Source organism: Athene noctua, chromosome 1, assembly GCF_965140245.1.
Source record: "Athene noctua chromosome 1, bAthNoc1.hap1.1, whole genome shotgun sequence".
Lineage (NCBI taxonomy): Eukaryota > Metazoa > Chordata > Aves > Strigiformes > Strigidae > Athene > Athene noctua.
In genome coordinates, this window is record NC_134037.1 from 115801837 (window position 1) to 115923732 (window position 121896).

Genomic DNA, 121896 nt, shown 5'->3' on the forward strand with positions numbered 1-121896 from the left:
ATGAAAGAAACCTAATATGAAAGATTTTCTCTATGAAGAATGACTACAGATGAATTGCACAGAGATACAATCCTCCGATAAAGGACAATAAGAGCCTCTAGAACACTTAATAATAGACTACTCAGGATGAATTGAGTATTGCAATAAAAGCCCATAAATTAAAAAGTTTCAAAATGATTTCTGATAAAAGACATGCCAAGGTGAAATAAAAAAAAATCCTTGAAATCAACAGATATACTGGCTACAGCACATTAGGTAATAGAAAATGCACTCTGTAAACTCAAAATAATTGATTTTAAAGATAATGCTATTGCACCCTATACACAGCAAGCTTTTCCTTGCAAAAATCTTTATGTAAGTCAAATCAGGGTATCAAGATATGTGTGCTGGCTGCCATGGAGGGCTCAGCAGCTCCCAGGGGTAGAAGCAGATGCATTTCTACTGTGCTGCCAAGCCCCTGGCCTGAGCTGGTGCTGAGCTGGGAGCTCAGGAGCCCTGCAAAGAAGAGTCCAAGGGTGAAGGTTAGATCTGCAATCAAGAAGGAAAGTGTTGTTAGGCATCTACCAGCCTCTTCCCAGCCCAGGGCCCCCAACACCCCCACACAGCTCTAACCTACCCTCAAAATACTGAAAGCCATTAGGCTTTGTTGGCTTTTAGCATTAAAGAGCTTCCCAGCTTCACAAAGCTTTCCAGCATCAGTTGGGTGGATGGGCATGGCAGGCCTTCCTCAGCAGCACTGGGATGCTCCTGGACCATGAGCTTCCCCCGGCACCAGGGAAAAAACCAGTCATAGCTGTGTCTGTGGCCCCTCACCAGTGATGGACCCTCCTGGCTGTGACAGCCAGGGAAAGACCAGTGCCTGATGAGGAGACAGAGCCAGGAGCTCATGCTCTTCAGTCTTGAAGGCAAAGAAACACAAAGAATAGGACTGAAGATTTACCCTTCCCTTGGGCATCTCCTGCCAGGCTGAGCCCAGCACACCAGGTCTGGAGGCACCCAGCTGCAATGTGCTCGTACACTGTGCTTGGAGCCAGTGAGCCTGCCACAAGGAAGGTAGGAAACAGTTTTATGGTGTTAGACGTAGTCTGTAATACAGATGGCTGTACTTAAAATAGCCCTGCTCACTTGCTGTTGTACAGGGAACTGAGATGATTTATTATAAGCTGTGCCAGCATATATTATTCATGTTGGAGGCAAGGAAAGGTCTTTGATATGTATCTGAAAAAGCTTCAAATCCATAAAAGAGATAAACTTGTATGAAGTGTCACCCAGAGTATAGATGAAACTCTCAGACACATCTTCATATCACATAACATAGTGTAGGACTACTATATTTATACAATCTGTGCATTAATTTCACTTGGAAGAGAAATTCCTTACCTCTACAGAGGGACAGCTGACCCATCCAGGGTTTCCAGGCATGTTATAATATTGGTGTGTACACCCTGGCAGCCCTGCTTAGTGCAAACTCCCCTGTCAAACCCACCGGTTTTGGCCCAAAATGACATGCCCCAGACCCCACGTCATTTAGACAGCGAGTGAGGGAATGACAGGATCTGTCAAGAAGCCCCTTGCTCCAGATTAAGTCGTTATGTCCCCACAGGTCTCCTGCCAGCATTGGGATTAGACTGTGACTAATTACAGCTTTATTTCCTTTAATAAAGAGACACCCAAGTGTTTGGTACAATTGCAGCAGAAAACAATAATCATAAAGTCTCTCACTAAATGTCTGCAATTAGAGCATTCACTATTAATTGTGCCAATTAACCTCGCACACAGAGCAGCTGCTGGAGCGGGCGCAGGGAGAAGCGGCTCCGGGGAGTTTCCCCAGCCAGCAGCAGCACGGTGCACCAGGGCTGGCAGCACCGGTAAAGCTCCCTGAAGCATCCTGTTGTCACACAGGACCGTCCCAGCCCACGGAGAGCAATGGCAGCATCTTCCCCAGACTGCACAAATACAGCTGGGAAGGTACGTGAGGTGGATTTTGGTGCTTATTATGGCCAGGTGATTTTGCCATCACTGGTTGCATGGGGAAAATGGTCACTTGCCCATGACCGTTCAACAAAAAGCAGTTATTTGTGGAAACAAACTCAAGCCTACAATACCTGAAAATGGGCTGGAGTCCTTACAGAAACCAAGACCCAGAAGAAGACGAGCAGGGCAATGCATCTCCATCCAGCACATACACACACACACACACACACATACCCCATCAGACACCCTACATCTCTAGCTCTCCCTTCCTAGCTTTGCTCTTGTTCAATTTTGGTTTGTATGGGGTTTAATTTCTCTCAAATTATTTCTATTTTTAACTTCCTAAACTCCAGGAAAATCCTTTAACTTTCCTGTAGGCTCTCCAATTCTCACAGCTCATTCCCAGAGTATACAACACAATAAAAAGACGACAAATGAAAGTCAGGGAGACCAAGAGCCCAAGCATCTCTCTCAGTAAAGCAGTCATGCTTTGAGTTGCACACAGCTCTGTTTCATCTGGCAGCCAGGGTCAGAATTAGAGGAGAAGGAAATGTTTTCTAATTTTTCCTGTTTGCAGAAGAATCTATCTTTATGTCACCTCATTATTGCTCCTGCACAAAATTGCTACCAAAACTCACCATACTGAGTTGCAGGCAGGCAGCAGAAAAATGCAGAAGGGAACAAGAGAGTCCATAACATTTTTATCCCAAACTTTCTGCCCTTACTTGTACTACCAGCCTCAATTAACTCACAGCACGCAGTCACAGGATTTGCTCCAGCCGAATACTCTTAATCCAGGGGTGCCTGAGACACAGATACCCCTGTGCCACCAGCCCATGGGGCAAGGCACTCTGAAAACAGTACTGGGCACAGATTTCAGCTTTCCAGCCTGCACTGACTCCATCACATCCTTCCCAAGCCCCTGATGCTCTGGAGAGGGCCTGCCCCAGTTCTCCAGCTTCAGACTGATCTTGGAGCCATTTCTGAGAGTTCCAGTCCCTTTCTGCTTGGCTTTCTTAGCCAGAATATTCATATTTTCCCAGTGGTGCCTTATTTTAAAGCCCTTTCTCTCTTTCTCTTCCTTCCTTTTTGACAGCAAATGTGATGCTTTTGTTCTAATTCTTTCTCTGGCCCTGATCCTGTGAAAAAAAAAAAAAAAAAAAAAGCCACAGCATCTGAAGTGGCTGCACAGTGGGTAAAATCCTGGCTCCCTTGAAACAGAGAGTAAAACACCCATTCATTCCTCTCCACCGTGGCGCTCACCCCGTGACTTCAATGGGACAAACTCACAGGGCATAAAGTTGTTTGTTGTCCCTTAAATGGCTCCATTGTCTATTGTTGGGGCTCTTTCCTGAGCTTTAAATCTTCCTTTAGCTCTGCTCTCCGCCTGTCCAAGGGCCCTAAGAGGAGAGACACCCTCCAAACACAGCAAGAGCCTTCGCAGGGTCCTGGCGTTGCTCTGAACAAGATGATATTTGTCCTAAATATTTTTTGTGCCCTGTCTGAGGGCCATATAAAGGTCTCCCTCCCTTTATTAATGGCTTTGTTTTGTGGCAATAATGAGTAACTTCATTCCCCCACCCCGGAAGAATAAGGATTCTGTTTTGTCAGCCAGCTCATTGACTGGCTCAGGACCTGCCTTGCTGCCCCCCAGCCCCATCCACCTGCAAACCAAGGCAGGCTGGCTGCAGCAGGGCTGCAGGGGATTGCTCTGCACCTCGGCCCCCAAAACAGCCAGAGCTGAGCATTGCAGTGCCAAGACCTTGTGACTGGAAGGGACTAAGGGGAAAGAGCTTGTTCTAAGAATACATGTCGTTGAATACATTAGGCATGGTTCTTTTCTAGAGCCTTGTGCCTGCTGAAATCGGAGATAAAAGGTCCCTGTCTTTCAGAAAGCAGTTTGCTTTCAAGAATGTAGCGCTTGTGATTACCGCAAGAAGAGGGAAATAAAAATATCTTGGATCGGTGGAGATGATCGAGGCAGGCCTTTCTGGGAAACGCCTGAATCCAATTCATTTCAAGGGACTCAGGAATCTGGTAGAGCTGTTTTCAGTACAGCTGCAGTGGAGTGGGAAGAAGAGAGCTCTGCCGCCTGCATCCAACACCGCACGTTCTGTCCTTCCGCTGAATGACATTTGTCTGTGCTCAGAAGGTATTTGGAGAGGATTCAACGGTTGGTTGTTTGTGGGTTTGGTTTTTTTTTTTTTTTTAAATCCCCATTGTTGGGTGGCTGCAGCTGCCGCCGCTGCCGGGCGGAGATGCGGGGACCTGCCACACGGTGTCAGCGGAGATCGCCGCATCCTCCGGCCCGCACGGGGCCCGCACCGGCTGCTGGCCCAGCCCTGCTCGCCCACAGCCCGAGGGACACCATCCCCGGCTGCAAGAGGGTTTCGCTTTGTTTTCGGGCTCCCGATGAGCCTCCCCGGCCCTACCTACCGGGTCTCTTTCTCAGTGGTCCCTTCGGCTTTGCTCCACCTGCACTGACATTGGTCCCACCAATGTCCCTCGCCGGTGTCCAGAGGCAGATGTTGGCAGCTTCTCAGTGCCTGGTCCTGCTCCAGGCAGGGCCCTGCCTCAGGAAGCCCCGAAACGGAGAGGGTAAGGGACCAGCAAGACTGTCCCAGACAGAGCTTTTCAGCCCCAGCCTGTGTCATGCCAGTGACAGGAGCCAACGGGCCCCAAATCAGGTAGCAGACACTTAGCAACACACAGATAACCTCTGTCAGTATTGCCTCCTCTCTGGTATTTCACCCCCTCCCCTTTTCCTTTCTCTGCTCACTTCCTTCTATTCATTGCTTCTCCTCCATATTTCTTTTTCCACTCATCTTCCACCACACACCAAAGGACTCCTCAGCATGGGGACATAGCCCACGCAGCACAGCACAGCATGGGCAGTTTATTTGCTGGGCAGTCTTTCTTCAGCATTTGTATTTTAATTCTTGGGTACTTAAATTTTAAGCTGGCTGGTCAGTTAGATTGAGCCTATTTTAATGGGGCTACAGTAGTGTGGTGAGTGCTACAGATGTATCCTTCTGTTTACATCATTACTGATTTGCTCCAGGACTGCATGGAAATAAATATTTGAAGTATAACTTTTAAGCATTTATCCTTGCCAGCCCCACACTAAGAAACTATAAGAGACACTACCAAACGGACAGAAGTTTTCAAGCAAAGTGTTGCTTTATACACTGGCTTTATTCTGGCACCACCAAGGTGCCAGATAAGATAAGAGGTCAAATGGTGCCATGATACTTTTTTTCTAGGTAGAAGAGACTACGCAGCTGGCAACATGGGTTTCAGTGGATATTTTCCTTAAATGAGATTTTTGGTAGTACTGAGCATTGACTACCACAAGCACCGACTCAGCAGCCTACAGGAAAACTTTCCCAATGCCAGCATCTGAAATTACTGAGATCTTTAATTTAAGAAGTGTCAGACAGTTTCCTCCCTCTGCTATCTGGGGGGGATGTTCAGAGGAGCCCCCCACTAGCCAAGGCCTCCTTTGGCTTTGCACTGTCAGCATTTTCTACGGGCCAAACAGTGGCTGTCTTTTTTATCCCACTCTTTTCCAAACAAGTAATAGAAAGCCCTGAAAAATGAGTTCTGCTTCAAACATAATAGAACTTTTAAAATGCAGTAGGTTTCTCTACACGTGTTCAGGTGTCCATGCCCTTTGAATGCACCTACTTCAGTTTTTCCACTACAGGCAGCAGAGCTGACAATTTTTCTCCCCCTTGAAACAAGAGCAGAGATCACACAAGAATGTAATAGCAAGAATCCAACAAACGAGGCTCTAAAACTAAATGTGTATTCTGGGGTTTCCAATAAAAGGGATCAATAAGCCCCAAGTATGATTTCTGTGGCCTTCTGGAATATGAAACCGGTTAAGCTGCAGTATCCAAACAGACACTTTGCAATTGTAGAGAGACAATTACTAAGAGTAATTTCAGAGATTAAAGTCAATCGCTCCCTTTGGTCAGAACCGCACCACTTCCAGCACAGAAAGGTCCCAGTTCATCATACTTGGGGCTCCCAAGTATTGACAAATACAAAAGCCACTAGAGCAAATGCAGTGACAAATGGTAATTGGCAGCATAACCCCACACTTTGCTATAGTGAAGCAGCACTCATTTACAAACTTTTTATGGAAAGTTTGGAGTTTTCCTTCCATTCAAACTTCCTTTTCCCTGTCAGCTGCCTTCCCCTGCACCCCAGTCAGTTTTGGAGTCTAGTATTGGCCAAAACACTGTTTTTCTGCAATAGGGACCTGAACTGCTCCATGGAGGAGTGAAACTCTGAGATCTCGTCCCACCCTTCATCAGCCTGGGAACAGTCAGAGCACTAAAGGCATTTAAAGACTGCTGGGCACAAAATGTGCCATATAGCATCAGACTCCATCAGCCATTCCCCTGCATTATTGCTGTCCTAACCACCCTCTGGGGAACTCCGTTATGGACCAGGACCCATCACACAACCAAACACAGAGGTGGGCTGAGCCAGGATTTCCCTTCTGCCTTACCAGCCAGGTGGGGAGAGCGCAGCCATGCAGGGCCCAGGGGGGTCACATGGGGCAGCAGCTCTGTGCTGCCAAGGGCTCCCCACCTAAGGGCAGACAGAAAGGTGCCCAGTCTGTTTTGAAACATTTGCTAGAAACTGAAAGAAAAAGGTTTGTATCTCTTTCCAGAATAAAGAGCAGATGTTTTGCAGAAAACCAATTCTGTTTCAACAACAACAAAAATATATATTTTGGTTGGAAAGTTCTCACCGCACAAAAATTCAATGGGCTAAATTGGAATTTCTACCTTGGGGCAAGTGAGCAGTTGGAATGGTGTGAAATGCTGCAAAGGGAGATGAGTGGAAAACCGGGCTAAGCCACAGCAGAATAATCTTTTGGTCTATCCATTGGGACTCTCTTCTCCTCGACACCAGCATAAACACACTTCACATAATGCTATTCTCAGCCAGGAGATTATCGGTGCACTCGCGCGGGCATAAAGAGGAGGTCTGCTCCACAATGAGACACCTTGAACAAACAGCAGGCTGAACCCTAACCTCTGCCCGCACAGCACACTGAGGATTGCTGAACACGGGTCAGCCCCACTCCCACTGCCACCAGCACCGCTTCAGCACAGAAGTTACAGCTCTGGCTTGTGGCTGAGCCAGCCAGCAGGAAAGCATTTACACCGGCAAGTGTGGAAACAGGCTGCACCCCTACATGGGAGGCTGATACCGCTGTGATAGGAGTTATGTAGTTGTGGCCATTTCAGTCCCCCCCCCAAAAATCTTCACCAAATCAAAATTGTTATAGCACTACAAAAGCAACATCCAGCACATGTGCCTGTTTATAGGGGGCAATAATTAAATCAAAGTGCACCGCCTTCACTTGCAGAAAGCTGCTGAGGTCCAGGAATTAAACCCAAACACTCTCCCAGACAGTAAAACAGTATCTTCAGTTATTAAGGAAGAATATAGCTTTATAGAGCCTGTATCATATGAGAGGACATTGGGGCTAGAAGACAGCTGGAGCTGATGGCAGGAGATTCATGTCATCTCCATGGACCCTATATAGCTACTTTACAGAGCAGCTACATCTGTACTAGAGGGCAAAATTTAAATGTGCAGTAATTAAGAGGTAGTACAACTACTACTGGTTTCCTTCTATCAACAGAGGTGGGTTCCCAGTTACATGCCATCCATCCTCTTCTTCCCACCCCTGGCTCACATCTGAGCCCCAACACCCCACCCCCACCCCCCTTTTCCCCACTCCCTTCCCAGCAGCGAGGACTTACAGGGAATGTGTCAAAGCACATTTCAGAGTAATATGGCTAGAGAGCCGCATTCAGATCAGCATGTTCTAATGTGTCTGACAACATTATATTCTGATCCAGCTCTTCACATAACCTTCAATTTATTTCTAAGCCCCTGTGTTTATTTAACCGAATCTGTCTTCCGTCGTTTGGAGCAGTAGCACTCAACCTTTAAACAGCCCAAGAGCCACTTCAGCCTCGAACAGATGCAGAGAGCTCCTGAGTCAGGGAGTCACAAAAGAGCCCAGCACATTGTGCCGCAGCACACCAAGCCCCGTCTTATTCACCATGCCGGCACTGGCACCTCGGCAGAGGTTGTGAACTGTGTGGCTTTGCTCAGCACACAGGAAGGGAGCGGGTGTTTCAAAGCTGGGCCGTGCCAGCAGAGCAGCCAGCAAGGGTGAGGGTGGGCTACATCACAGCGGGAGCCAGGCAGGGGGGTGCAGGACCTCTGCAGCTGAAGGGCTGAAAGACTGGGGCTTCAATGTGGTGCCATGGGTCTCTCCCACGGCCTTGGAGAGCCAGGCCTTAGTGTTTTGACACACTGAGCCATCCTTCACACAGTTGCAGCTCCGGTCCCACCAAGTCACGTGCAGCCACCAGCCACTGCTGGCCCCACTGTGCTGCCACCAAGCCACAGGCAGCTTTTGCAGACACGAGTCACAGCATCACCACCTCCCTCTAACAGCAGGGGAGATCACTGCTTGCTCAGTTATTTGTGAGCATCCTAACGATACACTCATCTCAAGAAAGGCCCCCTTTCCCCAAGCCTCCTCTTCTGCTAGCCAGTAATCACCAGTTACAAGAGGAACCCAAGTCACACACCAGGCTGGTCCCACTGGGAGCAGTTCCAAGCACGGGGCCTCACAGATGCCCCGACATCCAACAGCTCCCCAATTCCCTGAGGCACCTAGCCCACCAGCAGCTACCCCTTCGGCAGCAGCAATCATCACCCGGACACAATCCATCAGGATTTTGGTCATTTGCTGCTACATTCCCTGAGAACACAATGTCACCAAGAGGCCACAGAAACCTGGGAACACTCTCCAGGTGATTTCCAAAGCTAAGGGCCTTAGGCACTGGGATCAGCCCTTTGTTCAGCAGGAGGACAGGAAAATTTTGGCTGTGACAAATCCATTCACCTGTATCTGCACACTTGTCACCCAGAGAACAAAACCCCATTGATTTCCTATTGCTTTCTCTTTCAATTCACCTGAGTTTTGTGCTAGCTTTGGGTTCACCACGTATCATTCAGAAACCTAATGCAATTTATAGGAAAAAACCTTGGCTTGCTTTTCTGTTTACTGTTCCCAAGCATAATGAAAATGTTAAAATGCTAAGTCACTTGACACCTGCCACCCCAGTAATGCACTTGCTTTACTTTTTTTGTAGTTACAAGAGTTGGTGAATATATTAAAAGCTCTTCAATTCACTTAAGTCAAGAAAGACATGCTGCATATTCAATGAAATGCCACAGTTGTGACATGTTCCATATCCTCTGCTGTGTTAAGTCTCTTCATTTATTCTTTTCCAGACAGTCACAGAATTTATTCTGTTATGAATAAAATTATCTCTGATGTCCTTCAGAAAATAATGTAGGGCTTTTGACTGAATGCAGGAAGTTCAAGGAAAATATTCCAGGTGTCCAGGACATGAAGAACAAGTCATTGAACCTCTTTCATTGAGCTGTCATCTCTTCCTTTGGCTTGCATGCTGCACCCCTGGTTCCAGACAGGCTTCTGCCTTAGTGAATAATGATTAACAGCACTGAAGCCTTTAGTCTGCTGAATGTCATCCCCGTGCACCAGAGTGATGTGGGCTCCTGCTTAAAAAAAAATAATGCCTGTGGCCCAAATTCTCCTCTGGTACCACTGAAGCAAGTTGTCCAGTGAAACTACAGGGACTGGTAGCAAGGGAAAAAACATCTCTGTTACCCACTGCACAGGTCAGCTAACATTTTGCGTTTGGGTTGGCTCATTCCTTTTAAATCTTTTCAAGAGACAGCCTGACTTTTCTGGCCAAGGGTGTGAGACAGCCACGTTACAGCCTTACCTGATGTGCAGCTCTCCTTTAGCTTTGGTTTGATTTTAGGGCTAGCACAAAATGAAGCACCCCAGGAATCAGAGATGGGGGTAGGCTCCTAAGGCTGGGGGTAAACCCTCAGGAAGAGGAGGGAGTGGTAGCTGGGTAGCAAGGGGGAGGCTGCCAGCTTGGCATGCCACACTACTTACCGTTCCATTGGTCAGGTAGCACTATTTGCTATGGATTTGTGTAAGCCTATTTCTCCCAAGAAGGAGACACCACACCAGTTAATGAGGTACCTGCCCAGGAAGCTGGGATGCAAGGATGGAGTGGGAAGAAAATGGCCAGGCTTCCCAAGGACTATAGCCTCCAAACTGTAAGCATGGTCACCCAAAATGTAGGTATTGCAGGAGGGAAGAGGCCAATTTTGGGTATCTCTGTTTCAGTCAGTGTCTCTGAGCTCTGCAAATACCAACACAAGTGACTCAAGGCAAGCCTTACCTGGTGACTCTGCAGAGGGCAAGGGAAGTGACACCTTTACTTGGGTTTCTTGTGGTGTTGGTGGGGGTTTCTTTTGTTTGGTTTTTGGATTATTTTTTTTTAAAGTAAGGATCCTGATCCTGTTTATGAGTTTGATGACAGCCAGGAGGTTAGAGAAATCTCCTGAACAAGCACCTACAACCCCCCAAGGTGTCCACACTAGGGATGCACTGGATGAAACAGTGCCTAAACATCTCTAAGCTTGGACCACCTTTATAACCAAGAAACGTGATGCTTCCAAGTACACTGATGCCTACAGACTTCCCTCCACTCACAGCTCCAGCTGAAGCCACCAGCAGGTCCCAGCCTTCTGGAAGTTGGGGCAAGAGTGGCTGGAGAAATGGAAACCAAAGGGCCTGATTTTCATTCCTGGGCTTTAGAAACACCAACCGTTTTTCGCTTCTGCCTGAAGCACCCCTTTTCCCAGAGACCTTCTGCTTTATACACTTCAAATCATGTGCTTTCCTACCTGAGGTTGTGAGTCCCACAGTGTTTCCAGTTATTTAATGTGACCATGTACTTCCATCTTCCGTAAAAATCTGAGTAAAAGTAGCCCAAGTGAAAGTTAATCTTTGTATTAATTTGGACTACAGGTACATAGATGCTCTCTGAAGAGCAGAATAAAGATGGGGATATAGACTCATTTTTCTGTGCCTCACAATGTAATTTTTTTCTCTATTGTTAGCATCATTGTTGATCCTGAAATTATAGTGTCTGAGGAGTTATTCAACAGGAGATGTTAGACATGAAAAAAAGTCTCAGAAAATAACTGCAACAAGAACATTTAAATAAACCCAGAGATTACAGAGGCGAAATACAAAAATGACTCCAAGAAGCTCATTTGGTTTCATTCCGCTACATTTGAGTGTTATCTGGAAGTGGGAGGAAAAAAAATCCGAAACTGGTTAGGTATGATGAGAAAAAGCCCAGGCATCTCTTTACCTACATCACAGCCTATTAATTACCTGCAGATTATAACGTGGGTCAGACATTCAGCATTCAACTAAACCTCCAGTCAAAAGCTTTATCAGCTTGCCTGCATCTCTGCTCCATGGAAGAGCTTTGCTTCTGGAGAGGACTAGAGTAGAATTGCTCTTGTATAGTTCACAGAGTTGTGGTGGGGTTTTGTCCCCACTTTTTCGGTTCATCTCCTCATTTTTAAGGCCTGCCTGCTGATTTTCTTTGCACACTTAGCAGTAGAAGTAGGACATAATTTCCAGTTTCCCCTTACACCCCCAAATACTTGCAGCAAACAGATTCAATAAGCCCAGGAGATGAAGCTGGGCTTGCCGATGCTGCTCTCCTCCCAGCAAAGCCAAGCAACCAGCATCTCCACACACCCAGCAAGGAACATTTTTAAAGATGTTCAATTTTCTGATGGACCCCTAAACCAAAGTTTCCAACCTGGACAATTTCCACCCAGTGGCAGTTTCACTCCTCTCTGACTCTCACTTGAATCAGGGTTTTTTTGAGACTTCAGAATACCTTCCAGACTGCTGTGGGAGAGGAAATGAGACTGCTGCTATGGGTGTGAATAATATTTTGTGATAAGTAAATCTTTTAGGTTTACTTCCAATTATTTTTTTTTTAACTTCAAGCTTTTATCTTAAAAAGAATCAACGTTTCTCTGCCTTTGAAGAGCAGAACCCTCCTGATATTCATTACTTGACTCAGCTGTTCACTCAGGTCCTTTCCTTTGATGAAAAACTTTGGTTTACAGACAGTACTTAGCATCCTGATTAGTACATAATGTGACCTACTATTGGAATAAATGGGGTATGTAGCACTATCTCATAAGCAAATGAATTTACTTAGTTGTACTCAGAGGAAAAAAAAAAACAACACAAAACCCCTTGAGAATCATTATCTAACATAACTGCCTTAAAAAAAGGCGGGGGGGGGGATGACGACTTGACTAAAATGGGCACTTTCTTCTTGCCATCCTCCTTGAAAGAAAAGGAGGATCACATCACAACTTAGCACCTGCCAAAACCTGCCAGCCAGTGGCTTGTCCTTCTTCCTGAGCATGGAGTCCCAGATACTTAAGTCTTGGGGTCGGGGGGGCTGGCTAGGAAGTGCAAATCAAGAAAGGCATCTCTACAGCAAGAAAAGGCAGAGTTTCACCAAGGAGAAAGAACAATCAATACAGTTTTTAATTATTCCTGTGGCAAGGCTACAATTAGCGATAGCTACAGAAATGCTATTAGTTTCAATGTGCATATAAATAATAACCACATGGCACCTTAAGCCTGAGCATCCAGAGGAAACAGCACAAGTTCACCATGCCACTCAGAAGTCCAGCAGCTCAACATTTACAATTCCCCCCACAGACCAGACAGCCCAGACAAGCAGGCAAGGGAAACATTAGTGTCTTGTCAACCAGGTTTTAGCAGGAAAAGACTCAGTCTAAGCTGATTTTGGTGCAAGAGCTACCCAGGGTTGCTTTATGCCCACAAGGAAGCATTTAGGGGCACTAGAAGAATATCTATTCATAAATATCAAGAACATCAAATACTGTCCCCAGCATATGCCACCTACCTCCACGGGCACAGCCCCCACCTCACTGAGCCACCCTAGCTACTGGGACATCCTCGTGGAAGGGAGCAGTGAATATCTGGGATTACACATTAGCCAGAGCAGCCTCACCAAGGTCCCCAGTAATAAGAACGGTCACAAGACAGAAGGAAAGAGCAGTCAGTCAAACTGTTAATGTATAACGTTCATGCCACCTTTACCTTGCCTTCTGCTTGCCTGCTTTTGGGTGTCAGCATCTGCCAGAACCCCCAGGGGGAGAGCAGCCCAGGCAGCAAAGCCTAAAGCAAGGCCCCAGGCAGAGCTTATGTAGCTCTGGGAGGATGTGGGGGTGGGCAGAGGGCAGGGCAGGTGGTGAGTGAGGGGTGGACAGCCGTATCTGGCACCTGGCCATGCTCCTGTGTGCAAGGACGACCCTTTCTCTGGGCTCAGGAGGGACTTTCCTGAGAGCAAACCTAGTGAAGTTTGCTCTCAGGAAAGGTCCTTTGGATGCTCCTCTCAAGATGGTGCTGACTGTCATAGAGCTCGGAGCCCCCTCTCCCTCTTTGCAGACTGTGCCCTCCCCGGACCAGCTTTCCTAGTGTTGGGCTTCAAGGTGCAGAGCTGTAGGGTTTGTCCATGCCCACATTGTTGCAGTCCCCACAAGAGCTGCACTGTTCCACTGGGGACACAGTTCGACTTTTCTTACCACTTGATTTGTATCCCATTTCCACAGAGACAAAAGAAATGGGGCATAAGCCTCCTCCCAACTCAACTTTGAACAACCCTTGCAGTATTCTCTGTCACACTGTCTCTTTGGATGTGTCACGTTTTTCCCAGGGAAATCCTCAGAGCACGTGGTGCTGCTGATCTGCCCCAGCTGGGGTTTCATCACTGCACACCAGCATGCTGAGCATCAGACAGACCTGTGAGGTTTGGCAGTTGGAGATTCCACTGTCACTCAGGTTTTGCATAGGAAAGCCCAGGTAACATCATTAATGATGGGTAAGTTCAGCTGAAAGGTGATGAAAACATGAAAAATGAGATAAGCAGCACTTTATTTCTGCTCCCAGATCTCCCAGAGTAGCCCTGTAGCCAGTGAGCCCCATCTCCATCAGCATATTGGAGATGATATTTGGTCAGATCCTCCCTGGGCACCTCCCAGGAGAGCACTGAAATGGGTAATGACACCCCCATCTTACCAGCCACTCCTGAAATTTCTCCTTTGACGCCAGGCAGCACCGCAACCCGTGTCAGCAGCATCCCCACCAACAGCCTCCCTGATCCCTACTGACAGTGATGCCGCAGCCACGCTCCCACCCGTTCCTGCCGTGCTGGGGTCTGGGTGCCTGGAGATGGACGAGTGATTGATGGGGCGCCCGCGATACGCTGTGATGCGCTGCTTATCTGTGGCTTCCCAGTTGGTTCCCATGTCGCTCGCAGGGTTTACAGCATCAATGTCACTTTCTTTCCCTGGGTTTTCTTTTTTTTTTTTTTTTGAACCTGCTTTGGTTCTTTCACACCTATTCATGTACCCCAGTGAATCTGTTTCGTCTTCAGGACTAGTAAAATTGGGCAGACTATCCTGGGCAAGACTCATGTTTCCTGCCTGTGCATGGGACACAGGCAAGTTTCGACAGGTGGGTACTCATTTTTCATGGAAGATCCACTGAGAGCTAAATCCATCTAAAGCAACTTCCATAGGAATTCTTAGTCAAACATCATGACCGCATATATCATACAAAAACCTGGGTGCACATAGAAAGACCAAGGTTAGCTGTGGAGAAAGAGAAGTGGATGGACAGGCTTGATTAAGACGGGAGAAGAAAATCAGTCTGAGTAGAGCATCACTGGTATCACCAGGAGATCCCTCCCTCTCCCCCCTTCTGGACAGTCATCTCTGCTTCCCCAGGGACATGGACCTTGACTTGAAAATACTGGGAAACTCCCCCCACCTGTATGAACAGCTCTGGCTGGTAGGTGAGACCAGGACAAGCCCACAGCATCTTCTGGGAATCCCCAGAGCTTGTTCAAAACTGCTGATGTTACGGGACTCCACTAGCCTCCCAGTACACTGTCTCCCCTGGGCAAGGCCTGGTGTCTGAACACAGATGTGACTTGAGGCTGCTGTGTACCCATCAGTCCCCCCAGCACCAGCCTCTGTGCCCCACCAGCTCCCACCAACACTTGCTCCTGCTCCTCTCCATTGCAATCCCTAGGAAAAAATAAAATAAGAAAACAAAGAATGGATGCCCACTTCCAGATCAAACCTGGCCAAAAGAGACAATTCACATCTACCTCTCCATAGGCTTCATCCTTCCCCTCCCCTCTTCCAGCCTGCTGAGACACGATGAAGAAGGGCTGGAGTGATTCCCTATCTTGGAGAGCGGGCTTTGCTGCTGCCAGATTGCACTGTGTGTTCAAACCTGCAGGGACAACCCATGGCCATCTGTTTATCCCAGGTGTGTACACGCCAAAGCTCTGCCGGCAGAGATAGTCTTCTCCTGGCTCCTCAAACACACTGGTCGCCTGACTCGGTGTGTGCAGGGGTTGTTAAAGTGGCATGTGGGTGTGCTCCCCCATCCCCTCTCCCCTATCCTCCGTCATTGTCCCTGTTATCAAAGGCTTACGTGGTAAACAGTGTCTTTTTTATTCACTATAAAAAACCAGCCTGGAACAAGGGACGACTCAGTCCCAACTTCACAGAAACTGTTCCTGCTCTTCATTTAAACCCAACATGTCCTGACGCATGGTACAATATAAGCACCTTCCCCAAGCTCCTGTCCTCTCCAGGGGAGAAGGTCCTTCTGGTCATTTTGAATTCCTTCATGTTTGTGAAAGGAGTGGTTATGTGTGTATATGAAAAGTGGAAGTATATTCCTTCAGCCAAGGAAATCTTGGGTTTTTATCACCCTACGTGATCAACCAAGCCCAGGCACCAACCCTTAGTGTTTCTCCTTGATTTTCAAGAAAAGATTTGTCCCAGGATTTAGGGACCTCTTGGGAATTCTTGGGCTCACATCTGCCCCAGTTTGTGCAGCCAACCCAGGCTCCAAATCTGGTCTTAACTGGCACAGATCTCACAGCCCGAAGCTCAGCTGCTGAGAAGGGGTCTTCCCAGAGCCCCTGGATGCCCATTCATCTTCAGGCCCCCTTAGTCACACCCAAGGATTCCCCTCCATGCACCATAGACCAGCCTCTGGACAGGCCAAAGCAACATGAGCTGGCTCAGAAATGCTGGGAATTGGCCCACAGGAGCACAAGCCCATCCTGTGTGTTGTGCCAGTGCCATGCCCTGACTGCTTCAATCCAACCTCCAGACATTGCTTCCCGGGAGCACTGGGGATCATGCACATGAAATACTGGAAGGAGGTTGTTAACAGGACCAAGGTAGCCCGAACTGACTCAAAACCAGCACCAGCAGTGGCCAAGGGTTGTCACCTTACCCTCTGAGCAATGAACAGGAGGAGGGCAGGCAGCTCTGACACCCCTTGCAGCTGGAAGAGCCTAATGACAAGCTGGCTAAATCTTGAAATGGGAAAAACCCTTTCCCCTCCTCTGGAGCACATGGACACTCATAACTCACAGGCCCATCCAGACCTAGAGGCACAAAGAGGTGCTGGTAGCACAAGAGAAATAGATGCTGTGACTTCAGGTACTCAGAAATAACAATACTGTGACAAGGTGGAGCCCATCCCAACCTCTCCAAACTGTGGTCCAGACCTACTTCTTTGAGAGACTGAACAAGATATTTTAGGAGCAGAGTTTTCCACTCTTGCCTCTTTGAGATGGGACGGAGGGCGACAGGGGTGGATGGAGGAAGCAGACATCTGCTATCCCATAGAGCTGCTGAAGGAGGAGGAGGTGGGGAGGGCATCAGACCATGGGGAGGGTTGAGCAGCAGCTTATCACTGGCTCAGTGTCATTTATCCTCTCCCTGGAGCTGGAAGGGATCTGGCAGCTCTTTCCAATGCATCCTTATGGTTTGAAAGTCCAGCCTTCTCCAACAAAACTGTTACAATTACTGGGGCTGTTTAAGGAAAAGAAAACAAATCCACGTAAAAAAGGATCCTGACCTCTGCTCTTTCACCTTTTTTCCTGAAGCAACATTTCCTGAGGATCCTACACACCAATAAATACCTAAAAAACCTCCCCCACCTGCAATACATATCCTCTGATAGAACCTCCCAGCCTGTTTTCCTCACCAACAAAGACTTAATTGTCATGACTGAACAAAACGAGGCCATGTGGGTTTGGTGTGGAAATCTTCATTGTCCGCTTTACTCTCCTTCCTGGGGCCTGACAGTTTGGCTTTCAGCAGTTCTATGGGATGGTGGAACACACTCCAAAAAGCCCTCCAGAAAGGTTTGCTTTCAGTAACAAACACAAAATATTTTTATTAATAAAACAGTAACTGCGTGTTTTACAATGCAGTCTGAGGGACAGCTTGTCACCATCACAGGGGACATCTGTGGGGCCTGGAGCCATGCAGTGCATCAGGCACTGCTTTGCCACTGGGCCACTGTCAGTAGGCAGGTCCCGCGTCACCCAGTGTCGGGTTGGGACTGAGAGCTGTGCCTTGCCCAGAGGTTGCGGTCAGTGACCAGGCAGCAGCAGTAGCCTGGACCCCAGGCTAGGATCAGCCTCCAGAAGGCACAGCTAGCTGCTCCTGTAACTACGGATCATCCTCCTGCTCCCCCCACTCCAGCCCCATCTCCTCATCCAGCTGCTCACAGCCTCATTCTCCCTTCTTCATCGGGTCCCAGCTTGCTCCCCTTTGACCTTGCCCCACCTGCCGCAAATCCAGCTGTTGCACCCTTGCATTTCTCCCACGCTCCTCCTCCTGCTGTGCTGTGTGGCAGCCGGGGGGGCAGGACCCACAGCTGGGGAGGCAGTGGGACCCACTATCACAGCCCGGGACACAGCAGGCTCTGCCACAGGGGCACATGCACACGTGGTGCATCCACAGGCTCTCACTTCTTATACAGGCTTATATCCAGATGCACAGAAGTGCAAGTCCAGATCCCTCTGCACAGCTTTACCTGAAGATGTAGAAATACACATCCCAAATATCCAGAATTTCTTGCTGTGAACAGGTGAGGACTTTGTAGGTATGTAAATGGAGAGCTAGTTATTTACATTTGTATTTTTGTGGGGGCAACGGGATATTTTTTTCCCAAATCTCACTCCCTCAGTCAGCAATCTAGGCACTTCTTTATCCAAACAAAACAAGCTTGGCAAAGTTATTAATTGCTCAGAACAAGATCTTTATTGATTAGTGTAAGGATCAATCACTTTATCTACGGGCAGCCCTGTTAGACCTGCCTGTGACCGGGGTATTTAGCTAAGAGATATCTGTCCTGGGCCCTGGGGAGTTTCACAGAGGAGTCCAAGGTCTCTCCAGTGCTTTTAAAATTACGGCAGGTGGTGGAGAGAATTCAGATGAGGTGAGATGGAGAAGGGCCCCTGCGACCTTCCCTCTAGCTCCAGCAGTCACTGGTGACACCACCACCCCCCCTCCTCTTCAAGGGGACTTTGTGCTTCTTCCTAGAGAGACACAGGGGGGGAAGCTTTCCTGAAAACGTCTGGAGCATGTCTCGAGGGTTACACCGTTTGCAGACCCCTGGGGTTAAAGTGAGGCAGCACCACCTCTTGCTGCATGGGTTTGACTCCCAAGGAACTGCCCTGATTTCACCCAGGCCCGGCAGCATGGACAGCCTCTCGGAGCCTCGGGGATCACCTTGCAGCGGGGCTGCACTGGTGGAGTTTATCTAAACCACAGCCTTTGGAAGGGAGATGCACTACCAGGCTCGGATGCCCAGAAAGCCCTCCTAGCCAGCTCTAACATCTTCACATTTCTGTCTGCATTCGCAGGGGGCTGGTACCTCTAGGAGAAGTCTCTTGCAACCAGGTATCGCTTTTCATCCTCAATTTCAGGAAAGTCGGACAGCGGGACTCTCCCCGCTTCCCCCCCCCCCCCTTCCTTTTTCTTTGCCTCCCCGTTAAAAATAAACAACACATAAATACATAAAATTGCCATTTTGAAAAAAAAAAAAAAAAAAAAAAAAAAAAGAGAGAAAGAAAACCGAAAAGGGGCAGGGGAGGGGGGCTGCAGCTGGAGCCGGCTCTGGCAACCCAGCTCTAATCTCTTGCAAACCCCCGCTATCAAAGCTTGGATCAGCATATCTAATGTAAACGAGCTTTCACACATAAATAACGTGCCACATCTGGCTATTTGGTTTTTATAGCGTCTTAGCTACAGAGCGATTTATAGAGGGCGAGCTTGTTAAAGAGCAGCCCGGGTTCGGCCGAGGAAGTTGCGGGCTGCCCCGAGGCGGAGCGGGGTGGGAGGCGGGAAGGAGCGAGGTGGGAAGGAAGGAGCGGTGGGCGAGGGAGGATTTGGGCAGCGCCGGGGGGGACGGGGGGGGAACGGAGCCCCCGCGCCGGCAGAAAGCGGCTTTTCCGCATCTTTGGGGAAGGGGGGCCGGGGGGAGGGCTCTGCCCCCCGGGGGAAGAGGGGCCGGCTCAGCGGCAGGGCCGGGGCAGGCTTAAAAGAGCCATCCAGGAACCGGCGTGTTTGCGCTTATAACCAATTTATTACCACTGAACATATGGCCAGTATTTCGCCTGGCGTCACCCGCCGGGGAGGAAAGCAAACAGACCGGGCGATGTAAAGCCGGAGGAAGGAGCGGCCGCCCTGCACTCGGCGGAGACAATGCGAGAGGCGCGGAGCCGCCGCCGCCGCCGCCGCCCTCAGCCCCCCCCCGCCTAGGGACCCCCCCAGGTGAGCCCCGCCGCGATGGGCAGGGGGGGCGGGGGCTGCCGGGAGGGGGGGGATCCGCGCCAGGGACAGAGGCAAAAACGGGCGGGGGGGAACCGGAGGAGAGCCGGGAGCAGCAGGTGGGAAGGGGCTTGCCGGGAGGGGGACATGGGGGGCGGCGCAGGTAGAAGTTGATGCCGAGCGGCCGTCGGAGGAGCGGGGAAAGGGGGGGGGGGCTCATCCCCCTGCCCCGACGGCGGGGCTCCGCCGCCCCGGCCCGCCCCCGGTCCCGGCCCCGGGTGAGCGCCCGGCCCGAGGAGGGGGGAGCCGGGGGCGCGTCCGTCCCGTGTCCCCCCCACCTCCCCGCCCTGACCCGGCGGCGGGACACTTCTCGGCTGCGACGGCAGAGTCCGCCAGAGGACCGGGAATGGCCCCGGCCCCCGCCCGGCCCTGTCTCTGCCCCGGCTCTGCCCGCCGCGCCGCTCCCTCCGTCTTCACTCCTTCCCTTCCTTTCCCCAGTGTCGCCCACGCCGCGCGTGTGCGCCTCGACTCGGGCCCGAGCACTTGGGTCGGGTCCCCACGGGTGGACCTTTCCCCATCTTTCTCCCGAAAAGAGCCTGACAACGCTCCCCCCAACCTCCCCCGCGCAGAGTGTGCGGGCCCCGGAGTCTTCCTCGGAGGCTTAACGTGGTTCCTGGGCACCCCCACTCGCGACACACACCCACCAGCTACCTGCGCGCACAGTGGGCTCCCCGCTAAGCCCTCCATGTTGTGCGTGCGGCTGCGAGAAATAAATTCAGATAAGAAAGTGCTCTCGGCCGTAAATCCCCCCGCAATCCCACCGGCGAAACGGGTCGGGTTTTCCTTCCCGAGGAGAAACATTTCTGACAAAGCTTAATCTCATTGGGACACGTTTAATCATTAGAGAGATGGGACCGAATACAGCCGGGGGGCTTGCTGGAGTCGGGGGAGGGGGGCTGCAACGTTTGCCCGGCAAATAAGACAGTTTATAATAGACTGGAAAGGGACGGGAGGCCCGGGGCCGGGCTTACCGCTTTGGGCGGGGGGGCGGAATTAAATAAGACAAACAAATAGCTGGGTCGGGGGGCTGCGGGCTCCCGGCTTTGTGCTCGCACGCATGGTCTTAACAAACTGCCTCCGCCACTATTGGCAATATTTTCAAAGATCTCATTAAAGTGCATTTATCAAAGCCCTAACATGTGCCCTCCGGCTCTGACATAACCCCGTTAGCCCCCAGGGAGGAGGGAGAAAAATCCCAATTTCTATTACAATTCACCACCTCGGGAGGTTGGTTGGGGGGCAGGCTAGATCTAGATCTACAAATTTATAAGTAATATCGGTGAATTGGAAGGATTTCTCCGTCTTTGAAGCTTCGGGGGGAAAGAGATAGAGTAATCGTGAGGCTAGGAAAGCTCATTTAGATTCCTATGTCCTGGAGAAGATTTAATTGTCTGCGGGAGAAAGGCAGGCCGGCGCCGGGATTTTAGGGGGTGACAGGAGCTTTCTCCTGAGCCTCGATAGGGAAGGCTGGTGCCGGCTCCCTTTCTGTGTGCGGGGGAATCTTCCCCCTTCCCCCACCCCTCTTTTTTTTTTTTTTTTCTTTTCCCCCAGAACATCCTTAACGCCTTTGTTAATGCTGTTAATGCCATTTTTCCAGCCGTGAAAACAGACAGGAATTTCACCCCGCAGAAACTCCGACCCCCGCCCGTTACAATTAAGTTATTGCAGGCGACGGAGAACTAGGAGGGCTCTGGTTCCCCCTGTTTTCAGGAAATACGATTTTTTTACACCCTTCCCTCCCTTTTCCCCCCGGCCGGGATGCCGGTGTGCAAGGTAATCCGGTGGCGTGGGTCCCGCGTCCCCGCTCCCTCTCCCACGGCCTGGCGTGGCCGTGTCCCCTCCGAGCCGGAGCCGCCGCCGAGCCGGCAGCATCTCTGCGGAGCTGCCGCTTCACCGCTGGAAAATGCAGTTTAAAACCCTCTGTGCGGGGCTCTCGGAGGGTAGATTCAGAAGCGGTAGTTCGATTAGTTATTTCGATTTGGGGTTTTTTTTTTGTTTCTTTATCGCCAACAAAAGATGTCTTCTCTACCGATCGGCCCTTCTTTCCCCCGCCACACTTTAAAACAAAGAGGGTGTTGCTTTCAGGGATGCTCCGAAGGTGAAGCTCCTAATCACAATTACCAGGAGCGACATGGGCCGCGCGTCCCTTTCCCTATTTATTTCAAGTGTGGCTCATTCTAAGAGATAAAATAAACCTGTCCCCCTGACAAAGCCTTTGTGTGGGCTTCGCTAATCCGCACCAAGGTGCAGTCCTTTTTGTTTGTTTATTTGTGATCTGGAGTGAAGGAAAACAATAGCTCGCACCTTTGGTCTAATCAAACAATAAACTAATCCACTTGACGGCTGTTATCGGAGCTGCGGTGCGGGAACGAGTGAGAGGTCAGTGCGAGCGAACCGCGCAGGGAGGGGAGGAATAGCGGACAACTCCTGCCTAACACCCTTTCCTTCATTTATATATATATATTACCTATTATTATATATAATGAATGTATACGGTATCGCTCGACAGAGAAGGGAATGAAGTCAGGGGCGTCGGTGGCTTAAAACAGGGGGAGAGACGCGGCGTTTTGCGCCGCCGCCGGCGAGAGGAGAAGCTCGAGGAAGCAAGCGAAGGCACCTCGCCGCTTAAAAACACTACCCACGGACACGCCCGTGGCACGACGAAACCCCTCTCCGCCTGCCCGCCCGGGCCGCAGGGGCTGCACACACTCCACACACACATCCCCACGCTCGCCGCGTCGCCTGCTCGCTTTGCGGGTACAGGGCGGCCGGGCCGGGCCGCTCCCGCCACGCATGACCGGGGAGGGCCGGCCGGCCCGCGTCCCGCACACGCCGCCGCCTGTCCGGGCACCGCGGCAGCGGAGAGCCGCTCGGAAGGGCTCTTATCCCCCACCAAGTGCCTCTTCCCCCGTCTTAAAACAAACAAACAAAAGCTTTAATGCAGCCAAAGTCAACACCCGCCGCTCGTGGAGTGGGGGGGGGGGGGGGCGCTCCCCACGCAGCGGGGGAGGGGTGGACAAATAGCAAAGCGAGAGTGGGGGCAAAGGGCGAGTGTTTCAGCTACCTGTGAAAGTAAAGAGGTAAACACCACCACCCCAGTTCGCAGAGACTCTCCACCTCGGGTGCGGCCAGTACGCTTCTGTCCACGCACCGCGCCGCCGGCTCCCGCGGGCATGTGCAAATAACCCCGCCGAGGAGAGCCCCCGGCGAGGCAGCGGGCTGGGGGACCGTCTTCGGCCCCCTGCCCCCCCGCAGGCCCCCTCCTGCTGCGCCTCACCCTCGCCATAGCGCTGGAGCATCCCCCCCCGCCCCGGGCTGGTCCCACGCGTGGAGAGAGCCGGGCGGCCGCGGGGTGCGGCCGCTGGGCTCCCAGCGCGGAGTGAGTGGGGCGAAGGCACGAAGGGTGACGGGGAGCGGCCCCCTCGGGCTCTGTCGCGATAGCCACCGGGCTGCCGTCGGGTCTTCGCCACGCACACAGGCAGCACAGCTCCGGGCACCGGCGGCGCGGGGCAGCGTCCCGGCCCCGCGACCCCTCCCGACGCCGAAGGGCCCGAGCGGCTCTCACGTCACCCCCCGCCGGTGACGTCACGGTGCGGAGGGAGAGCGGCCTCGTCCCGCAGCGCTGCCCGCGCGTGGGAGCCCCTCCGCTGCCGGGTCGCGGGGACGCGTGGGGAGGGGCTCGAGGCCCCCGGGGCTTTGTGTGCCCACCGGGGACCATTGTTCCCCGCGGGTTACCGGGCCGCCAGCGCCGGTTCCCCCTTTGCCTCTCAGGTACGGCCGGGACCCGGCCAAAGCCCCGTCCCGACACACCCGTGGCAGCGTGTGGGGCCGGGCCGGGCCGGGCCACCCCGAGGCCGTGTCCCACTTGGCGTGGCTGAACGGCCCAGCCTCCTCCCGTGGGCATCCCTCTCTGCCGCCGCCGTCGGGCCCCACGTCGCGAGGGGGTTTGCAAGACGCTCCGTCCGTGTTGTGGCATTTGCGCGTCTCTTTGGGTTTGGGGGGGTTATTTTTATTATTGTTGTTGTTATTATTATTATTGAAAGGCCAGCTCCTCAGCCCGGTCCGGGGAGCGGCGCTGCCCAAAGAAAGGGGCCGCCAGCCCCGGAGATGCTCTGTCCCTCCCTCCCCGCGCTGTCTGGCTTGGCCTCTGACAGGGGTTTTTAATTCGGGACATCGTGTCGTCGCCCTGCCTCTCTCTGTCGCGATTATCACTGTTATTCCGTCTCTTTCTTTTCTTTTTTTTTTTTTTTTTCTTCCCTTCGCTTGCCGGGGCAGGAGGAATTAAAAACCCATTTTGCCCCTTCCGAGCGAACGCTGCCGCCTCCCCCGCTCCGGACAGGCCGAGCAGTGGCGGGGGAGGGTGGGGAAGACACTAAATCAATCAATAAACCCGAGATTTGCTGGAAATTAAAGGTATATGCGTGATGCGTGTCCCAAGCGCCTCCCCCCGGGAACAGGGGAGCGGGGGAGCGCCCGCCCGAGGGCTTCCCTCGATATCGAGGAAGGACTCCGAAATGGATGAAGAGATAGCCATTGAGCGCGGTTGAATACCATGACAACTAGGAACAACCTCAGATTTATTCCCAACAGTTAGGACACATTGAAAGAGGGCGTCAATCACGTATTATTTCGCCGCTGAAATAAATGCAAAAACTGCGCCGAGACAAAGGGTTCCAACAGAAGCCGGACATTTGTCTACATTGCGGACATTGTTTCCAGCTTAGCCATAGGGTTGTATTTGTGTTTGCGCGGGTCCGACCACCCAGGATGTGCTCAGGGGCTCGCTTAAAAAAAAAAAAAAAAAAAAAAAAAGGAAAAAAAGGAAAAAAAAAAATCCCTGGGCATTGTCAGCCACATCACATACTTTATGGGAGGCAGGCTGGGGGAGGAAAGATGGGGGAACGGGGAGGGAGAGGAGGGGAAGGTGCGAATACATTGATCGGCAAATCGGAGGATGTCTGAAGGACCATCTTCCTCCTCTTCCCACCACCAGCAGTCCCATTCTCGCTCCCTCCTCCTGGAAGAGAAACTCGGTCAACTTTTCTTTCCCAGAAATAAAGGTGGTGGTGAGAAACCCCGACCCAGATTGTAACATCCCTCCCCGCAAACCACCATTATCCCCTGGCACAAGCCCATCCCGGGCAGGGGTTCGGCTGCGGGGCGGCTGGGGAAGGAAGGGGAAGGGGAAGGGGAAGGTCCAGGCCGTGCCCGGCGCGGGTGCGCACGGCCAGAGGTCCTCGGCAGCTGCAGGAAAGGGGAGAAAGAAGGAAAATGAAAATAAAAGTCGGTGGCAGACAGACAGGGAAGAAGTTGGGGAGGGGGTGGTCTGCACCCCGCGCCGGGCAGCGGGAGCTTCCGCGGCCACGCAGCGCTGCTCCGCTCCTCCGGGATCCGCAGCCGCGGATCCTACGGGGCTCCGCGGGTGCCGACGCCGCGTGTGTGCGTGGGGAACACCTGGAGATCCGGCCTGCCAAAACGCCCTTTTTGGAAAGCAACCCCTTCTTTATCCCTCTCCTTCTTCCCCAGATCCTGAAAAAGAATGAAAAAAATAAAAGAAAAAACCCCATTCAGTCATATTTGAAAGTCCATTGGGCTCCGGCCCATTAAATGAACCAAACGTTTTATTCCCCTGGAAGAAGGAGGCAAAATCAATGAGACCTCTTCAAATAAAGCACCCCCCCCCCACCCCCCCCCCCAGTAATCACCTCCCAGATCTCCCCGGGTCGTGACTGACGATCGCATTTTGCCAGTTCCGTTAATTTCGGAGCAAACTAGAATCAATTACTTGCTGTTTAATTTCCAGCGTTCATCCCTAAGCCTCAACCAAAATATTGACCTAGGCGGTTTAGATAAGTTGGTCTCTTGCCATCTGAGCCGCCTCTCGTTTCGGTCCCGCGCGGGGCTTTGAGCGCGTCCCCGCGCAAAAGCGCTGCCCCCGGGGTTGCGTGGGCGCGCAGGCTGCGCGGGAGGGGTGGGAAACCGCGCACGCAGCCTCCCTCTCTCCTTCCCCCCCCCCCCCCCCCATTTTTTCTTCTTTTTCCTCCCCGCTTTTCAACGCAATCGGTAGAAAACACACTTTGGAGTGTGCGGAATATCGGGCTGGTGCAAGGCTCTTTGTATGTAAATACTGTGTTTAAGAAAAAAGAAAATCACACCCTCCCTCTCTCGCTCACACACACACACGCGCGCGCGGAAGGGCCCTCCCCACGCCGGTAATTAACTGACACGTTATACCACTCATCACCAATGGTGGAAGCTCGGAGCTCGCCCAAAACCCGCAATTTCACATCTGCAAACACTGTCTTCATCCACTTGACTTCCAAGACCCGCCCACACGTGGCCAACCTTTCCCGGGTTTAATGTATTTTTTTTCTCCCTCCTCTCGGCAGGTTCATGTGTGGGGACCAGCCTTATATGGACTGTTCGCTCCAGCAATGGCTCGGGTTTTTCAAGCGGCAGGCACTGGTTCGGGGTGTTTAAGCAAGATCCAGAAGTGATCTTTTTTTTTTTTTCTTTTTTTTCTTTTTTTTTTTTTTTTTTTTTTTGGCGTGTCTTTACCCCTTTCCCCTGGAGTTACAAACTATTTCCGAAGCCAGCTGCTGCTCCCGCTCTCTGAATTTCCCCCGTGGCAGAACAAGCCCGTAGAAACCACCACCGCAGAGATCCACCGCTGCGGCCGGGGCTCCGCTTCTTCTTTTGCACAGATCCCTTCGGTTACTTTTTCTATTAATCTATAGTATTCTATTTTTTAATTTTTTTTTTTCCCTCCTCCACGCGTGCCGCCGCCCCGCAGCCTCCTCCCCCGGCTGCCGGGTGTCGTTGTCGCCGGCTCCGCGTGTGCGCCCGTGACACGGCGGATCGGCGAAGCTGCTCCTCCAACTTTCCTGCCCTAAATTTGGCCGGAACATGTCTCTGACCAACACAAAGACGGGTTTTTCGGTGAAGGACATTTTGGACCTCCCTGATACCAACGATGAGGACGGCTCCGCCGCCGAGGGCGGCGAGGAAGAGAGCGAGGCGCCGGAGCCGCCCAAGAAAACGGGAGTTTTGGGACAAACCCCCTTGGACACTGTTCAGACGCTGCCTTTGAAGAGCCCTTTCTATGATAATAGCGATAATCCCTACACGCGCTGGCTGGCGAGCGCCGAGGGCATCCAATACTCCCGTGAGTACCGCGGGGACGGGGCAGCGCCGCGCCGGGCTGCTCCGCGCCCGCGGGGGCTTCCCCCGGCGGTGGGGCGATGGGGAGGGAGGGGCGGTATGGGGAGGGGGGGGGGGTGTACTGGGGGGGGGGGTGCCGCTCGCCACGGACGGCTGAACTCCCGCCGGTGCTTCCATCTACCCCCCACCCCCGCCCCCCCCTCGCTGGGGGAGAACCCCCCGGGGCCGGGCGGCGGGAGGGTTGCTGGGGGGGGGGGGGGGGGGGTGCGCGCAGCGCGGAGCCCCCCCGCCGCTGACGGAGCGGTCTTTCGGCCCGACTCTCCGCAGTGCACGGGCTGACGGCCGGCGGGGGCGGCCAGGACCCCTCGGCCAAGTCACCGGAGCCGTCGGCCGACGAGTCGCCCGACAACGAGAAGGAGACGGCGGGCGGCGGGGACGCGGGAAAGAAGAGGAAGAGGAGGGTGCTCTTCTCCAAGGCGCAGACCTACGAGCTGGAGCGGCGGTTCCGGCAGCAGCGGTACCTGTCGGCGCCGGAGCGGGAGCACCTGGCCAGCCTGATCCGTCTCACCCCCACCCAGGTGAAGATCTGGTTCCAAAACCACCGCTACAAGATGAAGAGGGCCCGGGCCGAGAAAGGTATGGAAGTGACTCCTCTCCCCTCCCCGCGGCGGGTGGCCGTGCCGGTCTTAGTCAGGGACGGCAAACCCTGCCACACGCTCAAAGCTCAGGACTTGGCAGCCGCGACTTTCCAGACGGGAATCCCCTTCTCCGCCTATAGCGCCCAGTCTCTACAGCATATGCAATACAACGCCCAGTACAGCGCTACCAGCAACCCCCAGTACCCCACAGCACACCATTTGGTACAAGCTCAGCAATGGACTTGGTGAACGCTGGAGGGGAGCGCGCACACACGCACACACTGCACACACACACACACAGACACAAAAAGGAAGAAAAACAAAAATAATAAAGAGAGAGAGAGAAAGAGACAGACTGATGCTCAAAAAAATAAAATCAAAACTGCGGGGGAAGGAATGGAGAGGGAAACGCTATTATTATTATTATTATTATTATTATTGCTATTATTATTATTATTATTATGGTTTCTTTTCCCTCTCCCGTTTCTTTTCCCCTCCATTTTTTGGCGGGGCTCGGTTTCATTTCGGGGGGAGGCGGGGGGGGAAGGGAGGGGAGGTGTTTTTGTGCGTCATTGTTTACAGAAATTTTTGCGCCATTCAGAGTGGTCCTGTCTACCTACAACTAAAATAAAAGGGGGGGGGGGGGAACACGGTCGTCAGAATTAAAGAAAAAAAATAAAGAATAAAACCCCCCCCCGGCTGCTCCTGTGGTTTTGTGAGGAACGTGCGTGGGCCCGGAGCGCGGCCGCGGTACCCCCGCGCAGGGCACCCCAGCACGGAGAGGCCGGTTGCTCCCTTTCTAGGACAATTTTCGGCCGCGTGTAAACGGCGACAACTATTAATGGGCGTATTTTTATATCTCGTTGTGATTATCACCGCCGTGAGTAGCAACCAGAGCGTTCATTTTGTTTTCTTTTATTTGGGGTTTGCGCACAACTATTCCCGACTAACCGCCAGCAGAGGAAAAAAGAAACGCAGATAAAAACCCCTCTGCTCATTGCCACAGGACTCATTGTGTACAAACCCAGGCTTTAGAGAATTTAATAAGTATTTTTGGTTTTGGTTTTGGGTTTTTTTTTTTTTAAAGATGTGTTTAAAAAAAAACCAAAAACAAACCAAACAAAAACAACAAGAAGAAAAGGAACTGATAACAACGACGAACCGGGTTTGTTCGACTTCTCGGTGCGGCCGGCACCCGCGGCCGCCTCCCCGCACCCTCCGGCAGCCTTTCGGCCGGGCTCAGCCCGGCGTGGGGCCAGCGAGGCCGGGGGGGGGGGAAAGACACAGCCGATCAGGGCCTCACGTCCCGTGTCCGTCGTCATCCCCTCCCCAGCTCCCCGACACTTATTTTTTCGGAGGAAAGCGGCTTTTTTCGAGGCAGTCGGCGCCAGCCCGACTCCTCCGCAACACCCGGAGCTGGCGAAAAGAGGAGGGGGGGGGGGGGGAAGAATTATTTTGTATGCGTGATTGTGCTTTTATACACCCCAGTGCCTTCCCCGTGCTGCTGGGGTCCTCCTGCTGCGGAGTTTTGGATACCAGCGTCACCTCAACGCCCCCCGCCCTGGACTGGGGGCTGTTTGCACGGGGAGAGGAGCGTGGAAACTTCGGGTTCAGCCCTCGGGGATCCATCGGAGGCTCAGGCAGGTCGGAGGAAAGGGTTAACACCTGGGGCACCCCCCAGAAAACCCGGGGAGGGAGGGGTAAGGGAGAGAGGCGAGGCGGAGCTGGAGCAGCCTGGACTGCTCAGCCGGGGTGAAACGGGGACCGAGCCCGGCCCGGGTGAAGTTAAGACCGGTTTCAGGCAGGCGCTGCCCCGGCTCGGAGCGGGTTTGGGCAGAGCCGGGGCAACTGTGTGCTTCTTCGCCCTTCCCTGCCATTTTAGGCCTGTACAGGTGCCTACGGGGGAAAAAAAAAAAAAAAAAAAAAAAAAAAGGCTTGTCCGGTTCGATGGAGCCGGCGCCGCGCCCGCCCCGTTGCGCCGGGGCTGAGCAGGGCCGAGCTCAGCCGGTTCGGTTCAACGACAAAAGCTAAGAGACGATCGGCACCGACGCGCAGGACCCCGGGCCCGCCGTGCCCCTGAGCGCCTCTCCGCCCCTGCGCAGCCGGTCCCTAGCACAGCCTCCACGCTGCGGCTGGATTTTTTCCTTTTTCTCTTCCCCCCCCCCCCCTTTTCTTGTTACTCATTCCCACCTCCCCGCCGGACTTGCCCTTATCCAAACCACCCGATGCCGGGGAGCCGCTTGGCTCCGCGGCGGGGCCGGCGCCGCCGACCTGCCTGCGCACCGGAGGAGCAAGACGGCGGAGTGGCCGCAGACGGTCCACGGAGCGGATCCAGCCCCGCAAACGGAGGAGCCGGCTTTTCAGCTCGGGGAGGCTCCGCCGGGGTCCCGCACCCGCAGATTTCCCCAGCGGGAGAGCCAGGAGGGGGAGAGAAGGAAAATTATCACTTTTTTCTTTTTCTTTTTCTTTTTTTTTTTTTTTCTTCCCCCCCCCACCCCAGGCTCTGCTAAGTCTATAAAACCAGTTGTGTGGCCCTAACCTCCGTGGCCTTATATCTCCCATGCTGCCAGGCCAGCTCCGGGCAGTCTATCTTTGCACAATATACAGTAGACTTCACAAAACAGCACAATGGGGGAGGCAGGGAGGTGAGCATGTTAGAGGCGTGCATATTAAAGAGACGGAGGCAAAGGCAGCCGGGGCTAGGCCGGGCCGGGGAGGGGGGGGGGGAGAAAAAAGGAGAGACAGTATGGGGGCGGTGAGCGCCTTCCCTCCCTGTGCCTTCCCTCCCTTCTTCCCCCCCCCCCCCCCCCCGGCTTCTTTTTAGGGCCATTCAATTCGTTTATGGGAGGCAGTCCATCTCGGAGTCAGGGAGCAGTGTCCTTTGCGTTTTGTTAGGGCTGTCACTCGTGCTCATTGTTAGGCATGTTCTACATGTTGTATCCCATATGGCCAGCTGGGCCGGGGGACCCCTCACAAAACCCAAATTGTGCCCAGCTTTCAAAACCAGCATTGTTGTCTGTGAAAGGAAGACGAATTAAAAATTCGTGCTATATCTATTCTGGAAAAAAAAAAAAAAAAGAGGGGGGAACAAGGAAAAAGAATCCCTCTCTCTTTCTCTCCCTCTCTCCTCTCTCTCCCTCTCTTTTTGAAGACTAACAGAGGCCCTCCTCTTCTCCCAGTTCCCGCTGACAAGTTTGTCTCTCATTTCACAGGAAATTAGACCGCCCCCCCCCCCCGCCCCCCCCGCCAAGACCCAAGCGCATCTCCCCTGTAAAACACAAGGCGATGCCCGCTCCTGCGCCTCCAGCCGAGCTCCGCTGCCCGCGCTGCCTGAGCTGCCCGCGCTGCGCGGAGGCCGGGGTGGGCAGCAGGACAAGGCTGCATTCAGGGCCGGTAATGTTATGCAGGCTGGTTCCCGGCGCGGCCCGGCCGTACCGCGCGGCGGGCTGGCACGTCCCGCTTCTCCCCCGGAGAAACGGCTCTTTCTTGTCGTAGCTCCTCGTTGTGCAAGGCAGGCCGTCGGGGGGGTGGGGGGTGGAGGGAGAGAGAGAGAGAAAGGGAGGCCAAAATTTTAAAAAAGGAGAAAAAAAAAAGAAGAAAAAAGACTAAAAAAAAATTAAAGAAAATAAACAAGAAAAGAGAAAAAAGAAATAATGAAAAAGAAAAAGTAAGTACGAAAAAGAAAAAAGAAAAACGAAAAAATAAAAACAAAAATTTTTAAATATTTTAAAAAGAAAAACGGAAAAAGGAAATAAAAAAGAAAAAGGAAAACATTTTAAAGAAAAAAAGAGTAGAAAAAATGAAAGAGAAAAAAAAAAAAAGGAAAAAAATGAAAAAAGAAAACCAAGAAAAAAAAACCAAAAGAAAAAATGAAAAAAAAAAAATACAAAGAAAAACCAATAGGGTGACACACACCCCCAACCCACCCATCCTTGGCACACTCAGCACCGCAGGCAGAAGCAGAGGGGCTGCGAGGCGTTGCGCGGCGGCGCTGGGGCGCCCCGGAGCTGACCTGGGGCGGGAGTGGGCCCACAGCGCAGTGGCAAGGTTTCACCTGGGGTGCCCGACGCCTCCCCCCGCCGACACACCTCCCGTCCGCAGTTTTGGCAGCAGCCCCCCCCCCCCCCCCCAGTCTGCCCCTCTGTCGGTCGCCCGTCCCCCCCAGACCGGTGCCCCCGTCTCCTCCGCCCCGGGGGCTGCGGGGGGAGCCGCCCACCGCCAGAGCCGCCCGTCGGGTTCGGATCGCGACAGGCTCCGGCGGGTCGCTATGTGGGGCACGACCGGGCGTTTGCTCGGGGCAGGCGAGAAGCTAAGCCGGGCTCCTGGGGCTCCGCTCCCTTTCCTTTCTTTTTCCCAACTTTTTTTCCCCTTCCTCCACCCTCTTGTAGGGAAGAAACTATTTAGGCGCCTCAGATAACCCGATAATGAGCTGGAAGCCCCCTTAAGCCCTGGAAATAACTTACTTTCGTCACCTATTGACTGTTTGGCTTAGTTTGGAACCGGTGTGGATTTTTCGGGTCTTTTCAAGAGAGTCGGTCAATGAAAAGCTAATCCAATATTTACAAAGTATAAGGGCAACTCTCGGCGGTGTTTATGAAGGGGCCGGTGGGGAAAGGCTGCGGCGAGACACGGGGGGGGCCGCCCCCCTCGACGGGGCCGGTGCGGCGAGATGCGGCCCCGGGCACTTGTGGCTGCAGGAGCGCGATGCTCCCGCCGCCGCATCACCTCCTGTGATCCCTGCATCCCCAAAGACCCCTCTCGCAGCCCTTCCCGAGCTCCCCCCCCTCCCCAGCCAAGCGTCCCGCCGCTATCTCCCCGAAAACAAAACAATTTAAGCGTTTATTGGTTTTATTTTTGCAGCGGGAAGGATGTATTTTATATCATCCCTCGACCCTCTCCCGCGGTGCGGCCGCAGGGAGGCAGCAGAGCCCCGCGCAGCGCGGCGGAGGACTGGGTGAAGGCTCGCTACCCCTCCGCGCTCCCCCGGGGCCGGGATGGGGGGGGTGTGGGCAACCCGGAGGCGGTGGGCATCGGCCTCCGCCCCCCATCCCCCCCACCCCCCCACCCGTCGGAAGGGCCGCACGGCGGCGCTATCGGATAAGGGACGCGCCGTCGAGGCCGCCCCGCCCCGAGGGGTAGCGGTGGCGGCCAGGAGCTGCTCAGTGCCTCAGCCCGGGGAAAGGGGCCCTCACAGCCTCCCAGTGCCACGGCCAGACCAGGGAGATGGATGGGGTGGGCTCTAGGGGTTAATGGGAAGGGTCCCACCAGCACCCTGCCTCCCCGCGATGTAGGTGGGAGCATCTTTGGGCCTACAGAGATGGGTCCCAAGTCCTCTCTCTGAAATACAAGGCAGAGCTCAAGGTGGGGAGGCAGGGTGTGAAAATAGCTGTTCCATAATCCTTTTGTGGAGCAAGGCACCACAGAAGTGGGGACTCCTGCTACCCCTGTTGGTGGTACTGCTACCCCTTCTGCTCCCAGCAGTTCCAGGGGTCAAGCAGACCCTCAAGAACTAGGAACCCACCTTTTGGGCAAACAGTGCCCCTCCAAGTCCTACTCAGGGTTTGGTGCAAAACATTGAACTATTTCATATAATTATGAGCATCAACCCCACCAGAACAACAAAACGACCAGCATTTTAGAGAGCTGAAGGTGAAGTGACAGCCTCCTAGCACTCCGTCTCTTCTCACCCCTGCACAAAATCAGAGTGTTGGCAGCCCTGGGGAATGCACTGGGGGCACTTACGGCTCACCCTAACAAAGGTAGCAAGGCAGGTAGGTGCTTAAGGACATCCTCCTTTTTTTTTTTTTTTTTTTTTTAAATTTTATTTTAATGATCCACTAAAAAGTGCTTTGGGAAAAGCCAAATAAATGGTAGCCGCTGGCTCTTCTTGCTCTGCCTTTAGCATGTGTTCCCACCAGCAGCCCTGTGCTACAAGGATGACTAGCTTAGGCTTTTTTTCCTCCCTGTGCTATTCTGCTTGTAGAATTAGCCAAAACAAGCTTTAAAAGAATGTCGATACTTACATTTTGTGTCAAAAACAGGAGTCCAAGCTATGGTTTTGTTCCTACTTCCAGCATTTGAAAGTATCTGAGCAGCAGGTTAAAAGCTCATAGCAAGCAAGTTAGAATACCTTTGTAACAAAAAATCCTTCAATTCTGGGAAAGTGTCAGCTCTCATTCCCAGGAGCAGCCTTGCATGCTCACCCCTCCTTACTGTGACCTACCCAGGTCGACCCTATTAGGAAAAGCTTCAGAAGAAACAGATACAGTCCTTGCTTAAGTAAACCATGAGAATAAAGGCCTGGCACTGCTCACCTCTGTACTGCAGCCCCGCTGGGGCACGGCCGGGGCTGGTCTGCAGCATGATGAGCGCCTTCCAAAGCAGAGATCTCCATTTCTTCCCCAGGAGATAACCCATTTCCAGCCCCAGAAAGATCTGTTTTTCTTTACAGGCTTATCCATTCTGTGCTTATTTCTCACCAGGTGATGCATTGCTAAATTTTGCATTTAATTCAGTAAACAGCAAGACTCTCCTTCACCATCCAATGATAGTGAATTTGCTGGTTTTTGCACAGTATCATTAGTTATTGATACTTTACATATGAAGAGCCAACAATTCCGTCTTTTCTTTTCTTTTTTTTTTTTTTTTTTTAATAGGTGTATATATATACACACACACAAGAGCACCTAGAAACAAAGACAATAGTGCTGCATGACTGGGATCCTTGGGGTGAAGACCTCACTGTTCAGTCACCCACCGGCGGTGCACACACCCACGCTCCCTCCCCACACAGCACTGCTGTGGCTTTGCAGAGAAGCTGGCCTGGCAGCCGTCACTCACCTGGGGTACTCTCAAGCATTTGTTCTTCTGGCACTCCTGCATGCTTGGACCTTACCTGAGGGGTGGCTATCACCCCACTTCCCAACACAAAAAGCTTCGGAGGCAGCTTCCGACACAGCAGCTGGCCCAGGGAGTTGGACAGGAGTGACCTCCAAAAGGTTCCCCCCATGGCCCTTCCCCTTCTCCCTCCCTTCCTGGCCATACCCATGGCTGGGACAGGTTGGTCCCCACTCACCCCTCCCCAAACATTTGAATGACCACAAGGTTCAGAGCACCTGGGATGCTCCAGGTGCAAAGGACAAGCATTTGGTTGGAAAATAAAGGATTTAAGCCTGAAGAGTGGGTTATAGGTTGGGTGCAGCATCCTTCCCTCCTGAAGGCTCCCAGGCAGACCACATGCTCCACAAGTCTGGCCAACCACAAAAATTAAAGTCTGTCCCATGGATAAAAAACGGACATCCACAAGCAGTTTCCTCAAGGGACTGCAAGAGCATACCAGCACACAAATCTGACAATAAATTATTTAGAAAAAGTTTTATACATCAGGAAAAAAAAATTTAAAACATGAGTTATCACATCTCCATTCTAATGCTGAACATATTTTATTGTTTTACACAATTAAGGTTTGAACAGTTTGAGGTAAGTGGGGTGCATATAATAGGCCCTAGCTCCACTTACATATTTGGGATTTAACTGCTAGAAATCATGTCAATGCTATTAATAGAAAATATTCAAAATGTGATGCAAAAATCTCAGAGATCAGAGAAACTTGCCTAGAATCACAGCAGATTCACTTAAACAGAGTCCCTTGATTCCACACAGAGATCTGCTGTATCGCATGGGGTTTAGCAACATTTAAGGGAGAAAGTTATCCATGAGATAAAAGCTGCAAGCAAAACTGCTCAGAAAAAAATGTGTAAAATAATATTATCGCCAATATAGCTTGCTTGGGTCTGGTTGAACAGGCTGAACTATTTCAACTATATAAGGAAATAACAGTTTTTAAAAGTTTATGCATATTCTGATTTTTATTTTTCATTTTTAGCACAAAGAACACAAAAAATATATAATCTAACTCGGAGAAACAAAACCACAAAGAATTCAAGCATCTTAGCATACCAAACCATACTCTGACCACATGGAGTACATTGGATGGGGGAGGTTTGGGGGGTTTAAAGCACAGGACCCTTTTAGCATCTAAGGTTGTATCTATACTAGTAAACTAAGTGGTACTGCTGATCATTCCTGACCAAACTGCCAGGATAGTCCCTGTCTTCCCCAGGTTATCCGAGCATCATTTCAGTGCCATCCCCAAGGTCATGGCAGGGGCTGTCCCCCCAGGACTCCTGCCCTGTGGTCACATTGCTGACATGAGGGCTCACCGAGGCTGAGGAAGACATGCAGGCTGCAAACTGTACACAGTTGACCTGTGGGATGCACTGCATACATCTTGCAGGAAAGAGGCATTTGCAGATAAAGAGTCCATCTCCTGTTGTCCAAGACTGTAAAAAAAAAAAATCCCTGGAAAACTTCCCCAGTCATGGAGCTTCCAAGCTATTTTCTTATTCTGACATTTTCCCCTGCTTCAGCTAAAGTTGTCCCACAAAAGTCTGAAAGTCACTGACTCCTAAAAAAAAACCCAACCCCAAACCAAAAGGATCAAAACACACATGATTTGTTACCCACGATCAGCGCAAGTAATTCAGCTTCAATATACTTTTGATAAAAACGGCCTTAAATCTCTCATATCCTCTATCCAAGTCTCAGCTCAGTCTTCATCTTCTGCTATGCCATGGAGAAGGACTTGGCACCACATCTCACAGGGTAAAACAAGCTCCTGCCCCTCTTTGGTGCAGTGATGACCTGCCCTGCTCCACGTTCAGCAAGGCAAAGGGGTACAGTGAGGTGCTGCTCCCAGGGGAGTGCAGGGTGGGTAATGCTGCAAACAAGGGGATACAACAACAACGGTGAGGGACAGAAGAGGTGCTGGCAATGCATGCAACAGGAGACACATCCCACCGCTTCAGGACCCACGGTGTTGGGGCACATGGGTCCCTGCTGCATCTGCAGGGACAACTCCCCCCTCGTGTCAGATAAGGAAGCTCATGCAGTGCGGTGGCCATTGGGTTTGTTTATTCCTCTTTCTCCCCTCTGTGCTTCTGCAGTTGCTCCAGCGGTTGAGAAGGTCTGGGACGTGGTGCAGCTTTCCTGTCACAACCTGTGCATGAGCAAAAATATATTTACTTCAGAAAATATGGCAGGAATCAGCCTGAAACATGAACTTTCAAATAAAGCTGCAGCAATGCAACTCTTGAGGTTTTTTCCCCCCTGGATATATTCACAGAAGCCAGCAACAGGCATAAGAGCCCAGTTAAAAGTATGTTGTAGCCCCGTTACGTTGTAGCACCCCTTACTGGCTGTAAATCACAGCCCATGGAGTGGTCCTAGAAGACCCACTTATATACAAGTGACCTCTAACCTGACCTTACTTTGCCTTAGAAGTGAGAGGAGACATTACCTTTGCTGAGACATATGCAGAGCTCAGCATACATCATGTATATCCAAAGATTTCTGGAATTCCCACACTGCCTTCCTCCCAGGCGGAGAGAGGCAGTGGCTATGTATCAGACCCATCACCTTCACGCTCAGGTACCATGATGATAGCCAAGGAAGAAAAGGGAATTACCAGAGATTTTAGAGGTTGCCACAGAGCCCAGATCAAGAGAGTATCACACCAGCTCTTCCCCTCTTGCACACTGCTTACATGTGCACACCAGGTAACCACATCTTCAGCATCTCCAGTAAACTGTTAGAGATGCTTGAGGGAAACCACGGCTCTTCCAGAACCCAGCCCAAGTTTTGCAGAGCTGAGATCTCCTCCTTCCTACAACCCATCTCCTGGGCATGTGTAGCAGCTAGTGGAAAGAGGACACTGACTAGCACTCTCACCCTACCCTGCATTGTCACGCTCAAGTGCACATCACCAGCAGTGGTCTGAAGCCCCCACAGAGGCAAGCACACCCTCCCAGGTAGGAGGTGAGAAAGGGTGTCCTCAAACCCAACAAACAGGCTGAGAAAACGGAAAATGGTGGTGTGAATTCGTTGCCATCTATTCTGCCCTCACAGATCCTTTGTCCGTCTGACGCTGCCTTCACACACCCATCCATCATGACCACCAATAATCTAAATCTATATGCGCTCATATGCGACACATGCATGAATTTACATACACGTTTAAGTCAGTCAAGGAAAGAGGTGCTGGCAGTGCTAGACATCTCATTAATTTACTCCTGCCATAGCGGCATTTTGGCCATGATGAAAATACATTAGGTTCATGCAATTCTTATCACTGATTTCCAAAGACAGAGGTTTTAAAGGTCAAAAGAAAGACTCACTCATGGTTTATGCGATGCTTTTTGAAGTAATGGATAAATGCAGAACTTGCCTTTGATGGTCCCTTTCAGAGTTAGGTAACAGCTGGATGAAAATCCACTACAAAAGAGAATTCAATGTTATCATTAAGCAGTGACTTTGGATAGCAGCTGTTTGCTGCATTTTTCAGAAGACTACTTGATTTGTCCCTCTCAAGTGAGGCCACTTAAAACTCCATATTATGGAAAAAAAACAGCAACTGAAACATCCTCAGCTTTTTGTATTTTGCCTCTCTTAAGGTAAGTGTTTCAGAATGAGGCAAAAATAAAACTCAACCCAGAGTCAACAAAGAAACAAGCTAAGATGAGGGGGGAGGAGAAGCAAAGAAGGTATGGTCACCCAGTCTGTACCAGCAGACACCAGTGGGCATCTGACCACTGTTGCTGCATTTTGTGCTGGGCACTGCCTATATACAGCAACTATGACACCACCACCACCACCCCCAGTATAAAGACTTGAGAAATATAAATCAATGAAGACAGACAGATTACAAAATTAATCTAAAACGACAGAGGAATGGTAATACTGAAAGTAATTCTGCCTTTTTGCAGTCCGGGACATTCACGACTTTTTATTCTTCCCCATTCTTCTTGAACCAAGTACTTCTGTGTTTTCAACCTGCAAATAACAACCTTATTATTAACCTGGAGCCTCAGTGCAGTGTGGTCCAATTTGACAGAAACCTGGTCGAAATTTGGTCTGTCCAAACTCACTGTGGAACAAATTAGTAGCAAATTACTGATTGCCAGCTGGCACACGTGATCACAAAGTCATGACCTTAGTGTCTTCAGTGTAAGTTTTCAGAAGGGATTCAGAGAAGGAAAGGATTATGGCAGTGGTGTGTGAGCTCTGGGAAAATGCTTCAGCAAAAAACAAATGAACATCAGACTCCATCTGTACTGATATGTCCAGATCCACTGAAGTCTGAAGATACCTATTAACCTCATTACAGAATGCTTTTGCCTTTGCAAGACTTAGACTTTGGAAAATATTTTTTCTGGGCACTTCAGCATCTCTGAAGGAATAAATCAATTCAATAGCGTGTTTTAAGCCATCTGGCCTAACATATAATTTTTTTTACTACTGACATTAAAAAAATGTCTAGATTAGTCTAGACTTTCCACTCAGCTAAAACTATTGTGCAAGTATTCAAATAGGAACCTAAAAGTAATCACTGTTAAACTTTATCCCCCCCTTTAAATTTTATTCAGCTCAAATGTAAAGCTGAAGCTTGGCAGTAAACAAGATAAGGCTGTTTTTCCATAACCAGTCAATTTTGTTTGGCCTAAACTAAAATTCTAGAGCTGCCTTTTCATTTATAGCCATGCTTTGTATCTGGGTTAAGGACTTTAAAGTATGCCAAAGATAGGCTTTTGTTCTCCATCTACTTGCTTTTACCTCTCAGTTACTACTGAGGTCAGATCTTCAGCTAGTGGAAACCAGCGTCTCTCCATTAGAGCCCGTGGGGTGTAGCACTTGCTTCAGCTGAGAGCAAACTGCTATGAATGTGCTCTCGTCTTCACAAATCACCACAGGTCACAGCTCCAGAGTAGCTCCTGGACAACTTTCTGTTTAATTCATGATCGCTTCCTGGAATAAATAGTGCTTTCTGCCCTCCCCATGTGCCTTTGGTTATTGTGCTCTTTCAAAGGCCCAGACAAATAAAAGTTTGATGCTTATTTTATTTTAAGAATGACTATTTACCCATCTTCCCTATTCTACCTTTATCTTCTTTACTACCTCTTACAATCACAAGAAGTCACTGCCAGGTAACCTCCTTTCATTGGTAAGTAAAGATGCGTAGCCTTCAGTCGTGCCGTTTGCTCTGCGGCTGAGCAACGCATTTTCACTGTGAAAAAACCACACCACACTTTCTTGAATGCTTCAGGTAAAGTGCTGACATCTGACCATTGTCATGTCTCCAGTTTTCCACTGGGCTTGATCTGCCTTCTTAACCTTAAAACATATTCACCGTAGACACAAGTCAGGACTCAATATTTGTCAAACGTCCTTCATCAGACAGGGGAAATGTGCCTGGTCAGGGGCCAGCTTTGGGCTAGTGGTGGAGGTGACCAACCCACCAGAGACACAGGGCTGGTGGCACATGCTGGAGGTGCTGGTTGGGGATCCAGGACCAGCTCAGACTAGAACAGTTCATCAGGCGAGTTCAGTCCACCATCACAGCACCTGCTCATGTGGTCGTTATTTGTGTGAGTTTCATGAGAGGTAAATATTAATATAAATCAGAAACTGAAGAAATGTGCATATATTATTTGCAACAAAGGTCTTAGAAATGTGAAGGACTGAGTTTTCCATAGCACCACCAATAATGTCTAGGTCATTGCATCTTCTGAAGAAACACTTGGCTATGCAAAGCATGAGAAGTAGTTTAGTGCCAATGTCATCCTCTGCTCACATTCTGGCTACATCAGGTAAATGCAGAAAGCGGCACCTACCTGGGGTTCAGGATGTTCCTGCTCCACTGTAGCCAAAGAGGAGCTGAAGAACTTTGTTTTTCCTGCTCCAGAGCAATGGCAGAGCAAAGCAGACCTTGGGTTCACCCTTAAGAGCTGGTTGACTGTTGCTGCACTGATGTGACTGTGTCTCTCTCACCATGTCTCCTGGCATCACAAGAGCAGAATAAGCAACTTTCTCAGGATAAAGTTTATCTGTGTATGTTCACCCCCCACACCCATATCCATATTTAAAACATTTTTCTCAAAGCCTGTAGAACATATTAAAAAGCAATCAGGAAAAACAGGCCTCTCCTTAACAATCTTAGTCAATGCCACTGCAGAGGAGAATGGCACTACACAGTAACCCCTTGCCAGAAACATGAACAAAACGGGTTTCCTCCCCCACTCCAAGAACTGGTAGTGGAGGGGGATAACCAACTCTGCCAAGTGCCTTTTGTTTGCATTAAATGACTGTTCTGAGTTTGCTGGATAGAGTGCGAGTGTTCACCAGTGTTTTGGTGGGATGCAGCCCTCCGTGGCTTCCAGACAGATAACACTGCAGATGCCAAAGCCATCGTATCTCCTTAGCTTGGCTGCTTACAGCTTGTGTGAGGGGATGGAGGATCCAGTCAGCAGCCTGCGCTGCCTTCTGAGACACAGGTACTGGGGCTTCACAAGTTACCCAACCTGCAGACACATCCCCATGAGTGTGAGAGAGTCAGTTATTCACACAACTTGGCTAGACTGAGTGTAAGTATCCTCACTTAATTTGTGATAACCCATTAATGGGGCCAGGCTGGGGGACATCCCACATTTGCTCTTCCATCAGCTCTTGCTAATAGTCACCACCAGGGACAATGGCAGGCTGTGGGGACCTCTCATGTGACACATGCAAACAGTAATTATGTTCCTAAATATTTAGTTTCTACTTTCTTCAGCTTGATTTTAAAGGCAAACAACAGCTTTTCTAGTTTTCATCAATTATTCACGGACCACTTCAGATAGCCATCAAATATATAATAAAATTAAATTAACATATCTTGAGTTTTGTAACCCAAGATTTCCTGTTTCAGCCTACAGGACGCCTGCTTCTGTTTGGGTTGCCACTTAATCATTGCATAATATTTGTTTTGGCTTTGTTGTGTGTAAGAAGAGATTTATACCATTCCATCTGGCTGCAGCACGTTAGTCATCAGAGGATAAAGGCTACCCTTAACCCCTCCTTAGGCTGTGTTATTGTAACACTGCGCTGCTGTATGAAGCTTTGGAAATGAACACCAAAAAGGAGTAATTAAAAATACATATGACTATCTAGTTTGCCACACTGTTTATCAACTTTATCAGTCTTCACTAAACAATACATGCCACTCGAGTCTTCTTCCACTTCCTAAACTGCCTACACAAAGATACACATGCAGACATACATTCCACACAGCTCTCAAAGAGGTAACTTGTAGTTACAGTAATCTTAGTTTTGTCTATGTCCCTCCAAAAACAAAATACAAGATGTTGTGTGATACAAGGGTTTAATCTGAAACGATTTCCTTGTCACTGCTAAAATAGCTCTTGGGGTCCCAAGATGAATAAGGGTCCCATCGTACTAGGTGTATGACACTCAAAGCTGATTCACAGACAGTACCTGCCATCTCAGTCTAAAGAAGAGCTTGGCTTGACATCCACTGGAATCAATGGAAAGACTCACATTGACTTCAGGAGACACTAATTCAGGCTCTCAAAAGGAAGACAAGCTACAAGAAATGACTGATGGATATAGGCTTCATATTTATTGGCACTTGGGGATGTAACGAGGAGTTCTGACAAGTCACAGATGTAAAAAAAAAAAAAACCCAAACAAAAAACAAACAACAATAAAACTCTACAACATCATCTATAATCAAGTGTAAAATAAGTGGAGATAGCAGCAGTTGCAGCACAAAGTACTTCCAGTGGTACTTGTTGCAGATCTGCTATCAGCGCATTGGGGTTACAGAGGATAAGAGCAGAGGCACTCACACAACAGAGCTGGGTTTGCAATGATTCAGTCATTGCAACAGCTCCTCTGGGAGGGAAAAAACAGTCAGAGCAGAGGGAAGGTGCCTTCCTGGTAATCCCACATGCCCGTCCTGACTGATGCCCAGCAGCCAGCTCCCCAGTCCCCAGTGTCACTTGCTACCCACACCCGGATGGCCAGCTGGCATTCATGCTGCAAATGGCTCTTCCAAAACCATCTTCACAAGGCCCTTCAAACTCAGTGTGACATGAGGGTGAGTGGTAACATCCCTGTTTTTAGCAGAATCATTTTTCCCATGTACCCATAATTTGCAGATTCCAGCCATGGCTGTGACACAAGGGAGAGGACAGACACCCAGAGGCCATTTTAGCACAATGTCTCTTCAAGCCAGTTCTCTTCTGACCGGTGGCAGTACTTCCATGTCTCTGATGTTAGCAAGGTGTACTTGCCTGCACCACCATAACACACACATGACCAACTGACCTACCTGTGACAGCACTCTGGTACCACTTCAAGGCGTCCTGTTGTTGGCCAGAGAACCATGGTGTTTGCCATCGGGCCTGGAGCAACATGAATTTATCTTCTCTCCAGCTCCTGCCAAGGTGAGCTCCTCCTGCTGATACCTGCTAGCAGCACGGATGGGGAGTACTTTGAATAGAATCTTCTTCCTAAAACCGGCTCCACCTTCCACCAAAGAGGCTCCTCAAATGTGAAGTCAAGCCTGGGACTTTGACTGCAGCCAGGTTAGGACCCCTCCTCCTTCTGGCAGATTACTGGCAGACTCCTGCAAGATAAACACATTAGCTTTCCATGCAGCAAGTCAAACCCCTCACATGCCAGAGCAATCCAGCCTTTCCAAAACCACAGGCTGGGAGACACCATGCATATCTCCACAGGCCACACACAGGCTCCTCTTCCTTTACCATGTGATCTGGGGTGATCCATGGGGGGTTGAAGGATTGCTGGGCTCCCCCCCAAGATTCCCCTCCAACCTCTCAGCACCATACAGATGGGGCTTTGTCTTCTTCACCCACCCACATCACTGGCTTGGACAATCACATTGGCCATTGCATTGCACGGATGCACACTTGATAAAAGGGAGAGAAATCAACCCACATCCTATACGTGAGTGAAATACAGAGGATGAACCAGCCTCCAAGCAATAAGTGTGTTCTGGTTCAGCTGGGATAGGGTTAAGAAAGAGAGGGGGAAGGGATCTCCAGCCAGGTTATTCATGCTGACGTAAGGTCCGGGCGCGGGAACACGGGAACTTGCTTCCTTGTGGCTTTGGCCGCGAGAAGCATGGGGCTGTCCATATCCATTGCAGTATTTCTCTGTATATCTTTTGTCTTGTTTACTGTTATTACTGTTTACTGTTGCTATCATTGCTACTGTTGTTCAGATTGTTTTATCACACTGTTGTACTAAATTTCTTCTTATTTTAACCCAGGGTTTGTGCCTCACTTCCAGCCTGACTGCCTGAGGGTGGGGGAGGGGCAATGGCAATGTGGTCTCCGGTCCCGGCAGGGCTTAAACCACCACAGCCTTTTTGGCGCCCAACATGGGGCACGAATTGGGTTGAAATAAGAATCAAAAAGGGACAGACCCTGACCAGAGTGTGTTAGAGCAATCTGTTGGGTGCAATTTTTCTGTTTGTATTTGTACTGTGTAATAAGAAAATGTTTGCAATGCTGGCCCATTTGCTTGCGTGGTGAGGCTGGATTATTCCTTATATCCACTGTGTGTTCCCAGTGCTGGTGTTTGTTATCGGTGGAAAATGTATAAAGGGGATTGTTTTGTTATACGGGCTACTGACTGCTTATCATGCCTTTGTATCGCTCTGTGTGTGTGCGCGGGCCAGTACCTGTTTGCCATTTGGGCTTTTGTTAGGGGTCTCACCCCCTCTATGTGTGAGACAGGGGAAGAGATCCTCTCGGCTTTGGGGAGTTTCAGTTATCCTTGGGGCATTCAGACCAGTGTATTTGCGGCACAATGTTTTCTGGGTGTCTGCCAGATCTTGTTTTCGGCCATGCGGCACTTCTCTAACAATAGCAGTGCCTGGAAACCTGCCCCGAGGTCAGATAATAGTGAGTGGCAAGGGGTGTGGGAAAAGATGGGCAAAGGCCTGAGTCAGTGTGCACCTCCAATGCTTTGGAATTTCACTCCTGAACAAATGCAGAGCCCTGAGAAGCTGATGGAGTGCTTAGAAAGGGTGTGTTACCAAGCGGGCAAAATCCAGGAGACACAAATTGCTGCAATGTGTTGGGGACTTGCCCATGCCTACCGTGTCCTCTTTAATACCACCCACTGCCCTCAAGGGGAGAAAAGGCTACAGAACCTGAGAGTGAACTTACTGGGACAGTATCTGGGCCGGGGGAACAAGCAGAGACAGTATCAGTTGCCTCCATCAGCACAGCGACTGAGCCAGAGAGCCAGCCGGTGCCGGTGTCAGTCGCCCCGATACAGAAAACAAAATATACCAGAAAGTCAGCTCGCAATGGGGGATGGGGATGAGCCAGGCCCAGCACTGGAACAGGAGGAAGGGCCACAGGTGATCGTCCGATCTCTGTCCCCAGCTGAGTTGTGAGATATGCGGAGAGATTTCAGCCGCCTGGGAGGCGAGCAGATTTGCACCTGGCTGCTCCGATGCTGGGACAATGGAGCCAGTGCTTTTGAAATGGAGGGGAGAGAGGGCAAGCAGCTGGGATCTTTGGCCAAGGATGCTGGCATTGATAGGGAAATAGGGAAACAGACTCAAACCCTCAGCCTTTGGAAGCGACTCCTGCTCAGTGTAAGGGAGAGGCACCCCTACAAGGATGATATCCTATGTCAGCTGAGCAAATGGACCAGCATTGAGAAAGGCATCCAGAATCTCAGGGAACTGGCTGTGTTTGAGATGATCTATGGTGATCTGAATAATGAGCAGTTGCCCATGGACCCAGATCAGGCCCCTTGCACACACCTGATGTGGCGAAAGTTCCTGAAGAGCGCACCAGAAGCACACTCGAAAGCACTGGCAATAGTGTCCTGGTGGACAGACACCCACACTCTAACAGTGGATGGAGTGGTTGGCCAGCTCCGGCAATATGAGGGAAATCTCCTTTCATCTCAACATTCCTGGGTCTCAGTTGTGGAGGAACTGTCTCAGGGGGTCCAGAAAATTAAAGAGGACATGTCCTACATTCTACCTGCATGGGCTGATGTCTCAGCCATTAGAAGTAAACGTTTCCCCACCCAAGAGAAAGGCAGCAGAAGGCACACACCACGAGGCACCCTGTGGTTTTTCCTCCGCGACCATGGAGAAAACACGAGGAGGTGGGATGGACAGCCCACTGCCGCCCTAGCTGCATGAGTAGAGCAGCTGAAAGGGAAGACCGTCACAAAAGGGGAGTCCTCCAAGAAAAGCGCAGCTCCAGTGTCCAGTCAGAAATCCCCCAGACAGAATAGAATGGCCAACGTTATGTCTGACCCTCTTGAGGGGACCAGTAAATCGTTCTTACAAGGAGTGAGTGATGATGAGCAGGATTAGAGGGGCCCTGCCTCCAGCCAGGTGGAGGAAAGGGATAATGGGATTTACTGGACAGTGTGGATCCGATGGCCTGTCACGTCAGACCCACAAGAGTATAAGGCTTTGGTGGACACTGGCGCACAGTGCACCCTGATGCCATCGAGCTACAGTGGGGTTGAATCCATCTGCATCTCCGGAGTGACGGGGATCCCAGCAGCTGACCGTATTGGAAGCTGAAGTGAGCCTGACTGGGAAGGACTGGCATAAGCACCCCATTGTGACTGGCCCAGATGCCCCGTGCATCCTGGGCATAGACTATCTCAGGAGAGGGCACTTCAAAGACCCAAAAGGGTACTGGTGGGCTTTTGGTGTAGCTGCCCTGGAGGAGGTTGAACAGTTGTCCACCTTACCCGGCCTCTCAGAGGATCCCTCAGTGGTGGGGCGGCTTAAGGTTGAGGAGCAGCGAGTGCCGATTGCTACCAGGACGGTGCACCGGCAGCAGTACCGCACCAACCGAGATTCCCTGGTCCCCATCCATCAGCTGATCCATCATCTAGAAAGCCAGAAGGTGATCGGCAAAACTCACTCACCCTTCAACAGCCCTATATGGCCAGTGAGAAAGCCTAATGGCACATGGAGGCTAACTGTGGACTACCGTGGCCTGAATGAAGTTACGCCAGCAGTGAGTGCTGCAGGGCCGGACATGCTGGAGCTCCAGTATGAACTGGAGTCGAAGGCAGCCAAGTGGTACGCCACGACTGACATTGCTAATGCGTTCTTCTCCATTCCGATAGCGCCAGAGTGCAGGCCACAGTTTGCGTCCACTTGGAGAGGCATCCAGTACACCTGGAATCGATTGCCCCAGGGGTGGAACCACAGCTCCACCATTTGCCATGGACTGGTCCATACTGCACTGGAGAAAGGTGGGGCTCCAGAACATCTGCAGTACATTGATGACATCATTGTATGGGGGGACACAACCGAGGAAGTCTTTGAGAAAGGGAAGAAGATAATTGAAACCCTCCGGAAGGCCGGCTTTGCCATTAAGCAAAAGAAAGTTAAGGGGCCTGCAAGGGAAATTCAATTCCTAGGAATAAAATAGCAAGATGGGCGTCGCCACATCCCAATGGAAGTGATAAACAAGATAAAAGCCATGGCCCCACCGACCTCTCAAAAGGAGACTCAGTCTTTCCTGGGCACTGTGGGGTTCTGGAGGATGCACATCCCGAACTACAGCCTGATTGTGAGCCCTCTCTGCCATGTAACCTGTAAGAAGAACGATTTTGAATGGGGCCCTGAGCAACAACAATCCTTTGAACAGATTAAACGAGAGATTGCCCAAGCAGTAGCCCTCAGGCCAGTCGGGGAAGGGCAGGAGGTTAAGAACGTGCTCTACACCGCAGCCGGGGAGAATGGCTCTACCTGGAGCCTCTGGCAGGGAGCACCTGCGGAAACCCGAGGCCAACCTCTGGGCTTTTGGAGCCGGGGATACAAAGGCTCTGAAGCTAATTATACACCAACTGAGAAGGAGATACTGGCAGCGTACGAAGGAGTTCGGGCTGCCTCAGAAGTGGTCGGCACTGAAACACAGCTCCTCCTGGCACCCCGACTGCCGGTGCTGTGGTGGATGTTCAAAGGAAAGGCCTCCTCCACACATCATGCAACCGATGCCACGTGGAGTAAATGGGTTGCGTTGATAACACAACGGGCTTGAATAGGGAACCCCAGCCGCCCAGGAATACTAGAGGTGATTACGAACTGGCCAGAGAGCAAAGATTCCAGGATGTCACCAGAACAGGAGGTGACACGTGCTAAGGAGGCCCCACCAGCTGCCAGATGAGGAGAAGTGATATGCCCTGTTCACTGATGGGTCTTGTCACATTGTGGGAAAACATCGACGATGGAAGGCTGCTGTGTGGAGTCCCACACGGCGGGTCAATGAAGCTGCTGAGGGACAGGGTGAATCGAGCCAGTTCGCAGAGGTGAAAGCCGTCCAGCTTGCTTTGGATATTGCTGAGCGGGAAAAGTGGCCAAGGCTCTACCTCTACACCGACTCATGGGCAGTGGCAAATACTCTGTGGAAATGGTTGCAGCAATGGAAGCAGAACAACTGGCAACGTAAGGGTAAAACCACCTGGGCTGCTGAAGTGTGGCAGGACATTGCAGCCCGTGTGGAAAACCTCGTTGTGAAGGTGCGCCATGTGGATGCCCATGTACCCAAGAGTCGGGCCACTGATGAACATCGACACAACCAGCAGGCAGACCAAGCTGCTAAGATTAGAGTGGCTCAGGTGGACTTGGACTGGCAGCACAAAGGTGAATTGTTCATAGCTCAGTGGGCCCATGAGACCTCGGGCCACCAAGGTAGAGATGCAACATACAGGTGGGCTTGAGATCGAGGGGTGGACCTCACCATTGACACCATTGCAAAGATCATCCACAGATGCGAGACGTGTGCTGCAATCAAACATGCCAAGCGGGTGAAGCCCCAGCGAAATGGAGAGCGATGGCTGAAATATAGATATGGAGAGGCCTGGCAGACTGACTACATCACACTGCCACAGACCCGCCACAGGAAGCGCCACGTGCTCACAATGGTGGAAGTAACTACTGGATGGTTGGAAACTTACCCAGTGCCCCACGCCACTGCCTGGAACACCATCCTGGGCCTTGAAACCCAAGTCCTGTGGCGACACGGCACCCCAGAGAGAATTGAGTCAGACAACGGGACCCACTTCCGAAACAACCTCATAAATGCCTGGACAGAAGAACACGGCATCGAGTGGGTCTACCATATCCCCTACCACGCACCAGCCTCTGGGAAGATCGAGCGCTACAACTGTTAAAAACCACATTGAAAGCACTGGGAGGTGGGACCTTCAAAGACTGGGACATGCATCTAGCAAAGGCTACCTGGCTAGTCAACACAAGAGGATCTGCCAGTCGAGCTGACCCGGCTCAGTTGAAGCCTCCACGTGCTGTAGATGGGGATAAAGTCCCTGTGGTGTGCATGAGGAATATATTGGGAAAAATGGTCTGGTTTAGTCCTGCGCCAGGCAAAGGTAAAGGCAAACCCATCCACGGGATTGCTTTTGCCCAAGGACCTGGGTGTACCTGGTGGGTGATGCAGGACGATGGAGAGGTCCGATGTGTACCACAGGGGGACTTGATTCTGGGTGAGAACATTCCATGAATTATGCTGTGCCTTTGTAAATTGTTATTTTGTTATTACTAACTGCTAAATGGCAGCTGGACATGATGCAGATGGTATAGAATAAAGGGGTGGATTATGTCCTGGTTCAGCTGGGATAGGGTTAAGAAAGAGAGGGGGAAGGGATCTCCAGCCAGGTTATTCATACCATGCTGACATCAGGTCCGGGCGCAGGAGCGCGGGAACTTTATCCTGTGTGGCTTTGGTCATGAGAAGCACAGGGCTGTCCATAAACATTGCGGTATTTCTCTGTATATCTTTTGTCTTGTTCACTGTTATTGCTGTTTATTGTTGCTATCATTGCTACTGTTGTTGTTCAGATTGTTTATCACACTGTTGTATTAAATTTCTTCTTGTTTTAACCCGGGGTTTGTGCCTCACTTCCAGCCTGACCGGCTGAGGGTGGGGAAAGGGGAAATGGCAACATGCTCTCCAGTCCCGGCAAGGCTTAAACCCACACAAAGTGCAAAGAAACAGTGGAGCAGGTACCCTGGTACTTTCTCCTGGGGGACTGCCAGTATCTTCCTCAGGGGCTTTGCACATAGGCCCCGGGGATAGGCATTGCATCTGTGTGCAGATAGAAAAGTTTCTGGAAAACCTCTTATCCTTGGTATGCTTGCATGGGTCCTTGAAACCAGCACTTTTATTTCCTGGGGTAGGTGAGAAAGTCAGTTTTAAACGTTATTTTAAAGAAGGGAAAGCAGATCTCACCAGAAGCCAGTTTGCTGAGCTGAGTAAGAGCTGAAAGGAGAAGCTGTTTTACTCACCGAGTGGCATTTTAGGCACAATGGTTTACATTTTAGATAATTCAGTGTATCAACGTGCAACAAAAGTAATTCAATGATACCATTTTCAGCCTTTGAGCAGAATGGATCTTAATTGCCAAAGAGACATTTTCCTTCATATCTCTGGATCTGTACTTCATGATTTTTGTACTTTGAGCCTCAGAAAATTGCAGCTCTTTCCTGATTAAGTGCTTAATTGTGGTCAGTGCTTTTCAAAGTATTTTTAGCAGTTAGCTTAAGTTCCACTTCAGACACACACCGTTATCGACTCTTTATCAACTCACACAATTTCCCCGCATCAAATGCTTTCTGAAGTATACTTGGTGGGCCTTGATCACATCCCTGTTTCACAGGGACTCAAGTGGAGATCCAGATGCCCAGAGACCTGGACAGCGTTTGCCAGCTCAGGCTCCAGCAAGATGTTTCCCTACCTTTCTTAAAGGCTCTTTCACATTTGAAGTGACAGAGTTACACTTTACCCCAGGAAGCATGGGCAGAATTGGCAGCCAGCTGCCTGACCCACTGCCTACCCGGCACCCATGGTGGGATTGCACGGTGCACTGATGTTTCCTGCCCTCTGCACACAGAGCAGCACCAGTTGAATCCCAAATATTTACCTGGATTTGCCAGGAAACCAAAGTAATTTAACCATGACCTTAAATCAGGAAATAACAGGCTAATACGGGATGTGTTGGACAGCAGCTAAAGTCTAGGGATGCAGTGCTGAAAGCATTCCCCTAGTTTTAAGACCTTGCTGTAAATTAGGAAGCATAAGGGCTAAACCCCCTTTTTCCTTGATTCTGAAGCAGGTGATCAGTTAATACTGTCTGTTCCTCGCAGTGGGGGAGCTTTTGCAGATGCCTAGCAAGTCCAGTCTCCAGCTGTCTGCTCCAAAAGGTCTACCTGGACTCAGAGAGCCCTTTGGACAAGAGTATGGGTAACCCTCACCCAAGAGCCCATCCCAAGAGAATCAATCATGGGTTTTTTTTCAGGGATTTCAGTTTCAGACTAACGAAAAAGAATAGGGAAGGTGGCATTTGCCTCGGTATAAAAAGGTGCCCACCCCTTCAGCCAGGGTGCTGCTCACAGGGCTGTTTGCCCCTTGAAATACATATAGTCCTGCTGTCATCACCTTCGTTGTGACAGTCCAGCTGCAGCCAAGGATGATCTAGAGCTGCCCAAACAGAAAGTCCAATTAGCACCAGCCTTTCAGGCTGATAACCAAAACGTCAGCTGGACCACAATAGACTGGGTTGCATTGATATGTTTTGGCGCTGTGGATACCTTCCTCCATGAAGGAGGACAAGCCAGAGCCTCTTCCCAAACAGCACCCAAGGACAGCACCCGCTGTGTGCTCAGCAAGTACTGATGTAGCACCCTGTGGATGGGAGCAGACCTGATGATCACTGCTTTGCATCAGAGGTACGAACAAAGACTCATAACTTTATCCCTCTTCTTAAAAGACCGTGGAAACATGCTGATGGAGGGTTTGGGCTTCTAACTTCACAGCTCTAGGAAATCAAACATGATGTCTGATATCTTTTCTAGGAACCTTGCATTAGGTCTCCAGAGACCACTGTCACATTTTAAAACTTTGACTGTGTATTGTACCACTGTGAATATCAAGTGTAGATTACTGTTGGGGTGAAACTCTCACAAGATTTCCAGTCTTGCAGTTTTCACAGCTATGTGGTAAAAATCACATTGGCTGAATCATGACAGACCTTAAAACCAAAGAATATCTCAGCACATCTTAGAAATACTTATTTTTGGGCAAGTGTATTACAAATCAGCCCAGATCCTCTGGACATGCCAGTAATCCCTTGCAACTGAAAGATGTTAAAACAGCTCCTCAACTTCCTCCAGTCATTCACAGGAAACAGGACCTCTTCAGTGAGAAATTGTTCTGGTTCTTTATCCACCACAAAAGCCAGTACTTATATCTATTTTAAACAAAGTCTGAAGTCTGTCTGCATTTTGCTTTCAAGCAGCGTGAAAGTTGTTAACACACAGGAGTGCTCAGGAACACACAACAGCATCAAGCCTCGCATGGCCACAACTTATGCCCTTTTTTAAGCTCAGTTCTGTGCCTCTAGATTGCACGAGGAATGGCTATGATTGCCAAGGTGAACTGAACACTTGCCTGCGCAAATAGCCAGCAAGGACCAGTGACAGATTTTCTGCTCATAAAATGCTATTAATACGTGGAAATAAAACAGCTACTCACAGCCCAGAGAGAGACATTGGATATCTGCAACGCAGGGCTCACGCCATAGCAAAAGCCAGCCTGAGCTCCACCTCAGGCAGGGACAGGCTGCTCCTCGCATCATCACACGAACAGCACCATGCAGACAGGCATGCAATGGCTGGGAACAGCTCCAGCCTCACCACGCAATTAATTGCCTTCTCTCCATTTTATGAGAATTTGCAAGAAGCTCTTGAAAGGTTTAATGGTTTCTCTGCATTGTGATTTTGAATTTAGTGGGTCAAGAAGCAGCCCCAGCTAAGATCAAGTCTCACTCTGGGCACCCTGGGGTGTCTTGAGGAGCTCAGTTCAGCTGCACAGCTCTGAAAAGTTTTCCATAAATTAGGTGTCAGGAATGGAGTTAACCAACCCTCAACTACAAGATCAGCCGTGAAGTCTTGAAGACCCTCATTGCTTCACGAACACTTCATTATATGTGAGACAATTATCACTTGCTAGGAAGAACTGTGCATCTCATATGTCGTGGTTCCTGAACAAGGATCACCCACAGCTCCCCAAAAAGTTTCCAGCTGTGGGAAAACTTGAGGTTTAAATCTACAAATGCAGCAGATGACAGCAGTGGTGCCACCAGCCGACATTCAGACAATAGAGCTGCTAATGGTTAATATAATATTTTCATTTCGTTGTACATGAGAAAAGATAATTACTTTCAGGGTTTAAGAACTGAATGTGTTGATCCAAATGTAATCTCTGTATTTTAGCATTTGATTATTACATTAGAAATATAAATGTCAATGGGCTGTAGTAACCTAAGTTATCAGAAGAAAAAAGAGATGTGTTACTTAAATTATGGTACAGAGGGAAGAACAGAAGCCAACAAGGGATTTGTAACTTTTGTTAATTAAGAAGATATTATATCTGTAAACCATTTCAGTAGCTGAGAGCTTTTGTTTTTCCTAAATGATTCTTTTGCTACACCCAGAATAAGTGAAGACCAGGACAATGCAACCAGAAGGGAGAACTGCAGATCATTTCCATATCTTGATCACCCAAATTGGAGATATAAAGACCTCAGTGGCTCGTCTTCTTCAGTGAGGAAGACCCATGTTTTACAGCCACTTAGTAAGAGTGTAAGCATAGCCACCTACTGATTTGTCAGGAGTTAATATTGGAATCCCAAAATACACTCTTGGAGACCAAGGTCTGAGCAATGTTTCATCAACTGCTCAGCTGATCATCAAAGGCTCAAAGACTGAAGATGCTTAAGATTCTTCTGTGTTTCCATTCCTTAACTCTTTTTTTTTTTTTTTTTTTTTTTTTTTTCAGTCCAGTTGGCATCTTGCTCTGGTACCTTCTTTCATCTCTGTAAGCCCAGATGGGCTTGTTTGTCCCTCTGACCCTAAACCTGCTCTAACAAATCTGGCATGCAAAGAATTTTCTTTACACCCCAGCTCAATTTAATGCAAAAATGATGCAGAGTCTAACCAGTGGCCCCAACAGAGCAAGGCCCATCTATTAACTAGTTTAGAAATTAAGCATTGTCCTCAAGGAAGAGATCCCTATTCTGAGCTTCTTGCTAAAAGCATCTAACACAAACTGGAAGCCAAGACTGTGTGCAATAGTTAACAGGAGTGTGCTGCCATGAATTGATTCAAATTGTTATGATTTGCTGTTGAACAAGCTATTGCCTTGATTTCTCAGCAAAGTTCAAGTTTACAGCAGACTGATTAGTCCCACTAACATTCCTGAAGCACCTACCGTTGTATGAAATTTTATTAAATTGGCAGCATCAACGGCTGTTCAAAGTTTGTGTGCCTTATTGCAATTGATGACAGCAAAATAAGGAAATAAAGGAAGGAGAAGGGAGGGGAACTCTGTTTGTTAAGGTTTTTTCTTTTTCCTTTTCAATAAAATGTCAACTCCATTATATAGATGTCAACTCCATTACTGTAATGCTCCTTCTGTAACCTCAACATGTAACTATCTGCTAATAAAACAAGTTTCTCAAAGGGAGTGCTGAGGGCAATCATACCCACCGTACGTTTCAATCTGTTTAAGAAAATGCCTGTTTATCCCAGTAGACACAAATACCATTTTCATTATTCTGTTTTCCTGGTTGTCTTTGTCACCCAAAAATAAAAACCTTCTCCCTATCCCAAGGAGCCTGCAGTGGTCACAGACCTGTTCTTGTTATAGGAGAAGACAGAAAATATAAAGAGCAGTGCCCAGCATGCTGGCAGGGCCATAAAAAAGATGCATTGGACAGCAGCAAAGATGGTAGAAAAAGAGAAGCTGCTGCCCCAGGGTCCTGCTCCAGCTAGCAGACCTGCGATGTGCTGCCAAAGGCTCCGAGGGACCTGCCTCAGGCAAATGCCGTCCCCCCCCCAAAAGGCAAAATCCAAAGGCTTGGGTGACCCTACAAGCAGTAGGCACTGTAACTGTCAGCCCACAAGCACTCAGCCACATCACCAAACCCCTCAAGGGGCTTAGACAGGTTTGTGTGTTCATGAGGTCAGGGTACATTTGGGGGGAGAAGATGGGTGTATGAAACCAGGGGCTGTTTGTAAGCACCATCCCCCACAGCTCAATTTTTTAAAAAATTCTGTTTTCAAATAAGCAAAACTATGATGGGGGAAGGCCCTCACTCTTTGCCAGGCAATAGCTGTGAGAAGCCTGGAGGAGGGCATATTTCCTCCTGCAATCTCAGGTTTGTTGGCTATACACATCAAATATGAAGACAAAGATGAGTACACATTTAAAAAAGAATAAAGAAATCCATTCCAGAAAGGGAGCTGTTTAGATAATTGATTTCCCTTGGACTTACAAGCACTAAATAACACCCACTGAGCCACATCTCTGAGATAACCTTTTCCTTCAAATCTCTCTTCCAAAGGATTGGCCTTTGACAGAGGCATCTTTCAAAGTGCAAATCTAGCAAGCTTTAAGCCAGCTCATAGGTAAGACCTTTCTGAAAGAACGCGATGATGATTCCTCAAGCAATTATTTTTTCTTAGTATCCTTTGCATAGAGAGAGCTAATTAACTGCCTGCCAGGTTCTGCAGATTCACAGTGAAAAATGAAGTAGTACAAATGTCATAATTAATTAGCAGTTTAATGCTAGAATGAACATAGCAAAGGTGCTATAAATATTCAAGCGAGAGGACCTCCATACCAGCACGCACTTGCTGTGCAAGCCTGCCCCAGTGGGGATGTTGCTGGTGATTTCATGTGCCAGGGAGCACACAACAGGGCCCCAGATCACCATCCCTTTGCAGTAAGCTCAGCTGGAACGACAGAGGAATGACCACCTTTGTGCTGTTGGCTGTCTTCCCCCGAGGAGCTGCGCAGGGGAAGCTCATGCTGGGCAGCGATCTCCGCTGCTTGTAACCCCACCACCACCTCCGCAGGCTCTGTCCCAGTGGGTCCCAGGGCTCAGGCTAGTTTGCACAGCCCCAGTCCCCACTGCTTTCCAGAGAGATAACATCAGTCCTACCTTTTCCCCTTCTGCTATTGGGACATTTTGGGTTTGTATTTCCAGTGAGCACAATGGCGACAGTGAACATCAGCTGTTTTCCCAGGGACTCTACAACACAATTCCCACCTTGCATGGGGTAGGTATGAAGACAGCCATTATTTGCACATGGATCTGAAGGCTTCAAAAGTATCATGTGAGTAGCAATCCCATCCCGCAGACAGAAAAGGAGCACATCAGCACGCAGTTACCAGCTTCCCCATGGACCAAGGGAGACAAGGGGGGTTAAGGCACTGGGTTTGACCCAGGTCTAACACCAGACATGCAATGTGGAGTAAAAAAAAAATTTAAAATAATCAAAATGGGCTCTTGGGAAGAAAACCCCCTGAGAAGACACAGCCCCAGCCTTGCCTCTTGAGCAGACATGCCCAGTACTTTCAGGCAGTGGGGAGCATACTCACTCATACTTGGAGCACAGCACAGTACACTTTGCATGCTGCTGCAGGCTCTGGACCAGCCCTCATAAGTGTACAAGGTCCGATGAAGCAGCCCAGGCACAGTTCTTGCCCTAAAAATAAATGACCCTGGGGCTCAGGCATGGTTCCCACCCTGAATGGCCCAAGGGCTCTGGAGCAGAGCAGGCTCCTGGGGAAAAAAAACAAGAGGGGGGAACTTACAAGTGTTCATGGCTCCTCTCACGCATGGTGCTCAGGCACCCACGGCTCCCTCAGCTACACTCTCTTCCCCATCCACCTGCCAGAGATCTTCAGGGGTAAAAGAGGAAGCAGATAAATGAAACCGCTCCGTCAGGCACCCATCTCCAGAGCATCCTGTGCAGCAGTGCCATCACTGCCATATGCTTTGATTTGCTGGGTATGGAAGGTTTTTTTGTTTTTTAAATGCCACTATCACTTTGCAGACTGGAACTCCATGGTGACAAGCACCACCAGGAAACCTGTGACACGCACAGGTCAGAGCCTGCACAGCACGTGCGGCAGCAAGGGAAGAAAATAATGAACTAGAGCAGTAACCCAGTGTATGAAAAAGAGAATAGCCTTGAGGATGAGAAAACACATAGCAGAGAGAGAAGATCCTTAACTTAAGTCTCCCCTTTTTTTAACCTAATGAAATCTTTTATTAACACAATCTGGAAGAGGCCAGCACCTCTTAAAAATCTGCTTGGATGCTTTGTTCAAGTATCAAACTTCTCTTTCCTTTGCTTCTGCTGTTTTAACATGCCTGGCCTGTCAAAGACATTTTTCAGCACTTCAGAAATGTGACATTTCCAGGTGTTTTTTCCCCCCAAAGTGCTGCCTCCTGCAGGTGACAGAGGTGAAATAATGGCTTGGTTATGTTCATCTGCCATTGGGGTGCCACGCACTGTGGACCTTAACCTGTGAACGCCACTCCTTGGGATGCAGCAGCCTGTTCCAGAAGCTGGGAAGGCGTTGGCAGGGCACTCACCCCCCTTACAGCCTTCCAAACCCCAGAGGTAATGTCCCTGTGCAACAGCTCTGGATCTAGGCAAAGGTGGCTACAGGGATGAGGATTTCTATGGAGGGAATATGGGAGATGCACCTCTGTACCACTTGCTCATGTGAGAACAGAACTAGTCTCCTCCAGGTTCACATCTTCATAAAATCAGTTTAACCAGCTCCTCCTGACTCAGTCTTGACCTGGCCTGACATTTCCAGCTCAGTGGTTCACTACACCACCCTGCTCTCCTGGATTCGCATCACCTCTATACCAGGCTGTCCCACAGACTTTCACGTGCATTGAGAGCCAAAAGATGCTAAGCTACAGACTCAATGGATATATAAATCAGATTTAAAGAATGTCTACGTGGCCTTTGCCAGCCCCGTGCAAGAGGCTGGCTCTTTCTAGGAACAGCATGGTGTTGTAATCGAGCTACTACTCCTGGCTGAGCCAGGCAGGACAGCACAGCAGAGAATGGTGAGATGGTAACATGGCTGCCCAGTGCTCAAACCAGAGCTGGCTTCACCCCAGTAGTATTTTTTTTCAGTACCTGGAGATGCTGACAGGCACCTGATAAGACAGACACAAGTCGGTACCCAACTGCAGAGTGCACAGATGCTCTGGGTGTGTTGAGGTGGTCCAGCAGCACAAGATGGCAGCCTGAAGTGCCCGATGCCCTTGCAGGAGCTACCTCCCAGTTAGGAGCATGACTCCCATTGTTTTTTCACTAGGGTTTATGGCCCTTCATGAAAGGTCTGAAAAACCCCAGTGACATCACACAAATTGACAGACAGCCTGGGCACCCCCGAGCATGTACAGGATAGCCTAAAGGGAAACCTCCCTCTGCCCAAAAGGGCAGAGAAATGAGGCAACCAGGGCACAGACTCCCTTTCCCAGCCAAAGACCAACTTGTACCCCATCACCAGCCACCCCCTTCCATGCCAGCCCAGCTCTGCTCAGTCCGTGTGACAGCATTCAGACCCAAGCTCAGTTTGGTTAATTAATTTCAAGTGTTGCCTCTTGATTCCTGATAGCCAATACTGTAAGTCATCTTACATGCATTGGCTTCCCTCAGTGTAATTTAATTAAAAGGAAAAGCTCAGACATGATTTCTTCTTTAGAACACTGTCTTTCCGGCAGCTCCATTATCCCCTTCTGACTTCTTGAGAACATTTGTTCTTTTATTCTGCGTATTCCAGTCCTCCCATTGCAGAGAGTATCACCACCAGTAATTGCCCAGTGCCATGGATCCCAGGGACTCGCACACAGAAGCCACAGGCAGCCAAGTGGGAAAAGCTGACTGGGGTGCCAACATGCCTCAGGCAAGCTGTGGTGCCCTTTGCAAGGTCCTGACTTCGAGGTGATCCAGCAGCAGAGCCAGCTGTCACATCACAGATCCCACAGGCCTATTCCAGCAAGAAAGCTCTGCCATGCCTGGTCTTGGGCTCCTTCCACACCAAGGGACAGGTGAGCAAGCCCCAGAGCTGCCATGGGGGTTGCAAACCCCACCACGTCACCCCTCCAGGGTATACGTGCACTGAGGGAGGGAAGAGAGAGGACAATATTTCTACCCTTTTCCCCACTCTTCTGGCAGTCTGTGATGACCCTATTATAACCCTCATCTCCCATAACAGCCAAATCCCCGCTACCACCAGGCAGCCTCACCTCATGTACTCACGCTGCCCTGTGGAAGTGGCCACATCCTCCCCTCCTAGGTGGGATGAGCCAGAACTGCTACTCAGCTCCCCCTCACTTCATCAGCTCCCCCTTTCACAGGGGAACAAAGATCCTTGAAGCTCAGCTAGAGCCATTTAACACCAGCACCCACACCTGCACCACTGATGAACGAAGCCCTATGGATCAGCTTCCCTCACTCTCCACATCACAGCGAAACAAACCATTTCCCCAAGCCCCAGCCTGTGCCAGGTCTTGCACCTATGCTGCCCATCAGACATGCTCTTACTCCACAGGACTTGCACAGAAACTTTGCCTCCAGAAGAGGTGTTTTCTCCCTGCTCTGGTTGTCACCTTGCTCTGCTCAGCCTCCCAGAGCCAGAGCTCTGAGTAACTATGGTTACTTCTAATTGTACAAGGAATATTATTCTTACTTCAAAGCTAATGGAGAAGATCCTTCTCTACTTTGTAGTAGAGTCTACTTTGTGATTTCCTCACACTGTATCTGAATCTAACCCTAAGAACCACCTTGGCCATGCGCTGACATAAGGATGCCAGCAAAAGAAATCACAAAATGTCATCTTCACTGTGAGGATGGTAAAACACTGGAAAAGGTTCCCTACAGAGGTTGTGGCTGCCCCCTCCCTGGAAGTAGTCAAGGCTGGGTTGAACGGGCCTTTGAGCAACCTGGTCTATGGAAGGTGTCCCTGCCCACGGCAGGGGTTGGGACTAGGTGATCTCTAAGATCCCTCCCAACTCAAACCATTCTATGATCCAATGAGTATGGAAGTTTGTTCATTTTTATTCTCCTTTCCAAAGAAAACCTGTGTGTTGCTAAATGCCTACTGGGGGTTCTGTGTATAGCCAACTGTGTGTCTGAAGACTAACTTCTCAACCCACTATCCAGGCTGGATACAGGCAGTCTTTGACTCTTCAATTCTCCCTGTTAATATAGAACATTTTGTACAGTTTATCAAATAAACTATTTGCAACATGGACTCTTGAAAGTGCATAGAGACCAGTGTCTGAGGGCCTTCCTGCTCTCCAGAAGAGTTTGGCACCCTGAAGGGAAAGCAACACACAGCCATGAAACCCTTGGGCAGAGGAGGACCCTGCAGCTACAGCAAACACCAGTATAAACTGGGGCTCAGAGTTTCACAAACCAGCAATGATGTCAGACCTGACAAAGAGCTCATCCCAGCTCTCTGACCTTGGCACAGGAGAGAACGGTTATGGGGAGATTAAAAAAAAAAAAAAAGTAAAATACTTAAGTAAGGGGCCTTAGGGGAAACACTGTGCCTTCTTCAATGGAGGGAAGAAGCCTCCACATCAGCAGGATGATGCTTCCTAGATGACAGAGTAGGACAGGAGAGGAATCATTAAAATTCACCTTAGCATCACAGAATTATAACAGAGCCCCAGCATCCTGTGCATGCATCTAACCAAGCTATCAATGAGTATGAAAACCTTTAGTAATCCCTTTGTCAATGTTAAGCTCAACCCAGGCCTGCCACCACATGTGAACAAACAGGCAGGTCCCCTGTGAAAGGGTTCCTCTTCCAAGCGAGAGGCAATGACGGGCAACATGCCTCAGTAGGAAATTTTAAACAGCGACAGAAAATAACCTGAGCAGTAACTCAGGAACCCAGATTTTAGTGGTGTTCCCTCACAGAGAAATCATCGAGCCCCACACAGTGCAGTGATGAGGAAAGCCAGCCTCGTTATTCAAGCCTACTAATTAAAAAGGAAAGGAAAACAATATGGAATAAAAGAACACAATATCAACAAAGAGAGAAGGGGAAGTTGGCCAGGAGGCTGTGGCACAGCACAAAGGAGCCAACAGCAGCACAAGCCTGCTGCTAGCCAGGAGTGGTGCAGGGTTCAATGAACCCTGCAGAAAAGGCTGGGATGCCAAATAAATATTTACGTTCTGTTATTTGAGGAAAAGCTGGACGAGATGTCACTGTCACACAGCACTGGTGTATTTTCTACTGCATCAATAATTAGGAAAACATTAAAAGCAGCTCTTGGATATTTCACTTAACCAGGAGGACTAATGTTCCCTGAACCTGAGAGCCCCACAGGGGACAGCTCTGTTCACATCACCACATGCCACCATGCTTCACTTGCCAGAAACTTTACTCAGCCAGATCTGAGGGCACAAGACATTTACCTGTGATCTCTGTAGCTGGAAACATCTGCTTCCACAGGCTGAAGGAAAACTGGCTTGCACTCCCACGGCCACAGAAGCTGCCGCTGCGGACCTACAACAGGCAAAGCAGGAGGAGGGCAGAGTCCACAGCAGCTCCTGGGGAGCACTTTGCCTGTCCATGGACCCTAGTAAACTTGTGTGTCTCCATGCAGGAGTCAGTCAAGGCTCCTAATAACAGCCCACATCTGTGCGAGCTGCAAGAAGCTGCAAGCTGCCGTGACTCATCCCCGCGGGCTCCTAGCTCAACGGCCAGCAATCACTGGCAAAAAATGCAAGAATCGGGAGCTGGCAGCAGAGTCAGTGCCTGTTAATGTGCAAAACACATCGGGGTGAACAATCTTGTCATTATTTCAATGAGAGGAAAACATGCTTAGCGGAGGTAACTGCTGATACCGTCTAACCCAGGCCCAAGGGATTCACTGAATACAGAGCCAGCACAGGATGAAATCAATGTAACCCTCATTAACAGGATCAGCAACTGATCTCAGGCGATAGTTGCCCCCGCTGCCTACCCGCAGGTGTTTCTAGAGGGGTTTTGTGCTGCTCAGCAACTTCTCCAGTGGTCTGGAAGGAAATCCGAACGGACTGCTAGTGTTCTCAACCACGTCCCAATTAACAGCATGGTAAAAGGCTACAGGAAGAGTTTACTTTCCAAAGGTGATCTGAGCCAGCACCCAGCTGTGGTTGCACACTGTGTTTAATGCACCCTGCTAGGTGATGGGGTAGGCACTGACCCAAGCCATCAGCGAGGAGGGGGCAGGCACAGCCCGCCAGAAAAACATGCCCTCGCTCGGCAAGGCTGCGCCTCCCAGGAGCAGCAGGTGACAGGACAGACAGTCGGGGAAGTTGGAAGGTGATTTCAGTCCTACATGCAGGCACTGTGACTGCTCCGGGTGCTGGGAAAAGGGCAAGGAGGGCTCCTCAGGAAAAAAGCCCCAAGGGAAAAAGTCCGTCTAGCAAGCAGGACTTTCGGGGAAGGATTTGAGAACTCCAATATATTTAGTGTTTGTTTGCCCAAAAAGTGGCATGAGGAAAATCTACAGTCATGAGGAAAAATACCGTAAAACAGTCTGTCATTGACTCTAGCATAAGCAAAACGCAAAACCCCCAAATCTGCAACAACATCTCCTGCGGCGACCGCGTCCCCTGCAATGGCACCACCAGGCATTCCTGCCAGCAAGCACCACTCCCTCAGAGCAAACACCCCGGCCATTAATTCCTGCCCACAATTACTTTTTAAGTGCTTGATTTCCCCTGGAAAGGGAGATGCACACCCACCCAGACACAGGCAGCGAGACCAACATCTGCAGCAGGAGCAGAGATCTCTTTATGCCACATAAATATCTTTCTTTCCCTGTGAACAGGCCATTTAGTGACACTTAAAACTACTAAATCTGGGGTTTATGTGGAAATGATTTTAGAGTGCACTGGAAACCCCAGGTTCCTTTTTCAATCTAACAACGTCTTTAGAAAGCAATTCTTTAAGCCTCCATTTCCAAGACCCTTTTAATCTCTGCAAATTATTAGTAAGAGCTGAATCAAGGCAAACTGCCATCAACTGTGATCACAACACCGTAACTGAGCAATGAGTGACTATCGCTGATTATTTAGAAGAAACTATTGCTTTTAGGCAAGCTACCACAGAAATAAATTAGTATTTATACTGGATTATTGAAAAACGCCCCCCCCCCAATCAGGCTCTATCTATATGTCAATTGTGTCTTGCCAAGGTCAATATCTTTACTGTAATAGGCACAGTCTCAAATAGCAAGAACAACTTATGTGTGGAAATGAGCACCATAGGGCCAAAATATGTCATTATTATCAGAAAGACAAACTGATCTCTGAAATAACATCTGCACTTTCACAGCTTTAAATAAAGGTGAACTTCTGCAGAAGGTATGTAATCAAGAAGCCAGGAAAACAATTCAAAAAAATTAAAACTTAATAGTTTGACTTGTCAGTAGGTTCTTTCCTATCACCATCAGCCTTACTGCATTTGTTATGTCTTTTTTGAAAATCTGCTTTTGAAACTATTTTGCTTGAAATCTGCAGCTTGATCTTCCCACGCTATGGGAGGACATGGTCCATTTCTGCATTGCACTTCCAGGTAATGACTGATTAAGTTAGAAAAATGTATATTCTGTAAATGAAGGTGATTTTAAGGGATTTTTTGTGAAACATTTTCCATATCAATAGGATTTTCTTTACCACCAGTCCAGCACATTTTAATGAAATGAAACATCTTCTCTTTGTCAGAAAATCCAGGCACTGAAGTTGAGCTGGAACAAAGGAATGCGTTGGGTTTCTGTTAAAGTAAAACAAGCAAAGGGAAAAATCACCTTTATATTCCATTTCAACAGGGACCGAATATTGATACCAACCTGACAAAAGGCTCTGTTTCTGGAAAGTTAGAATGCCCAGTTTAAGAAATTATGAAAGCCTTCATTACGATGCTATGCTTTTTATATATAAAAAAAAGTCATGCTACTGATGTAGGAAAAATTCTGGGTGTTTTCTGCGCAAGATAAACATAAGGAATTTTGTTGGCTGCATTTCTTCCAGCTTCCCCCAGGCTGTGCTTCCCCTTTGGCTTTGTAAGGGGATGATGCAAGGAGCAGCAGTCTCTGTCCCCAGGGAATCGGAGCAAGGGGTGCACCCTGGGTCTCTGGAGGAGCCTGTGGGCAGAAGACCCAGGTCAGTCCCTGCCGTGCCCCCCAGGGACCCGCTGCAGACCTTGAGAGCCCCGTCACTGGTGAATCAGCCCGCATGGCTCCTCATCCCGGCCCCTCTAATGGGAGTTTGGATGTGGCTTTTGTGTTCAGGGTAATTTTCCTACCAGCTCAGACTCTCTGGGCTGCCCTTTTGCTGGGCATACCTGTTGTATTTCCCTCCTTGTACATAATGTCCCCAGTTAAACATCTCGGGGTGTGTGCAGAAGCCACAGGGGCTGGAACTGTGCCCATTGCTTGAGTCCTTATGGACCACTTCATTTGTGCCAGATACCGAAAACCCGGGTCATGCCTGCCAGGCTCACATGCACAGGGCCAGCCATGCTCATCCCTTCACCTTACTTCTGCCTAGTTTGTTAACAAAGCAGCACTGAGGCCTCAGCAACATCCCAAACCTCCTCCCTGCTTCAGCGGCTTGCAGGGATCAACCTGGGTCACCAGGAGCAGCCTCTCCCCTCCCTGGAGAGCAGCAGGAACACCACTCACCACCTCTCCTGGACAATCTCCAACCACCTCCTGGGGGGGTCTTCCCTGCACAGAGCCAAGACTGATGCAGGGTCCTTGGTTTGCCAAGCTGCAGGTTGTCCCCAGGGCTGTTTCCCTGCAGGGCTGGCTGGGATCCCCCTTCTTCCTCCCACCTTGCCAGGAGGAGTCCCCTGATCCTCATCCACTGGGGCGACGTCACCTGCCCCAACAACAAAAGGGCACCCTGTAAGTCCAGGGAGGATGGAGTTTTCAGCAGCTCCTTCCTGGAGCGTGACTCCCAAAAAGGAGGAGACATGCTCCAAAAATCTTAAAACTGTCAGACTTTTGAGGAAGACTCTGGTGAAGTAAAATTTGAGCTCAGATGATGCTCAGAGCTGCAAAGTGCAGTGCAGCTGTACTGCCGGTGACTGGAAATGCCTAGGCTGATGGGCACAGGCATCGGGGGCTCTGCTGCAGGGCCCCAGCCCTCAGGATGAGGGGGCAGAACTGTGTCCCCCGCCGGGGACATCTCCAGAGGCAGGCTGGTCACCTCCAACAGCGGGGGCAGGGCACTGAGAGATGGCACCAGGCCCTCTGCGCTGCTCCCAACGCTGGCAGCGATGGGACAGGGGGTGTTTAAAATGGGTTTTTTTGGAAGCAGGGAAGGGGGAAACAGGCGTAGGAAAAAATAACGCAGGTGCCGGGAATTCTGCCGGAACTGTGGGAAAATTGCAACTAAATAAAGTGTTGGAGGTAAAACCGGTGGGGAGGGGGAATATCGGAGAGATGAACAGCAAGAGCAGTAGCGCACGCAGAGGTCTGAACGCGTTTAACTACCGCCCTGCACCGGGAATCTTCCGAGTTTAACGGGGGGGAGCCCAAGCTTCAGGAAGCAGAACGGCCCTCTCTCTGATTTTTTGTCTTTTGTTTTTGTTTCACAGTCACGCCGGTGCTGGAGATGCTTTACCCGGCTGCTCTCACCAAAGGGATGGGGGAAAGGATGGGGTTTGGAGAGGGGGTGGGAGGGGAAGGGAAGGAAGGGAAGGGTTCGGTCCCGAGGTGCCCCAAATGGGTCTCAGCGGGGCGTGGGGAGGGCTCGCACACATATAGCGCTGTATAGCGGGGCGCGTGTATCCGCGCAGCGATGCGCGGAACTCCGGCCGCGGCTCGCAGGTCCGCACCGCAAGGCCGCCCCGTCGCGTCCCCCCGGGGCAGAGAGAGAGCGCAGAGACCGCCTGCAGCACCCCACGGCCGCCCCGGGAGCGGGCTAACGCCCCGCCCGGCCCCACCGAGCCCCGCTGCGCCCCGGCCCGGGGACGGAAAGTTTGGCTGCGCCCCGTCCTCTCAGCCTGCGAGGGGCCGTCAAAGAGCCCCCTCAGCTCCCCGCTGCCCGTCGGGAGCGGCCGGGGACGGGCAGGGACAGCCCGGCCGCTGCCCCCTCGACAGGCGCCGGGTCCCTCCACAGGAGCCTCCGCAGCCGCAGCCCAGGGCGCGGGGGGCGCGTCCCGCGTCCATCCCGGCGCCAGCCGTAGGTACGGGCAGTCCCGAGGGAGCATTTCGTTGTCGCAAAACCAACGAATAAACGAACAACGATCCCCCCCATCCCCCTCAAAAAAACCCCAAACAACAAACCGCAAACGGAGCATCAGCTTTAAAGGGCACCCGGCGCTGCACGGGTCCCCGCCCGGGCCCGCACCCCGGTGGGGGCGGCGCCGGGAACCGGCGGCCCCGGGGCTCCGTCCCGCCGCCCCGAGGGGCCGGGGCCGCCGCTGCCTTGTCCCGGCCCGGAGCCGCCCGCCCCCAGGGAAGCGGGCCGGGAAAGGGGCTTCCGCGGCTCCTGCCGTCGGGGTGGGGCCCGCGCCGCGGCCGTCGCGCTGCCCCGGGGACGGCTGATTTTGCGGGGGACACACGCGCGGGGGTGCGGTCCGCGCGCCCCGCCGCGCAGCGCACCGCGACGGGGAGCGGGCAGGTACTTACGGGCGAGGGCCGCGGGGCTCGGGCCGGCCCGGGCCGGGGCCGCTCGGAGCCGCTCCGGCGCTGCCCCGGGGCGGCCGGGCTTAAGAGCCGTCCGGCGGGCGCAGGACAATGGCCGGGAGGAGGGGGCCGGGGAGGGCGGCGGGAGGCGGGGAGGGGGACGGGGCCGTCCGCCGCCGCTCTCCCCCGCCGGGCGCTCTCGCTCCGCCCCCCCGCGTCTGGCGTAAACCCGGCGCCGGGCTAAAAGAAACGGCGAGCTACCGGCGCCCGGGGCTGGTGGCCGCCGCGCCGCGCCTCGCCCGCGGGACGGCTTGCCGGTGCCGGCGGCAGCGGCCGGCCCATCCCCTCCCGTCCCCTCCCGCCGCGCCATGTCGCTGAGCCCCAAGCACACGACGCCCTTCTCGGTCACCGACATCCTCAGCCCGATGGAGGAGAGCTACAAGAAGTTCAGCGGCATGGACGGGGCGGGCGGGCTGGGCGCGCCCCTCGGGCCCTACCGCCAGCCCCCGGTGCCCGCCGCTGCCGCCGTCCCGCAGCATGTCGTGGCGGGGCCCACCGGGGCGGCCGCCTACCACATGCCCCACGGTGTGTCCCAGTTCCCGCACGGCGCCGTCGGGGGCTACTGCAGCGGCGGGCTGGGCAACATGGGCGAACTGCCCGCCTACCCCGAGGGGATGCGGAGCGGCGCGGCGGCGGGCGGCGGCTGGTACGGGGCCGGCGGCGATCCCCGCTACTCCAGCAGTAAGTGCGGGCGAGGGGTGGCGGGCGGCGGGCGGGCGGGCGGGGGGAGCCGCAGTCCCCGACGGGGCGGCCGCCGGCACTGAGGCGCTTGTCCTGCTCAGTCTCCAGGTTCATGGGCCCGTCGGCGGGGATGAACGTGGCCGGGATGGGCAGCCTGAGCGGCATCGCCGAGGGCGCCAAGGCCATCGTGCCGCTCCACGCGGCCCCGCGGAGGAAGAGGAGGGTGCTCTTCTCCCAGGCGCAGGTCTACGAGCTGGAGCGGCGCTTCAAGCAGCAGAAGTACCTGTCGGCGCCGGAGCGGGAGCACTTGGCCAGCCTGATCCACCTCACCCCCACCCAGGTGAAGATCTGGTTCCAAAACCACCGCTACAAGATGAAGCGCCAGGCCAAGGACAAGGCGGCCGCCCAGCAGCTGCACCCCGACGGCGGCGGCGGCCTCTGCCAGCAGCACTCGCCCCGCCGCGTCGCCGTGCCCGTGCTGGTGAAGGACGGCAAGCCCTGCCCGCCGCCGGGCAGCGGCACCCCGGCCCCCGGGCAGCCGGCCCCCCCGCCCCCCGCCGCCTCCGCCGGGGCGCTGCCCGCAGCCCCCGCCGCCCACCCGCACCCCGGCTCGCTGGGGCAGGCGGCCGACCTGGAGGAGCTGTCGCCCAGCCCGCCGGCGCTGCACGGCCAGGTGCCGCCCCTGGCCCCCATGGACTCGGCCGGCGTCGACTACAACGGCGGCATGGTCAGCCCCAACCTGCTCTACGGCAGGACGTGGTAATCCGTGTGTCTGTCCGTCCGTCCCCCTCCCGCCCCGCCCCCGCGGACCGGACCCTCCCGGCCCGGCGAGGCGCCTGCGGGGAGCCCCGACGGCCGCCCGTGGGCCCCCGCCTCGTCCGCTTCCCCCCCAGCCCGCGGCCCTTCGGCATCGATTCGGTTTTTTTAGACTCTCCGGGGTTCGGGAAACTTTGACCGTGGGGCAGAGCCGCGGCGGGGCGGGCGGCCGGCTGCGTGCCCACGTGCGGGCGCGGGGCTGCGGGCGTGTGTCTGCGCCGCTACTTGCGTGTGTGCGTGTGTGTGTGTGCGTGCGCGCGTGTTCGCGGATCCGTGTCCCGTTCGCCTTCGTGCCGGTGTGCGCGGCCGCCGGGGAGCGGGGGGATCTCGCCCCGGAGAGCCGTCCCGACGGAGCGCCCGGCCAGGGGGAGGGTCGGGGCGCCGCGGGGCTCCGCTCCCGGCCCGGCCCGGCCCCGCTCCCCTGCAGCCGGGCAGCAGCAGCCAAACCCGAACGCACCCGCGAGATCGCGCCGGTGCGCGTATTACCTTACAGCCCCATTGAACGCGAACAATAAATCTTCTGAAGTGCAACTTATCTCAGCAGAATTAATTTTATAAGGGTGCCCCTGAAGTGCAATTTCATTATTATTTGATTGAAGGTAAATTGAATTGTAACTCAAGGTCGAGGAGGCGGCGAGCGGGGCGAGCGGCGGGCAGCCGCTGCCTTTTGGAGGACGGGGACCGGCTGGAGCAAGAAAATAAACCAAATCCGATCCTGGCAGCGGCGGAGGGTGTTTTGACAGAAGAGCTCTCGAACGCCGGAGCTCAGATTTAAGGGGGAAAACCGTTTATATCGTTATTATTAAATATTGCTTAGTAAATTAATGTACGGACCTATGTACCGCCGCAAAGACGGCGCCGCAAACCCCGGCACTTCGCTGAACTTCCGACGAGCTGAAGAGATCACGGGGAGCCCCAGCAATTGCCGGGGATGGACGCCGCGTCCCCGCAGCGAGCGGGGGCACCGGGCCCCGCCGCGGCCGCCGGCAGCGGGAGGAGGAACGACGGCGAGCGGCGGGACGGACCGGGGCGACGGGGCTTGTCCCCTCGCCTCTTCCCCGAGGAAATTCGTCACACCGGGAAAAGCTGCTCGGAAGTTTCCAGCGATTTTCCTTTCTTTTATTTTATTTCTTTATTTTTTTTATTTTTTTTTTTTTTTTACAATAAAAGGAAACGTTGTTCTCAAGAGTTGGCTGCTTCGTTCTCGGTGTACGTACGGATGCGGTTTGACCGCCCCTGGACAACCCCGGAACCCCCGGTTTTCCGCCTCCCTCCCAGCCGCCAAGGGGATTTCGTTCCGCGCCCCCCGCCTCTGCCATCCTGGGGGGGGGTGTCCCTGAACACCAGCCCCTCGGGGGGCTCCCGAGCCTCAGGGACCGCCGGGGCTCTGCGCCGCTCCCGTCTGCGCCGTGAAGGAACGATTCTGGGTCAGAAAATGAAGATTTCAGCCTCTGCCAGCCAGGGACCGGCTCCCGGCCACCTTCCCAAGGGCCACCGCGGGGGCCGGGAGGGGAAGGGGGGGATCTGGGTGGGAAACGGCGGCCGTCACACGGGGACCCCCTCCCTTCGGGGGACGGCGGAACCGGAACCCCCGCGGGTCTTCCCCCTTTCACGGCAGGGATCCCACGGGGGTCGGCTTGTAGGATGCGGCTCGGAGCGTCCGGGATAGCCCCTGGGAAAGGGGATGGGTGGGGTGAGTGAGCCCCCCGCCCCCCTCCAAACCTGCTGAAGCAAAGGGGATGGCGTCAGGCTCAGCTCCAGCTTGGAAAACAGAGACAGAGAGCAGCTTCAGGACTACCACAGGGATCCTGTCCCAAAGGGCCACCTCCCAGTACCCCGGCAGCTCCGGGGTGCACCAGGACGCAGTGGGGCAGCAAACAGCTGGAGGAGGAGTGACGCTCCACGGCCAGGCCCCGCATCCCATCTCCATGTGACGGAGCAGAGGAGCCGAAGCCCCCGGCCCCGCGCATCACTCCAAGCGCAGCACCGAGAGTCCAGGCGGGCACCGTGTATCCCGGGGCTGAGGGCAAGCTCTGCTTGGGAACACCAACCAGCCTTGAGACTCATGGCTGTCAGCCAAGGCGATGAAGAGCTGGGCAAGGGGGAAGTGGTGAGAACAAGCCCTTCCCAAAGCAACCCCCCAGAATGTATCCAGCCCCCTTTTCATACCCCCACCCCCAAACACAGGCAGCAAGGGACAAAAGGCCACTGGCAACCCCGGTTCATTTGGCAGGGTGAGGATGAGCCACACCGCTCCCTCCTCCAGCCTCGAACTCGACCACCGCATTTGCATGAAAATTCACGTTCACTGCTGGTTTTGTTCTGCAGGAAAAGCAAAATTACTTTTTTGAGACCTAAATATTTTCCTGGCAGAGGGAGAAGGCCATTGGCCAGGGCTGATGGCGTTTCCCAGCTCCGGCCAGGATGGCAACTCTTTGCATTACAATGAAAGATTCTGCTCCACCCTCAATCACTTGAAAATAATGAACACAGTTTCATGATTTCTTCCTCCCAAGGTTACACTGATCTGGTCTTTTTCCTCGTTGCTGGTGATTAACATCTGGGCCCTCGAAGGAAGGGGCTGAAAAACTCCTCACACTGTGCAGCCTTGTACAGGGGCAACAGGAAAGCTTTGAAGTTTACTGATGTAGGGGATAGATGTGTTTAATGGAAAAGTCCAAGCATGGCCCAATGGCAAGATGTCATATTAGCATTAATGCTGCTCATTCAACTAGGTGCTCTCATAATTTTTTGGATTAAACAAAGATTTTAAACACTAGTGTAGAGGCTGTAGGGAAATCCAAGAAATGATTGTAAATGTGTGCACAGAGGTATAGACACAAAAGTTCTGGAAGAGGTTGGAAATAAACCACTCGATACTGCTCAGAATTTCAAAAGCCACTTTATAAAGCAAATAAAAATATTTACTGATTTGGTACACTCACATGGAAAATCCCTAGAAAGAGTGCTAAAAATGAATGGAAACTCTGTATTTTGCAGCTATTTTAAATTATATATCAAAACATCTTCCGTGCTTGTTTCTGTTACAATAACAAAGTCAAAAACAGGCACAAGTTGTAAAAGTTGAAATGTTTTACTTTGAAGTAAAAAAAAAAAAACCCAACATATCTCTGAGAAATTCAAGGAAGCATCTGACAAGGAATACTGACAGACATGTCTTTAAACACCGTGCTCTGCAGGCTGCCCGCTGTGTCTTCTCCAAGAGTTAATAAAATCCGATTTCTATGCATTCTTTAAAACTCCGTGTCTGTTTTCAGGCTCTTATGTGTCAAGTAAAGGATGTTTGGAGCTCAGATTGACAGGCACAGCTAAGCACAGCTTGTATACGTAATAAAGACAAAACAGCACTCCTACCTCATCAAATGTCTTACAGGCAAATTAGCAAGTCTAGTTTACTCGTATTTTGCAATATACTATTTCCAAGCGACATAGGCCCCCACAAAAAAAAGAATCAGTTTGGTAAGAAATGTGCACATTTAAAACAAATATAATAGTTTAAAAACTACAGGGATGTTTCTTAAGGATTCCATTCCCCCCCTCCCCCCCCCCCAAATAAAAGAACAAAACAAAAAACCCAAGACATTTTCTATATTAAAAAAACCCAAACATTGAGCTAATTCCAGCTGTATCTTCCTGAGGGAGGTGGGAGCGGGTAGGGCCTCCCAGGGCCGTATCCCTGCAAACAAACAAAAGCAAGCATTTATTTTTTGGATTAACATCACAGTAAACAAGTTAGGCGAGCTTCAGGCGCCATACAGAAATGAAACAATACGTCCTTTGCGCAGAAAGGTACCACAGGCAGAACTGAACGTCTCTTAACAGCGCTTCCAGATGCTCTCCTGCAAACACAAGCTTTAACTTCCACAACGGAGAGCAGTTCTGTACAGCACCGGCCTCAGCTTCCAGCTGTACTGCGGGAGAAGCAATGCTTCTAAAGCAGAAATAAATTCGCCAAAAGACAGCACGGAGGACAAGTTACTCCCACGCCGTAGCACCTCTGCACGTTCTTTGCTTTCAGCAGTGCTGGAAGCAAAAACGTACAAAGTGTTAAAGCCACACACATACGTACACACACACAAACTCACCTGAAGGGCAGATTTGAAATGCAGATTTTTAATTTTTACAGAAATGTTGCTTTGCAGTATGTACGCTTATGCTTTATAGAAAGTAATGATTTAAATGTCATTTTTGTGGACTAAAATATCAATTTGAGATGCACAGTGCCTGTAGGCTGTTAGCAGGATTAGTCAGGTGCTTTTTTTTTTAAGAGAGAAAAAATAATTTCCCTCAACTACCAGCTTTCTGTTTTAGGTGTAAGCAATCTTATGCCACAGCAAGGCAGACATTTTTACAGACAGGTATTTAAAGAAAAAAATATTTATATTTGTTACAGAAGCAGCATTTTTCAGCACTCATTAATTTTAAATAGTAAATGAAAGATGCCTAAATTCCACCTTGGAAATCACTGCAAATTAGACATATTTTTGTATTTAAATTTAGTGCATCAGTGAAAAATATTTTGTAAAATTTCACAAAAAGTCCCCTTGAAACATTTAAAATTATTTCAAAACCTGATATACTGCAGACTAGAAAGTTAATTAAATGAGATGCACTAACAACAGCTATAGAGCTTGTTTTTGGTGGGTAGGGGAAGAAGGGCTTCCTCTCATTTCTTTAAAAGAGAAATTGATCTTACCCTGTCCTATAGGGGCTCAGGGATAATGGTTGAAGCTGAAGAGACAGCGAACAAATCTGTGACAGGGGAGGCTCGCTTCAGCCTGCTTGTGTCAGGCAACCAAAAAAATGACTTTCTGAACAAAAACCTATTTGTTACACCCTGTTTTTAAAGGGCTCTGAAAGAGACACGCAGAATACACTGTTGCCACTAGCAGGAAGGTTTTATATTTGTTTTCAGGTTTGACTTTTTTAATTAACAAAGGGAAATAAGTTGACTATATCCCTGGAAAAATCCTTCCCGTTACATAAATAGCAGCAATCCCTGTACAGAACTAATTTAGAGGTCTTGTAAGAGCTACACAAGATATTTATCTAGACATTCAGTTGTGCATTATTACAGACTAAAAAATGTCAAACACCTGCACAACATGATCAAGTTTATTCTTTAGTTTTCTGGAACAGCTGGACTACACCACCAAATACCCACTACCATAGAGCAACCCATATCCATGGCAGTTCCATTAATTTTGCAAGCACTCTGTAGCAGCATGTTTATTAACCTCTTCAGACCATGTTCTGTATGCTGTAAAAAAAGAATTCAGAGGTGAAAGGGACCAAAGATAATTATTTATGCTGCTATGTGTCACCACTTCCACTTGAATCCCTTTTCAAGGCTTTAAAGCTTTGAAATTTACAGGCAGCAATGCTAGATTCAATTATTGGTTTTGCACCCTGAACCCTTTAAGGTAGCTTCTAATTTTACTCCAGTGCTGTCAGCTCCAAGGAAATAATGACATCTGAAAGTTCATTTTAAAATGACCAAAAAAGGCAACAAAAATTTAAAAGAAGAGAAAACACAGTTGGAAAAACAACACAACTGCAAAGGAAATTTTTAAAGGAAGGAAGTATAGTTTAGCTGAAAGTATTGTCCTTAATAACCATCACCTACGTGAAAATAAAACCATTGTCACCACCCAGTTTTAGCTTCATTTCATGATGCAGCACACATGTCCTGTGCTTGTGACAGGTGAAATATGTTTTGGGCAAGACTGCAATATTACCAAACTGCAATATGCCTCCTATCTAATCATTCAGGTGGCAAACAGCTGGGGAGCTGCAAGGGTGGAGGTTTTCTGTCACTGCCAGGCTGTAGATGTCCACAATGCTCCGAGACCCCACAGTTTGGGGGCAACTTTCCAAATGTGAACTAACCTGGGATGTCCTTCCTGAGCCCACACTGCAACCGTTTCTGGAAAAGAATTCCCGCTCACCTTTGTGATTGCAGCTGTAGCTGTTACGCATGAAGATTTAAGGTTGGGAATGACCAGTTTAAGCACCAATTCCTTTTGCAAATATATCCACTTACATTACCCAGGATAAAGGGTAGAGTACGGCATAGCAGACAGACTTTTTTCAAGTACCTACTTTCCAGCCCTAATTAAATACCACCCAGACTCCACCAGCATCAAAATCCTCCACCGATTTTTCTACGTTATTATAGCAGCCCCTGTTATCGATCAGTGCAATTATGCATATATTCCTTTGTTTCCAGTGTTTTGTGTAAACCTGTGTAACACCGCATGAAACATCTCTGAAATCTGATCCTATCAATACACCTCATCCAAAACTGAAATATACTCAAAACAAACAGTGGGGACTAATTGGGCAGCACAGCCAGGATTCAAGCCCTACTGCTTCCCCATTAAGCCTAATGTGATCATAACCAATGCTGTCTAGTTTTTCTTATAGCGAAAACCAGTCCTGGAAGGATTTGTACTGGTAATACCTCCCCACAATACTTGGAGCAAGAGTGCACAGTGGCATACTTGTCTCTCTCTTTTCCCCTGTTTCTTGCTGCAACACCAATATGACAACTGAGCGAGCTAAAGACAATTCTTACTCCAGACTTAAAAGCCTCCTCTGTGCTAAAAATGCTTTGGGTAGGAGTGGTGGGGGGAGAAGGTTCACTGTTGCTAACAAGGGTTCAGCTGAACAAGAGTTTAAGAGTTGGGAGTGCTGGAGCAGACTGCTTTCTGGCTATAGATCTTTTCAGCAGCACCATGTAATCCTGCAGTCAGCAGACAATGCTGAGAACAGTATTAGCAGCTCACAGGCTGTTTCTGCTGGGCTTCGGTCCTGACAAGCTGAACCAGAGAAGCACACGGCACTCTGCAAAAAGCTTCCCAAGCAAAGGCCAAAGGCTTTTCTCTTACAAACTTGGTTTGATAGTATGTGTTTTTATTGTATTAGCTGCCTCAAAACTCCCACACCATAATGATGGCATGGTACAAAAGTGGTTGTGATAGATAGTGCTACCTGAGTCTCCCAACCAGAACAGAAAAGAAAAACGTTTTAGCAGACAGAGAATCAGAGAAGTGCTAAAATTGCTGTAAGATGACTCACATACGCTGTACGACATTACAGTTTAAATGGATTGTACTTGCCAGTCCTTGCTGTATAACCAAAGGAGACTGGGATGTGATTCAATACTCACACTGCAGGACAGAATTTATACCTACAGGAAAATTATTATATGCTGCCAATAGCACAGAGAAACAGTTTCAGAAATCAAACACCAAATTTGACTGTGTTGGTGCTGTACTGTGTAACACAAATGTTTGTGTACGGAGATTAGGAAGAAAAATGAAGAGTGTACACTAAAAAGTGACTTGTCTTGAGCATGTTTATGAGAAATAGCTGAACCGGGTCCCAAGAGAAGGCAAATTTCAAACAGTTTGTGCCTTAGTTTCCATATACAGCACTGGGAAATAGTGCTGTTACTAAGCAGCTGAGCGCTCTTCCTCCTCTTTCCCCATCACTGGTCAGTAACCTTCCTGCAGCTGAGTAATAGTTCTGACTTACCAAACTGCAACGGAACTTAAGGTTAAATATGGATATCTGAAACTTATTCTAAACTAGTATACAGCATTGTAAGTACTCACAGTTTTAGTGCAAGAGTGTATGCAGATTCTGTTTTTACTGGAAATACACATACACACACACCAAAAAAAATCACATAAGCAAATTGACCTGCTGCTTTTAAAGAAGCGTTTTTATTCTGTAGCATTTTCATAAACTGATGACAGAGTCACTTACAACTCTGGATGAGGTTCTTCTATCACATATGCTTGTTTTCATTTAACCACACAAAGCTATTTTCATGTATACTTTCACAGACGTGTTTATTTCTCTGGCTACTAGAATCTAATATTTGCATTTAAGTAGTTTTTCAGCTAAGAAAAAAGCCAATAAACATCTGAGGGGAAAAATGAATGATGTCATAAGAATCTACATTTTAAACACATTGGGAAGAAACCCTTCAATCCCCAAAGTGTGTAGTTGATAAGGTTTCCATACAGAAGGAAAAGACTCTGGTTGAAACACTTCCCTTCAAATTACATTTTCTCAGGCTGCACAAAGTGTGTGACTTGGTAGTATGTCTGATCAACTTTCAGTGAAAAGCAGTGGCAACACAGTCATGGCACGGGCCTTTTGCCAAGGGCACACACGGAGGGGCTGGGCAAGGTTGGCAAGCTTACCCACCAGCACTTTCACTGGTCTAAAACCGGCTCAGGAACCTATGCTGCAACTTGCTCTCCACAGCTACACATGAGCAAAGCCTTACTGAGGAGGGGAACAAAACATGAAAATGTTTTCATACCTGTCTTCCTCTGTCCATCCGATCTTCAGGTCTCTGTGGGTAACTCATTGGTCCACCCAGCCCTTGGTACTGACTTGGCTGGTACTGATTTTGGGATTGCAGCATGCGGTTCCAGGCAAGAAGCGGAGCAGCCCCAGCAGTTCTGTGTAAAGAAGAAATACACTTCAGCATGAACTTAGTAGTGAGAGTTTCACCCCACAAAATCCAAATTTCTACAGTCTTGTATGATAAGTGATTCTATTTCCTTCAGAGTTAAACACTGTCATATTCAGCTATGCCTGCAGTGATACTGCAGACAGCCAAGCCATTAGAGATAAATCAGGGAGAGGGAGAATATCTTCCAAGATTCTCCTACCAAAAGGCCACATTTGCTTTCCGCTTCCTTCATCACAGCTTGAAAGCTACAGAACCAGTTACTACCACAAGCAGCAAATTCAATTTTACAAATCAAGAGATTTTTCACATTCCCTGGAAGGATTCTGTCCGTATTTTGTTTTAGGGACTGCATCTGCACTGATCTTGAACGCAGATTAAAACCCAGATATCACTAAGTTAGCTGAACGTAACACACCATCCAAAGAGTAAACATGTGCAATACACGAGAATGAGGCTTTCTTTTCTAAATGTCCAGACTCTTTCTGGGAGTCCATTCTTTCTAGTTAATTGCAGGTTGCAAATGAATTCTTACTGCGAGTATTCTGAATCTAGGGTAGGGGCCTTGGCTGCTTTTTCCCATCCATTATTCTGCTCAATATGTCAGAAGGTCTGATCGGGAAGAAACCTTTTCAAGTTCTATTGATGCCGTTTTCAATTGACCATGGTGACCTAGCAACATAAGCACTAATTGGCATGGACTGACTGACATTTGGTGTACAGTTTATATGGGAACGCAAATTCAACATCCATTATAATCTAGTTTGCCATCCTAGATTACTAACAGCAAGAAATGTTTTAATTGCCTTCAAGTACCTATTCTAACATTACAATTATAAAGCAACAGGTGTAATACATCAAATCATTGTTTAATTAAAAATATTTAGAAAAATGATATAGCCATGATATAGTCTTTAAAGCTGAGCACAGGAAAGGGTACAACTCCTTGCAGAATTCATAGCAGTTATATTCTGCAGCACAATATATTGTTGTAAAGGAAATACACTGGATAGTCAAGGCAGTTAATCTTTTCTGACCCCTGTTTAAGAGAGAGTCAGTTGAACAGTGTGCAGCCAGCCTGCCGAGAGACAGGGATAGCAGAGAGCACGAGCACTGCATTTCACATTTACCTGCTGCACCACTGAACTGAAAGTCACTTTGCACATCTTCAAAGAGCCTCTGCCTAGATTTGCTGGATTAAATTGGCGGGACTTCAGCCTTTGAGGAGTAACCCTACCCAGAGAGGCTGATCTATTCTTTCAAACACACAGAGGGGGTTCAGGGAGGAGGTATGACTCATGACTAAGGGAGAACTCACAACCGGCTATACAATGTTGGGGAAACTGAGCTTTGAGCAACTGAGGAAGCAATGCTGGGAGAGGACTTGTAAACACCTCTTTCACCAGCTGGAACAGAGGCAAACTTGGAATCAACACAGGCAAACATACGATCAATAAGAACAGGGATTTTGGACATGAAGGCTTTCTGCTTTTGGATGCAAACAGGTTCGGGTTTCACACCAAAGCCTGCATGAGAGCTGCTCCACCTAGTCAGATTAAGACCTGCCTGAATTTTACAAAGGCAAGAGAAACTCCTACATCCCCGGAAATTAAATAACTTGATTCTCCTTTATAAATGTACGAGTCTTACCTGATAAACACACAATTGGTAAATACAGTGTGCAATATATGCAGTAGAAATGAATGTGCAAAAGCTAAGTGGTATCACCGAACTATGTGGTTTTATTTTTAGCTTCTATGGTATGTCTAGAAATGTACAATGTTATCCAAATCATTCATCAGGAGGAGCAATACTGTATTTAAAGTTAATAGCACATTACACTTCCAGGGACTAAACACTCAAAGTCAGTACTCTTAAGTATGATATTCCTTTTGATTAAGTGTTCTGAGTACTAACTCCCCCCCCCCTTTATTCCTAGAAAACATCAGACTCTCCAGGAAGAATACACTGCTCAGCCTTAAGAAAAACTACAGGAAGTTACCTGTATAGCCCCAGCTCTAGCGCTTTCATCAACAGTCACTCTGTCTCTACAACTTCGCTAATGTGCTTGTCATAAACACCCTCAGAGACTGATAATCAGACCCACACTTGCTATGTGCCCAGAATGGGAATGTTTGACACAAATTTCATTTGACATTAATACGTATTTGGCACAGAGTTAAAACTACTTCTTTTAATAAAGTGCTGCTTAGTGAAAAGTTGGGACATTTAACAAGTAAAACACTAATATCGCTAATAATTTTGGGGCATTTTTGCTTCCAGGCCATCTGAAAGAGTGAAATTGGTGATCTTCAGTTAGAATCACTACATATTCTAGAGGATAAACCTCGTAGAAAAAGAAAAAAAAAAAGCTGAAATGCATTTTCTGATCTTCTAGCCAGAAAAGCAGCTTAACCTTTTTGCTGCTCTTAATTCACAGAACTACGTACTATTTTAAAAAATAGAATTTGATTTTCATCTGGTAAACAGAAATCAGGAAATTACAGTCCTCACAGCACTTTACTTCATGATCGCCCAGTGCACGTATTAATTGGTGATTCAAATTACCTGAGGGTGGAGATTTGTACGCAGCAAAGCTGTGTCTCACAGGTAACAGAAAATTGTGCCACTTGAAATACCACATGAATTCACATTGGTAGAGTTACTCATATGTGCTATACAGAGCCCTGCCAGCTTATAATTAAACTAAAGCGTGTAAATACAGGGTATAAAATACAACTTTAGGAAACTTTACACAGTAAAACATTCCTGTGTTCCAACCTCAGCTTCTTTGGAAACCTCTTCTATGGGCAGGTTAAGCAAAGGATTTGCTTACCCAGATTACAAATTTTCATCAGTCGAGAAACCAGCTGGCAAATTTTATTTTTTTATATATATATATATAAAAAATAAAACTTCTGAAACATATCAGATCACCAGCACTGAAGGCAAGAACATGAAATAATCTTTTGCAATCTCCAGCAGTGCAGACCAGGGCCTGAACAGGACATGCTGAAAGGTGTCCTGTTCCACAGCAGCTCATGAATTCTTTTACCGGCTGCACACTGAAGTGCATCGCTAAATTCAAAAGTAAGAAATCTTATGCAGGAGACAAGATCATCTGGATTATGAAGAAGCAGGGACATGGTTCCTTGCTTATCCCTTGCCTGATGTCACAAATCAAGGGTATCATAGCCTCCTGCCAACCCACTTCATCTGAAAAGGCTGGAGCAGGGGCTGGCCTCTCCCTCAATTACTTTCTTCCGTGGAGCAGAGGTGACGGAGAACAAAAATTCCTTGCTGCTCTCGATGGTGACACCTTGTTGCTCCTGGAGCACCTGAAGCTGCAGCAGCAAGCAGTGAAAGCCTTGGGGCTAGTGGTATGGGACACTGGCAGCTCCCAGGGAATTAACTGGGAAACTGAAAACCTCTTGGGGGGTGGGGGTGGGGGGTAGGGGGGGGAGGGTGTTCAGTTCAACAGGTCTAGCCATTTTATTTTTTCCTGCACCAAAGCCTATCTATATTTATGTTTCTATTTAAACTTTTGCTTAAGACTCCATGCTTATCTCTGTGGCAACTAACTCAACATCAGCCCTAAGCATGTGTTTGTTTTGTTTCCTAAGAACATGGCAAAATTACTTCTCAGCACTGAAACTGGCAAGTTAGTGATTTTCATAGGCCATCAGAAGTATAACAAAGCATCATCAGGGAGAGGAAGCATTGCAACTATCTGGTTACCACTCAAAAGCTAGAATGGCATTCTCCAAGCTTCTCTAAAGCTTATTTTCTAGGTGAAGATGACACATCTTCAATTTAAAGTCACCTCAAAGGACACCAGTTTCCTCAAGTTTGGGAGCTGAATTGTGAGGTCAGTGCTGGACAGGTTAGCAGATCGAATCACAAATACCATCTACCTGCAAAAACGCTCTGAAGTACTTGGTCAGCATGTGGTCTCTTCTAAAAATATTAGCACAAACCAAGCACAGTGACCTTATGACAGGATTCTGATTGACACACAGTTGATTATAACAATTCTAATTTAAAAAAAAAAAGTGTATTTCAAGCGAAAAAGACAAAATTCCTGGCTGAAGTTATTTATATGTGAATTGACACTCTTCCATTTTGCAAAAATAAATAGCCTGGTAAAATGATAAAAGTATAGCATTGTAAAAGTAATGACAAGTTACAGACATGTAACGATATTTCACAAAATGGTACTATTTAAATTGGACTGAATTAAGGTGTGGGAATGACAACTCCCATGGACAAAGTAAAGTTTGCAATGCAAGATTCATTTATAAGGCAATATTCCACATTGATGTGGCACAGGACAAGGGACTTATTTCATGAGGGATCAAAATGGTTGCTATGGAAAGCGTGATTGCAGAGAGCTCAGTAAATTCTCCCAAAGCTCATATTTTCAATGCTTAACATTTGCAAATAAAACCATGAAAAAAAAAAGTGCCTCAGAGGAGAAACTTAAGGTCTCGTATATGCTCTCATTTATCTGTAAATATAAATAAATATCATTATTCATAGCTTTCATGGGTATGCTGGAGTTTATAAAGTCCATCTGACTTAAGGACATACAACCTATCAATGAAGGAACGCATGTAAAACATCCCTTATTATCAAACCATGTCACATTCCTTCTATTCGATGGCACTTATTGGACTGCAGATTCCATAATCCTTCCCTGAGTCCCTTCTGCATTTAATTCAGTTCAGACTTAAGTAGTTAAAGAAACTGTTTTCAGTGGCAACTAATAACTACTGACCTACAGTGACACTGCCCTACAATAGGCTTGTCAGGCCTGAAAAACTTGTACCAAAGAAGCTGATTAGGACTTCAAGAGGTTTGTAGCAAGAATCAATGGCTAGTCTGTACTAATGCTGCGGTTGCGGCACAGAAATGATAAAAGTGGAACACCATTAGTTATGCCTCATTAAGCTCCACAGCCCTCCTAAAAAGAAATTTGTTTAGCCTGTCCAAAATCTAATGCAGTTTTAAGCTCTCTGTGTTCAATTTCATAGTATCTCAAAAGCTTCAATAAGATAAAGGCCAAAGAACCAAGAATGGTACCAAAGCACCAACAGTAAAGTTAATTTTGAAGTCTGAGTTTTAATGGAAAGTGTTTTTGCCTTTTTTTTTTTTTAATACAAAGTGCTCAAGCCTTTTAAAGGATGAACACCACATAGTGCACTCACAAAATATAAATAAATCATGGACATTAATTAACTTTAAAAAAAAAACCCTGCTCTACAGCATGATTTCAACAAATTTAAACAATAAAGTTCAAAACAAAGAGGAACAAAAAAGTTGTGAAGCCCAGCAGAACCAAGTACATCCTGATGGCCACATTTTACAAGACTTCAAGTCTTCCTGCCTTACCTCTGTGGTGTCTGTTGAAACAAGGGCGTAGGACCTCGCCAAGACTCCTGGGGTCTAAGATCTAGAGGGTAAAACAAAACATTAAAATAAAAAAGAGCAAGTATGCTTAAAGCAATGTGCTCAACTTACTCTTACATGTGCTCCAGAACTTGCTTTAAGAAATGAAACAGAAAAGGTCAAACTGGATATAATACTAAATACATTTCATCAAGTCGTTGGTTACTATTGCTGATTTTGATAGAGTCCTTTATGTCCATCAGTGGCAAGCTTAGTATTAATTAATAACAGGCAACTTTTTTTTTTTTAGTATGTCCAATGAGCTTCAAGTTATAAGAAGGAATTTTAATTGCTAGAACTAGCATTGTTTAGTTCTTGGACACTTCACAGGTATCTTTTCTTGAATTTTTAAAATGCAAAACGATGTCTGTTACCGTAACAACTGAAGACTTTATTTAATGCTTAAATTTCTTACAAGTACATTCATCACTACATGAAAAAAGACACATGCACGCACACACACCCCACTGTGTCATCATCACAACACTCCATGTTTGTGAGCAACAAATATTTAATACTCAAAATTATGTGCAAGTTTCCCTCTGATTAGGCTAAGTTGTTCTATAAAGCAAACTAAAAGAATGACCAGAGCATGTAACAAAGCAAACAGTTCCACTCACTCATGTTTAAATATAATATATATATGTAAAGTCATATTTAGGATCTATTTAAAGATAGTAAAAATATATTTAAAAGTTAACCCAGACAATGATAATAAATAACTATTAATGATATCTCAGATAATGTAATCAGACTGAATTAAATGTTTTCAGGTAAAAACTTCACTAGAGACCTAGCACTGCAGTTATAAGAAACTGCAATAAAGAAGACCACCCACTTCTCAATTGTTTTTTCTATCCAAATTAACTCTTCTTTACAAAGACGTAGCAGTAACAACATTGCTTTAACAGGACATGCAATTAAATGGTTGTTGTTCTTCTAAATAAACTGGTCAGTAAACAGGATAAAAGAAACAGCTAATCAATAGCTCCCTGGTCAGTCCACAACACTCAAATTGTGCATCAATCAAAAGCTTCAGTTTCAGTGACACCTTTGATTATTTTCAATGGTGTTTAAGTGTGACCTAATTTCAACAGCTGGTTCCAGAAGTTGTCTAATGGATGCACTGCGATGGGACAGCAATGCCCTGTTAAACTGCCAATATTCAAGTTCACTAAAGCTCTGCAATTGTTAGAAAGAAAAGGGGGGGAAAAAAAACCCACCAGAGGAAAAATCTACGCCTCTCTCCTAACCCTGGCTGGATTGTCTGCAGGCTGTAATGATCTGACCTGGACAGAAACCTTTCATGGCAGCACTCAAGTGTGCAGAGGAGGGTGCAGGCAGCCCCCACTGAAGATAACACCGTTTCATCAGGGAAAATAAATTCTGATCCCCAGCAGCTCCGCTGTTCCCCCTGGGCCTCCTCCAGGCAGAGCTAATCCAGCTCACCCAGCCCAGCAATGGCCTGAGTGGCAGGAGTACGCTGTACTTTATTAAATGTTACACATATGCACACAACTAACCAATATATACACCTCTCTCTATATATGTATGTACACAGAGACATGTATACTGTTACCAGCTGATGCTCATAATCTGGTATAATTGGTTATTTCATATACACTGTAACCAAACCAGTCTAAAGCAGCACAAGGACTAAAGATGGATGTGTGGCACTTCTATACTGATCAGCCTGAGAATTACAAGGACTTTTACATGCGTAAACAGGCTGTACTAACACCATGCCTTAGTGATGCTGTGTTTGCTTTTGAAAACCAGATTAGTGCAACACAAGATAGCCCAGGCCCATAATAACGTTGTCTTCAGCTACTTTGGGCAGGGTGGGGGGGTGGAATGAGCAGTTAAGACACCATGTTAAACTGAATTTAAAAAAAAAAAGTTACAAATATGAAATTGTAAAAAAAAAAAAAAAAAAAATTGAAATACATGCAATACAGAAGAACCAAGTTCTGCTAAAAATGTTTTCAGGTGCACAAACCCCTTAACCTGTAGCTACTAACACCTGTAGTTCCTCACCTGCAGCAGCCAGGATGAGGACTAGGCTCTGTCACCACAACCAGACCTGCAGGTCTCCTAAATCTGGTTCAGTTCTCCTCTTGCTTGCTGGGAGACACAAACTTCCAGAAACACACCCTTATATTCCAGGAAGAATAATAGCCATGTTTTCCCCACCCTTCTCTGTGCAGGCTGAGCTAGGCAAGACCCCCAAGTATCCGGTCAATTATACAGACCAAAACAGTCTCTCCCTTCCTGGCCAGAACTTCACATTTCAGCTGATGTTTATTAACATGCTTTCCATTCCACTGCCAGGGTTAAATGGTGCTTTAGTGAGAAACCCAGTGAGATGTGATGCAGGTCTTGCTCTGGTACAGTGTTTCCCATTCATAGAGACACCTGCTTAAAGACTAGTTGAAAACATGTGTCCTACTTAATCACTTTCTATCAGAAAAAAAAAAGGACCCATCTCTCCTGCTGAAACCACTTTTTTTTCCAGCCCTAGGGAATGGTTTAAGAAAGAGTTTAATGAAATCATCATAAAAACATTTAAAACCACCTTACTATTATTCATTTGTATGGCTCAGAGAACAATCTTTGAGGGAAAAAGCTTGGAGCGGCAAATTACACTTCAAAAAGGTACAAAATGGGAAAAGAAATGACAATTAGTATTTTCTTTAGTCTTCAAAACTTATGCATTTCCTAGAGCTATAAGGCCAAATAAACTGCATTTTCTAGCAGCTCCTCAAGTAACAATTTATCTAATCAGTGTGGCAATCAAAGACAAGATTTTGTGTTTACTGATTGCACTAATCAAAATCACTTTTCAAATCCAGCTAATTGACAAGTTTACTGACTGAAATGAAAGTCATAAGTCAGATATCCTGTGCTGCAGAAACCAAATACACCATTCACAGAGTACTGCCGTACTGCACTTGACTCTCCAAGTTATCAGCACAGACAATTATTCATCAACTGAAAATTGGCACATCAAAGTCAAATCAAAGAACAACATTAAGGAACACCCACAGCAGGCTCTTGAGGAAGAGATGGCACTTTGGTTGACCGCATTGCCCTTCTAGAGTCTAATTTCACTAATCATACATATAAAAAATAATACATAAAATGAAAAGTTGCTCTGCATCAATCCCGCAAAATGTGGGAATTTTAACCACATCAGGTCTAGTTTTTCAGGAACATGTGGTTTCCCAATCCAATTATGCCACAGCATACAGCTGTCCTCTCACAATTATAAGCTGATGAACATGACTGACACAAGAGATAACCTACCCCATTAAGAAAACTCAACATATGTCTTCCCATTCTTTCTAATTTGATTTTCTAGTTGAAGATATCTGTGCTTTGACAGAGACATTTGTGCTTGAAGAGGGTGACTGCAAAAGGCAAGAAGATAGCTGTGCTATCAAATTTAGGAACACCTTTTGGTACTCCTAAACAGTACACTGTCTGGGTGAAAACTGGCCCACATGCTCAATTCTGACCACAAATTCCCATTGGAGCCCATGCACTATGCAGACTGCTCCTGTTCAATAAGATGACCATCACCTATTGCAGTGAGGTTCAGAGAGCTGCTGATATGCTCCCATCTTGACAGGTTTGCTTCACACTCAGCCCACACAATCCATAAACCAGGATGTGTTATGGTGTCTGGGTGTGGTCCCACTTGCAAAAGCATCATTCAGTGTGAATGTCAAAAAGACTGATTTCACAGAAAGTCTGGGTTATGATGTTTGGAGGTATTCTTCTAACAAGGGTTTAAGCAAGGGTTTAACCCTTTTACCAGGGTCTCTATCTGATAAAAGAGGAGTTAAGACACATGTGACTGCTTGACATCGATTAAGTCAACCATGGTTGCAGTTAGTTGTAAAGACTTTGCAGTCAGTTTAAATCAGAAGTTAAAGACTAATCTCCTAGGACAGCTTGGTATCATTAATAGAAGAGGAACAGAAACACAACAAAATTAACTGACAAAGAATACATTTGCAGCATGTTGCACTGCAGTCTCACACAAAAAGAGAGTGCCAGGAACCAGCTTCTTGACTCTGGGATGAAGAGCCCTGGAGAGCAACAGCAGGCGCCACAAGTCCCGCTTTCTTAAAAAGCCTTTGTGCAACAACTGCTGGTGGCGTGTGAAGCAGTGTGCCACAACGGCGGCTGGAGAGACCAGCAGGTTGACCTGGCGCCTCTTTTGACTGTATGAGCAGGAAAGCATGAGATCAACCTCTGCCTAATGGAAAAAGCAGCATTAAGGAAAGTGGCACAATGAAAGAAAGGAAAAAAAGCCTTGCTTTCAGATTTGCCAGGCACACCTGAAGAACAGCAATTGCCCAAGGCATTTTCAGGGTGAGGAACGGATAGGAGATGAGGGGAGGAAGGAACATGTAAAAGAAAGCCACCAGACAGTTTTTCTGAGGCCAGCCAACAAATGGACTGGGATTTCATATCAATTAGTGGATTCAAGCCTCCTCAATTTGAAAGAATGATGGCATTAGGGCATATTTGCATGTGGTATGCTTCTCATAAAACGCAAGGTGCTCAGATGCCACAAGGACGAGAGCTTTCTAAGCACCTAAATGGCAGGATCAGCTCCATCTATGTAAGGCACAGAAAACTACTTTGAAATAAGTATTTCCCACAAAGCGTCAAGACTCGAGCTTCAAAAGACATGAATAGCAGTATAGGGACCAATGGGCTCATGAGTACTTTTGCTCTTCTGAAAACCACACAGACGTTCTGGTTTTGGAGATTAACACAAATATGTGATGCCTGTCTGGTAGTTCTGCCCATTCCTCATGATCTTCTTAGATTGTGTTTCTTAAATACTTGTTTTCCTTTAATCAAAGTTAAAACTGCTAGGCTCTCATATTCAATCTATCTCTCCACTTAAACCAATCTGATACCTCACAGAAGAAAGCTTCTGCATCCACTGCTCAACTAAACTTCATCTACTTTGGGACTGGACAGTAAGTTTAACTCACGAGTGGCCATATGATATTATTTATTCATTTTTTCATATATGGCAAAAAAGTCAACTATAAAAAGGTTGACAGCTTCACTATGCAGTAGTGCGGTCTTCTATATGTGACAAAATCTGGAGTTCAAACTTTATCTGTCAGCTGTTTAAACTTCAAACACTTGCATAACTCAATATTGCAAGACTGTTCAGCTGAACAGTGAGAACTTCCTACTTTAAAACACCTTTTTAGGCAGTTTAGCCAAGTTTCCTCCTGTCTCAATCCCACCATTACAGCTTCTGACCACAGGTAAAGAGACAGGGCTCTTACCTAGCATCCTTTTTGGGAGTCCTTTATACAAGTAATTCCTTCCCAGGATGAAGAATTCCACTTCAGGTCACAGAAGATTTATCTTACCACTTCCAGTGACCCAGCTATTCATTAAGTCAACATCAGTGGCATCCCTGACCTCCTGACCATCTCCTCCTACACCTTTGCCAGAAGCTGCAACACCTACAGCAGGCAGGCAGAAGCCAATAGAGGACCATGAATCATTAATTTCCATTCACTCTGGCAACCAAACACAGCTCTTCTGCCAGTCCTACAATCTCTCCTGATCTGACACCATGCTTTATGCATTAATTATTTTCTGTGGCCAGCATCCTTCTCTTGTTGTTCTTGGCAGGCACAAAGTACCAAGCTTCTACCAAGTCTGCTGATGTTGAGATTCAGCCATATAATGAATATGTTCCAGATAACAGATACTATGAATCCTTAGTAGACCAAAGTGCTATTCTTCTTACTAAATTTCAATACTGGGCACACCATTCAAAATGGGATCTCCCTTACAGACACGTAATTACATTTTAGTACACTTCATTACAGCAGTTCCATAAAGGAAGAGCAATAGAAAAGAGCAACACACAGTTAACGAAGATGGATGCATTAATCCACTTTTTATTTGTAATAGTGCAACAGACAAAAACAAAACTGAAATATTTTTCAAACTCAGAAATGTAGAAAGCAGAACCAACTTACTTGACAACAATTTCGGAATCTGCTGCTGCCCACTCAGAAGCGGCCTTGCGTACGGGCTCCCGTATGTTCCAAGAGGTACTGCATTGGCATACATTCCCGGCATTCCTCGTTCCCTTGGCATCGTATGGCTATTATGCATAAGAAATGGAAAGGAAAAAGAATAGGATTTTTTATGAATGCCATCTTACAGCACAGCTGCCACCCAGACCATCAAATGTCCCAGCCCTCTCCAGTGCATCAGTGGAGGTGTTCACAAACACAACACAGTGACTTGCTTACAGATCAGGGTCCCAGGCATACCACAAATAAAGCACACCCTTTGTGAGCTGTCCCAGTAAAGACTCTGAAGTTTCTATAGCAAGCCACAACAAGCAGAAAAACATGTATTTCATGCAAACTGTAGAAGAGTGCAGTAAAACTGAACTGCTGTCACATTTCCTAAGAAATAAGAGTTGATAGAGATGCAGGATCTGCAAATATTAGTGTACCAATGTTTGCCAGGCCTTTGCTATTTTTCCTGTGCAGAACTACATTGACTGTTTGTGGTGTCTGTCACCCTGGACAGCAACTAAATGAGACATCATATGTGATCAATAACACAGCTATCCTTTTTTTTTTCCTAACTATGACATGAAACAACAGAAGATGGTTCACAAGTGTAGCACTGGAACAATTATGCTTTCCAACCCATGGATGGAGAGAAGGGTGTTGCTTTTTCTTCTACCAGTGGCACCAGAGCCACAAGATGAAGAAAGTATTTTCTCTTCCTAAAGAGACACTTGTGTTCAGTTGCTCAGAGAGTATACTCTTATTTGTTAGTAATATGATCTCCTTTAAAACATTGTCTTTTCTGGCTCCGATAAAGATATGGCTCCTTGCCCTCCCCAGTAAGGAAAAACATTTCATTTTATGTGTAATATATAACCTCAGCTCATTCTCTCATTCTGAGCTCAGAAGCATTCTTGCACTAAACTACAGCACCTGAGAAAGTTACTTGGACTTTTGGAGAACTAATAAAAACTGACTGTGGCAATGCCTTGACAAAGTGACAGTCAAATGGATTGTATTGTGTAACATATGCTTCATACAAGGGTCTTCAAAATGTCTTAATTTTTCAGAGCGTACAAGAAATTCTTGTGTCTTCATAACACTTGTGTATAATATTCTCACTGTACCTTCTGTACTTCAAGCAAGTAACCACCATACAAGTTGAAAATAACAAAACCCAAACCCCAGCAGGAAAGCTAGTTAGAAATATATAGCAGAACCTTCCCCCAAATCAAGAAGAATGCAAGGCACTACTGCAAAACTATAGAAATCACAGTTTTCATCAATACTGAATTTAAGTATCACATGCCAAAGTTTCCAACACGGAACACCAGCACCTAACCTCTGACAGTCCATCCCCACCCAGCTGTTTCTTTTCTTTTCTTTTCTTTTCTTTCTCTCTTTCTAAATTAAAAGAGCAATAAATGAGTAGAGTCATCTCAGCAAGGCAGTCACAATAACAATGCTGCCAGTCTTACCCTAAAGTTCTAAAAGCTGACTGGTCCAAATGGACTGGTTTTCTGTCTCGGTTAAAACCCAGCTGTGGTCTCCAAGGCCTGCCATCATTGTTGGTTTTTTCCCAGTCTCCTGGCTTCAGAACCGGAGCAGGTTTCCTTAATATTAAAAACAGTTCCATAAATATCTATCAGAGCAAATACTCAGATTAATAAGAGAAAATAGTATTATTTGAAAACTGACAACTGATACTTACTTTGCACCAGGTAACACTGTAGCCTTGAAAACAAAGTCTTCATCAAATTGTGGATCTTTGAAAGAGATACTAGAAGAAAGTATTTGAGGATTAGGTTTACTTGGTAATTAAGACAAGATTTAAAAGTAATTGCTGCTTTATTAACAGTGATGCACACAACAGAAAAGATAAAATACAAGAACCCATGACAAACTGCAAACTGCATTTCTTGCACATGGATATACTGACTATATTGGACTTGAATGTCGAAATTATTTTTCACAGGGTGACCTTTTTCCTCCCCTGTATCAACAGCCAGTCCAAAAGAAAGTTTAATGTCTAGAAAACAGTCCTATATATGGTAATGAAAGTGTCTTCTGCAGACCCTTAAGTACAAATCCTCTAGTCAAAGCACTGATTGTACTTGGCTGTCACAGTATAGACAGGAAGGATATCAGCTTGCTACGCAGTCTAGTCAAAACTGTACAAAACTTTGAAGCGGGATTTCCTGGGCCCGGGAGTTTTTATCTTGAAAGGCAGCTTTGCAGTTGCATGCAGTTCCTGTGGAGGGATATACACCTGTTTTCACTGATACCTTGCAGACCCAGCATTTTGAGCTGCCTAATATTAGACAAGCTAAACAGTAGATCAAAAAGTGGCTGAAAGCTTAATTTCTGCTGGTACAATGCATTATATAACAACTTGAGTTTCCTCTAGGAATATTCATCCATACTCCTAGCAGTTCCAATCTCCTGGTGTAAGCATCCAGGTCTCAGGTAGGTCCCACCAGGGACGTGTTCGAAGTGCACAGCACCAACCTGATTCCTGTTCCCTCACTACCTACCATTTGATATAGAAGAATTCTTGGGATGCCAAGAAAGATAAAAGTAAACAGCTAAGCAGAATAATCTCACTGTTCCAGCTGAAATATGTGTGTCTCAGTACAGAGAATGAATGAGGCTTGAAGGAAAGAGAATAATAGTCCCTTGGAAAACTCAGCCAAAGTCACAAGAACTGAAGAGTAGAACCATGACTGCTCATACTATCTCAAAAGACAAGAAGAAAAATCCTTGCAATAGAGAAATGGACAGAAGCATAAAACAATTCAAACCTCCTGACAGTGGCAGATAGAAAGCCAAAAACTACCTTTAACTCATCACTCAAAGTAACTAAATCCCCATTACAGACATCTTTTCTACAATATCCTGACAAGCCACAACTTAGCATTTCATACTGCCTATAGACAGTTCTAGCTGAACCAAGTTATACTTCCTTTGAGGAAAAATTTATGCAGAGAGACCACAAGTGATTTTCAGTGTCTCAAGTATCTTATGTGGCTCAAGAAGTGAAAGGTTATAGGCTCAAGCATTACATACCTATTATACTGTGCCAAGTTAAGTGAGAATGACATACAACACACTACATCTACAGAAATTCGCTGTCAAGTGCAAGAGTAATTAAAATCTTCTGTGACCACAAAATTTACTCTTGGAAACTCTGCATTATTTTTTATTCATTATGAAGTTTCTTACTATTCTCCCAAACATCACGTTCAGGTAAAGTTAGCATTACTCCTTTACTTCTTAAGGTCATGAAACTTGTATTCTCAGAATATTCTTCTGGGAATTACTAGGAATAAAAATGGATAAACACCCAAGAGGCAAAAATCCATAGCTGTAGGGCTCTCGATCAATACAGAATTGTTTCAGAGGCTTGCTCTCATGAACGTTCAGTTTTCTTTAATTTAAAAGGCTTGATACAGACTATCAAGCTCTGTAGGTGTTGCTCTTTGCTTGTGAAAGACCAAGAAGTCCCAAAACAGAGGAAGCAGAAAAATAACGGGATGAAAGATGAAGTATTTCCGAAAGGATGAAACACTACACATACTCTGCTTAAATCACCCTAACGTAAGCCCACTGTGTTACAACATATCTTGGATTCAATTCTCACAGAAAACCAGGAACATTTAAAGTAAAAGCTTTAATTTTTATTAAGAGATGGATTGTGTTGCAAATTCAACAACACAAAACACCATCATAAAATAAGCTTTGATTGCTGTAATTTGTATGCCATTGCATTAAAACCCAGAGTTTACTTACCTGACTGCAGAATTTTGTGCAAGATCACGCAGCATTGGAACAGGAGACTCCACTGCCCTGGTAAAGAGAAAAAACCTCTGTCAAAACATCATGTTATGTATTTCTCACTACTACTACCACTTCTGTTCCTCTGTCAACTGTTGACACATAAAAGGAATTTCAAAATTAACTTGCCTTTCCACTAAAGTAAATACTTCAATAAGCAATGGAACTACTGAATCCTTATTTCTTAATGTCATTACTTTTGCAGCTGATCTGTGTGGATTCTCTAGTGTCTAATGGTGGGTTCACACACTTTCCACTACCCAACAGCCTGTTTACAAAATTTAGTACTATTCTGCACCTTGAAAACCTCCTTGGACTGCCAGGGTTTGTTCGATTATAGCAAGTCAACAGGTTCTAGGAGGGCAGGAGAAGACCAGAGAGACAGACACACATGCAGACACAACAAAGACACAAACCTGATTCACTAGGAAGAAAAAGGCTTTAAAGAAAAAAAAAAAACACAAAACTTAGCAGCTGTTTCCACAGCACTTAAAGAGTCTCCTTTCTGAGATTTAATAGGCCAACAGAGCTGCATTTTAACCCTTTCCATCTTTTCTCCAGAAAACTTTACCACTTCAATTCAAGCAGACAAACACCACGTTTGAGACAACTACTCTTATCAATCAGAAACCAAATTTCTTTGTTCACCCTACTGTGCACAACTGTCACAGACCCATGGTACACAGAGATCACAAACTGTAAACATGCTGGCTGAATTTGATCCAAATCTTTTTAGGAAAGTAAGATTTATTTTGAAGTGGTAATATAAATGCCTGCTTCACAGAATTCCTAGCAAACTAGTTCTCTAGATTAAAAAAAAAAACCAAGACAAAACCATTTCTCATGCCCTATCGAGGGAAGACAATGCCAGAAGAGTTTTTTTTTTTCCTGCATTGCTGTTCCCTCCAAGAACAGTTCTGACTTGCTCATATTCTTCACAAGCCATGACAAGAATAGAGAAACATATATTAGCGAGTGTGACCTAGGATACATTATCTGTCCAACAAAATCAGAGTGTTTGTGCATTTAATGCAAATGAGTTACTGAACACCTGCTTATGCCTCTAAGCAAAGTTAGATAAATGAATGCGCATCCTACAATGTGAAGATTACACTGATAATTTCTCAAACTAAATGCATTATCCAGAAAACAAAAAATATTAGCATTTTCTGTAAGTGTAGTTGGTAATAGTCCTGAATTTAGTGCTATAGCCTAAATGGAAAATGGCAAAATATCTCTCATATATATCTGCATCTGGATTTTTCTTTAATGCAATTAATATTAGCATATAAAAAGCAGAGTTGTGGGTTTTTTTAAACAGCATACACTATTGGAAGTTACAGACAGCATTAAATTAACATTCATACAAAAGCAAAGGTCAAAACAACATGACCTTACTGAATAAGGGCGCTAATCACTACTACTACTACTATTACTATTATATAGACCCTGTTTACCTATTAAAGTTCAAACATTACTAATACATAAAAATCAGTCTTCCAGAGATGACACAAACAAAAAAGATCCATCGGCAGTTAAAAACACACATTAGAGCACTTTCAAGATTTCTGATGCTGCTTTAAAAGCGTAGTTCTGAAATCAGAAAAAAAAAAAATGGTCCCAGAATGAAAGTTTTACTTGCTTGGTTTTCTACATATGCTGCTGATAGTATACACCTACTACGAAACCTAGCAGAAAGCATGTTCAGCATCAGAACTAAATGCATTGCCTTGTCAGTAGTTTTAGGTTTCTCACTATGGGTACAAAGATATTTTTATTTAAATGCACACATAACTGAAGGAAATGTCCTTTAGCATCAAACAACCCATACTAAAAGCCATACTCACTGATCTGGGAGAACAGCATTTTCATTCAGCGTAAGCTTTCCCTGGATTCCATGGCACAGCTCTGGGGGTATATCTACTGGCTGAAAAAAATATGAAAAACATTTTATTATGAAAATAAATTTATTAATAATACATTGTTATGAAAAAATAATTTTTCAGCTGAAGTACTTAATTAGACCTCCACTTTCACCATTTACACAGTCCCTTAAGAACAAGTGCAACATACCTCTGTATTTTTGGTCTTGTACTGTTCTACAACAAAGTCACAAAGTGGATGGTGTTTTCCAACAAAGAGAACATCACCACCAAGGCTATTTCTTCTGTCTAGAAAAGAGGAAGAGAATGTGATAAGAGTTCAGAGCAAAGAGGGAAGGAAGGAATACAGCAGACCGGCATGCCATCCTGTTGGCATCTCCACGAAAGGAAAGCTTCACTGTGATTTAGGAGAAAGCTTTGAACATTCCTTGAAAAGACAAGGGACTCTGCCCAGAACAGGATGTCTCTAGTCACAAGGGTAGTTGGCAGACAGTAAAACAACAGGAATTTCATGTTCAGTGGAAGGAATGTTGAATTTACAACAGAGTAATGTTGAAAATACAGACAGGCTGGTAAAAAAGAACAAACCAAAAACCCTAACCCCCCCACACACACCTCTTAAGCAGTTTACCTACAAGAACCAGCTATTATTTTTGTACAATGGAAGAAGTAACATATATTTGCTTATATAAGCTGAACACAAAGCTTCACATATCATAACTGGACACAGCCAGCCTACTGGTCAGAACAGCTAATACACCTATCAAGTTTTACCATCAACTCTAATCTTGGAAACATAGTTTATTCTTTTGCTGGCAACATATTCATCTAACAAGTACTCTGACAGTGTATACTGGTAGAAGCTTTTCGTATGATTAAGCTGCCATCTAATCTTCAGGTAAAGTCTTATGCAGGTCTACTTGAGTAAAAGAAAAGTATGTGAAAACTACAAAACCAAACCCATTGAGGATCATTCCAATTACCACAACCATCCATGAAGAGGCTACAGCCTGCCATAATTCAGTCCAACCAAACATTTAGTACACCTTGCTCAATTAGAGTGAAACACAGTAGTAATATCAAGTTGTAACAAAATAACACAATTCCTACTTTCTTCAGGAGTGAGGTCTGGGTAGACTTCTTCCAGGGCAGCTCTAAGGCGTCGCTCATCAACAAATGGCAATAATGCAACACCTAGAAAAATCAAAACATGATTTTTTCATACTTGTTGAAAAACAAAACAAAACCAAACTCTAGCATGAAAAACTCCAATAGATGTTCTACCCAAGAAATAACTGTTCTGTCAGTCACACAAAAGAAAACATACATTTTCAGAAGTTGTGACCCCACGGGCTCTTTAGAGAAAAATAGTTCAGTGGTAGTGCAGGTTGAAAAGGAAAGCTTATCTCCAAGCACCCCTCCATCCTCCTCCTCCTCCCCAGTCCTGGGTAGACACTGGGAAGCAGTAACCTCTACCCACACCTGCTTATTGAGGAACAAGATAAGCTCAGTAAGACAATCATTATTTGTGCCATTTGCTACAGATACTCCATGACAGAACTCAATGCTGCTTTATTCAAATTAATTTATTAAGAGAAAACAATGGAGGAAATCACTCCAAGTTCTGCAATAAAGATATTATCCGTTAGGGAGTGTTCATAACAGCTATTAATTTTACTCCAAGATAACACGGAAACTCCTCTCAGGATCAAAATCTCTCACTAAGCAGCACACCTCAGAGCCCACTCAATCATACTGGATGAAGCTGGAGAACAGCCTTCCCTGGTATGCTCCAGTATATGTTTTCTTGTATTATAAAATTGAAAAAAGCACTAATAAATTTACTATGAAAATTCTTCAAATATTTACTTCTGTCAACCTTATTATGAGTTGGAATCTGAAGTAATTACTTTAGTTTTTATTTTATTTCTCTTACTGTGAACACTAGAGCTTTTCCTGACCAAGATGACAGTAAAGACTTTCTACTAAACTGATATTCAGGGTTTCGTATTTTTGCCTGTACCAGTTCTACCAGCAAGAACATGTCAGACGTTTGTCACCACTCTAAGGTACCACATTCACAGAAACTTTGGACTTCCACAGACTGTGAGATTTCCGATCGAAAACTTGGTCTGCCTGAAAAACTTTTGCTTCAGAAGCTATATCTTTATGTGGCTTTATTAAAACAAATACTATTGTCCTGGAGCTGAAAGGGCATAACCTAAAACTTTATTTGAAGTGTAATTACACCAGAAGCTTGTATCCTCTCCTAAAAAACCATAATGTGTTAAGTATGTCACACGTTTACCTGAATCAGAATTTTGTTTAGTCTACTATAAAATAACCAGGAGCTGAGCCTGCCGTTGCCAGCCTCACCAAACAAGAAATCTGCACTGTCCCTGCTTATGAAGTATGAGGATAATCTTCACACAGACTGACTGCTGCTTTATCAAAGACAGCACTAGACCTCAGCAATGTTCAAATTTCAGCTGGAACATAATACTTGTGAAGGGAAAAAGTGATAAGCCTACTCTGGAAAACAATTTATTTTCATCTTTACAACACAGTGGTGGAATGACAACAAAACAGGAAGTGTTCATAGCTCAGGAGACTGCAAAAAAGATCGATGAGAATTCCATACGTTAATCCAGAATAAAGAAATTATAATGCGATTACGCATTAAATGAATCAAAAGTAATGTTACAAGCTGAAGAAAGCATGTGGGAGATACTTAAAATACTACTGCTTTAGACTGTAGATTTGATAACTGGACAAAAGAACTAAGGAAAGCTGCCAGAATTACAACAGGGGTAAGAAAGGGCTTCAAGTTAGAGGGAAAACTGCTATGCAACAAATACCTAGGAATATTCTCTTTGATTTTAGAGCACTGTCTAATTGTGCTATTTCAAAACATAGGTGAGCTGCCTAGAGAGAAGAAACACAGAACCTTTGATGTCAGCAGGAACCTCTGGAGATCATTTAGTCCACCGCCTATGCTCCAGCATGGTCACGGGCTGCTCAGGTTGCCCTGAGCACATTGCCCAGAACCACCTCCAGCTGGGTTTGGCATCTCTCAGAACGGAGACTCCACAACCTCTCTGGGCAACACGTTCTAGTGTCTGACCACCCTCAGAATAAAAATGTGCTTTCTTATGCTCAAATGGAATTTCATGTGTTTCATTTTCTGCCCAAAATAATTATTTATTATTATTATATTGGGCACCTATAATTGAGATGTTACACTACTGGCTCTATAGGGTAATCATCCACAAAATTTGGCAGACCTTTAAAAGACATAACTCTCTAAAGAAAGAGGTTGCATTAAATACTGTAGATGTTTTTTTCATTCTTCAAATGCATCCAAATATTCCTATACTCCCCAAAGCAATTTTTGCAAGGTACTAATGAGGCACTGATTGATCAGAACAAGATCCATTAATTAAATGCAAAGGAGACAAATACAATTACACTGTAAAGCTGATAAAAACAGAAAAATGATTAATCTATTTCAGGATAAATTAACAAATCTAGAATGACTGCTGAAATTACCAATAATCATTGCCAATCCTAAATCAGTTACTAAACCATAATTTGTTCTTCACACTAATTTCTTTTAAAAAATACACCTGCTACGAAACACTTCTCCCCCACACCAACTAACACAAGTTACCTGTATGACTTGGTGTATCATTATCTTAAGGTAATTTTCCATCTTCTTTCTATTTTTACATAAGATTCTTAAGATTAATGTCAGTGTACTATAGCTCAAAAAAAAAAAGAGTTGACATTTCACCTTGCCAAGCGTATTTCTTCCCATTTAAATCAATAGCAAAATCTTCAGGGTAGAAGTCAATTATGCTTGATTCCTGTATTTGAGAAAATTTTTTAAAAATCATTAAAGCAAACTATGAAATTGATTCAGAATGCCATGTAATACTGTACCTTGCAGAGGGTGAACAAACACAAAGCTAAGGAGGATGCAAAGAACTTTAACAGAAAAAGTTTTTACTAAATACCATTTAAACACAAAGTGTGGTAGGGCACTTCCGTTATTTAAGAGTATTGAAACAAGAAATTAAGCGGGACAGAATAATTCCCGATAACTGGGTTAAGTTATCTGCTCCCCAATTAAGTTTTGCAAGGTTTCTATAAGAAAGTAAACAGTCTTACTAAAAAGAGTCAGGAAACAGTTTTTTTCACTGAAATATCTGAATTCAAAGAATCACTTTAAGGATCTTTGAAGAATCTCTGCAATCTGCAAAAATGTTCCCTCCTGGTCTCCATTATTCTTCTGCATAAAGTAAGCAACAGCAAGTCATGCTCACACAACTGCAAGACAACATAACCTTACAGAGAGGAATACAAGAATTCTTACTGGATCTGTCATGAGCTTCCTCCATGTTGGTGGCAGAAAATTTCCACTTGCAGCTGGAAATACTCCCATAAGTTGTTCAAGAGGCTTAAACTGTTGAAATTAAACAAGCAGATGTAGGACACGTCTAATGAGCTGTTAAATAATAAATAAATAAATAAATAAATAAGTATGCCCTACCGGTTTTGAGCCTTTCTCAAAATCTGAAGGCATGTCTGCAATACCTTCAAAGTCAGAAGCAAATGGAGCATAGTGAAAAGGGTAATACCAGTTCCAGGATGCACAGCCCTAGGGTAGAGAAACAAAAGCAACAAAATCAGATAAACCAGAAAAGTAAAAGAAAAAAAAAAAATCATGTAGCGCAGTCACTAAAGATGACAAAATTTAGCCCAGCATCAACCAGGAGAAAGAGGAGTCCCCATGATTAGAAAAGAAAGAGCTCTTGCCTCTAAAGGTACTCTGGACTTCAGGTTGGGACTTAACTTTTCATAGCCAGACTAGAGCGAGTGAGTTCACTGGACAGTGAATGGAGACCTCGGGCATTTCCTCGGCAGCACAGAACAGCAGATAGACTTCTATGCCAAAGTACTCTTGCTCTGTGCTAGGTTTGAGTCACTAAGGGAGACAGCCAAAGAGACAGGACCTAGCACCAGAACGATACAAAAGACCTTACAGCAGAATCTTAACCTTAGCTTCAGGACACTGTAATGTACCTCATGCCTTTTTCCTCCACCTCGAGAAAAAACACACAAGCATGTGCACAAAGTCCAATGAATCCAAGCACAAAAATTTCTTGCAAAGAGTAGGAAATCATAGTCTATCTGTACAGTTAACCAGTTCCTGGAGCTGAGGAGCCTGCACCAACTGAACACATTTTCAACTTGTGTAGAGCTGCTACCACATCTCAAACAGGGATGACACGAAGAAGGAATTTTCAGGTTCTTTGTTATTATATAAAGAGCAGAATCGTGTCAGTCTGAAAGCCATCAACAGGAACAGAGGAAGTATTTTTCTGGCAGCACACAATTTGCACTACTGGTTTTCAATGCAAAATCCCACCACTAAGTTGGGCATATGGAGGACCAGAGAACCCTGATGTGATACACTCTACAAGGTGTGAAAATGTGAACATTTGTTGCAGGTTGAAAAGTATTCTGGTTTTAACTGTTACTTTTCTATTCAGTACCAGCACTAATACACACTTTCAGTAACACTTCGCTTTTCCCCTCTTACTCTTCTGTCTTGAATATTGGGACATATAAAGTACATTCACTTGAAAGAGGCAAAATAATCCTCAAAATTGAGAAAATAAAGTAAACTCAAAACACATCAGAGCACAATGCACTTTGTAAAGGAAACGTGGCTCTAGAAGGTCTAAGTCAAGTTTTCACCTCCTCAGCTATTTTTCTTAGCAGTACCACTTGAAACAAAAGCCTACCATTTTGACTTCCAGTTCTGAATAAGTAAATGTCAATGAGGCTCCTCCAGTGATATTTTTGGTATAAAATTACAGAGACTACAATTATGAGATGCAGTTCTTCAGATGGTTTCAGTATGTTTCAAAAGCCAGGTGGATGGGTTTGTTTCTTTTTTTTTTTCCCCCTCCCCCAACAGATGTTCCCACTAGTGGAACATGCTCTGCATTATTAGCTTTTTATAAGAATAGACAAGCATATAATGTATTTTGTCAGAAGTTTTATGGACAGTGAGCAGTAGTTATTGGAAGCAATTCTTATTATGGTAAAAAGAAGTTAAAAAAAAGCCACACACAAACCCTCAAAAAACCCTATTCCGGAATTCCCCTAGTCCAACACCTTCCTATTCTAACTTCTATATGGGCAGAAAGTGAAGTGACTGCTGATTCATACTGACACAACAGACTGCCCATGTACAGCAGGTTATAGTATCCTGAGTACACATAGTTCTGTTATGCATGTACAAACAGCAGCACATGCAAGTATTTCACTGTTGCACTATTTTAAGTCTGCAATGTAATTTTTATAAGGTTTAGAGACAGACTTGCCTTCTTTCTGAGTAAGCAAAATGGCAAAAACAAAGCCCTAAACATTTGTGTATTTTCATAAATTTTTCCTTTGGAACATTCCTAAACCAGAAAATATTTTCTATACAGTTCCTTTTCCTTGAGGTCTTGTCACTTCTTAATTTCCTTGAGAGCACTATGGTCCTGCCTGAAGTTGTTGTCAACTTCACCAACTTATTGTCTGCAACTGTAATCATCTATCACTTCTATACGCATCAGTCACTTCAGCCAGAATGTCTACAAACTCAGAAGGACAAGGAGTCACATACATACATCTCAGTAACTGAATTGGTTTTACAAGCGGAACTAGCGAGTGTTGCATAGGGACTTGCCCGTATTGTTTTAAGCTTGGTATAAGCCTGTTTTCCAGCTCCTATGCATTTAAAGCCACAAATCTCTCAACCGTGCACATGCAAATGCAGCCCTGGTCTGAACAGTTATAAAAGCACATGATGTCTGCGCAAGGCCATGACCACTGGTCACAAAGCAACGAACACACACCCCATGCACACTTCTTTGAATAAAACTCAATTTTACAATCTTCAAATGAGTATAAATACTTCATTCACCTCGTAAATATTATCTCAATTTTGCCATATATTCCCTTCCTCTAAGCCCTTCAGTTTCCCTTAAAGTCCAGACTGACTTTTGTAGTGGTTTTGTACCACTAACAGTTTTCCAGCAAGTAGACACCTACAGCTAACCTGAGGATTCATTTACACGCTTTGGAGACATACGGGCATATATAGTTCTAGAAACATATCTTGCCATGGTTAACTTGGTTTGCTTTCAAAAATCTTTAACTGCGTGCAGGATCATGGGAATTTCCACCTATAAAGGTGTCCACGTGACATTTGTCCTTTGCAAAAGAAACTACTCAAGGATGGGGAGAGCTCAGTTCTCCTGCAGATCAATGGCCACAGACTTGCAAACCTTAAACTCTATGATTTTCATCCACTGTAACATGCAAGTCAGACCCAAACTCAACTAATTAATACAGTGGAAGTAAAGGGAACACACAACCTTTTTGTTTCGGGACGGGGCCGGGGGAGTACGTGTTAACATAAACTAATTTTAAGATTGCATAGTTTTCTGCAGACATGCAAGGTATTTGCCCTGCCTCTGCTGTAAGTTGGACAGCTGTGAGCCACGTATGAAAAACGTGCAGTTTTATCAACATGGCACTGCATTCAAGTTACAAAGTTCTGCTGAGACAGATAAACTTAATCAGCTCGAGCACATTCTGTTCCCAGGTCATACACAAAATATAACTTACTTTGTCTTCAGGGCATGAAGCTAGTTATCAACGATCGGTGCAACAAACCCCTATATGTCTAACTCTTGCCAATCTGACAGCTCAATTATCAAAAGATTCAAATCAGATACAGATTACTTCAATCACAATACACTTCATAGAACATCATTACAATCTATGGAGGAGACTGACAACTCTGTTCCTTTCAAATCTTACTAGCATTTCTCAGGCTTTGTCCTTTGTTCACTTGTTCAGTCATCTGCCGTTTTACTATGCATGGCTATGTATTGCAAAAAAAATATGCATCAGTCCTTAATGAACTAACAAGCACCATTACTGTATGTGAGAAACAAAAACTGCATTCAAATCTTAAGTGTCAAATAGAATGGGCATTTATTTTATATCTTCAAAAAAACACTGCTTTCAAAAACGAGCAATGGATAATTATTATTTCCCAAAAAGAAATAGGGTGCAGACACAAAAGAAAAATCACATTTCAGAGAAGAAATTTTTGAGTACCTGATAATAATATCTGAGAACCCAGCAAAGCCCTTCCACATAGGACTGTACAACTTTACGACGGAATTTCTCATCAGAAGCATCAACATCAAATTTGTTTTTATAGTAGCGCTGTTTCCAACCAGTTTCCCATAACCTGCATAACAAACACAAATAGATGTCAATACATGTTAATATATGCACATTTACACATCTGAATTAAAATATAAGTCAAAGTCACTTGCTACTTCAATTTGCATTTTTATACAATATAAACAAAACCATGAAAACTGATACTCAACAGCAAGAGAGTAAAATTTGATGGTTAACATCATAGAAAATCTAGATGAAATTCTGAAGCTACCATTCTCATAAACTACCATTCTGATAAACATGTCTTCCAAGTACTTGTGAGGAGCTGGGTAGATTTTCAAACACGTGCCTGCTGCTGTCAGGATTTTTCAGAAGAGTATTGTTCCTACTCGGCAATTTCATCTTTCTTATCAGGAATCTACTACTAAAACTGCCATCTGAACTTTGTTCTTTAACTCTTCCAACCACTGGAAAGAGAAAAAACCTCTTTATTTTGTTTAATCTACCCTAGGCCAAAATCTTTATTTTACTGGAATATCTTCTCATAACAAGTTACTTCCTCCATTCTTAATGCCCCTCTCAAGCTGAAAAAAGGTATAATTTCCCTGCTACTCAAAATAAAAAGCAAATAAATAATAATAAGCAGCAGCAGGTTGATTTCTATGTTCTGTTGCTGTTCAGACAAGCTATGATTATCAGCAGAATTATCCACAACTCAGGAATCCCATGCTTGATGACTCACATCAGACAAGTTCCCTTTTACATAGGGATTTTTCCATCTTTCGTGCCAGAGATGAATATTGGAGTCAAAAGAGCAATCTCAGACATCATTTATCCTTACTTCACACAGCTCCCCCTTATGTCTGTCTATGGATGGGGCAGGGGAAAACAAACACTTGCTCATCTTTGACAGACAGGCATCTGAATCCCTCAGCTCTATGCATAATGGTAGGGAAAAAAAGTGAATAATGTGCTATATTGTGTTACATTTCAAGCAAGAATATTCTCTGAATATTAACAGTAAGCACAGACCATAGGCTCCTTGAAAAACTGAAAATGAAGGGGAACAACAGCTGTGGTGAGCATGGGCAGCAACAGGCATCACTGCTTACAGACTCCAGAGCTTTTCTTCCTTGGACATGTTTATCTGCTCACTACATCGGCTGTGTTCCCTGTCATTCAAGAGGTGACATGTAGTTTTGGGAGAACAGCTGTGCCACAAGCAAGAAGCTATTAATATGCACATAAAACTTCAAGTTATTAGTCCTAACAGACACGACAATCTTGGAAATTCCAGTTCAATTCAGAGACTGCCATCTAAAGAGGTAGTTTAAGTAATGGAAAGATTAAGCTCTTCTTAACATTTCTTTCAATCATGACATCATGCTTCAGAACTGGTCTCCCTCACAAAACTACCTGGGTGGTTTGTTGGGTTTGTTTGGTTGGGTTGTTTTGGTTTTTCAGATTTAACCCTACTATTCACCATAGTACATGTGTTTTACACACACATCACCAAATTCACAGTAATTTCGGTATTCAAGCAAACTACAGTAAAGCAAATCACAAATCTGATTTAGAAATTGGTTAAACCAGATAACCCCTTAATAATGTGGGTTTTTTTAAATATTGAATTTCATTCTCAACAATTCAAAACTTGGCATTGATTATCACACCTGAAAACCATCATGCAAGACCCCTTTCCACAAAGCCTGTGACCACTTTAAATTACATACAGAATCCGAAGCACATAAGTAACCTGTGAGGTCAGCTCAAACTTACATTTGTCAATCTCCTAGAGCAATAAATAGCATACAAAGCCTTTAAGAGAGAGCAAAGATCGACTTATGCTGTTTCACGTGATGCATATCCTTTTGGTTTTGCAAAAAGGATCTTCCCTTGTTTCTGCATCAAGCTGGTTGCCTGATACAGAGATACCTTTTAAAATCTGACCTAGCTAGTTCAAAAGATGATTCAAACTGATGAGGAGGTAGGAAAACCAAGAGATGTTTTCAAGACTTTAAGAAAGCCAAGTGAGTAAGGACAGAGCTAGTTGCACTGAAGCCTTGAAGGACAGACTCAAGAACACCTGCAGTCTATGAACATCTGACCCCAGGAGCTCCCTGGCAGCTAGACACTTGCATAAATTTCAAAAGCCTTTTCTGTAAGATAATAAAAAAACAATCTGTCAGATGACTAGAACTATTAGTTCTAAAGACATTCTAAACACAAAATACATTTTTGCAAATTTTCTTGAATCTAGTACATTTATGCAGTTGTTTCTACTTCAGAGTGAGAAGCATAAAATTATTTTCTACTCAGAAAAGGATCTGAATAAATATTCTAAGCTACAAAAGAGCTTAAATAACTGCAGACAAAAGTAGCATACCCTTTTGGCTGACAGTATCAACCCTGTCAAAACTACTGCTACTTGTAAATCAGCATGGTTCATTCACACTAGTTGCTATAAAACTCTTAAAGCTTCTTTTAGATCTCTGCTAAAACTCAAATGGAAAGCAACATTAATTTTTTTCCTGATTTTAGATAACAATTCTGCTTGCTTGATTAAAAAAAAAATAATCCATTCAGACCTGCACATACAAGAAAGAAAATAAGAATGAGAGCTAGAATATTTGATACTGGAAAATCTGATGGGCTAGATATCACAAATACATCACAACAACAGTGCTGGACGCTAGTGACCAGTACTTCACAATAAAGTAACCCCCTTATTGTTTTCCTATGTCCACCTATGTCACTAGACTCTAAAGACAACAAAAACCTACTGGTTGCATTTATCAGGGCAGAATCTTTAACAAAAAATGGTTAGGGCCTTCACCCTTCACTTAAAGAGTGATAGCTTGATTTAAACCTTTGATAAATGCAGACTCACTGGTAATTCACTGTCAGTTAATTCTCATAAAATTCCTATCCCTTAATCATCTAGGGACCAGCCATCCTAAGACATTTAAAAAAACTCGTCATAGACAAAACAGGGCCTGCTACAAATCAAATATGGAGGAAAACATATTGCAATAGTCGAGATAAATAATACTGTACACGTGAATGTAACTGAATTTTATGGGTTAAATAGCTCAAAAATTCAACTGCAAAACAGCGGCATTCAGCTCACATAATCAAAGCTGAGCAGTGAATATCTAGCCAATCTAGTGCTTGGTCTCAAAGGGAGTAGTGGCTTGGAGGATGAAAACCTGCACGCATACTAATCTAGATACTTAGATTTAACAGCTATAGCTTACACATCTCACTGGAATTCACTGAATATTCTAACCCTCCACATTAATTACCAGTGGATAAAAAGATCATAGAAAAGCATCTGAAGGCACTGCTGCTCTAAGATAAATGGCATTAATTAGACTGCATCTATTTCAGCAATTTCCTAACAAAGTGCTACAAAAAATGGCTTCACCTGATATTATCCTCTGGCTCAGGTTCACTGTCACTATCTTCAGCTTTTCGCTTAATTCCTCCTGTCAGGGATGGGCTGCCATCAGAAGTGAGGCTGGTATTTGGAGATGAAGTTGTCTAGGGTCAGAATTATTACAGATAAATTGTGAGGAGGAGAAAGCATTTATTAGGCATTTTAAATTCAAGTTAAAATTAACAGCTTTGTGATAATAATGTGCAGTGGTTTTAGTTCCCCAAAAACTCAAGACAAAAGCTAAATAACCTTTAAGCTATTAAGTCAAGTAGCAAAGTAAAAGAACAACACATCTTTGTATTAAAAGACAGGCATTGATACATGTAGGCCAAAAAGTTCATTGCACTTGAGAGAAAAAGATGCAATAAATAAGACCGTATAAACTGTTAAAACATGCTATTTTTGATATATTCCAATTTCTCTTTACAGCAAAAATGAAAAAAGCATACACAGACTAACATAAAAATGCTGCTTGTAATTCAGAACTGGCAGAAATACTCCAAGTTTCTTCACAACTGATCTTTTAAACTCCTTTCAAATTTATCTGTTTTAATATTAGAGTCTAAAAGAAACTTCTCCCATTCCATAAAGGAACTGATTTGCTTAACCCATGTGTAAAAGTTGCAAGATTAAAAGGTATGAATAGCAGAAATTATACTTTGAAAAAGTATATTGTATTTAGACTTAAGAGACAGAATACACATCTTTATGATGAAGAGGACCTTTAATTTGTTCACTGTTCGAATGAAGATTTACGCTCAAAAAGAAAATATTAGTCGTAATTGTTATTTAAAATCAACAATCAAGACTTCTAACACAGCACTCAACTTATTTCCAGTTTTCCCTCACTTTCTAGTACCTTTCAAAAAACTTCATTTAAGTTTCTCCTCTGCCCAGTGTAAAGCAATGTTTTGGAAAGTAAAAGCAGCTGCCAAACATGCAGCTATGCAGATCACAAATTTCCAAAATACAGGTATCTATGTCTGTGTGTGTATACAAATTCCAAAATGAACATTAAAAGACCTCCAGCTCAAGTATTCAGTTTGTGTCTCTCACAAACCTTCTAAGAAAGTTCCTAAAACTTACAAGGAGGTTTGACTCCATAACTGGCAAACAAGTCTGGGGAGAAGAGCCACCGTATTTGACTCACGAACATTCACCTCACACTTGCCCTCCCAGAACTATTTAATAAGCAGTACCATACCAAACATTAACATAAAGAACACAATTTTATTCAAGTAGTCTCATAAAAATTGGTTATTAAAAGCCACTTCCTTGAAAAGCAGACACCAGAAAATTTATTTTTCAAGAAAGCTTGCTGGGGTAGAGAAAAAATGTGTCCAGAGTAAGACCTTCTATGTGTAAATATCTTTTAACATCTACTTACAGAATTCTGTCTGTCATGCATTCTCATCTCAAAGGCAGCTTGTCTAGGGTTACTGATTGCTTGAGGACTAGATCGATTTCCCAGAGCTTGAGGGGAAAACTGTCCACCAGGAATAAAAGAAGGCTGATCCCTCTAAAAGATAAATGTAGACAAGTATACTGAAAAAGCTGTGTGATCTCCACAGCAACATGATTGATGCTCTCTCACAATTTTCAGATTAATATGTTATATAAAACAAGCATAATTTACTCATGCAGTTCAACTTCAGTTACATTTAACAATCTCAACTCACAAGTGAGACTCTTACATTCCTATAGTTATTAAGCTCTTTTAAAAAAAAAACAAACCCTGCATTTTGTGCCTGTGCTCTTTTCTGCATGGGCTGAAAGGCAGTTTTTTGGGGAACTGAGACTTCATCTAACTTACAGGGAAGAATGTAGTCTTTGTAAGCAAAGTGAATAACCTCTTCCCCTCTAACAGGGATAGCCAGAAAATATGTAATTTAAAAAATAAACACAAAATCTAGACAGTACTCAAGAGTGGGGATATCATATGACCCTAAAGTTTTGGAAGCTAGGCTTATCTGAATGTTCGAACCAAGAACAATGCTATGTTAAAATGAACATACAAGAGCCCCTTTATAAAATACCAGAATATTTCGTGAATAGAATAAAACTCAACATTGTTCCAATAACATAATTTGAAAGAATTCAGCTTACATGGGTCAGAAAGGGCAAACATGTTTCCACAACAGCTAATGCTTCTCTATTACATCTGAGAGATTTGGCAACTTGCTTGCAAGTTTCAGTATCTGAAATAACTATAGTTTGGGGTAACCCTTCCTTGCTTTTTTAGAAACGTGACTCTAATCAAGCAAATCCAGTTTGCACCTTCTTCCTTTCCTTTTTAAGAGACCTTTAATATGCAATTCCTTCTTTCAAAGCTCCAGTCTACAAAAAGCCAAGAAAAAACCCTTTAAAAATAAATTTACACACAGGCCAGAAAATACCACGATTACAACTGCAGTTTCAACCAACACATCTGCGAAAGCTATAGTATGCATTTTAATTCTTGCTAGTTTTTACACTGTGAAAGGAATTAGTTTACCTTCATTCTTTTTCTTTTTTCTTTTTGTCTCCTTTTAAAGTTATCCTAAATAGAGAATAAATACAGTCAAATATACAGATTTCTTGAAAAAATATTTCATTATAATTTTCTATTGACCAGAAGGCCATAAGGTTTTTATGTAGTGTTCTGTAAGACACAGGTCAATTCTTGTGTCTGCAAATCCAATGGAAGTGGGATAGAATTTTCTATTCTATGCTCTAAACCTAGCTGTGTATTCAAAGCCCCATAACTTCAGTAATGGCTTGTATGTTCTACTAAATTTAGCTATAGCCTTACTTCAAGGTGACAGCAGTGTCAAAGGACACAAGCTCCATTGTCTCCACTGGAACAGTGCCAGAAAGAAGAAAAAAAAAAAAAGTAGGAGACACACAAAAGTCATAGAAACAGGAAAATAAGAGGCTCAAGGAAAACTATTTCTTATTCTCAGGCCATGGGAGCTGAAAACTTGAACATCAAACTAGCATTTTCACTTCAAGAAAGGTACAGGCTGTGGCAGTTATAAACAAAACATTTTGCTAGTACTGACACAGTAATATTTGACTGGAATTCTGCTCTTTGATTCACAAAGTGTTTTATCCCCTGTACTTAACAAATAAACTGGAATACGACTGAGAAAAACTGCACGAACTGCAGAAACAGACCAAAAGAACAACGATTTATGGACACATTTCAAATGACAGAAGGTACTTCAAGGCAAGAATGCAACTGGAATTCAAATTCCATATTTCACCTCTGCTCGTGGCTTGCAATTCCACAGGTTGTACCAAATTACAAAACAATTCTCTCTTTGCTTTTAATAGCAACTATTCAAAAAGCTACAAGTGGTAACAAAACTCACATACAGTTTTCATTTTGCTGTTGCTTGGGATAACAATCAGAAAAAAGAGGCCTTGCAGTCCAGGAAAAGAAAATTAACTGGAAGTATGCAATTCTTTTTGGAGCATACAGAAATTCACTACAGTTTATAAAAAAAACAAACTATGATTAAAACCAAACTCCAAGAATGTAACAAAAAAATTACATCGTCATCTTTTCTCTTTTTGAAAATACTATCTTCAACTTCTCCAACAGCTAACATGATCATCTGGACCCTCTGTAGGTTGACAAAACCACTTTCTGTGAGGTAGCCCTGCAAATTAGAAAATAATATAGTTTAAAAAGCAGCCTATTTTTGTAGCAAACATACAGATACTTTTAAAGAATCAAAAAAATTTACCCCAGTTTTGTGCACCACATTTTTATATATGTTAACCAAGCGATCAATTGCTCCCTCCCTAAAAGCAAACAAACAAAAGCATGAGATTCTTATCATTTAAAACCACAGTAGGTATACTTGCAGGAAAAGAAAACATATATTCTCATCTACCTGATCTCCAAAGATGGCAGATGAGGAAGAAAGTCATTTCCCACAAAGAAGCACATAAAGACCCAGTCATCAACACTTCTTTCAAAATCAAAAGTGAAAGGCAAACTGGCCATAGTGAGTTCTCTTTCCAAATACTGCAACACACACACGAAAGAAAAAGGACATTAGAAAACACTGTGTATAGAGATTAAAAACTTTATTTATATGAAGCAGATATACTAACTGCTTCAACATACCTCTCGCAAAACACATAGTCGGATGAAGATAAATTCTTGTTCAGCAATAGGAAGACTGTCTGCAAACTGATCGTGCTAAAATAAAAGGAAAGAGTTGCATTACATCCAAGCTCACCTTAAAGTTTCTCCAGCTCAATTTGAAAGGCTTTTGAGAGGAGTTAAGAGGTACACAAGCACAGTTTCTCAAGTTCTTATGCCAAGCATGCATTTTGCTACTTTGTATGCCTTCAGTTACTGATCATTTTCTCTCAGCAGTGGAAAAAAACCCAAAACAAAACAAAAAACAAAACACCACAAGCGAGGATGTTAAGTTTGGCATAATAATTTTGTGCTATAGAAGTACAATTTTTACTTATTAATATAAGAGGAAAGCTAGGTAATTCCAATAATATTATTTGTATTACGTTTCAGCTCAAACCAACAGCAAGAACAATTTGAGGATATTAGAAAAACATATTAGCTTATATATAAAAAGATTTTCTAGAAAAAGCACAATCCTTACCTTCCCTTGTTTTTCTCTGGGCAGACCTTGGCAATCTTTAACCTCATGACCCATCTGGTTACAAAGAGCACACGGCTTAGGTTTATTTGGTTTAAACTCTTCCCTAATTATAGTGAAGTTTGGTTCATGTGTAGCTAACCCAAGCATAATCAGATCAGCTACCAATCAAAAGAGAAGAATAAAATAGAATGAAGGATAAACATTATTAAGCTTTTTTTTTTAAAAAAAGTTTAAAAGCGAAGTACATTCTATGTTAAGCAAGTGCGAACATACAGATGTGCCTACCAACAAAATACCCAGATAGTACAACTAAGTGAAAGTTAGCCCTTCAGCTATGGACGGCGCTATATATTACACAGAGATTTCAAAAACCTAACAAATACACTGGATTATTTACACAAATACAAGTCTAAAAACTACAGCTCAATTCAACCACAAAACAGCAAAAGAAAGCTTAACAGGACATACTGCTAGCAAAAGAGAACTCACCATCAGCCCCACACAGACAATGATGAGTGTTTGGGTCATGGTTTGGTTGAGCTACACAAAAGAAAATTACATTAAGTCAACCAAAGTCACATAAAATATATTATTACTGACCATATTTCAATTTAAAATGAAATGTTCACATTTATTTGAATTTTACCTCTTTGTCTTCTAATGTAATCCATGATTTTATGTTCACCTTCACCAGGAGCACTAGCATCAGACAAAATAACCTGCAAAACATTTGAATTATGTAAACAATTTATGCCGCCACAATAAAAAAAAAACTTATGTAGTTCATATACTGAATACTGAAACTGACTTCTGAATACTTGAAATTCTAATTTGTAGTTTTACCTACAATATTATGATTCAAAATGGAATTATTTAGGAGGTTGGAACCAATGAATAGACCCTCATTTTTCCCGACTAGGATACTGCAGACATATTGATTCAAACACCACCGAAATTATCACGTTGTTAACTAACATATTTGAAGTTCCCTGCTAGATTATCAGGGCAATCAAAATATGCACTAAGGAACCAACAGATAAAGCAGACATATGCCCTCTTCCATTTAGACGTTCTAAACTCATACACTGATACACTATCACATTATACAATTCCTTACACTGACATCCAGATAAGCATTAGTGTTTATAAAACTCATGTCTGATGGAGGGAATTAAGCAGAGTCAACTGCCCTCTAATTAGACCACTTTAACAGTCAAGTTGGGGAAAATAAAACAGACAGCTGCATCTGAGAAGACTGACTATTCTGCCCTCTTGTACAGAGCAAACAAAGGGTTGTCAGAAACATGTCAGTGGGAGTGGAGTGGTTGAGGAACATGAGGAAAGTATTTCAGAGTCCAGAAAGATGATATGTATTACTTTCATTGCCTGTCATCTATTGTCTTCTACCATTAGAATAACAAGAGAAAATGCAGCCTACCTGAGGCAGCAAACGAGTTAAAAAAGAAATAGTGAAAAGAATACCTATACAATGTATCCTGTCACTTTTTCCCAAACAAAAAGTATTCCTAAAACCCTGTCTCCCGTTATATCCAATTGTGGTTTCTACTATCAAATCTTTTCATTGCTCTTAAAAGAAATCAAAACAAATGGTGCCATTAGACTGTGTTATTAGGATGAAACGTATCTCTGAAGTCCCAGCAGCATGTGCAACTTGGTCCATTATTAGTAACAGCACAGCGCCAGAAAATGAGACCGATCTGTTAAATTTATACTCTTCAATCATATTCCAACCCAGCCTAATAGATCACCTTAATTTTCCTGAAGTATGAAACTGTGAAACTTACTGTCAAATTTTTCCACCCTGGGTCACTGTTCAAACGGTCAGCAATGTAATAGCGGAGACATTTAGCAAGATTGTCCATAAACTCAGTTCCCTAAAAAGTGACAGAAGAAGATAAATTAAACCTTCATTCAGACACTGGCAATTGCTGGTTAAAGTGCAGGATTACTTACTGGGGTAATACAATTGCTGTCAAATCTCTCTTTCACTTCTTCTGGAGGAAGAATGCCACCTAGAGCAATAAAAACATTTAACAGAAGTAAGTCAATATGGAATATTAAAAACATTTTTGCATGATAAACACCCAGATGGCTCCCCTGATAATAATTAACACTTACTGAAAATTAATTAAAAAACCCCTAACAAAACAGCAAAACAGCTCTCGCCATTACTTCAACCTTAAAATAAAGTGCTGGTACATTTAGAAATGTTGTTACTTCAGAAAAGTGATTTCATAACCTATTCTGTCAAAAGACTGTGAAAGAAAACTCTTGCTAAATGAGATAAAACATTAGGAAATAATTATTTTCTTACATATTCTCCCCTATGTTTCTACTATCTATTTACTTGGGCTCAGAAACATGGTTACATCAACTTCTCTCATCTCTGAGCTTCATAAAGGATCTGCGTAGTCTAGAAATGCTACAGAAAAATGTTTAAAAAGTCTTTGTCCTCCCTTTTAAATCTCTAACTAGGTTATACAATGGCCTTCTCACTTGGGCTGCAGCATTCATTCCTCCTACAGAGTCACCTGAAGTAATTGCTCCAGACCAGACAGCATGCTTCAGCTACAGACACTCCTTTCTCTTGAGTCATGTCATTGTCAACCTTAGAAAGTTGCACTGACTTTGTTTCCTCACTGAGTTTAGAGTTTCTGCTGTTAAATAACTAGCCTTGCTTGTGGTTCATTATTCCCATGCAGTAGTATTTTCATTTGATCCCTGCTTTTAAGCCTCAGCTCTCCCTTCATCAACCCCTACAAATCTGTACCTCCTTCCATAAGAGTTTTGGTTAGTTTCTCACTGCTACATTTATCTCTGCTCTTCTGTTCAATTTTTTTCTAAAGGAATTAAGAGTATTTAACACAAATCCATTTCAGGCAGGAGACAGAAGAAGAAAAAAAGTGAAATTTGTTTTATCTTTGTTCTTAACTTTGAAAAACACAGATCCACCCTTCCGTAGGCTTGCTATACCCTCCTTCTCCTAGTAATGCACAGACAAATATACACTAAGCTAGATATCCCTTTTCTAAACCTTACTGCAGCATTCAAAACAAACAAGGTGAGTCTCACTTGAAAAACCTCAGATATGGTCACAGTTCTACCTTTTGCCAGAATTTCTTGTCTTATTTTTTGCTTCTCTTCAGCAGCTTCCATGCCCTCCTTTGATGCTCTGAATCTTCTTGAGCGCTGTTGGTTCATTTTTGCACGTGGAGCCTAAAAACAAGGTATCACAATGCTTGGTTCTGTTATTGCATCTGGACAATCACTCCCTTTCTGCTAGTTGTTTTTGGCAGACAAGTCTTTTGAAATTGGCCAGTTTGTAATTACACAAGCATTTAACAACACATCAGTCTAAACTGTAGCTGAAATAGGGATTTCTGTTAAGTTTCCCTTGCAAAATATATGAAACTTTACAGTGTATCTGAAACCTTTATTTATTACATACCCTATCTCCAACAAGAAACTCCTATAACTGTATTCATAACTCTTGACAATAAAAAGACTACAGCAGACAGTAGTTAGCTATTGCTTATGGTGGGAATGTTGAGGTTTTTAAAAGGCTACAGTAACATTTAGCTGGGATTATTTCTATATAACACACATTTTAGGAATTCCTGCACTTGAATTCAGGTTAAAAATCTTTCTACTTAATGATGCTCATTTTACCTTTGAGAAACCAAAAAGCCTAGAAAAACAGCCAAAGCTTATAGGGCCTACCAGCAGTCTCTGCTAGGCCATTCTGGCATTTCTCAGTAAGATTTTGCCATCTGGATAGAAAAATACTCAGTAGAGCAAAGTTATTAAGAAAAGCTGGCATCTTTCATTAGACCAACTGACGTACTGAGAATCAGGGATGGAGAGAGACAAGCTTCCAGCCTCAAATATCCCTTAGGCTAGCCTGTGAAACATGTCGCAGCACAAATGAGCCACTGTCCATTTTAAGTGCTTCTGCTTAAACAGTTCTCTGGTCTTTCCCAGGCTGTGACATAAGTTTTTACTAAAGCCACAGAACAAAGGAACATAAGTATTTTCAGAGTGTTACTGTCTTACAGAAGTTTCCTGCTTTTCAGAAGCAAAGTTCAGACTACAGTAGACTGCATTAACCAGCTCACACAACCCCATGGACAACTAAACCCATGAATACTTTTAATTACCCTCACCCAAATGAACTTAACAGTATATTTTACCTGTAGTTTTTCATGTTAGAAAAGTATTTCTCAAATGATCTCACAAGAGTTAATGGTACATACCCTAATTTTACAAACTGCCATTAATGAGAACAAAATATATTAATACTTACTACTCCATCTATAGCCATGTAAAGAAGTCGCCTCGGTCTTACAATATTGAAGATCCTGTCAATATACTCAAAAATCGCAACCATCATTTCATCTTCATTTTTGGGTGCTGGCCTAAAACATAGGGCATTCAATTTAATATCTGAAATGCTATCATTAAATCCTATTTGTAAAGAGACAAAAATTGCCTTACTTGTCTTCTGGATGTGTACAAGGGTGAATTATACCATTCATATCCAAATATAGGTTATCAAACTCCACCTCATTAGGGTTAGGTTTGCTTGTATCAATTGGAGCCTTGACGCCATTGCACTCTTTAGCCTGTGAACACAGTCAAAACAAATACTGTAGTACTTGGTTAGAGAAGTATTTATCACAATCAAAAGAGTTATTAATGGACACACTCATATAAGTTTATTTTTTCTAAGAGCAGTAGAAAAAAAAGATAGCTACCCACATAATTACCTGAAGATGCATGCTTACACTATTAAAATAGCACTTCCTTTTTAAAAAAAAATATGTTTATAAACAAGTGCAACTAGAAGATGTTATGATGTGTTACGGCAGAGTTGGTTCATTTCTGTTGATTGGCATGTATTATAAACAAGAAGAATCAAAGTCCTTCTACTTTAAACATTTAGTTCCCCGGCTTGACACATCCAAACAAGCTCACACCTCTGCCTTTTCTCACTGCAATCCAAAATTTCAGTCACACACACAACTGGGGAGTCAGGGCAGTAGAAGTGATTCATCTATGGCTGATGACATATTGGAGCCCAGCTGATGACACGACAAGCTTCCCAAAGTATATCAGCACATCCTGATGAGCAAAGGACAATGAGAAAGAGGTCTTCTCCCAGACTCCTCTACACTGAGAAGATCCTTTCACATTCCACCAGCCATATCTCCTCTTTGGGGGTATATATATCTGTCTTTTCCTCATGACTATCAAATGCACCAAGATGCTCAAGCACCTGAATTATTCAACTCCTGCCTCTGAGTTTGTCTGTGGATATATTTGAAATGCTAAAGAAAATCCAGTCTTTATCTTCCACAAGTACGTAAATGTTTTACTCTAATGCTGCACTTCCTCTACGTCAGTGCTTTTTCTACTGCCAGGCTGCTGCCTAATGAACACAAAACCCAGGCCACAGTGCAAATGGTAAACTCGATGTGAACTTACAACCTAACTTAGAACCTAAACCACCTATAGCCACCTATGTTCCTGTACTACTCTGACATTCTTGAACACTTAAAACAGGTGTTACAAGGTAAACCTGGAAGTACAAAGAAAACAAATCTCTGCTGAATTGGAAGTAATAAATAATCCCACATTATTCTGCATGTGCTGTCATGTCAATGACAAGTAACTATCTAGGTGAAGAGAACAGTCTCTCTAATCAGCCCCAGAGCAGAAACTGGAGTTGGCACTGTAACACCTACATAAAAAAAACCACCCTCATCCCCTTCTCCCAAGCTGTCAAAGCAAGCAGTTTTGAAACACTGGTGAGTGTTTCGGAGTGGCTACCCTACAAGGTGGATTAGCAACCACCTTAATTTTTTTTTCCTCACCATATGCTAGGGTTTTTTTTGTTTTGTTTGGAGTTTCATTGTTTGTTTCATTTAGTTTGGTCAAAAGGTAACTAACAAGGCTCTCACAGGAATTGTGAGCAACTTGGCATTCTCCCTTTTCAAAGCAATACCACCAGCCAACATGTAAACCACTCAAACATCAACAGCATCAGTGATGGAAGAGACATAAGCTGATCAAGAAAAAGTGAAATGATTTCCAGAGTAATTATGACTGGAAAGGGTTATAACATCGCAAAGTTGGAATGAAGCATACTCTTGAACAGCTTGGCGTAAAGCAAAATTAAAACAAAATTAATGTCATGTTGTTACATAAAGACTATGATCACAGTATTGCATGAGACAGGAAGGAAAAATATGATATCGCTGGTTCTCTCATTCACGTGAAACTTACTGGTAGCTGATGAACCAACATCAAGCATTTCCTCTGAACTTCTATTTGCAGACTTGCTGCCCACTACTCATTAAATGAGTTTCCGTATTTGTAATACAGAGCTCAAACTATCAGATTCAAAAGGAAAAAAAAGCCTTACAGATTGTACCATCATCCTCCTTACAATTTTTCTGCTTAGAGAAGCAGCAGAACTAGCTGAACTTATTGCAGTCTTAAAAGGCAAAAATTAAAACCTCTAAAGCAAAATAAATCTTTATTCAGTATTTACCTTTTTCAGTTACAGGTGTATGGAATTCTTCCAAGGCAATTTTGTGACGTAATTTTTAAATAACCAAACAGTAGGTCCCTCTATTTCACATCTTTGAAACAGGTGAAATCTCTGCTTGTTCACATCTATCTTATACTATTCATCCAAACTAGTCAAATCCTGACAGATGAAGTCTTGCCCACTGTTTGCTTCCTTTAGTGAACTTTCTATAACACACACACAAAAGTCACATGGTTTTAGAAGAAACTAATTGTCAGGTACAAACACTGCACTGTAGCTTGCAGTTCTAATAAAATTACTCTGGGCAACCAAGACTTACAATTTTAAAAGAAGAATATTCATTCTGGTTTACATCAGATAACAGGATGAGAAGCTTGCATTGTGTTCTACTTGATCTTTCATCAAACCTCTTGCCAGAGCTAAATGTGACTCAGAAGATATCAAAGGCTTACAACTATGTGATATGGAAAATAAAACTGCCCCCATCAGAGATCTTACTTTCAGCCTTGAAGGTAAAGCAAAATAAGTACGATCTCTTTCAGATGGCTTCGAAAGCCATTCAGTTTTCATCTGCACAGTGCTATGTCAGCAACTTTACCATTACATCCTCATAAACCTATCAGATTTTTAATGTAACAGCCATGTAAAAGGTTTAAGTATCTGGGAGTGATATCTCTTGTGATATAACAAACTGTTCACTTTTAATCTACAACCTCTTTTGAAACCATTGAAAATAGATCTTCAAATATGATACTTTAGTTACAGCTTTATTAATTTCTATGAATTTGATTAAGAATATTCTCTCCTGGATTTTATATTATCTTCAAGATCTTCCTCTTATTCTTCCTGTTCAGCTTAAGAAGATTAATCAGATTTAAGAAGAAGAAATAATGTAGCAAGGTAAGAGAAAAAGGATCAACTTTTTAATATTTCAAAGAGACAAGCTACTGTGAGATACAAAATTTCTGATTAGAGAGATTTATAAGCAATCCTAAAATACACATAGAGCTGATTACATTGTGAGAGAAGTTTAAATTCATCTACAGTAAGACAAACTACAGCTTCTCACTACTGTCCTAGCCCGCTCTCAAATTTGAATATAAAAATACTTAATGAATATGATCTATCCATGTGCTTCTTTACTGTAATTGCAATGTGCTCTTAAGTTGGAACAAATCAACATGGATGAGGACATCAGGATCTGACACCTCAGGTACAGTAATTCTAACTTAGCCCCATGGAATTTGTCATATCTTTTAATAACGAATATTTGCTGTTACAAGCTCAATTATTAAAGATCAAAAAAAAAGATGAGCACAGTAAAGCCAAGACTATACAAACCCTTATTTTACCTAAATATTAGAGCAGCTTTGAATACATAAAGATTAATCTAAATATTTACAAATGTGATGGAAAAGATAAGTCTTCTGCTCTTAGAGAAAACTGTACTTAATTGTTACAGATTGCAGATATATTTGCTGTTTACATTTTGACCACTTCTACACAAATCTTAAAGCATTAGACAGAAACAACTAGACAAGCTTGTAAGACAAAAATGTAAACCACCCATTCACAGTGAAAACAAACCTGTAAAAAAATCTACGTTATACTGTCAAAACTCTATATGCGCCCTTTTGATCAGAAGAACACCACTTCAAAACATCACAATTAAACTTCACCTCATGGTTACCGAGTGCCAAGGCTATCTTGCCAGTGTGGTTATAAATATGACAGATAACTATTAAAGCTGCTCTCTCCACAGTCTAACTTTACTGTTGAAACAGATGTTCATTCATGCAGGTGAACTTTTGATGTAATGAATGAAAGGGGGCTTTGGTGAACAAGAGGCTTAGACTGTACAGCCAGTTGTGATGCTGACTGTAAACAAAAGAACAAACTGTTCACCTGTGTGAGTTCCAGGCTTTGGTGAAAGGTGATAAAGCAAATCAACCAGCACGAGCTGAAGACAACAGGCAGGTACATACACACACACATATCCAGATGTTAGTACTCCAAAGACCCACAGCCCTGGCTGGGAGAAAGCAAATGCCATGTCATCAGTCATTTGCTCAATAGGTGTAGCTGGTAGAGATACATCATTCTCCAATTCCCCCCTCAGATACCCTTGCCACCCACTTTTCTCCAGCAGACATGAACATGACACATGTACTGTACAGCCCTCTAAACTGAGGGTTACCCAGATCCTCAGAATAAATGACATCAGAGATGACACAAAAAACGAGTTTGGTAAAGCAACCACAACAATCACTACTAGCTCTCAACAGCTTATTCCAGAGTAAGCACTCATATGAGCAGCTATTAAGCCATACTTGTAAACCCACAAATCACCTTTTTCTGTAGTAGTTCCCCCAGGCAGACAAATCCTCAAATCTTATCTATCCACTAGAATAAAAAAATCCACTCTTGCAGCTACAGGTAAAATAAACTTCACACATCATGCTGAGAGAGCCTACCTGAAACCACAATTGTAACAAAAACAAAAGAGTAAATCATGGTATTAACTGTGCAACAGCTGATTAATTCAAATCTACAATTCTGTTTCATGACCTAAATCCGAAATGCAGTAACACCCTGAATGTGTTCAGAAGAACCTAATACTAGAACTGATCTGCCTGCCATTCACATACACTGAATCTTGCTGAAGGCAGGCAGGTAATACATGCAGTCAAAAAGAAACCAGTGCCAATAATACAACCACTTTACTCTCTTTCCCCTTACCTTCTCCACCTTGCCCACACATTTTACTTTCCTTCACAGCACAGTGTTTCCCAAATGCAAGGCATGTCTCTCCCAGTGAAGTATAGAAGGTAGCAAAAAGACAGAAGCCACAGCACATGCTCAGCAGCAAGTACATGAACTCTCAAAAAACAGTATTATGAAGAAGAGCAGAATGCAGCTAATATCACCTGACAAAAAAAATGACACAAATTATTTGGAAAACTGTACAGGAAAACCAGTTTGGGAAGCATAAACTCACGAGTTCATCTTCTCTGAAAAACTTTGGCTGTTAGCCCTGAAGAGAGTAACTTGCACTGTAAAGCTACCATAGTGCAGCTATTCAAACCCAACGGAAGTCTGCACTGTCACTGAAGGGAAACACCCCCCTTCTGCCTGTCACCTTCCATCTCCTACCGTGTCCCTAGGACAGATGGTTCAAGCATTCACGTGGCCGCAGTGACATGCACAAAGGAGACAGCCTATCTGAGAAGCTGCCTAGCATAAACATATAAACAAATATTACTTCAACTGCATTATCTCCTAGAAAGGGCTCACCGGCTAACTGTACAGACCTTTGTGCTGGTGCAAGGGAAAGCATAACCAGAAGCCATCAGCTGAAGACACTGATCAGCCAGCTTAAAGCAATCATCCATACCTACTACAAGGTGCAGGTTAATGAACACGACTTGTGGAGTACAGTAGTTCGATTAGGACTGAGCCTTCACCAAAAAGCTTCTTTTGTTTCTATGAAAAGACAGATTTTAGAGGATGTCTTTCGAAAAATCAGCTCCCGGTTTGGGCAGGAGGTATTTCTCCCATCGTAGAAAATACCAGCAATGAAACAAAAAAAGCCAAAGCTGCTCAAGGTTAAAGTGTACAACTACAGACTTTTTAATTCTTGGATGCAAGCATGATATCCTGTGGCAGTGCACACATTACAAAGAAATAAATATTAAAGCAGGAAGCTACAGAAACACTAATACATGAAGGAAAAGACTGACAAAAATAATTAACAAGATCTGAAAATGATACAACTGTGAAGTATTCAAATGCTAGGAGAATGAGAACCTAAGGAAGTGTATGACCATATGTATACCAAGATACCATTTTAATCTTGCATAAAGCCCATGCAGCTATAAACAGCAGTCCAATTTCTTCTCAAATGTCTCATTCCTGCCCTCACTCCTGTGCTGGCACTGGCTTTCCTGAGTCCACCACTAGCTGGATCATGGAACCAATCTGCCTGCAAATACAGTGGGCTCATGGAGACGGATGAGTTTCCAGACACACAAGTTACTTTTAACCATTTACACTTGTACTTCCTTACTCTTCTCAAGGCAGACAGCTTCACTTTTATTTTCAACGAGTCCTAAAGCTCGTTTCAGCTTGTAATTTACAAAAATATTGTTGAAAACCAGACACTAAGAAGAACATACACAGAAACAAAACAAGAAACAGAATGATCCCCACCACTCCTTCGTCACCCTAAGTTTTGCCAAACACTTTCACAAAACCTACTTTTTTTTGCCCGAAGCAACACAAAGCCAGAGACTACTATGCCGGGAAGGGCTCATATTTCAATGAACCATCTGAAGGCTAGAAAATTGTAGGAGAAACACGATTCCCTGCTCCACACCCTCAACTCCTCCCAAACCACTGAACACCTCATGCACGTGAGTGGAAACCAAGCAGGCGCGTTAAGTTCTCGACATCGGCTGCTTGCACCGAGATTTAAAGCACCCCGTTCAAAGAAAAAAAACAAACGCAACAAACCAAAAATAATCCCCCTCAAACCGCTTAAAAAGGCACGCGGAGAGCCCGAGAAAGTGAAGAGGAGGCTGGAGGCGCTAAGTACCGGCAGGTAATACTTCCCAAACTGCCCAGATTTCCCCTCGGCCCCCTCCCGACCCACAGCGCTCCTTCAGTCGCAGGGAGGCACGGGGGGGGCGGTCAGAGGGCTCGACCCCGTCCCGGGACGGGAGGCCAGCCTCACCTTCTCCTCCACGCAGTTAACGATGATGGAGGGGTATTTGCGGCTGAGCCAGCGAAAGAAGGCCGGGACTCCCATGGCGGACCGGAGGTGTGGGGAGAGGGTGCTGCCGGACCACAGCCCTAGGCAGCGGCAACAGCGGCGGCAGCAGCTCCGGACAAGGCGGCGAGCAGCGCTTCCGGGGGCAAAGGGCAGCGCGGAGCACCATGGGGGAGCACGCGCGCCAGCGGCGGCGGCGAGAGGGCAGGGAGGGTCACGTGAGGCGCGGCGACGGGGCCGCCATTTTAGAGGCGGGCGCGTTGCAGTGCGCAGGCGCGGAAGCGAGGGTGTTATGCCGGCGTCAGAGCAGTTCTGGTGGGGTTGCAGTCGGGGCTCGCTTGTCCCCTGCCGTGAGGAGCCCGCGGCGTCACCTTTCCCCCAAATTTGTAGGGAAGCTTTTTAGGCATCTAGATGATGGTCAGAAGGGAAAAACCTGAGACCAGAGTGATGTCTGAGGTAGTACTGCATGCTGTGCCTGTTCTCAGGCAAGGTTCAGTGTGAAAACTTGCCCTCGATTAACAACCTCGTTAAAAAAAAAAAAAAAACAAAACCAAACTTGCCATTGTGGAATGGTTTAGGTAGAAGACCTAAGATCAAGATTATTGCTGCTTTGTCAAAGTTAATGCTGTGGGGCTGCTTTCAGTTCCAGTGAACCTGCTTCTGAAATAAGGAAATGAGACTGAAGGGTGAGGCTCTGGGAGAGGCCTCTTCCTCTTTGGAAGGAGAGAGGGAGCTGTTGGCTGCAGTTTAAAAGCAGTGTTGGGACACTGGCAGCAGGGTGAAAGAGCAGCAGAAGCTGGGGGAACATTGCCAGAAGCAGAGTGTAAAATTGCTTGGGGCAATTCGTGACAGTGGCAGCGTAAAGAAACCCTGTCCCATTTCTTTGCCTGCTGCATAAGCAAATACTATTAAATTGGCCGTTTGACGGTGTTGAAATGGGATTAAACCTTAAGGCATCCAGTAGGATTAACATGAGGA

At 45.9% G+C, this 121896-nt stretch overlaps 3 protein-coding genes across 4 annotated transcripts; 2 read left to right on the forward strand and 1 right to left on the reverse strand.

Moving 5' to 3' along the window:
* Positions 1 to 19537: 19537 nt before the first annotated feature.
* On the forward strand, positions 19538 to 27764 carry NKX2-2 (NK2 homeobox 2). 2 transcript variants are annotated; one of them, XM_074926758.1, is made up of 3 exons: positions 19538 to 19638; positions 26085 to 26860; positions 27184 to 27764. In XM_074926758.1, exons 2-3 carry the CDS (start codon positions 26602 to 26604, stop codon positions 27741 to 27743), a joined length of 819 nt encoding a protein of 272 aa, XP_074782859.1. In that variant the 5' UTR covers positions 19538 to 19638; positions 26085 to 26601; the 3' UTR covers positions 27744 to 27764. The 2 variants fall into 2 exon arrangements, with proteins under 2 accessions (XP_074782859.1, XP_074782868.1); XM_074926767.1 differs by lacking the exon at positions 19538 to 19638 and having other exon boundaries at positions 26051 to 26860.
* A 38552-nt stretch (positions 27765 to 66316) lies between these two features.
* Positions 66317 to 67452, forward strand: NKX2-4 (NK2 homeobox 4). Its single transcript, XM_074926781.1, has 2 exons — positions 66317 to 66689; positions 66791 to 67452. The coding sequence occupies exons 1-2, from the start codon at positions 66317 to 66319 to the stop codon at positions 67450 to 67452; spliced, it is 1035 nt and encodes a 344-aa protein (XP_074782882.1).
* Positions 67453 to 70390: 2938 nt separating this feature from the next.
* On the reverse strand, positions 70391 to 121055 carry XRN2 (5'-3' exoribonuclease 2). Its single transcript, XM_074930409.1, has 30 exons — positions 120883 to 121055; positions 114092 to 114219; positions 113901 to 114012; positions 112702 to 112813; positions 111551 to 111609; positions 111382 to 111471; positions 110223 to 110295; positions 110066 to 110116; positions 109577 to 109734; positions 109075 to 109149; positions 108839 to 108972; positions 108689 to 108746; positions 108494 to 108601; positions 107452 to 107496; positions 106345 to 106476; positions 104946 to 105061; positions 101447 to 101582; positions 97812 to 97919; positions 97635 to 97724; positions 97053 to 97125; positions 94370 to 94453; positions 93450 to 93547; positions 93224 to 93303; positions 91332 to 91388; positions 89254 to 89322; positions 89021 to 89155; positions 87495 to 87622; positions 81409 to 81469; positions 75865 to 76006; positions 70391 to 71202 (listed from the first exon to the last, which is right to left on the reverse strand). The coding sequence occupies exons 1-30, from the start codon at positions 120955 to 120957 to the stop codon at positions 71140 to 71142; spliced, it is 2850 nt and encodes a 949-aa protein (XP_074786510.1). The 5' UTR covers positions 120958 to 121055; the 3' UTR covers positions 70391 to 71139.
* Positions 121056 to 121896: the final 841 nt, after the last annotated feature.

What these genes read in the sequence shown, in the direction of transcription:
- NKX2-2 (XM_074926758.1), top strand. Translation starts at nt 26,602, where the DNA reads ATGTCTCTGACCAACACAAAGACGGGTTTTTCGGTGAAGGACATTTTG. An exon ending in CGAGGGCATCCAATACTCCC is followed by an intron (nt 26,861 to 27,183) that starts GTGAGTACCGCG and finishes GACTCTCCGCAG; the next exon opens with TGCACGGGCTGACGGCCGGC.
- NKX2-4 (XM_074926781.1), top strand. Translation starts at nt 66,317, where the DNA reads ATGTCGCTGAGCCCCAAGCACACGACGCCCTTCTCGGTCACCGACATC. An exon ending in CGATCCCCGCTACTCCAGCA is followed by an intron (nt 66,690 to 66,790) that starts GTAAGTGCGGGC and finishes TGTCCTGCTCAG; the next exon opens with TCTCCAGGTTCATGGGCCCG.
- XRN2 (XM_074930409.1), bottom strand. Translation starts at nt 120,957, where the DNA reads ATGGGAGTCCCGGCCTTCTTTCGCTGGCTCAGCCGCAAATACCCCTCC. An exon ending in AGACCTCACTCCTGAAGAAA is followed by an intron (nt 93,548 to 94,369) that starts GTAGGAATTGTG and finishes CCTCTTTTCTAG; the next exon opens with ACAGAAGAAATAGCCTTGGT. An exon ending in GCACAAAATTCTGCAGTCAG is followed by an intron (nt 89,323 to 91,331) that starts GTAAGTAAACTC and finishes ACTTTCTTCTAG; the next exon opens with TATCTCTTTCAAAGATCCAC.